Source organism: Lonchura striata, chromosome 2, assembly GCF_046129695.1.
Source record: "Lonchura striata isolate bLonStr1 chromosome 2, bLonStr1.mat, whole genome shotgun sequence".
Lineage (NCBI taxonomy): Eukaryota > Metazoa > Chordata > Aves > Passeriformes > Estrildidae > Lonchura > Lonchura striata.
In genome coordinates, this window is record NC_134604.1 from 3,635,782 (window position 1) to 3,779,960 (window position 144,179).

The 144,179-nt window shown below is 42.2% G+C and overlaps 2 protein-coding genes across 3 annotated transcripts; both read left to right on the forward strand.

Annotated features, from left to right (window-relative positions):
* The first annotated feature begins 48,677 nt into the window (after positions 1–48,677).
* On the forward strand, positions 48,678–77,950 carry CD96 (CD96 molecule). Its single transcript, XM_077790528.1, has 10 exons — positions 48,678–48,769; positions 51,668–52,093; positions 62,458–62,513; positions 64,394–64,484; positions 65,843–66,019; positions 67,184–67,237; positions 68,889–68,933; positions 69,809–69,883; positions 76,574–76,697; positions 77,728–77,950. The coding sequence occupies exons 1-10, from the start codon at positions 48,712–48,714 to the stop codon at positions 77,834–77,836; spliced, it is 1,215 nt and encodes a 404-aa protein (XP_077646654.1). The 5' UTR covers positions 48,678–48,711; the 3' UTR covers positions 77,837–77,950.
* Positions 77,951–89,182: 11,232 nt separating this feature from the next.
* PLCXD2 (phosphatidylinositol specific phospholipase C X domain containing 2) lies at positions 89,183–109,727 on the forward strand. 2 transcript variants are annotated; one of them, XM_021535392.3, is made up of 4 exons: positions 89,183–89,280; positions 99,871–100,331; positions 101,578–101,819; positions 104,087–109,727. In XM_021535392.3, exons 1-4 carry the CDS (start codon positions 89,199–89,201, stop codon positions 104,241–104,243), a joined length of 942 nt encoding a protein of 313 aa, XP_021391067.1. In that variant the 5' UTR covers positions 89,183–89,198; the 3' UTR covers positions 104,244–109,727. The 2 variants fall into 2 exon arrangements, with proteins under 2 accessions (XP_021391067.1, XP_021391070.1); XM_021535395.3 differs by having other exon boundaries at positions 101,611–101,819.
* The last annotated feature ends 34,452 nt before the right edge of the window (positions 109,728–144,179 follow it).

The following is a 144,179-nucleotide window of genomic DNA, read 5'->3' on the forward strand; positions in this document are numbered from 1 at the left end:
AAAGCGCTGCCTGCCTGTTAATTGCTGGCCATCTCCTTTTGTAAAAAGAAGCAAGAGAAAGAGTTCACACGTGCAAAAGTGACTTCTGGGGAAAACTGTTCTCTTTCTTCTCTTCATTTTGGATGCTTCAAATGAGGAAAGCAACATATCAGACTAGAGAGAGAGGGAAAAAAGTCAATGTTACCTTGGAATCAGATGATCAAAGGTGTGACCCCCTCTGCAGTGTCTGAGGATGGCTCAGGGGCTGAGGCACTCCTGGGGAGCTGCTCCTAGCTCAGAACAGGCAATGTCCCTTCAGTCCCTGTGCCCCACACAGATCAGGAGCTGCCTGCCTGCCCTGGGAGAGGAGGATATGGTGGGAATCCAGAGCTTCCCTCTGGCTGCCCTGGGACCCTGGCAGGGGTCAGGAACCCCCCTGGACAGAGCCCCCAGAGACACTGGCTGTTATTTCTGCCCATGGAAAAGAGTTTGCAATCTTACAGGATGAATTACAAGCTCTGAGTGTTTGATATAAGTAATAATTAAGTGTGGCACGGGTGTTGTTGTAGGACACATGAAAGCACGACGCGAGCCACTTGCTATTTGTAAGGTAAAGAAGAAAGTTTATTATCCGACTTCGTCTTTTATACTTTCCCAAAGGTGACATTGGATTGGAGAGTAAATGGGCCACCTCTCCAAAGACATTGGATAAACTACCAGTACATCAAGTGTTCTCCACCCCCATAAAAGAATGTAAATAATATGTTGTTTACAGAAATTGTGTTGGAAAGTTCTCTAAAGGAATGTAAATTCAGAAGGCTTTAGAAAGTCTTAAGAATCAGGGTGACAGCACAGGTGCAAAAGTAAAATTTTAGGATTCTAGATAAAGGGTCCAAAGGGGACAAGATGGAGGAAATTGGGTGTGCCTTGTCCTTTTTCTCCTCCTTCATGCCCTCCATGTTTCACTGTGGTGTTGGCATTTTTCTGTTGGTTCAGGCTGGGGACACACTGTCCAACGTAGGTGACAGATATTGGCACGTTATTGTAAATCCAGCCCAGGGAGTTTCTGGTATTGAATGTTTGTCACATCCCACTGAGGGCAGAGCCCCACACGCTGCCCTGCAGGACAGAGCTGGGCAGGGCAGCAGAACATGTGAGAGATAAACAGAATAAACAACCTGGAAACCAGCACAGACCAATTATGGCTTCTGCTTTGGCAGCAGGGCACAAAGACAGAGACTTTCTACAATCTCAGAATCATCAATACCTCAGATTCTGACAGGATATTTAGCTTTTCCCAATAGGAACAGGGCAGCTTAACCAGTTATCCTCTGCCAATGAAAAGAAGCAGGAGGATAAGTGTCAAAGAATGATTATTCCCTGGGCAGTGCCATGGCTGGCATGTATTTTCCTGTGAAGATCCGGTGAGCTGCAGCTGTTAAGTAGCAGGAATTTATGAAATTTGTGGCCAGCTTTTGTACTCAGCTTCCTTTCATCATTTGAAAAGTCTGTGATTTTGTTCTGACTATTATACCTTAAACACAGAAAATAATAGAAGCTAAGAGGAAAATGGTTTGTTCTTTACATTCAGTTACCACTTTACTCCGTGCATTTTAACACTCAAAATGTACTGGCTCTGGCTGACATTTCCATCATGTTGGAGGGTCTGTATGCACCTCATGTTTCTAATGAGGCACAAAATGACAGGAAATAGGCTGCAGATTTTTTCATGACCAAAATAATATATATATTGAAGCTCTAGCCTAAGGTTACAGCACAGCAAAGCAGGCAAAGTCTCTTTCATCTGCAGTTTACTTGAAAACTAGGACCAAATTTCAGCCTCCCCAGGTGACAGAAAACAGCAGAGAATCCCCAGTACAAAAGCAGAGACCCGTGCACCATCCAGCCCTGTAGTCTGTTTTCCAAGGATCCAGTGACACTTTTCCTTATAGAAGTAAAGCAGATGAGGGCAGGACAGTCAGAGAGACAAAGAAAATGGAGAAAAAGTTAAAATCAGTCAATACTGTGAAGACATTGGGTGAGGGTGTTCAGGACCTGATGTGAGACACCTAAATCAGGACACATATAAAATTTCCCCCCACCCCACCAGGCAAAGGGCTGCACTGAATTTGCCATCAGAAATGATGAACAGCATCAGCTAGTCTGAGTTCTTAATATACATCACACCTTTTGTATAAATTTTTGCCAGAACTATGGGGCAATTTTCTGAGACGAGAATTATTTTTTTGTCACCTGTAAATTGCACTTTTGTGAGGAGCCATACTGAGGAAAAGGAAGGTGAGATGTTGGTGGTGTGAGCTGGTGCTCCAAGGCTGCACAGCTGACAAATGAGATTTCTGACAAGGAGAGGTGTAGAGGGGAAAAAAAAAGAAGAAACCAAGTTCAATTCCTAGTGGTTTGAACAGACTGCTGAAATTGCAGGCTATCATTGGGAAATCCTGGTTTTCAGACACATGAGACATTGACATGAAAATGCCAGTGTGAGTCAGTCTCTGAATTATGTTTTTAGGTATAAATAGTCTTTACCTGGGTCTTGGCAAAGGGTTAAGACAGGGTTTTAGCAAGCTCATGGTTGCTGCTTGCATTACAGGGCATGTTCAGGACTCATAATTCCAGCTGCAGGTTTCACAAGCAGTATGCCTTAAAGTTGTTGAGTATATATACATAAATACATGTACACGTGCTGAATCCCCCTGAGAATCATTAAATTCATTTGGAGAGATGAATGGCAATCAAAAGAACTTGTTCATATTCCACCTGCAGAGTTGCACATGGGGAGGAAATAAAAACAAACAAAAATAAACACTATCTAGAGCTCCAGATTTCTCATTCCTTACTTCCATGTCCTTTGTATTATACCAGAAGGTGTTATTGGAAATCTTCAGTGACAAAGGGTGTCTGCAGTATCAAGATTTTTTTTTTGTTCTTTCAGGTGCATGGCAGAGCTGTTGTATGATGATGGAGCAGAAGCCACCCAAAGGCTTTTTCTATTGTGTGGACACATGGTGTTGGCACATTAATCTGTTCAATAAGTCACCTCATGCTATAGTACTAAAAATGTAACAAAATTGAATTTGGGGAAGGCAAAACTGATAAGAGATTGGCTGCTACTGGGAATGTGAATCACACATTTTCTGTAGCAAAGTTGCAAACATTATCTGAATGGGAGTACACAGAGCTAGTGAACTTCTTTTCTTGGTTTTAGCTCTGATCTGATAGAGGGGAGTACCTGTTTGTTTCTGATTAAGCAATTGCCTGCAAACTAGCAACAAAAGGAACTATCCAAGATGCTTTTGATAACTTCCAGGCAGGACAGCACAACAAGCATAGCAGCCACAGCTGTATGCTCTGCTATCCAGCAGTGAGTGCATTTGGAGATAGTGAGGTGGATTTTGTTCACATTTAAGCAACGCCTTCGACTATCATTTCTGAGACATTTTCATGTCTACCTTTGATCTGAAATGTGTTAATCTAATGAGTGGGTAGAGAAAATGAGTTACTATGGGAACAACATCTTTCTCTAACTTCCTGGCCCAGCTGGTTGCTCTGGCAATCGAAGCACGCCGCGAAACGGAGCGAGGCCACCAGAGACAAATGTGCATTTCAGTCTTAAAGGGAGCATTCAGGCTTGGGCTTGGGGTCCAAGCAGACCTCTGGGAGCTCCATCATGTGCTTAAAGCAAAGTGAGAGGAGGGGGAGTGTGGGATCTGACTGATAAAGAAACAAACTCATCTGGTGGGAAGGAAACAAAGGCTCTTCTTCTTTTCTTGGGATATAACTTACAAATTATAAGGACAGCTGTTAAACTTAAAGCTTTAAAATCTGTTATGGTGGTCATTAGCAAGGTATTTCACCATTAAACAGTTCTGTGCGCTGCTTTTGCTTCCTGTTTCTTTCTGTAGGCTCACAGAAGAAGCCACGAGTATGAAAAGCATGGGTGTGTCTACCTTGCCACCATGGCTGTGTGACCTGGACAGCAGTGGTGTGGCAAGCACATTTCTCTCAGGATTTTTCATAGAGGTGCACAGAGAGAAATGAAAGAGAAAACAATTTCTATTTCTGCTCCTTGTTTTTCCCACGTGGAATGTGTTTGGAGAATTGTTTACCTGGAGTGAGTGCTTGGTTGGATTCTGGTGAGGATTGTTTGAGCCTGATGACCAATCCAACCCACCTGGGGCTGGGCTCAGAGAAGGTCACAAGTTGTGTTAGAGTCAGAGAAAGTAGTTTGTAGTTTGAGTATCTTCCTTTTTATATAGTATATTAATGTATTTTAGCATAGTTATAATAAAGAAATCATTCAGCCTTCTGATTTGAGTCAGACATGGTCATTTCTTCCCATTAGGTTCACCTGCATTTACAGTACAGTGGTACCTGCAGTGGTGAGTCCTGACCTCTGTGGAGGAGTTTTTGGCTGGGAAGCAGCATCCTGTATCAGTATTAAATGTCCTCTGTTTGCACCTTCCTAAAAGCATAACACATGGGGAGAGGGAAAAGCTGAATTTCTTATTACTGCTCATTAAGGGGAGAACTTTTCTCTGAGTGGGAAAGTCTTAATCTTCTTGTATTTGATCCCTGTCCTTGGCCTATTGCCTGAACAAGGCAAAGGGAAAAATCTGTGGGTATCCTGCTTGCTTCAGCTCACTGCCCCTTGGCAGCATGTGAGCATTGGGTGAGTGCTCACCCCAACTTCAACAACTACAGGTGAGAAGGAAATAGCTCCTCTGGGCAGTTTCTTTGATACCTACATTCCTCACTGTGTAATATCTGTTTATTGGTGTTTGGGTTTTATGTTTGTTTGGTTGGGTTTTTTTGTTTTGTTTTGTTTGGTTGGTTTTTTTTGGTTTTTTTTTTGCCTACTTTCTCAGGAATAGCACTGTTCAACTTATGTGGCTAAATCAAATCAGGATCATTTTGATCCACTTTTTTTCTAATGAAAAGTAATTGAAGAACAATCAATGAACATTCTGGATCAATATCAACTATGAAATACAATGCTAGACATGCAGACATTATCAAACTCCTATGATTTGCTGGATTTCTAATTGGGTTTTGACCACCACTCTCTTATTCCAATGTTTCTCTCCACAGTCACAAAATTTTGTACCTTCTTAGTTTTTTCAAGTTGATTTCTGGCCTCAGGGTCTCTTAGCAGTCCCTTGCTTGCAGTGTAACCAGGCTGACAGTGAACCTAAGGCTGGTTAGTCATTGATAATTTCCTCCCAGCACTGTCAGCTTTTGGGCAATGCCTTCTCAGACAGCTGCAGGTTTCACACTGCCCCAAATTATGTCAGTGTTGCTCTTTTCCTGGCTGCTGCAGTCCAGGAAACACTGTGGGTCTGTGTGGGTGCCCCACACCTGCCCTATTTGTGTCACTGTGGCCCTGGTGCTTCGATTCTTCTCATTTCTGGGCTGTTATTGTGTCCCTACAATTAGAACTTCTTCTCTCTGGTGCTGTTTCTGAAGTTTAATGTTCTGCTCATTGTTTGACTCGTTTATTTGCTAACTTTGTGTGTATGCATCTCTATTGGAAACCTCAGGGACTTGCCTAACTTTGAGCTCACCTGCCCAAGGGCACCTAGCTGGGAAGGGCTAAGCTGATTTTCACGTGTACCTGGCAAGGGAAGCATCTCACTGTCCTTAGTGTCACAGGCACATCCCCAGGCCAGGTAGGGTCACACCAAGGATTTGAACACAACTGAGGCTGCCTTTTCTCTGGTTGGAGCCCCACTGGTGAAAGCAACAGCAGCACCCTGAGCTCAGTGTTGCAACACCTGCATTCCCAGTCTGCAGAAGTGCAACCACCGCATCTCCCTGCCTGCCTTTGGCAGCTGTGCCTCTCCACCTCTGGCACGTTCCCAAGCTCCTCTCCAGAGAGCTTTCTGTGATGCAAAGAGGTCAATAATACAAATAATTAATGTCAAGTGGTTGTCAATAGATACTAGGTCTGAAAACATGGCACGTGTAAGCCCATATCAATTAATTGCATCCCATTCTGAAATTTGAACATTAAGCAAACTAGGAGGGATGGTATGCTGATAATGATCAATGCTTATTTTTTCCTGGGAGGTCTTGAGAAGCAGAGCAGCTTTGACACAGCTAAGTCCTAACTGAATTGATTTATTTCTTCCTTCTTCTGAAATTGATTTTTTAAATATTTGGTAGTTAATGGTGTAGTGCTTACTTTACAGAAAGTTGAGCTGCACAGTCGTAATATTAAAAATTCCTTTAATGTATTTTTTTAAAATACAAAAAGAAGAATTACACAGGAAAGCAGCAAATGAGAAATTAAGTTTTTTATCTTGACACACAGACAGCTTTTTCATGTGATCTGATCCATATTCTAGCTATTTATATTTCATATTTAGTCCTTGCATCTGGTGCATTTAGCCCAGTCCAAGTCCCTGCTCTCAGAAGATTTTTATCAAGGTGGAGGAGCAGGGATCTCATCCTGGCACACACAGAGCTTGAAGAGGGTAATAGCAAACAAGACAGCTCAGAAAAACACCACCACCATGTTCTAAAGAGCCCATGTAAAGATCCTTCCCATACAGACATATTAATGGCTCTACTGATTTGTGGGGTGGGAGATGTTGGATTTTTTCCTGTGATATTTCTAAAGCAGATATCTGACAGTGTCAACTTTTCTATGTTGCAGAACTTTTTTTGCCAAACGGGAGGGAAAGAGCGACAGGAATAAAAGCAGAAGATTTATAAAGGCCCTGATTTTTAACATACAAAATAATCTCACATGGGGGAACAGAGTAACATATTTTTACCTTCAGAATAATACAGATCTTTGCTCAGGTGTAGAAACGTTTCAATACGAGTTTTTTTTCTTTGCATGATGAATATGACACAAGTCCAGGTTGCTGCCCACAGAAGTCCCTGTCTCCCTTTCCTGCCACTTCCCTGCTGGGTCAGTGGGAGTGCAGGGAACACAATTCCTTCCCCAGGGCAGTTCCAAGGGCGTGGAGTTGTGGATGCTGCAGGGGACTGGGGTGGCTGAGGGCAGGGAGAGCCTGGAACATCTCCAAGAGCTCAGGAGCCAGCTCTTTGTTAGGTGCCACTGACCTGGAGTGACCCTGCTGCTGTGAGAATAAGTTCTCCAAACCAAAAACGTAAATTTGGTCATGCTGGCTCCAGCTAAGCAGCAGAACATGTTGAGCACAACAATTTCTCAGAAATTGCTCTGTGGAGTTGCTTTGGATGCTGAGAAGCTGAGCAGTTGTTCTTCAGTCTCTGGTGGAGTAGCCAGTGTAATCAAAACATGGTGAATTGCAGTAATTCCTACAATTACTCACGACTGATTTATCACTTCATTGTAGGAATTCAGTTTAAATAGATTTTTTTTTCCATCTCTCTTGCTCCCTAATTGATTATTTTTTTTAATGCTGAATCTTTGAGTTTCTCTCATAAAGTAGATTAAAGTCATTATAGCTGTGTGCTTTTTAATCATTCTGCTGTATAATTACTGTTGCTGCCACTGTCTTCTGGTTTACACTGCTTCTTTATTAGCAACTTTTATTGCCAGAAGCTTTAAACATTTAATCATCTGTCAAGGTGGTAATTTTTTGTTGTCTTTTTTCTTTTTTTTTGTTTTCTTTTTTTTTTTACTGAAGACATTTTCAGTGATATCTTCAAGCACCTGGCCTGCCCAGATATTTTAATGTTCAGTTATCTCTGTCTGGTTAACCTCGTGTTATTTTTAATTGCCCTTCTTCTGGATATCCAAAGTTACCCATTCATCATAGACAGAATGTAAATAAGTCACATGCGACTGCATCAGGCAGTAGGAAAATGCAGAAACAGTAATGAGGCTGATGGCCAGAGGTGATGCATAGGCTGCCTGATGGCACCAGCAAAAGATCATTATTGGAGCCTGACACAGCATTCATAACAAATGCAGGTTGCAGTGGTTTCCATCCTATGAAAAGATTATACCCCAGTTTCTTCTTTTTAAAGCTTTTTGGGGTTTCCATGGAGGCTCTCTGCAGGAATACAGCCATCCTTCTCCCTGAGCTCCCAGAGGCTTTTCCTGCATGGCATATACCAGATCTGGAGTAGCTTTCTAAAGCCCAGGAAGTGGCAAACAGCTTGTGGGTGGTATTTGATGTCTGTGAGAGGCCCTTGGGCTGCAATTCTGGCCGAGCTGAGCAGGAGTCACTGAGCTGTGTCTCCCCAAGGAGCCTGAGGAGCCCTGTTGTGGGTCTCAGATTCAGTCAAAGAAAGAAACTGAGAGTTTCTAGCCAGGCAGAAGCCTGGGAAAGAGCTGGAGAGAATGTAAATAATTCTTTATCTTTCTTGTTGTTCACATTGTTTATAGTTAAGTTCTATCACTGTGCGTCAAGCACTCTGCACCAATGCTGTGAGTTGTTTTCACTTCAGAACCAATGGATTTGATCCTTGTGAAACTCTGTATAAAAGAGCAGTGTATTTTGAATAAATCAGAGTTTTACTCTCAGCAGCCTTCTGGTCAAAGTCTTTTCATCCCTGTCCTGCCTGGACAGCAACACACCCTGTTCCTCAGCAGCTGTGTGTCCCTCAGCCCTCGCTGTCCCTGAGGGCCAGCGCTGCCGAGGATGGCATTTTGCAGAAGTGGCAGCAGTGTCCCCTGGGCTCAGAGCCATGAGCTGCCAGGACACCCTGCATCCCACCAGAACAAAGCACCCTTGGTTCTCCTGTGCAGCCACTCTTTACCCAAAATATCCTCGGGAGCTGGCAGCCTGGCCCCCAGAGCTGCCCCTGGGCCCCACCACAGGCACAGGACCTCAGAGGTGGGGCAGCAGTCTCCAAGGCAGCTTCTCCTGAGCCCCTGAGGGGCTGAGAGATGGGACAGCAGCAGGAAGGGCTGGAAGAAGTGAGCAGCTCAGTATGGATCACTGAAAGCCTCTCACGGTGGCCTCTCCATTGTGGGAATCCAGAGCTTCTCTCTGGCTGCCCTGGGACCCTGGCAGGGGTCAGGAACCCTCTGGACAGAGCCCCCAGAGACACTGGCTGTGATCTCTGTCCATGGAAAAGAGTTTTCAATTTTACAGCATGAATTACAAGCTCTGAGTGTTTGATATAAATGATAATTAAGTGTGGCACGGGTGCAAAAGTAAAATTTTAGGATTCTAGATTAGGAGTCCAAAGGGGACAAGATGGAGGAAATTGGGTGTGCCTTGTCCTTTTTCTCCTTCTTCATGCCCTCCATGTTTCACTGTGGTGTTGGCATTTTCCTGTTGGTTCAGGCTGGGGACACACTGTCCAACGTAGGTGACAGATATTGGCACGTTCTTGTAAATCCAGCCCAGGGAGTTTCTGGTATTTAATGTTTGTCACATCCCACTGAGGGCAGAGCCCCACACGCTGCCCTGCAGGACAGAGCTGGGCAGGGCAGCAGAACATGTTAGAGATAAACAGAATAAACAACCTGGAAACCAGCACAGACCAATTATGGCTTCTGCTTTGGCAGCGGGGCTGACAGACAGAGACTTTCTACAATCTCAGAATCATCAATAGCTCAGATTCTGACACTCAGTGAAGAACAGGACTGTGGTGGTGGGAACAGTTCTGTTCTCCCCGTCCTCACAGGCAGGACAAAATGCAGTGGGTTCCTCTGGGTTGGAAGTAAGGATAAAAAATCTTGGTGAGGAAAGAGGCTGAAGATTGGGAGCAGAGCTGCTGGGGGACATTTCAGCTGCTCCTGGTTTCAGAGGAGAGCCTGAAACGTGAGCCTGGGGAACCTGACACACCTATGGGCTCCTCCCTTCCAGCAGCATGGGTCAGGCTGGCTCTTAATTCTCTTCCCCCTCTGCTCTCTGGCTGTGGAAGTGCAAGCCAGAGGGAACACAAATGGTGAGATTTGCACATACATCTTCCCTAAAGATCAAAACAAAAACACAGAGTAAAGGTTTTCACAGACACAGAATCTTTTCTGTGCAATCCAAAGACATCAATCATTTATGACCGAAAATAAGGAACAGTCAATAATTGCTTGTGGAAAATAAGATATTTACCTATATTTTAAATGACATCTTACAGATTTTTATTTTCTTTGCTTTAGAGTTGTTTGTTGGAGAAATCATTACATTTTTCCTAGCATTCCTTCAACCATTTTGGGATAAGCTTTTTCATTAATGGCAATGACTGTCTGCATTTCTTTTAGCACCTTGTCTGTACCTTATTTTATCTTGTCAGAGAAAACTAGCAGATAGATAGCAATTCTTAGCGTTTTTCTTGTCTATATGATTATTCAGACAGGATTTTGACAATTTCAGTACAATAGCCTCCTCTCAGGAAGTCTTTGATTGTACTAAATCAAACTCTGAAGTGCTGATTTCGTAACCCTTCTAGTGTTCATTATTTGGACAGGTAAAAATTGAGTTTAAAATTACCTGAGAGGTCATCTTGCCAAGGTATAATCCAGTTAAAATTGTCTCAAATTGAATTAAGTAGACTGTATACCATGTATTGATTTTAAAAAATCTTCTTAATGTAGTCATATTATAAGACCCTTGACATATTTTTTTTTCTGCTTTGACAGAGCTGTTTGTTACAGAAACTTCAGTGTTTTGTTTTGTACTACTGTCACCATTTTGATGGCTTCTCAGTTGTATAAGACTTTAACCTCTGAACCAATCCTGTGTTTGGAGAAAACACAACTGCAAAATTATCTACTCCTTTGCCACTTGTGAATAAGTTTCTCATATGGCATTGACATGAAGAAGCTGAAGGCTGCTTTGGATTATCTTCTGAAGGACTCCTGATGTGGCCTTAATTCAAATGCATCCTGTGCACTTTGAAACAAGAAATTTTTGTAAGTTCTGTTTGCAAATATTTTTTTTTCCCTGATAATTGTAATTCTTAGTTTAGCTCTTTTTTTAGCATGGAACAAAACTGAAGAAACAAATAGTTGAATGCATGAGGAGACAAAAACTGCTCATCTGAGTGATTGTGGAGGAAGGGAATAGAATTTTCGGGAGGCAGGGGGGCTATTAAAGAACACAAAAAATTATTTTGTTTTTTATCTTAAGCGTATTATTTTGGTTTATCTTAAGTGTTGAAAATACCATACAAAAAAAATTTTCTGTTGTACAGATCCTGGTCTTTTAAACATAACAATGATTTGGTTTCAAAAAAAAAAAAAAAGAAATTCAGTTGTCCTTTCTTTAGAAAAAGATATCTTGTGGCAAACTTGAAGTTGACAGTAATTTGTTCTATTCACTGTAATTACTAGAAATGCTTCATCTATTCAAAAGCTTTCATAACACCCTCAGGGGCTGTTAGGCTTTAATATAAGCTGGTTTTATATGTAATTTTTCTCTCAGATGATTTTCCCTTTTGTTTTTTCAACTTGTCTAGGTTTTGTTATTATAGTGTTAATTTTTTCACTTGAAAAGGCAACAGTAAAGCAATGGTGTTTCAAATCTTTTATCTAAATTTCTAGAGTCCAGTTCTTATGTAGAGCTATTTCTTGCTAAAATAATGTTGCAGGTTTGCTAGTGAACAAGCTCATTCAATCAATAGTTCCTGTTTGATAGACTAAATAAATGATGTTGTGCTATGTGATAATCTGAATTTTCACACCACCTGACAGAAAGCACATACCAAAGTGGGAGTGCAGAAATGGAGGAATTGACAGGCCCAGACAAATGAACAATTAAGTTGGTATAGTGAGATCTGTGGCAAGCCAATGGAATAAGGTAGAATACGTGCCTGGAATATCAAAATCTTCCATGCTAGTTTAAAGTGTCCCAGGAGAGCTGCTGGACAGATACTGCATGAAAAGCAGATTAAATTCTTGTTTCAGCAGATTAGGTGGCTTACCTAAAATTTGGAAATATGGGGAAATGAGAACACTTTGGAAAAAGGAGCTTATGTATATATATTTCTAAAGCAATAATATGTTTATTTTCAGCAAATATGTTTTGAAGTAACCTCTGTCAAAGAGGAAGAGGCCTGAGGTGTTGCAAGGATTGAAATGTGGGAGTTTTCAGCAGCAGGTCCCTTTCTCCCAGATTGCAGCCTGGTCATTGGTGGCAACAATTAGAAAAGTCACAGATTCAAAACTCACTATTATCCAGGCACATCTGCAGTGTCACAAGTGGCAAAGTGACAACGGGGAAGTGGTTATATTCGAGGTATCATTTGCTTCTGTCTTAATCCATACTGTAGTAAAATGTTTGATTCTATTGGTTCTTATTTAAGTGATTTCCCACTTCAGAAAAAGAAAATATGTTATCAACAAAGTGTACTGCCTTGCATCTTTAGCTGGGGCAGAAGAGATGCATCAGCAAATGCCTGAGCAGCTGTAAAACCATTACTAAAGAAATGGGTCCTTATGAGGATCTGATTTCAATTTTGGGATAAGTAAATGTGTTTGCTTTGGCATTAGTTTTTTTTCCTTCTGGATGTATTTTCCCCCATAACTGCCAATAAACTGCAAATAGGATTATAGAGAAGAAACTGCATTGTGAGTCATAAATAGGATTATTGACTAAATAGCAGTTGTAGGATCTACGCTGCCAATGTGTAAGCCAGAAAGTATATCTTGACTGTACAATTTTATTTCTATTTTCATAGAAGCAGCAGTTAAAAAAATCATTATGGCATGCATCTGAGCTAATCATGTTTGATTTGGATGTTACTGGGATGCAATAAACAGGAAGCCCCAGGGTGCCTTTTTACTAAGACAGTTTTCAGAGAGGAACCACAGTTTCTGCAGCAAAGCACCACTGATTTACATGGATTTTCTTGTCACATGTTTTGGCAAAATGTATCAGCTTGTGCTTCTTAGCATCAACAAATAATACTTGACTTGCAAACGAGCTCCTTGGCAAGTACCCAGCCACAGGAGGCTCGGAGACTTAACTGTATAAAAAAGACTTTAATTTCACCAATTTCTGAACTGGCAATATCCCTGCCATGGTTGTCTGCAGCCTCTTGCTGATCCCTGCTCTTGATTTTTGGATATTGAAGCTATTCAGCCTGTTAGCTTTTACCAAATTCCAAGCAATGAAAATTAAACATTTATTCTTTCAATTTCCATGTAAATGCCTTAAAGGGCTCTCAAGCTCATTTGTGCTCTCATGTTTGAAATTAATCTTTTCTACCATTTGACATTGGTATCTTTACCCTCACAATGTAGGCCTTTCAAAATGCTCACCTTTTAAAGAAAAGAGGCAGCTTACTTTGAATTTTTCCTGTGCAGCCTACTTGTTCCTAATGAGCTTAAATATAAGGAGCATAAACCCATCTGGAAATAAAATTACGCACTAGGTTCACTAAAAAAAAAGTAATTACATTATAATCAAGCTGTCACTTTATGAGATAGTGGGAGATGAAATACACTACGTGCTGACAATGGAAGAGGATGGCTTGTTCTTTTAATCATCATCCACGGCACAAAGCAGTGAAGAAAATCTGAATTACGTACAGTGTGGCCAGGAAAGCACTTGGGGCCAGGCAGGTAAACCCCAGCAGCAGGACCAGGGAAATAAATGTGCTTTTTTTCTGGTGGGATGGGGGAGCCTTCAGCTTTATGCTACGTGTGCAGGCTACTACTGTCATGAGACTGACAGCCCAGGGGTGTTTGGATTCCCAGTGGGAAACACTGACCTGTCAGTAAGAAATGCACTCTATTTCTGGCTCATGCTTTGCACAGAACTTCAGTCTGTGCTGCTGGGGCAGCTCTTGCATTTCCTTCCTTGTTTGCTTCCCCTGGGGCAGCTGTGCCCCACCAAGCAGCCAGGGCTCAGCAGAGGCTGGCCCCTGTTTCAGGTTAAACGTGGGAGAGAATTGGGACAATCTGAGTGCCTGGGGAGTTCTCTTTGTTCATGTTCTACAGTATCTTATGGCCCTCTCAACCTGCACACACTACTGTGACTGGAAATGCCTTGTTTAGGTGAAATCCATGGTCCTGTGTAGCCCCTAGGCAGACAGCAGCATTCAGGAGTGATTTTCTTCAGTCCTTCAAACCCTTGTCATATGGGCTGTTGTTGAAATAAGTCCTTTTCCCTTCTGCCTTAATTTCTTTGAGATCTGGATCTGTTCAGTTTTCTGGTTTCTGTCAGCAATGGATCCTTTCCACGGGCAGATCCTTGCTCTGACACCTGACAATGGGCTGGTGGCAAGTTGTGGGCATGAGAGTGGGGCACAGGGAGAGGGAGAGGAGCTGGTGATGGGAGCCAGGATGTCAGCCTTGTCATTCCATCAGGAACCTGTGGGAATCCAGGGCATCCCTCTGGCTGCTCTGGAAGGGGTCAGGAACCCCCCTGGACAGAGCCCCAGAAACACTGGCTGTGATCTCTGTCCATGGAAAAGAGTTTTCAATCTTACAGCATGAATTACAAGCTCTGAGTGTTTGATACAAGTAATAATTAAGTGTGGCATGGGTGTAAAAGTAAAATTTTAGGATTCTAGATTAGGAGTCCAAAGGGGACAAGATGGAGGAAATTGGGTGTGTCTCGTCCTTTTTCTCCTTCTCCATGCCCTCCATGTCTCACTGTGGTGTTGGCATTTTTCTGTTGGTTCAGGCTGGGGACACACTGTCCAACGTAGGTGACAGATATTGGCACGTTCTTGTAAATGCAGCCCAGGGAGTTTCTGGTATTTAATGTTTGCCACATCCCACTGAGGGCAGAGCCCCACACGCTGCCCTGCAGGACAGAGCTGGGCAGGGCAGCAGAACATGTTAGAGATAAACAGAATAAACAACCTGGAAACCAGCACAGACCAATTATGGCTTCTGCTTTGGCAGGGGGCTGACAGACAGAGACTTTCTACAATCTCAGAATCATCAATACCTCAGATTCCAACAGGAACCAGTAGATGGGACACGTGGGTGGCTGCAGGTTTATCCTCCTGGATGGACCAAAGCTGGTGAAAGGTTGGTGCCCAGGAGAGCTGCTCTTGCTGCCAGTAATGTTCCTAATGAAAGAGAAATTTGTTCTCACCTAGGAGCTTTCTTGTGGTAACTGAAAAAACAACAAAAAAAAAAAAGCTTCAGAAATATGAACAGATTGAAATTCATGTTTTGTAGCCTGGTTTGTTTTTTTTTTTTTTTTCTGTTCTAGAGATAGAAATGGTGACATACTGAGAGGTCTGTGCTGTGTAAGTGGCACAGCTGATAGCTTTATTCAGTGTCTTGCTTTTTATTCATGCTATGAATACAAGGACAGAGCAGCACCACTTGCTGTGCATGGGATCACTTCCTATACACAGCAGATAAGATTCCCTTGATATATTCACACATCTGGCAGGGTCCTGAGAGCCTCAGGATTGGAGACTTCCTGATACTACACCTTGCTTTTTCAAATTTAAATCCCTAATTTGTTTAAGTACAATTAGTTTTTATTTCTTTTCCAAGAAAACTGGGAGTATTTCAGTTCCAAGAACAGGAACATTAAATAAAGCTTCATCAAAGAGAAATAATAATAAAACCTTGTCCAAACGCCTATGTAACTGTGTAGCCTCTGTTTTGACAGAAACTGTTTTTGTCAGAATCAGTTTTTGACAGCAGCTCTCCCCAGATAAAAACAGTTTTAAAGCTACTGTTCTTAACTTCTGGCACCAAATGTCAGCACAGGCAACCCCAGTCATGATCTGCCAAGAGTGATTTGGTGTATTGAAGGCTACATAGCCTTAAATTTAGCATCCTTATTCCTCATTTTGCTGCTGTTTGTGGCAAGAGACTTGGTTAAATTGCCATAGTCTTCTTGTCATTAAATTCAAGCTCATATAACCACCTTTATCATGCAAGACACGTAAGAGATTTTGAATTAGGAAGAAACAAAACAAAACAAACAAACGCTAACAAGCCTCAAACCAACCAAACAAAATAATCAATATTCTTGTGACAGAAGATACAGGTAAGGTTTTCTCTGTCAGTGCAGATACTTCCATGAGGCCACTGTGATACCAAGGCTGTTTGGAGCAGAAACTTCACTCATCCCAGTGCCTTGGGCATTCTCAGCTTTTCCCAGGTCTGTTCTGCTGGAGCAGGATGAAGGCAGAGCTGCTGGCTCATCTCCATTCCCCTCTTCCTTCATGCAGCTCCCTGCTCACCCCAAACTCTCAGCAGAGCCAGAGGTGGAATTTGTGCTCCCTGGTGGATTTTAGTCCTTAAGAAAGTTGGAGGATTAACACGTGCCATGCATATTCCCTACCCTTGGGATCCATTACCTTTCTGGCTCTTTCTGCTCATATTTAAATTGACCTCAAGTTGCAACAAATGCTATCAAAAATGCTTCCAAATAGATTAAATGGTGCTCCTTTTTTTTTTTTTTTTTTTTTGTTGTTGTTGTTGTTGTTCTTTCGTATTGTTATTATTATTAATTTGGGTATATTTAGTTCTTTGAGTTTTTTTTTGTTCTATAAAAAACAGCTTAAACAATTTAAACAGCTGGGGCTTGAGTTAAATTGTAGTAGTCTGCTTGTGGTACAGGTAAGCATCATTGCTTCTACAGGGAAAACTGAGTTGAAGAAAGGGTAAAACCTTTTAGAAAACAAACACAACCTCTGGATCAAATCTTGCTCACCTCTAGCACAGAAATATGTAAGGCTTTTCCTTCTGCTCCTAGTCAGACACAGAAGGTATGTTGTTCAAAGCTAGCAAGCAGCTTGGGAAATGTCAAAAAACTAGCAATACACTGTACTCTCTGGCTCTGGATTTAACCTGAACTGGTCATCATTAGAGCTCCACAAACAGCTACATCTTTCTGCTATATTTTCTTGCCCCATGTATATCACAGCAATGCAATAATTCACCTCAGATATATGTGACACTGTAAGGCTGAGCTCTTTCTTTTACCTGCCTGCAGTAGCTTCTGCCCAGCAATGTAAACACCATGCATGATAAAGAGGAAAATTCAATTTTTCTAAAATATTAAGGCCTCGGGGTTCTTTAGAAGTGAAAGCATAGAGGAGAACAAAATTACCATCTGGGCCTGGAATCATGTTCTTGGGATGACAACAGGTGACGTTGCTGACTCATCTTAGCCTGAAAAAATAGTGGCAAAATTACTGTAGCAGGCTCATGAGACTGCTGGTATTTAAGGATTCTGCACAAAAGTTATAAATTCTGGCTTGACTCAATGAACTTGGTGTTAGATCTTGACAATATTATTAGTTTCTTTTCTTTCTCTTTTTGTTCCCCCTCTGTGATCCTTTTTTCAGCTGCTGTTCTGAGTGTAAAACAGACACCTATGTATGAGCTTGTCTGTTAAGGTCTTTTCAGGGGCTGCTGATTTTTCCTGATTCTGAAAGGAAGAGAGATATTAGACTTTTTTTTATTCCTTCTCTGCAGGGGCCAGGGCACAAAGTCTCTGGCACAGCTTGACACTGAGGTCTAGGGACTAGGTGTACTTAAAATGTGCTAACAGAGCAGGATTATTTGCTTGTATCTGGATGCATTTTATTCATATTTTTGCTGGGGGTCCCTCAACTACTTTTCCTTGTAGCCAGGCTTTCCTGCACTAGTCCTTTGGAGAGCCAAAACCAGCATTCCTGAAATGGCTGAGTATCTCTGTCTCCTGAGATGATGTTGCTCTCCCCTTCTCCCCCCACCCCAATGCTGAGATTTGGGCAGGGCTCTGAAATTTTTTCACCATTCCCTTACAAAAGCCCAAGTGAAGAGTAGAGATGCTGATAACTCATGTCACTTTTCCTTTCTCAGGCATGCTGAGACTGAGGAAAATTAATGCCACACTTGTTATAAACCCATCCTCGTGGCAGATGCAGACCCTCCTAAAATCATGTCAAAACAACTTACTTAAGTGTGGCAATTTGCTAAAAAGTAATAGGATGGAAAACAGGACAAAATCATATGAGAACTTTGAAATTTCAGGATTTTAAACAAAATAGCAGCTCAGAGGTGTGTGATGAGTTTTGATTGCAAAGAAACAAGGATGTAGGTTTTGGGAATCAATCTCTGACACATTTTAAAAATCCATTTGTGCAGCGTCTGCCTGCAAGAAAGCAGCCTTCCATGGGATCCCTGCTCTTCAAGTAAAGACAGCAAGGATTGTTGATCTGGATGAAATAAATCACTGGCCTTAGTACAATATTGGAATGAAACATCCTCTAAAATCTAACCTGCTTAGGCCTAAAACTGCTTTCCCTTGCTCAAGTGAGAAGCTGCTGACCTGCTTGTTTTGTTTTATACTGTAATTATCCTCGTCTTTGTAAAAATACATTACTTCAGTTGCTAATTTTAGTAAGTCAGGATTTTATCCTGATTAATAAATCAAGCTTTTTTCTATCTGATTATAAAATTCACATGGCTTCATTAGAAACAATGTGGGCTGTTTACACTCCTGATCTGACTTAAAGTGTATGTGTGAAGCAAAACAAGAACAAGGGAAGAATTCTCCCTCTCTCGTGTGTTTGATAAAGAAAGAAAACCCCTTTCTTTGCAGCACCTAATAATAAGTTCAACTAAAGACATAAAAGCTTGGGAAAAACCCTTTCTTTACATGGCTGCAAACTTTGTTGGTCCTACTGGCCAGCATTTCACCAAGTTCTGTCTAATGTAAATCAGGTAAATTACACAGCACTTCAGTTCTGGCCCTAGAGGTAAGTGGAAACCTGAACTCAATAATGTTTAATCAAATTTGGTTGGTTGGTTGGTTTGTTTTGGGGTTTTTTTTTGTTTGTTTTTTTGGGTTTCTTTGGGTTTTGTTTTTTTTTTTGTTAGGACTAAACATATTTTTCCAATGGAGACATTGGACTACATGCTGGACCTAAATTTCCTAGTAGAAAGAGGCACTGTCCCAGAGTTTAGCATGTGTTTCCAGCTCTGTTCAGAATCCTGAGTTTACCCTGTCCTTATTGCCATGCAAACTTCAGTTCTTTCTTTCTCCACAACCATATCTGACCAAGGTGTGCAAATCCAGAACTAATTGCAAAGGCAAGAAATAAGTCTAAAATGGAAGACATAGACAAAATGGCTATGTGGGTTTTTGGGGGTTTTTTTGGGCTTTTTGGGTTTGTTTTTTTTTTTTTTGTTTTTTTTTTTTTTTTTTTTTTTTTTTTTTGTTTTGTTTTTTTTTTTGTTTGGAATTTCCTTTGCTTCAGTGCTATTAATTTATTTGATTAACCTCACTGTTCAGGCTTACCAAACTGCTGACAGTGGTGCATGACACCTGCTTGGTGCAAGCCTGATTTGCACTTGCATCTCCCAAGTGCAACCATTCCAAAAGGGGAAATAAGATAAATAGAAAGAGAAAATTCAGGAGTCAAAAGTAAAAGAGTTTATTCAGAAGCTTAAAATCCAAAGGAAGATTTTTATGTACAGAGCACAAATCTAGCAAGTTGTAGCTGCTAAGACACATGGATGTCAAAGCTCAGGAGCAGTGACTACCTAGAACATTAATAACAGAAGTAAATTGCACTAGATATGAAACTGCAAATACAGTCAGCATTTATCCCTTTATAATATTTTAACCTTGAAATTAATCTTTCTTCCTTTAGCATTCTCTATTGCAAATAAAGTTGCTGCATTTGCTGAACCATCTTTCATGCCAATGCTCTGTGGCAGCCACGTTGCAAAGATGTTGATGAAGGAAGAGAATTCATTTTACGTGGAGCTGGTGTTCCACATGAGTCCAAAGGCTGGATTTTATGAAAGCTGCCAACAGACCTGGTGGAAAGAACAGAGTGATCTGAAAGATAGCCTTGTCTTTCTCATGGTCTACCTAATTAGAAAGCTAATTGAGTACCAGCTCAGTATGAGCTTTCTCCCTGCAAACACGATCTTTGCTCAGACATTAAGTGATGCTTTTGAAGCACCAATATATGTAGTCAATGGTCAGGGACCAAGTCTGAGAACACAGAGCACCCATTTGAAGCCTCAGCAGGACACATTTGAGAATGAAAGCTTGGACTGATTCAGTCTTTAAGTTTCCTAAAGGCAAATTGGAAGCACAGAGCAGTTTATGGCTTTTCCATCACTAAAACAGATCTGAAAGCCATTGACATGGAAATGAAATTTCAGGTTACAATAATGAGAAATATATCATGAGGTTATGATAAGTAGCCAGTAAAATGAATGAGCTTTTTAATGGGCCTCTGGAGGAAAGAAGCTGTCTTAGGCAAACCATTGTGTCCTTAAGGCTCTGCACCAGTGAAGGTTCAAGCAGCAGCCAGAGAAAGGTAAATGAGGTCAGATGGCAGAGCCAACATTTTTTATGATAAAAGAGTGACAGAAGACAACCTATAATGAAAGCACAGTGTTGCTGTTGTTGCACAAATTTCCAAATGAATAACTGTGGTGAAAAGCACCCAAAGGCATGTCAGGCCACTTTCTGAAAGTCTCCCCAGGTCAGCAGCCTGAAGTCTGCAGTATTTCCCACGAGCAATGTACCTTTCCAGCCAGAGCTGCACCTACATGCAATGCCTGTTTCAGAGCCACAAAAGGGATTGGATCAAGGGTGAGGTTGACCAAAATATCTATCTCTGTTAAAAGTTGTTGCCTATGCAGTAGGATCATGTATTTTTTAATTTTTTTTCTCCTCTCACACAGCAGTGATGCAGCATCTCCCTCACTTTTGTTCAGGATTTGAACCCTCCATGACACACTCCAGGCAGGAGGCTGGACAGGAAACTCCTGGGCTCCCCTCCAGCCTGAATTATCCTGTGTCACACCCCACAGGAGAAATGCTGGTTTAAAACCAGGCTGGCTTTGAAACTGGCACTTTTACTTGGTGTAGCTTCAGCATGAAGCTTGTGTGGGATATCAATAGCTAGAACAACCAGTTCTGTCAGACTTGGTGGGTAAGATGAAGGGATCCTGTCCTGAAGGAAAGTGATGGGAAATAGCAACTGAGGTTTCTATGTGGAAAGCTGAAGGATGGAGAGGTGAAGCTGGTTCACCAGGCTTACCAAGCCTGTAGGAGCTGAGAACAGAGTTGGGGTATTTGCAGTCTGGAAAGTATCTGTGTTTCTTCTTATATACACAGAAAACCAGATTTTTTTTTTCAGGAATACGAGCTCCCTGGCTTGCTTGTGGCAAGACAAACTGTTTTCTGAAGCATGGAAGATACAACAATGATTTGCAGCTGAACTTGTTAAAGACTGAGCTTGTTAGTTGCCTTATTTAGCATATTTTAGAAGTACTGTCGTAATGTCTATGGAAGGACAGATGCATAACAGTCACTCTGATTTATGCAAATTAGAAGTGGGAAAATGGGCTTAGGTAATGGGGATGTCATAAATATCTCTGAGTTATGAAGTGGTAAATTATCAGAAAGGTCAGGAGCAGGACACAGTAATTGCTCACGACCTCCTATTCATCCTAAGTCCCTTCAATAATACCTTTGCACTGTTCCTTTTGTACTTTTGAAAAATACACTGATAACATACAGCAGGAAATGGTGTCTTGAGGGGATCACACCACGAGTTAAATTAACTCTACCAGAGGTGGATAACTCCAGTGGTAATTCTTCCCTGCGTGTTGGAGTTACGGTCTCAGATACAGTGTACATTCCAATGCATTTCTCCGAGGAGAAATGAGGCAATTTTTGTATCATATAACCAAATAACTATTTTTCAGCAAGCTGCAGATTGGTTGCTGTGGGCACTTGTGCAAGGAAAGCAGCAGTGTGTGCATGAGAACCACCACAGCAAACCTGAGATCTTACCTCAGGGTGTGTATAAGGAAGAAGGGCTCTGTGAGCAGCCCCAGCAATGACTTAACTTTGTGGCTTCCTCTAAATGATTTTTGGGTTATTCTTCCTGAGGTGCTGGTCTGAGATAATGCCCTGCCTCCCTCAGGAAAGCCTGTGGTGATGGCTGTGCTTCCTTCACTGGTTCAGGTTATGGTGATGGCTGTGGCAAGCACATTTCTCTCCCTCTCAGGATTTTTCATAGAGGTGCACAGAGAAATGAAAGAGAAAACAAATTCTATTTCTGCTCCTTGTTTTTCCCATGTGGAATGTGTTTGGAGAATTGTTTACCTGCAGTGAGTGCTTGATTGGATTCAGGTGAGGATTGTTTGAGCCTGATGGCCAATCCAACCCACCTGGGGCTGGACTTGAGAGAGAGGGTCAAAAGTTGTGTTAGAGCCAGAGAAAGTAGTATGTAGTTTTAGTATCTTCCTTTTTATATAGTATATTAATGTATTTTAGCATAGTTATAATAATGAAATCATTCAGCCTTCTGAACATGGTCATTTCTTCCCATTGGATTCACCTGCATTTACAATAGATGGCTGCCAGGAACCAGGAATTAAAGGAGTAACTCTCACCTAAGGTGTCCCTGCAGGGAAGGAGTTCAGATGGGGAAGATAAAGGGCAGAGATCCTGGCTGCATTTCACCAAAGGGAAGCTGGGTCAGCAGAGCCCATCAGAATGTCTGCTTGCATGCATTCTTGTCTTGAAAATGCATCTGGTGTGTACGTGCAATGGATTTGATGCTCATCATGCTTATCACAGCTATCCAGTGATACCTGGCTACAGTCTTGGGGTGAGTATGCATTTCTAATATTTATAGCGCAGACTGCAGAACTAGGGGGGGGAAACACAATTATTACATAAATTTAGAAATGGCACATGATATTTAATTGTCAATTGTGTTGTCAGTTTTTGCCACAATGCGTTAATTAGTATAATGTTTAATTGGGAATTCTTATTTGCAACAATACCTATTCATTTATTCTGAATTTTCCTTTAATGGCTTTTCCCAATTATTTTACCGCAGAGAGTACTCAGAGAGCATGAAGTAAATAAAAAAAGTTTAAAACAGTGTGCAGATGGGCACATATACAAATAGATTAGTATTTGAGAATGCATTTTTCAGACAAAATTGTTGAACTATTTAACCATGATTTCTAAATAACTTTGTTGCATTTGTGTTTTAGAGTTTATTTTGCTTAGTTAAAATTTATCATAATCGAGAGTTGTGTCTCAGATCTCACTGAGGCTCATAACATTAATTATTAACTTTGTATCAATGAGAACTGAAGCATTTCAGGAATCTCAAAGTTTATTTTATTGTTAAGAAAAGTAACAATGGTCAGCACTATGGGGGTCATTTTGTTCCATGTCACTTATTAAAATTAAGAAAGTGTGGATTGTCTTTGAAAGGCACTGTTCTCTGGGCTTCTACTCAAGAAGCTGATCATGAAGATCTGGTACCTAATGTTTAGCAGCTGATTCAATGTCATGAATTATCAATTTCAGGCTATGGAGATTATTTTTAAGTTTAAATTAATAGGAAAGTTTCCATTTGTGATTTTTGTCATTGCTTGTTGGCCATAGCTTGCTCAGTAGTGTGATTTATGAAATGTAGATGCTGATGATACAGAGGTTGTGAAATAAAGGACCCTTCTGGGATGTCCTGGTTCAACAAACTCGTAGCTTCACATTTTTCAGTTTTGTTTTATTAAAAACGTGTGGTTTTCACAATCTGTTAGGTTCTGTCTGACTGATAGAAAACTCTGCTTAACATAAGACTTATAGCATATGCTTAGAGTTTCTGTTCCAGTGGAGGAACCATCCAGAGGAGAGCAGATGTCCAATGCTATTGCATGAGTGCAATAGGATTGCAGATGTAAACAGAGTGCTTAAAAAAACAAACCAAAACAAAACCAATTTTGAAAACTTACTGCATTGAGAGGTGTGAGTGTGCTTTGAGTAAGGGTAATGGCTCAAATCTCTTGAAGAGGATGGTTGTTTGTAGTCTGGATGGCAACAGGACTCTCTACTGGAGGACCTGTGTATCAGCATTTTATCTTGCTGCTGAGTATCCAAACTACACTCAGAGCACCAAGCTGCTCAAGCAATGGTGACCATTTCTGCATGAGCAGAAAACATTTCTACTATTTCCAAGAGTCTCACCTATGAAGGAATTGTTCAATCATGCAGCAGGAGCTGCCTGGGGAGTCCCTGGGACAGCCAGATCCCCACCTTGGGTGATCATTAGCACACCAAAACACATTGCTCTACCCATAGCAGGGATCTACCTGGGGGAATAGAACATTTTCCAAAATTCCTTCCTGGATAGCTCCTGAGACAGTTAGTTGTGCTGCTGTGGTGCAGACTAGGAGTTGGGTCAACACCATACCTCAGATCTACTTTTCTCTTACCAATTTACTGACTTTTCTGTGCAGAAACTACCAGTTCTGTTAACCTGAATCTGTTAAACCCAAGGAATTAAGGACATAAAGACACAGGACATACAAGCAGGCACAGATTTTATGACAGCACAATTATAATTATGGAACAAACTTGAGTTTCTTTCTCGCCACTCACCAAAAAAATGCTATGGGTCTTGCCACACAATACACATAGCAGTAATTTCCAAGGTGTATTTCCATTCTTGCTGGTGTCTCAGGAAATGGTAGATGTTTGCCTCCAAGCTCTTATATCAGGAGCTTCCTCATTTATATAATCACTAGCTAAAATAAGTCATTTGCACCACCAAACTGAAGCTCAGTATATCTGCTTGCACAATATGTTACACAAAACACTGTTCTCATGCCCTTTGTAAATTGAAAAGACAGCCCCTTTTTAAGATGTGTGTTGAATTTCAAGAGGAATTAAGTAATAGCAGCGACATATTCCAGTTATAAGCTTATAAGCTTAATAGTAGCTACTTCATCTTTCATGTCTTGTTACTTGTTGGTGAGTAAAAACAAAGTTAATAGGTTTTTTTCTGATGAGCAAACATCAGAAGAAATTATTGGAAATTTCTTCACAGTTAAAGCATCCAACTTAAGATGCTTTGTAAAATGTTAGTAATTGTTCAGTACTTTTGAGTTGGACCTTAATGTGGCAAAGGAGTAAAAAGCCAAGCAAATGTTAAGCAGCCCTTGGCAAACATAAACAAATGTGTAGAAGCCACACAATTCAAATTGACATTTTCTACAAAAGCAACTCTACACTGTTCAATAATTGAAAAATCCCTGTGGCATGAACATACATAATGATGGGCAGCAAAAAATGCTTCATCTTCCTTGCAGTGCTTGCTGTGGATTTCATGGCTGGAGCTTCCTGAATTATTCATTGGAAACAGTTAATAGTTCTTATTGTGGATATGGCTTCTTTTTGCATTCAGAAGTCAGGGATGCTGTGGTTCAGTTAGAGGATGTGATGTGATACTCCCTGGGTCATCTCCAGTGCTCAGATGTGTAGCGTGGGGATGAGAGAAACAAAACATCCTTTTCTACAATCACAACTGGAGCTTTTCAAAATTCTGTCTTCTTCCTATTTGTATTTAGTCAGCAGTTTATCACACAGTTAGGTGCCATTCTTTTCATCCTATGTGCTGCACAGCTTTCTACATGGTTTTATTGCTTCCTGGACATGTGCTGGATATACATTCATGGATCCTCATGTGCACATTTAACCATGTGAAAACACAAAAAGGACTGAATCCAAGGTGTGAAGCTTCATCATCATCATGCTTTCCCAGATATGCTCCTGACTGTGGTATTCACACACCCTCTGAACAGAGAGAGACTTGGCTTTCTCAGGGTTTCTCCTGAGAGAAGCAGAGAAAAGAGAATCAAAACAATTCTTATCTCGTTTGGTGCTCCTGTGTTTGTGCCCATGTGGAATGTGGTGTGGAGATTGTTTGCCCAAGGTGATTGCTTGACTGGGTTCTGGTGATGGTTGGTTGGATTCATTGACCAGTTGGGTCCACGTGTGTGTCAGGACACTCAGGAGTCAGTCATGGGTTTTCTAGTTAGTTAGTAGTGGTAGTTCTTATTAGTGTAATATAATTATAGTATAATACAGTTTAACAAAGTAATTAATTAGACCTCTGGAATCTTTGGAGTCAGAGCATCATTCTTCCCAGACATTGGGGATCCTAGCACTGATACCTGGCCAGTTCAAGGCTTTTTTTTTATAAGATGAAAGACAGACAAATGAAAAGAGCTATTAGCTCATTCTCACTTGAAGAGCTATTAACTCTTTCAGGTGTATTTGAAACCTGGTCTCACATAACCAGTCTCTACCATGCCTGTTCCAACTAGTCATGGAGGAGTTTTGTTCTATTAGATAGTATTGCTCAGGTCACCAGCTTTAGAGCCATAGGATCACTGAGGATGGAAAAGGCCTCTAGATTCCTTCAGTCCAATCAGTAATCCAGTGCTGTTCTGTTCACTGCTAAAGCATATCCCTGTGTGCCACATCCAGACCTTTTTCTGAATGCTTGCAGGGATGGAGATTCCACCGTATCCCTGGACAGCCTATTCCAATGTTCCCCATATTTTCAGTGAAGAAATTTTCCCTACTATCCAATCTAAACCTTTCCTACTTGAGGCCTTTTTCTACTGTTCTGTCACTTCTTCAAGGAGAAGAGACCAACACCCTCCTTCCAGGTAGCTGTAGAGAGTGATAAGGTCACCCCTGAACCTCCTTTTCTCGAAGCTGAACAACCCCAGTTCTCTCAGATGCTCCAGACCCTTTCCCAGCTCCACTGCCCTTCTCTGGACTCCCTCCAGTACTTCAATGTCCTTCTTGTAGTGATGGACCCAGAACTGGACACAGCACACAAGGTGTGGCCTAGCCAGTGCCAAATACAGGGGGACAATCACTGCCTGGTCCTGCTGGCCAGACTGCTGCTGACACAGGCCAGGTCCCACTGGCCTCCTTGGAAACCTGGGCAGATGCTGGCTCACATTCAGCTGGATGTCAGCCAGCATCCCCAGGCCTGTGCTTTGGAGCACAGCTTCCTTGTGTCAAGGGAAAAGCTGTAGAAACCCCTTTAAAAAGTATTGGCAGTGTTCTGCTGGTCATCAGGCAGTTATCCCTGTCAACTACTGCACAGTCAGTCTCCAAAGCAATGAATTAAAAATAAATAAATAAATTTTTTTTTTTAAATAAATTTAATAAAATCCTAGTTCCTTGCAGCTGTCATTGTCTCTGATGAGTATGACTGCTTTGGAAACATCTCATATCTGAACAGCACATTCAGCCTGTCAGCATTGTTACAGGGAAGTGGAGGAAGGCCCATATTTTTGGTTATGATGCCAGCAAAGAGCTTAAATAGGTCCATCTCTTCAATTTTAATTTGTAAATAAATGGCCTAAAAAAGCTGGATTTTTTTTTTGAGTAAAGTCTTATAAATTACAAGCAATCTTGTGAGAGACAAGCTTACTCACTGCACTTTAATAATTTTTGTGTGTAACTACTTATCTTTTCCTGGAGAAACATTTCTTAAAAGGGCATAAAATCTTCTATGATTAAACTTCTCTGCAACACATCTTTTTTTGCATTGAAAATGCATTTTTATTTTGACACGTTATTGAAAACAGGATTTTTTGTACATGCTAGAGTGTCTTGAAACTGCATGCTAAACTAGAGCAGTCTGCAAGGTACCTGAATTTTCAGAAGGGTTTCTGTGTTATTCTCACACAATGTAAAGGATTGGTTTCAATTTTTTGGAAGTGGGGAGGGAGAAATCACCATTTCTCACAGTTCTTTTTTTAGAATTTGGTAAGCTGTTTGAGGCTTGTTCTGTGTTACAAGTAACGAATTTTGATAGTTAAGGAGGGAAAGGAAGGTCAGCTAACAAATTCACATGCTGTAATTTTGAATGAGAACTGTAAAAATCATTTATATTCTCTAGGGGGGGGAAGGGGACCAAGTCCCAAAGGTTCAAATGCATTCTTCACTTGTTGTCCTAAAATTTTCTGTGCTCAGTTTCTCAGTGCCCTATATTATGTGCTATTGCTTTTCTTGTGCCAAAAATCACCGATAGCTGCTTGTGTACACATTGGTCAGTGAAGCTGGCAGGTACAAGATGCAAGGATTCAGATGAGAATATCAAATAAAGCATAGGAAAGGGAAGGAGATTTAAAGCATTTAGGATGTAAAATAACTTTTTTTTAAAATGTCACTAAACGTTAGCAAAAGAGTCACAAGGCATTTCAAATAAATGTTTGAATTGACCAAGTAATTTAAAGCTGACCAAAGTAATTGAGAAATCCAGCTTTTAGTTTAATCTGAGGAAGGGAAATATTTGTACAACAGAATGTTATTTTTCAATATATGAAAAAAAATTACCTTATACTAGTTCAGGCTCAAGCTTCTTTTAATATTTAAAACCATCCTAAATGTAGCATTTTCTTTACATGAATCAAAATTAGTTCCTTTTTCCCAACCGATTGGGGGTGAGATGGATGAACGGGGAACCATTTTTTTCCAGACTTCACTAACTAACAAAAAAATGGTCTGGCCCAGCCTCAGTTCTGATATCTCTTGGCCCAAATCCACTGGAACATAACTCTAGTCATGGTGGAGCAAACCTACAGCTGCTCACTGCTGCTTGTGTCATCTTGTCACTGTGAGAGGAATGACCACAGCAGAGCTCTGCCCCTGAAAAATTGTTCTCTAGCATATTTTTGATTTCTTCATCTTGCCATCCCTGCAAGTGCCCTCTGTCATGAACACCGTGACCAAGGAGTGTGGGGCAGCTCCTTGCTTGGGCTGCTTTTAAAAGCAGCTTATCCCTGATGGTTTCTTGTCCCTGGACTTTTCATCTTGGTATCCAGCTCTCAAATGTCTGGGAGTTTTCCCCATCCTCAGAGCATCACTGCTGGCATGAAAGGAGGCCATGAGACCAGTTTTTGAAAGTCAAACACCACCAAAAACCCAAAAGGAAACCCCATGAGAGATCTGGTATCCAAAAACAGTAGTGTGGTACCCTGCTGTATCAATCAGACCCCAATGTGCCTCCTAAATCTTTTGTTCAATGGCAAGAAATCAAAGGTAAATAAGCAAATAGCACAGTACACATATGTTTGTAAGTGTAGTGGCTGAAATTGCCTCATAGGGGACCATAAATCCAACTTCCACTGACATTTAAAAGAGCAGAAGTAGTAAGGTCCATTTGAAATAGTAGTGTTCCAATAGCAATGGCTCTGTGTGTGTCAGGCATGATATCTGAGCACCATAAATCAATCTTCTACATTGCTAGAAGGAGAGGAGGTTTGCTCAGAAGGTGTCAAGAGATACCAGGCTGTGTGTAGATTTAGGTTTTGGGTTTTGCTTGTTTCGGGGGGGATGTCTTATGTGTTTTGTCCCCAAGGAGCAGTAAGGGACATGCTGCCTCGTGCTGCAGCCTGCTGTAAAGGCAAATGTTGGCGTTCAGTGCTTCAGACTACACTTTTGAGTAGTAAATGTAGTTGCTATGAAAAGGGGAGTCTCCTCTCCCTTCACCACGTCCCTTCCCACAGGCAGTGTGGATAAGCAGTAATACACAAGTGTCGCTGTCGAGGCAGGATGGGAATGAATAGACTTGACTCAGAAGGCTGCTGAGAGTAAAACTCCAGTTTATTCAAAATACCCTGCTCTTTTATACAGAACTTCATGAGGACCAACTCTATTGGTCCTGAAGTGAAAACAATCCACAGCATTGGTGCAGAGTGCTTGATGCTCAGTGATAGAAATTAACTATAAACAATGTGAAAAACAAGAGAGATAAAGAATTATTTACATTCTTTTCCAACTCTTTCCCAGGCTTCTGCCTGGCTAGAAACTCTCAGTTTCTCTCTTTGACTGAATCTGAGACCCACACACAAGGCTTTCTTTGCCCTGCCCTTGCAGCACCTCTCAGCACTGGCTTTAGGCACCAAAGGCATCAGTTGCCATTAGTGCCATTTATCAAGAGTACACTGAAAGATGTGAATGCAAACTCCAATGTTTAGGACACAGTGCAGGAGGTTGCCAAGTCTAAATGCTGGCCTGAGACATCTTCAAAAGAGTTTCAGTTAAAGCCAAGGAGTAAAATGCAATAAATTGTCTTTTCTGCCACAGAGTAAAACTTACTGAAACCTTCATGTGGTAAATTGAGGATCTGGTTGCGGTAAAATGCCACATTAAAAAAAAAAAAAAAAGCAATACTTTGAAGGTATCCAGTACAATCCAGAGCTAAATTAAAGTGATGACCTTCCAGTGACTTAGATTTGGCTGTTATGAAATTAGTTTTTTTTGGAGATGGGCACATCCCTCATAGAAAGGGACTTGTTATTGAATTCTCCTTGTGCAGGAAATTCTATTGATCCTTTCAAGCTCTACCAGAGAGGTGCCACGAACTGGAGCAGGCCCCCGGGACTGTGAGTGCTCTGAACGTTCCTCAGAAGCAGTTTGTTCAGGGTTAGGATAAAGGCATGTTACTGCTTTTCTCCTGGCTTCTTGTAGGGTAAATGAATATTTCTTCACTTCAAATATTTCACACTTCAAAGCTGTCAGTCTAACGACCCCTGCCAGAATTAATACATCTCTCATGGAAAATATGATTTTGTTTAATTGCACCGTGAGGAAAATGGGACAATAGAGGAAAGCAGAATGGTAAAATGATGCCTTCAGAGATATAAATATAGAATATAGCAATAAAAAAAAAAAGGGGGGGGGGGGGGGGAAGCACATGCAAATTTTCCTGGCAGTAGGATTAAAACACCCAATTTCATTTGTGCAAGAGGCAGTTGTGGTTTTTCAAGTGAGGCTTCAAATTTTTATTCAAATGGAAGTTATTTTTTTAAAAAGTCTTACAGAGAATATCTCAGAAAAAAATTATATTTTAATGTTTTTTCCCTGATAGGGGAAAAGTTTAACTTCAGGAGAATGGGTGGAGCTGTAGCTTCTCTGCTGTGGGAGAAACAGGCTGTCTGAAACATGTTTAGGTCAGCTGTTGAATTTACTTACTAGTCAGATTTTTCACTTATAGATGAGTATTCATTCAGGTCTTAAAATGCTGACTTTTTGCCACAGCCTTTTTTTTTTTTTCTTTTTTTTTAGATTAATAGTGCTTTATAAGGACTTTTTGGGCTTTAAAGCAGAAGGTGATGGGAATAAACAGGTTTTTCATAGATCTACAAGCTCACACATGTAAAGCATACATGTAACAAGACAATGAAGAGAGCATGTTTCTTTTCCCCAAGAAATGCAAATAAAATGATTTTTTATCATTAAACACATAAAGCACTTTATGACTGCATTATAAACAGTGGGAGATGAATGAATTTCAATTATGCAGACCAAGGATATTGTGCCATTCATTATATAAATCAAACCTAGGCAGGGGCCTGTAAGCTTTTGCTGCTTCACTGATTTTTATTGCCATACAAAATGATAACTGGAAACCATATAGAACAAGGCAAATTAAGAATCTATTGGGGGGAAAATGCAATTGGAAATGAACATCTTCCTGGAAGCTACATTCACGAATCAAGTGCCTCGTGAGATTTTATCTTCCATGCAAAATGTGATGATATTCCTGGGCATATATGGTTAAATTAATTTTCCATTATCAGCATGAAAATGTAGCTGGCCAAAATAGATTAGAACTGCATAATATGTTGGATCACATTTTATTTAGGTGGAGAAGAGGAAAATATTTAATTTAAGCACAGAATGATATTGAGCAGAATAAATGATTGAGTTCAAACAAAGAGATCATGCTTCCCGGGTATTTTTTCTTTTGTTGCAAGAATAAAACAATCTGTAAATTCAGGACAAGATGATGATTTTCTCAGTTGCAGAACAGTGACAATAAAATTATTTCTGTGGTCAAACAGAAACTTCTGAACCTGCTGCAGTCCAGTCTCACCCTTTGAATGAGTATTCAGTTAGTTCAGGAATTATCATTCAGGAATTCAAGGTTCCAGCCAGTCAGCCTGTGCATTTTTAAGCTAAGGTGGGATGAGGTGACCTGTGTCCTGCAGGATTTTTCTGTAAATGAGCTTATCTTCTAAACAATTCACCTGTGACCAATCTGGGCAAGTGGCACCAGCTTTGTCCCTCTGCTAAACACATCTGGCAATCCCTGGGGGCCCGAGGCTGCCCTTGCATACAACCCCACAAAATCCTGAAATGTTGTTGCAAATTAGAAAAAAAGAGCAGGATGAGGGTGGTATTTTGGGAGTTGTGTTTTTTTTTTTTTCCCCTTATTCTACTGTTTTACTTCTCCTTGCTATTTAAGTGTTTCTTGAGGTTGGTCAGGGGGGTTTTGGGGTGGTTTTTTTTTCTCCCTCAGATACAATGCTGTCGAGACTTATTCAGCCTGCAGCTATTTTTTTATAAACTTTTGAAGACGATATCTAGCATATGTCTTAGATTCATATTTCAATGACAAAAGCACCTCCAAACACAACAGGCAAATATCTGCTGAGGATTTATTTTGATGGCTACTTCTTGTTTCAGCCATATAGATATTATTTAATCCAATATTCAAGCATTATTGAACTGTTGATTGTTTAACCTTCAGCTGAGATTTAATTGCTTAAAAAAATATTTTTAAATGTAATTTCTGGTTTTTGGTGTTAGCTATTTCACCTCACCACTTCACTAGGCCAGATTTAATTTATGCCTAGCCTGTTGATATGCAGGGGGATGGATGTTAAATGGCTTAACAAAAAAAAAATATTCCTTCCAGTTGTGGGGATTTTGCTGAAGCCATAGAGGAAATAGATATTGCTTTGTTAGACTAGACTGTTTATTAAATAACAGAGCAATTTGGCTGAATAAAATAAGCTAAGAATAATGAATAATAAGAATGGTTTGTCTGCTGTAATTTCATTCTTACAAGTTTTGTATATCATAATTAGAATTGTTTATAGCTTTTTATACTCCATACCAAAAGTCTCAGATGCTGAGCTGTGTGCCTGGTTCTTGTGGGTTTTTTTATTGTTTTGTCATCTGGTTTTGAGAAAGATATTCCCTTTCCTTGCAGAGCTCACTTATATCTATAGACCACTGTATTTCTAAGAAATAACAGTGCCTTCCTAATTCAGATACATCCTTTTTGGGCAACCAGATGCAATGAGAGACATGGGAACAGTAAACAATGGTAGTTCACTTGATTTTACCAGTATCTGCAATGTCTTAGGGTAAGTTTAGTAAGTTAAATCTGGTCGAAATCATTGGCAAAATAAATTTTTCAGTTTGACCTCTTTGTGATACAAAGCAGGTGTTTGAACAGCCAACACTTATTTTAGCAGAATTCTAAACATCAGTCAAAATGCATGATTCCTATATTTGAGGGACAAGAAATAAGAAAACTCTTCAGGGCAGTAAGGATGTAGTGTATAAAAGCAGACTTGATTTAAAAATTAAATCATGGACAAAATCCCCACTGTTCTACCTCCACTCCCCAGCTTATGCCCAAAGAAAGGACAGTGGAAGTGGCAGCTATTGTTGTAAAACACTCCTTGGTCCATCTACGTTGGAGTAAATGAAAAACCATTAAAAGGATAATAGAAAAACAGTGCAATGAGATGCTCTGAGAATCCATCAATAAAAGGATGGCAAGCAATTGCTAAAGACAGCCCTTTCTAAATGTAGCTTTATTGCCAGAGGATGGAAAACTGAGAGAGAATGTGTGAACAATTGAATTTATGGCAATGGCAATCAGCATATTGTGTCACCAAGGCAAAGCTCAGAGTGAACGTAAAAGACAAAATACACCCATGTCTCATGGAAACCCTGTGTTTCACCCATTAGCTCTTGGTACTGGAAACTGTAATATTCTGATATTAAAACCTAATTCATTGCAAAGTGCTTCAGGAGGCAGTGAGGGTGATAGCCTGCTCTGTGCCTGCTTTAAGGTGAATTGTTGGACTAAAAGCAATTGAAGGCACAAGCTACAAGCAGCTTGCTCCTGTGTACTCAAAATAGCTTTGCTCCTTTACCTTCAGTGATACCTGCACAGTCTGATGCTCTTACCTTGGCAGTTTATGGGTAAATTACCTGGTGATCATTTGAGTCACTTTGAATTTTCAGCCTGTTTGCAAATGCACTGTCACAATTGAACCAGCAGACGTGACTGCTAAATGCCAGGAGGGAAGAAAACAATTCCCTGGTGGGCTCAGAGGGATAATAACCAATAACCAGATAAACAGGAAAGGGGAAAACCAACTTCTGCTGCTGCTCACAGCTACTTTCTCTGGACCAAGCCCCAGACAAAGGCTGGAATGAGTCTTTTTCCAACCTTGTGGCTGGAAAACCACAGGCACCAGCAAGCTTTAGCTTTGAGACAGACTGCACTCAGCACTGAGGGAGGGACAGGGAAGGCTTTCCCGCAAGGCTTATTTTGATTTTTATGTGCAAAGAAATTGCTGGCACGTTTCCAGAGGTTATTTGCGTGTGAGTTTGGGTTTCTTTTACTCCATGTCCCCACCTCGTGGTGCCAACAGACTGTTTCAGGAGCTATGTGTCCCCTGATGACCACGGGAGATCCAACTGTCCCTGCTTCTGCCTTGTCCACACTGCTGCGCCCATATAACCAACCATGCACAGTACTGCTGGCTGGGCCACAGAAATGCCCCAGCATTAAAGCAAATCTGGGAACTTTTTTATTACTATTATTACTATTTATTTTATTTTTATTTTTTAATGTGTAGAGAACAAGCACAATGTTTGGATATACTCTGGATAGAGCAGTGGATATGGATGGGGTTACCTGACAGAGTTCCTAATCCTTGATGTGTCGAGGTTCTAAAGATGATTCTCTACAAAGCACTGAGGGGGATACAGCACTTGCTAGATTTATCTTCTGTAGATTTTGGGTTGAGAATAGTGCCTGAAAACAGAATAAAGAGGAGCAAAATATCCCAGGTCAGTCAACGTCATTCAGGAGCACCTGCTCTCCCTAAATGGGTACTGCTGAGCCAAACTTTTTTGTCTAAGTCCTCTGCAAAGACTGAACCTGCAGACAAGTTTCCCATACTAAAAAGTCTTATATTAGACAGGGTAGAACTGAGTAAATCCATCTTTGTAAAATAATAATTAAAAATCCAATTTCTGGGGGTTACTCTGCAGATCTCAACAGCAAACACTAATGGAAGGTGGAGAGTTTTGAAAATGATAGAAGGTTGCTATGAGGTAACCAGCAGTGAGAAACTTGAGGTTTCAAAGTTGTGTGGGTCCAAGGAGAGCCCAAAGAACTTACTTGGAGAAATAAAAGTAAGAAGCAGCAGCCGGGCTCAGCCTGGAGCTGAGAGCTCTAGGCTCATGGAGAGCTGAGCTTGGAGAATGGCACTAAGTGTCAACAAAAATCCAGGATGGCCCTGCTGAGGTGGTGAGAGAAATTACCACCAGGCAAAATAGCTGTAAACCAAGCTGCTGTTTTAAGGTTATTGTTATATATATATATATATATATATATATATATATATATACTAAACATGCACATATTACAGCATTGCTGCTATTAATGACTCTACCCTTCTTGAAGGAAAATATCTCTGATTTATGAATAAATTAGGGGTTTGTTGTTGTTTTTGTTTTACATGGTTTTGCCCGAAGCATAACAATTACTAGATCTCTGAAAAGCCCATAAATGACAGAAGCACAGCAATGTGAGTGCTCTTGAAAGATTTAAGCCTGTCATTCCAAGTGTAGTTGTCTTGGCAGCAAACAAGGATTTAAGTACCTTTGAGACATTTGCCTTTAATTGTAGAGGAACGGCATCGCCGGCTGCGAAAATGTTTAACCTTCAGAATAACTTGTCTTACTCATTTGCATCTCGTCGAGGCACTGATTACAAATATGAGGGCTGGGAGAGAGACCTGTAGGATGGCTGGGGTGCAGGCAGAGCCTGGCCTCAGGGCACCTCAAAAAGAGTCCATTTGAGTAGCTAAAGGTGTGAGCATGGCAGCGTGAGGTTACAGGCAGCTTTTACCTGTGCCTTAGCTGAGGGGGGAAAAGGCACAAGCCTAATAAAGCTGGGGAGCTGTGTACCCTTTTTCTCTACCACCAGAGCTCTTATGATTAAAGGTATATTCCTGGAAATTATTTTTTATTTTAAATTCAATTTTCCCAGATTCTTTTCTATACTAAAAAAAAAAGATTGGTAGCCTGTCTACATTTTTTTTTTTTTTTAATCACCAACAGAAATTAAAATGAATAAAAGCTTTATGACTGTGCAGCCTCTCTAATTATGAATGCTTTAAACCTTGCTGGTCAGGAAGCTGTTCTGGAGTTTACAAGTGCTGCTATACAGCCTCCCCCAGCACTGAGGTGATTTGATGAGCTCTGCCAGGCTGCCAGCGTGAAATCACAGGCTGGTCATACCGAGTGCTCAGCAGGCTGTCCTTGCCCCTTCTGCCCCCTCCAGTTCCCCAGCCAGGATTTCTAATTTACTCAGCTGTCTTTTAGCACAAGTCTGACTCAGTCTTGTAGTTGTCATCCCCAGCTTTTTTGATTCACTGGCTGAAAAGCAGCAAAAATAACACGGCGCCTGGTGGGGTTCAACACTGGAGAAATGCCTGTCTAAAGACTGGAGCTGGACGTTCCTTTTATATAAATTGAGTAAGTTATTTACAGGGAATCTTTTCTTACAGAGAATTCTGTTTCCTTGTCACTCGCTGACTTCTGCCAAGTGCTCAGCTTCCATTCCAGGTCTGTTCACCAGCAGCCCTGTCTTCAATTTATTCCAGATAAGTTGAGATGCTGTAATTGGACTTCTCCAAGAAGTCTGCACAACCTTGTCTTAAAGTACACCAAATGTCTTCTCCAGGCTTTGATTACTTCTCTGACAGACTACAGACATCCTGTTTGTTTGTTTATTAGGCAGCTTCTTATCCCAGCTGCAGACTTGGGAAACTCCATCATTTCTGTTGCACAGCTCCAGCAATTAGGCTTCCTGCTTCTCTGGTCTGCCTGGTGCTACCTTAACCTGTGGAAAGACTAGAAGAAGGAGGTGTAAGAAAGAAAGCATCAGCACTGGGAGCAGGCAGCAGTATAAGGTAAGAACCTGGTCATACACCTCCTGTGCTGAATCCTATCAAGCTGGGGTGTTGAGCAGAACAAAATGGTGCTAACACAAGGCCAGCGACCAAAATTATCAATAACATAGATTACCATTTCACACACTTAAAAAAGGAAAATAAATAAATAAATAATTTTAAAGGTAGGTAAACTAGAATAAAATGCTTTTTCTAGATATTTTTTTTCCTAGCAGGACAGGTTGAAGAATAGCAGAATGCCCCATTCCTGGGAAGTAAATCTGGTTGGGTGGGGCTTTGGACAAGCTGGTTTAGTAAAAAATGTCCCTGCTCATGGCAGGGGGTTTGAGTAGATGATCTTTGATGGTCTCTTTCAACCCTACCCAGCCTGTGATTCTGTAAAAAGTGCTTATTGCCTTTTCCCATTGTCAACCCATACCAATCACATATTCACTGGAAGATGAGCTTGGCCTGGAGTTGCAGAGATACATCTGAATCTTCGTCAAATAGCAACATACACCTAACAGGCTGCTAAAGTACAAATACTCTGTTTTTTCACCTGCAATGATAACAGAAGTAGAAAAATATTGAGGATTTATAAATGCCATTTATCCCCTGGAGAAGGGAGCCTGACTTGAATGCATTTGAAGGCACTGCAAATTAGAAATGTTTTAATCATGTATTCCCATCGGTGGGCGCACTTTAACAGCAGCAAATATTTATCCAGATGGATGAGTGCAAGAATCAGTTTTGGCCTCAAGCTGTCACTGCTCCTAGCCAGTCACACATGTCACTGGTGGGTCTTGCTGACATGTCATCCTCCTTGCTGAGAGCATCTGGGTGCCTTCAGCTGCTTGCCAGCCCTTCCCTCCCCTCACTGGGCTGCTCCCAGTCACTCTTCAGGCTGTGCCAAGTACATCAGCCACAGGAGAGGGTTCACCTGCCAGCCTTTCACAGGGGAATTATTTGGGGCTCTTTTTTCTGGAGGTCACCAGCACTGCCAGGATCTTGTATGGTTTCAACAAGCTACAGGGGTCTTACAGAAAGGTTAAACCAGACACTTGCCTGGCACAGTTTTAATTGCCCAACAGGACAGTGCAGGGTACTGCCTGCCAATGCTGCTGCTCATTTAGCTGCCCTTAAATAATGTTGTTCAGACAATAAAGAGTTTGGATAAAATATTGCTGAGCAAGAAGCATGGATGTAGTGCTGTGTCATAGAACAGTACATTTTCAGTCTTTTCTGGGCCACAGTTCAGCTTCTTCCCTTTGAACTCTTGAAGGGGAATCCAATTTACACTCAGTGTTAAGTGCTCAGTTTTCTGAGCCCTTCTGACAGAGCCATGAATGCCTTAATTTTTCATACAGAGAGCCTGATCCCATGAGGATCAAAAGAGGAAGGCATTTCTTAGGCATGGCATGAATCTGCAGGGGAAACTGGCCTTTATGTGCAGGGTCTGAGACCCAAAAAGTATGACTTCCATATGTAGCTTCCATCCTTTTGACAAGTTTCTGTAGTAAGATTAACTGCAGCTGGCATAATTTTAAGGCTAAATCCTGAAGAATTCTGGAACAAGGCATGTAAAGTTCTATTGCTAAAAATGCACCAGGCTGTTCTGGAAGGGCATCTTGAGAATGATGATCCTAATGGCAGCAAAACCACATCGGGACCAAGGTGTCAAAGCAATTTCAGGGCAAGTTTTGTTCTTGCTTTCCAGTAGGAAAAAAAAAAAAATCCTGTGTTCTGGCAAGCTTCTTCAGGCCCATAAAACTGAGATCTTAAAATTCCCTGAGTGCTATGTAGTGATGGATTAAAGCACAAGGCACAACGAGTAGGGATTGTGGATGCTGCTGGAGCTTTCTCACATGAGAGCCGTGGGAGGTGATGCCAGAGGTGCCTGACCAGCCCTTCTCCCCAAACCACAGCAGGAGCTCAGCCTTGGCCTGCAAAGCAGTGGTTTTAAAAAGCACCCCCAACACCAGCTGCATAATTCAGAAATTCAGAGGTCTCTCTGATAATGACATCTCTTGAAGGTACTCAGGAAAGATAGGCAAGGCTCAGTGTCCTAAACGCCTGGAAATCATGGAGACTGGGAAAAGCCCTGGCATTGCTGACCAGGGCAGGGGCCAAATGTGCTCCAGGAAGCTTGTTCCCTCTGGGTTTACTGCTTTGGGCTTGAAACTAATACAAGTTGTCATAAAAAATATGCACACTGACCATCCGTGTTAATAATTAACTTAATGAGGATCTAACCGTCTCCAGGCCATCCCAGAGAAGTTAATTGAGGGGATTGTGTTTATAATCTGCCTTGAGAGTCCTAATCTTCTCTTCTGACTCCGCCAAATCACGGATGGATTGATTGATTTTGGTCTCTTGGAGCAAAATAACAACCTCCTGAGGCAGACTTTGGCAGTTTCCCAAAGAGAAAGTACACAGCATGGGGAACCAGGAAAAAATGTGCAGGCTTCTCTGTGGTGTTTAAATCTGGGTTGCTAAATCCTGCTTCCTCCAAAATGCAAAGGAGTAAATGTCAAGATTTTAGGTGCACTTCAGGTCCTATGGAAGAGTCGTGGCTGTTGGCAAGGATCTTGTGTTGTTTTGTACAGATGATGGATGGTGATTTTTTTTTTCTGAGAATTGGTGTGGGGGATTAAATAAAACAAAACAGAAGGTCACCCCTGCCTGTTGTGGGGTGGTGGGTGAGGTCTTGAAGAGGTAACTCCCAAGTCTGGGAACCTCCTCTCCAGAGGAACAGACTGTTGGAGCTGTCCTACACAGAGCAAGTCAGAGGCTGGCAAAACATGATTCTGGTGAGAGAAGGAAAAGTCAGCCATCAATAAATACTGCTGAAAATTGCAAGTGAAAACGGAACATTGCAGGAAAACATGCTGGAGAGCCTGTCAAGAGATCTAATTCTTCATGTTTTGCCAAAGTCAAACTAACTGCACCAAAGCTATTTTTGGTCAATATTTATTCGAGGTAATAATTCTAATAATAAGATAGCTAATATGCTTGCTCTGTTCAATATTTTGTCCTTTTTGAAACAGCTGATTACTTCCCTGGGAAAAAAAAAAAATCATAGTTCTTTCCTGTAGCCAACCAGTGTACCAATGCCATAAAGCTGAGCATGTACTTTTTCTGTTCAGGAAAAGTTAAGCAATCCTCCCTAGGATCCCAAGGCATACACTTGTTGCACCCAGCGTTTTCAGATCTGGGCAGCATCCCCACTGGTATGATAAAACTTTAAAACTTGCCTTCTGGGTGAATAGACCACATTCAGACTGCTTCTTTCCATTTTTGTTTCGTTTATAGGTTGTTAAAGGCTTCTATTGTACAAACCACGGAACTATATATGTATTTTCTTTGAACTTACATTTCTTTCATTATTTACTTCAATCTTTTCAGCTTCTTGGGAATGAGAGCCAGTGCAAAGCAGGAAGTCTGTCAGGGAAGTCCAATATCTGAGGGTGTTATGAGATTACAGCCCCAATCTAATATGGATAGATTGGTTTTATTTCCAATTTAGCTACAAGCATTTCTGTTTGAACCAGATATTAAATCAGACTTCTAAAATTGTACCTGTACTGAGAGCAGCTGGTCAGCTGTACTGATCTCTGAAAGACCACAGCCAAGCTGTGGCAGAAGCACCGTGGGCCAAATGTGTCTCTGGTGTATTCAGGTAAATCACTGAAATGAGCCTGAAGCAATTTTGATCCAGCTTCCTGCAAACAGATCTGTGGCTTCTAAACTTGTGTTTTTCATGCAGTTCTGTGGTGGGCTTTGTTCATTCCTCCTTGACATGCTCTTTACCATGCGAGTCAGTGCAATTCTACAGGGAGAAGGGGTGACCAGTAATGGCCACAGCTGCCATGGTTTGCATGAGGTTTGGTCCTGCAGCTGAGCAGAGGAAAGAGTTTTCTGGAGAGTCTGATTCACACAAGTCAACTTCGTTCAGTTCTGTAATGAGTGATTTTTTTTTTCTTATTTGTAATTAAAATGTCAAATAGACTATTTGATTTGTGCTCAGTCACAGTGCAATTCTCCAGCTTACTGACTTTCATAAGTCTTGCAAGATGCTGCCTTTTTCTTAAAATCCTATTACAGTAACAGACTGAAATTCATTTACTGAAATCATTGATTTTCCAAGGGGCAGAAGGTGGCTTCAGCCTTTTGGGAAGGAAGGCTTGGGTAACATGAGTGGCTTTCCTTGTCTACAGAGTCATGCTCTTCTTGGGACACAGTCTGGAAGCACCCAGGAGCAACCCATCAACTTGGGCAGTTAAACCCACTGAGCCACTACATATTCATTTTGAAAATGGAGGCAATCATGCAAAATAGAAGTTAACTGCTCTGCTAGAGGTCTCAAATGATTTCACTGCCATTAGCAGCATTGCTAAGTTTAATCAGCTGTGGAGAAGTTAAAGCATAACCTGATTTCAGGCAGAGCAAGAGCAGCGTTCAGTCAAGTGGTGCCTGTGTGTCAGTGGGTCACAAGCAGTCTCCTGGGAATGGTTGGCAACACATCAGTGACTGGGATGGAAATAGGATTGAGGACAGAGGGTCAGACTGGGAGGAGGGCTAGAGGTGATGACTACTAACTTACTCTTTGTTCACAGCCAAAATTCCAGTTCAGGTGGCACTCAGGGGTGATTTTCATTACTGGTTGTCCTTTCTCTGTTTTATGCAAAAAATGTGTGAGCAGTGACTTTTTAAATGCCCATTTGCTGAGATATGAAATTTCACTGAGAGAAGCAGCAGCAGTGGCTAGTATTGTTTTGGGAGGTGACAGATTGAGCTAGAAACTGGACCCTCACAAATCAACCTAAAAGTCTTTCTTAATTTTAGTGGTGGTTGAAACTTTAGTAATTCTTATTGAATATTGAAAGAAGGAATTAATTAATTAATACTCCATCCTTTTCTTCAGCTACTTGGCCAGGAGTGCTCTGAAAGGACTCGGTGCACGTTGCCACTCTGAAAACTCCTTGTGGGCTCCTCAGGGCTCGTTCACCTCGTGCCTTTGAGCACAGAGTGAAACAAGAGGATTCACATCTGCAGTAGCTGCATGTTCCTCTGCTTAGGGTGTGGAAAATGACATTAGGCAGAAATATCCAAGAAGTTCCCTGCTCTCCATTTTGCCTTCTAGCTGCTGCTGTGCTGTGTTTACCCCACCTGACTGCATGGAGGGAGCACTGGGCTCCAGGATGGTTTGGATGAATGGAGACAAGAGATCTCTGAGGGCTGCTCTTGGGATATCAGGTTTATTAGGGATGGAGAAAGGTCTTGCTTGGAGCTGCCAGATGCAGCACGTGGTGAGGCTTGAGGGGATGGGGGGGAGAGAGACAAGAGGATGCTCTAGGAGAGGGTGGAGGTCCTAAGAGGGGGAAAATCCAAGTGGGGGGAAGATCCAAGAGAGCATCTGGCCCCTTGGATTCAAGGTGGGCTGGAACAAGACTTGGGCCAATGGGGTTACAGGCACTTGATGTTTTAGGGGAGGGTTACAGGTGCAGGATGACCCATACATTTTGGCGGTGAGATGGAACATCCTACTTGACCCCTGGACCCATCCCTAGGCAAGGACATTGTCCTGCTAGCAGAGAGGTCCGTTCTCATCCTGGCTGTATTATTTATGAATAATTATATTTATCCATCCTTCCCAACAACTGCAGGCTGCTAACTCTGTGGAGATACCCTGGTTCAGGAATGCTTCATCCCACGCTGTGCTCACCTAAGGTGCACTCAGCTCTGCAGAGCCTCCTGGAGATGGCCCTGTTCCTCCCACGACAGGGTGAGGTGTCCTGCTATGCAAGGCTCCAGCCTAAAGCACCTCAGGAGTGCTAACAGGCTTCACAGAGGTACACTTTCTTCTCTGCAGAATCAGGCTCAACATCAGGAACAACCTCTCCTTTGCTTTTTGATTTGTACTTCACCAGTTTTTCTAAAGATACAGGAAATTACGGTTTAGTGGACAATTTAATAGATGATGGATGTGATGGGAGTAATGCCTCATTTTCCTGTAGTTGCTTCTGATATGTTGATAGCATGAAAGGTATTTATAGGCTACAAAGATACAGCATGCAAACAAATTCATTAACAGCTGATGCTTCCAAAACATTCTGTCCAAAAAAAAACCAAACACGATATGGTTCTTAGTGTCACTGTAAACTTGGCCTTTTATTGTTGTAAATGATTTTATTTCTTTTCTGATAAAGAGAGTTCTGCTGCCTTCAAGTTGTCACTGCTACTGCATCTAAAGTTACCTTTCACACCTTTAATCTTTCTATTTGTTCACACCTTTAATCTTTTCTATTTGATGTGTTTCCTCAGTGGTGAATTCTAACCAGTGTGCCGTGTTGTGCCCTCGCCAGGTGGCTGTGTGCCTTCAAGAAGGTATTTTCATACAGTAGTATGGATGAATTTAAATTAGCTGGCGAACACAACCCACTGGAGATAGTCTGCATGGTAAAACGAGCTGTACAGTCCATCTAGGTTTACATCACTTCAGAAGAGAACATAAACTTCTCCATTCTGACCAGGTGGTCTGTTGCTTGTCTTATTAACTCCCTCTGTTGTGTACCACTCAAAGCCCACAGGCTGTGTCTGAGAAAAAATCTTTCACAAGCAGACACTTCTTGCTGGAATGATTTGCAAAAGTTGCTGCTCCAAGTTTCTCAAGCTGCTGCCAATGTGGCCAGGGGATGACATGGCCCTTCTGGGAGGCTTCAGTGGAATCTTAACCATGTACTCTCACATGAGCAGGTGTTTCCCAGCACTGGCAGTGGGTTATCCTTTTCAAACAAATGCCTTTTTCAACGTTATGGGTGCCGTTACATTTTGGTGCACAGTTCTTAATCTACTTTGAAACATTTTCTTACAAAACCTGGAAGATGAGATGTACAAGAAAAAAGCCTTTACCTGATGTTGTTGGAAACAGTGGGGAATCACAGCTTGTGCTGTATCTAGAAAAGAGAATGTACCAAAGAAATCAGGGCTGGTCTCATGTGTGCCTTCCTTTTCATTTTAAAAGTAATGGCTGTGTAGAGTCTTTAATTTTCATGGAAATATCCAGCTGGATTTCACACAGTGGTATTTCATTAGTGGGTAATTGTTGGGTCAATGTGCCTGTTATTTGTTTTGTTTTGCTCATTGGTTGCACTTCTTATACTCTGCTTTTTCAGCAACTTGAACTTTGCGCAACAAAATGCTCAACAGCTTACCCCAAGAGAACATCACTGGTCAGAAATTGCATTAAATGGGAGCAGAGGACCACAGGGACCTGTAGTGGAATGGCAGCAAAGGTTGGGAGCTCATTCTCCTCTGTTTATCCCCAAACATTTGCTCTCTTTCTCTAAAACATGACCTGTAAGTCAGGCTGCCTAATTAGAAAAAGTAATTAGAAAGCTGAAGCAGGAAGGCACCTAGGGCTGAGCTGTTCTTGGTTTTTTTTCCCATACTATGACCTGTCAGTGAGGTAGCAGAGAGCAAAAATTCACTCAGAGCAATCAACATCTTTCAGATGGAGAAACTGCTGGTGAGAGGGAAGTGTGTGATCCTTGCCATGCTGCCTCCAGAGCCTGGCTGGATTGTGTCATACACGGGGTGTGGGTTGCACATGCAGCTGTGAGGGAGGAGGAGGAGTACAAGGAGGAAGCAGAGGAAGAAACCCTCTTCCCTCTTGTCCCCCACATGCAGAAGAGGCAGTGCTGTGAGCAGGAGAGAGGAACTAGGAGTGGGAAGGGGTGACAGAGGGAGCAGGAGCTCACTGAAAAAGCCCAGTGGGTGTCCCACTGCCAATTCAATGCCCTGTCCCCTGCCAAGCTGCCCCCCAGCCCTGCCACCCACGAGGAGGTGCCGTGGTCAAAGCTGGCTGTGGAGTCCTTGGTGCAGCTTTCAAAGCAGCTCAAAACCAAAACACGGCGATGAAGTGGGAGTTTCTGTGCCAAGTGCCAAGCGAACCTGAAAGGTTAGTTTAGCCTTTAATGAAATTCCTGCTTCAAAGTCTTCCTCTGTCTTCCACCAGGGACATGTGCTTTCTTTAAGCAATGTTTAGAGGACACCAGTCTGCAAGGGTAATCATCCTCGCCTCTGGCAGGAACGGCTCGTGCACTAGCATTTCTAAAAAGCCTCTCTTTGTGAATAATTGAATTTGTCTCTGGAGTTCAAGATTTCTTTTTCTGTGGGTCTGACTGTAGCTGTGCTTCCTCCTTAGGTACAGCTCACTGTAATTGAGGCAGAAGAAATGTATTGCAGTGGAGGGTTTTGTGAGCATGACACATAATGGGGTGACAGCCGTGGAAAAGAGTCATTTGTAGTGTTTAAAATCCTTCCTCCAGTGGTGAACAGACCTGCAGAAAATAATTAAAGGATTCCCCACTGCCATCCTCTACTGCCACCAGAATGAAAAAAAATGAATGCTGCATGTGGTGTTCCTGTGCAGTGGGCCCATCCTCGATGATATTCAGAGCCCATCTGCTCAGGGGACTATCAACCAGGTCAGATGTTTGTCCTAAAAAGAAAACCCTGTGGTTCACACATCCACTGGCAAGGTGTGTCATTTGCTTGAGCACAGCTTTTCCTCTGAAACCTCCCAGCCTTGCAGCGATTTCTGGGTGCCTCTGGAATGGCAGGAAAAACCTGCACATCCCAGATCTGAGACAATCCTCCCTGTAGCTTCTCCACCGAGGAAAAGCCAAATGCAGGTGTGTCCTCCCTCCAGCTGCCCACGAGGTCCACTGGCCCTGGATATGTTTCAGTACCTCCTGGTGACCTGGCGTGTAACATCCGACCGTGGTCTTTGCAAAACTGCCTGTAAGTAACTTTCCAGAAAAGGGGGAGAGTGGGAAGAAACTCTTATAATGATTTGCTGTGAGCAGGACTTCGAGTCTGGCTCCAGGGAAGAGATGTCTCCCTGCCAGCAGGTGAGATAAGTGGCGTGTCTCAGAAGGGGTTTTGCCATCATTTACAGAGGCTGTAAATGATGTGCACACACATGAATGTTGGCAGCAGGATGACTATTTCAGGACCTGGGCTTAAGGTAGGAACTGGGGCAAAACACAGCTCTGAATGGAACAAAATTCCATCATGCTGGGAGGTTTCTTTCTTGTCTGCCTTTAATCACCAAGCACAGCAACAGAGCTGGGTGGCTGCATTCAGCCAACACAATGACACATGGCAGCAGTATATTTTTAGGAGGTTATTTTAGGGGGAGAAACAAATTCTAAGGGCAAGATACAATGATCTAGAAACTCAAACAAGCTGCTCAGGGATTTCTTTGTCTCTTGAATATGCCACACAGCACTTGGGCTGTCTTGTCAATTTGTGATGTGTGTTTCAGATCAATAAAAAAATCTCGTTTAAGACAAAATACATTCTCTCATGGTATAAAGCTTACATGACCTGATCAGCAGGAGAAGCTAAGGTAACTGCAATCATAAATGAAAATCCAAATTTTAGACTGAAGTCAGATTTTCTTAGACTCTAGTATCTGCAGGTAATTTCTGTATCCTTTGTGGTCTTTGCTCTGAAGCGGAAACCAGAACGTATCCCTTTAGTATTTTTATTCCCTTCTGTGTCTGTCAATTACCATGGCTTGACTATTCTGTTCATCCTCAGCTTCAAGGACTTCTTGATCATCTAGGACAGATCTTTCTCAGTCAGATTTCTGAATGACAAGCAGAGATTTCATACCCAGGGAAAATTTCTTTAGCAGCCACCTGGGCATCCAATGCATTTCCTACAAGTGCTCTTAGTACATTTCCTCAGGTAGAAGAGCAATGCAAACAAAAAGAAGATTGTGCAGCAGCATTTATTCTTCAGGACGTGTGGAGCCCTGACGTAGCCTGGCCTGCACTACCAGCTCCAGCTGGAGCCTATTTAAATATGACATCAAAAGTTTGCATATGCACAAATGAGGGAAGTGGCATAGATGTTGTTAATACCTGGCAGGTCACCAAATAGGAAAATGACCGGAATCTTTTTCACTTTTCATTTTGTACCTTGCATGCTGGAGGTATGGGGAGGTCCATGGCTAGCAAAAGTTGGCAGTCAGGAAAATATGTCAGGAGTCAGCTCAGCCAAGGAGTCCCTCCTGAGGGAGGGCACTGCAGGTAGAGAGACGTGCCTGTTTAAGGGACTGTGACACTTGCTTTCTCTTCCCTGAGGAAAGGGCTGTAAGAAGCTCTGTCACAAATTCCATATGGTGGGACGTCCTTGAGCCCCCAAGGATGGAGCTATCAGGGGCAGCAAGCATCCTGCCCATCCGTCCTGCCAAACATCCACACGGTGAAGAGCCAGCACACAACACATATCCACGCTGTGTATCTGAGGTGTTCTGCTCTGCTCTTTGGCTTGGGGGAATGATTTGTTGAAAAAAATCTGGATATTGATCTAGTACCGATATCCAACTGTGACAAACAAAAACTCTCTAACAGTTTAAAGTTAGAAAGTGTGTGTTTATTGTGTGTGGGATGGCTCCTAAATCCACACTGCAGCTTCCAGAGCCCTTTTATCCATACAAGTATTGAATACCCAAAATACAAATACATATTCATCATTTTGGTACATCCCATTCCCTGCTTTGTACGCTAATCACTCCAAAAGCTATTAAGCATGCCTAGTTTGTCCCTTGAAATGGGTCGGTGTCCCTTCCATGGGGAGGGGTCCCAAAATGAGGAAGTCAATGAAGTCTTCCTTGTTCTGACCTTTCTACCTTTTCAATGCAAATATGACAAATGAACTCTTGGTAGAACTCCCATTCCTTGTCTTCAGTTGGTTTCAGAACAGAGGAGGCCACAATTGCATTATGTTCCTAAAAGCTCTTTGTCAGTCTCAAAATCTTCATTATTTAAATTCTGTGTCAGTTTCTATATTCTTCATTATAAACCCAGCTAACTCAACATTGTGCTGACAAGCAATCAATGATTAGTTAACTACTAACTCCTTACTTGATCTAGGCCTACTCATTTATTATTATTATTTTAATTAACTCTAGTAAGGCTTATTTCTACCTAAAATCTTAGCTCCTCTAAAATCTCTAAATTCCTTAAAGTTTACGTTTCAGGGAAGAAGCGTGATAAGCAAGAACTCAAACCTGTTTCTTTCTGAAAAGCTGCCAACAGCAGCAAATTTGCATGGTTTGCCTGCAATGAGATGCTTTGCTGGCAGGTCTGTGGGTAGCTCATGGAAATGCAGTGTGCTGCCAGGACAGCTCGCAAGGATGCACAGGTGACCTGCAGTAAAGACAGGTGAATCAAGGAATTCACAGGTCTTTATTGCAGGAAATCAAGGAATCAACCACCAATCCACCTGAGGGTGCTGCCATTCCCAAAACTGACATCTGAAGGACATTAACCACACCAAGGGACATTGTCTCATGTGATATCAGGATTCATCAAACTGCAGAAAATAATCTGAGTTCTTCTTAGGAAGAAAAAGGATGGGGGGGAAAGTGAATGTAGAAATGCTTATTTCAATCTGTATTAATTTCTGGAGATAGTTTATGATGTTTTGCCGTGTTTTTAAAAGCTACTGAATGTACAGTGTATAGAAATAGTATATGTGAGACTAACTCATGAAGAAAATTAGCAAAGAAAGAAAATCAGCTTTTTTGTATGCTACCTACCTTATAGTACAAAATCACCACTGTTGGAGGAAATATTAAAGAAAAATTCCAACAGCTAACCTGGCACCACCATAATCACCCCTAAAATATATCCCTGGAAATTATATATTCAGACTTATGTACCTGGCATATCTTTGAGACGGTGTAAATCAGTAAACTTCTTACTCTGAGTTAATCTGAAAAGGCAAAGGAAAAAAGAATTGGTTTTCAACATGGGCTAAAATGTAGGTGATGTTTTTATCTTAAAGGTTTCACAAGATATACTTATTTTATCACTCTGGCAGGAAACTGAGGCTTTCAGTTTAATGAAGCATTTCTTTGAAGTCATGCTGAGTGAGTGTGCTGCACATCTGCCTGTCTGCACGGGGCAGGCCACTTCAACTTCCTTTTCTGAGGGAGCACCAAGAGAGCTGCACATTCACCAGAACTTCAGCAAGTGAAGATGAAAGCAAGGTGGCTTTTCTCTCTCTTTTGTTTGCTCTCAGTGCCCAGTGTCACAGGTAAGAGTGGGACAGGGGGGATGCCCTGACTCAGTTTATGATGGCAGGTGGTGAGGGGCAGGCTGGGATTAGTGGGTGACCTGTAGCTACTGGTGATGATTTTCTATTTCCTGACAACTTTCTAATAATAACCCTAGTTATAATGTGCAGCTAGTAAGGAGTAAATGGCTGGTGCTGAGCAGATTACTTAATTCAACATTCTTATCCTGCTGGAATAATCACTGGGATGAGCTCACTTGAAGTTAGGGCAATGTGTGCTCCTCTCAAATGGGCCAAAAGGAAAACTGCTTCCAATGGGAAAATAAAAAATACCTCTCTGTCTCTGTCTTACATACCTGTGTATGCAGAGAGAGGAAGAATTGAAACACTTCAACTCAAGAGTAAATTGTACAGGTGCAACCCCTTAAACAGATTCTTCTCCACCTAGCCCCATGTGCTAACATCTTGAGGAATAATTTTGTCATTCAAGTAAAACACTTAGAAAAGCTGACTAAGGAGGGCGGCACCTTTGTCAGAGGGAATTTAAACCAAAAGCAAACCGAAGAAAACCAAGAAAAGGTATGGAGTTCACAAAGCTCCACCTCTACCCCCTCAAAATTCTGACCAATGATAAATGCAGGAATACATATTACCAGTTAGAAGCAACAATTTTATAGGATACAGAATTTTTCATTTAAGAAGGGAAAAACTGCATGTATTTGATGAGCACGGAAGGATGCTAATCTCACAATCTGGCATAGGCTGTTCTTTTTTTGTTACATCACTGAGGCAAACTGGTTCTTAAAATAAAATAATTCATACATGTATTCATACAAAATAGAAAATCTCAAGTGTAAAGAAAGGAACAGAAGCCTCAAAACATGTAAGAAAGAAATAGCAATTACAGAAAAACAGTAATTGGAGGGTTTTTGTCCCTGAGGATGAAATCCTCACTGAACTCATTCAAAGATGAAAGTAGAGGCCTCTATGCCTTTTGTGGAAATCAGACACCTAAAAGTCTGGGAGTTATTCTAAGAAATTTCAATTGGAGCATAGGTATGCACTAACAGACACTATTTAATTTTGAAAAATAAAGTTAACATAAATTGAGATTAATTATATTGAGATGCTAGCAAAAAGTTAAGAACACTTTTGCACAAAATGTTTTCAGTTAAAATATTGTAATGAGCTAGGCTATTAAGAAATAATGCAAATTAAAATGTTGTTTCTACATATATAACCTTTTCAACTTAAGATAAATTAGTCAAGTGGTTCTTCATAGGCATTCTTTATATGATTCTTAGATCTAAGGCACCAGCAGCATGAATATGAGAGAAAAAATGCTGCGTGTCTCTTGCTTGATAGTCTGATTGCAAGATTCCTAATTGCTTTTCCCTTAACTTTTACTGATGCTAAACCTATGGTGAAATCAGAGAGCATTTCCTATTATAAGCTCCCTGGACTAACAAAAGTAGCTTTAGTAATTTTTCTCAACAGCACAAGGCTGAGAGACTTGTCATTCAGGCTTATTTTTATTTACCCTCTTACATCATCACATCCCTTATAATAAAAGATGAGCAGAACACGTGCAGCAATGAAACAGCAGAGTTTAATGTTGGCCATGGCCATTCAGTAGCTTTGTTCTCCACACATCTGCAAGTGTCCATGTCACCCTTCAGTGTACAGGTACCAAACTGGAGCCAGCTCTGTGTCCCTCTGCCCTTGTGCTTTTTCCCTGTCAAGCCAGAGCTGAGGGTGCACAGGGTCCCTGCCTGGCTCCTTCCTGGCTGAGCTGGGGGAGTGTGGGCCACCCTGCAGCCCCACTGAGGATGTCTGAGCCCTGGCAGGGCCCCTCCTGCCTCAGGTGCCCCAGAGCCATGTACCACACAGGAGAGCAAATGGCAAAGCAAAGGAATTGGTACCCAGCTTTCCCAAGGAAAGAATGTGAGCAGTGGGCACTTGCAGCTGGCAGGGCTGCAGGGCAAATTCCCAAAGCAAATATTACAGGGATGTTATGATACACAGGGAGGATGATAAAATGGAATGTAAATGGGAGGCAACAAGTCTGTACTAAAGGACAACTGCACAGCTCTTTTTTTTTTCCTGTGGACCCACTCGTCCTTTTGGAAAAGGGAGTTTTTGTGTACAGCTCTATGGAAGTGATTGATTACACATCTCACTGCAACAACCCCCTCCATAAATCCTTCATCTCCTTGAGTTTGTCAGTGCCCTGCATTCAGGGGTTTGGGGACTGCCAGACTCTTACTCATAGGAGGGAGAAAGGGATATAAATCAATTCTACTACAACAGCAGCTAAACCAAGTGGTACAGGCTCCTGCTGAATGCCCCTTCATTCCATCGATCCATTACTCCTCTACATGGCACACTGAGGACTGCCACCTGCTTTATGAAATTAATAGAGGCAGAAAACACGCACACTAGAGCAGCTTTGACACAGACAGACACTGGTTTAGCACATGCAGAAGCAGTTTAATAACACAGAGAATGGCTTTCTCTGCTGAAGCCACAAAGGCGATGGGCAGGGGGATGTGCAGGGAATTAGCCAGTGGGGATAGCTCATTTATTCTTGCAAAAAAGAACTGGGGAATAACTATGTCCAGCTTCTACTTTATTTATATTACTTGAAAGATTGGCATTTTCACAGAGGCCCTCAGAGCTCTCAGTTCTCTCCAACAAGTGTGACAAGACCTCCCTGGCCTCTTCCAGACACACATGCATTTACACTCCCAATTTTCTCTCTTTTCAGAACTGGTGGAGATTTGCTGGGAAGCTTGTGCTTACAGTTGTAGGGTCTTCACAGTTGTGTGGCTAAGGCACCAAATCACCTCAAAGATGGATTAGGCAAAGCTTTGCTTGAACATTACTTGCACTGAAAATGATCCTGTTTGTTTTTTTAAGGGCAGACTGTGGATGTCATTACCCAGAGAGAAGTGGTCCATGCCCTGCCAGGTGCTGACGTGACCCTGGCATGCCTGTTCCCAAAACTGCACAGCATCCACATCATACAGACTCAGTGGTCCAAGACTGACAGCAGCCCCTCCACCAAAATAGCTGTGTATCACCCCTCCTATGGCACACATTACTTCGAGTTTTCTGAGGCTGCTTACAACTTTTCAGTGTCCTTCAGCACGAGGAGGTGCTGCAGTGGGGACAACGCAGGATCCTTGTGTTCCTCCACTCTAAATGCCACATCTGAATGCAACTGGTGGGTGCTGCATCTGGAAAATATCACCATGGCCCTTACTGGGCAGTACGAGTGCACTTTTGCTACTTACCCATATGGGACAAAGGCCAAAATAATTCAACTTACTGTCAAGGCAGAAGGTAAGTGATTGCAAATGAGATTTTGTTGTTTCCTAATGAGGTAGAGGAAGATATCAGGATAGATGAACACTTCTTTGTTGGTGATGGTGACTTGTTTGGGATTCACAGTAGCACCACTGAATGTTGCTTTTACAGTTTCCTATTTACCAGGCACTCTAGCTCTTTCATCCAACTTATAATTAGGAAACCTTAATTGTTTGGTGGAATAAAAATTTCGATAGTAAAGTGAAAAAAGGTGGTGAGGTGGGCAGTTTCTGCATTTTCATTTTGGAGAAACATTGTGGAGGAGACTGGATGAGCAGGTGAGGATATGGTGGGACTAAGGATGTTGGATCTCTTGTGCTGCTGCTGTGGGTGTTCAGCACTGGGAGCCATCAAGAGAAAACACCCTTGTCTGACTGGGGCTGAGGGCTGACATCTGCAGAGCATGCTGGATGTCAGCTCCATGGAAGGATGAGTGTCCCCACTGCAGCCTTGTGAAGGCTGACCTAGAACAGAGGCTAGACAGAGTTAAACAATAAAGCAGGTATTTATTAAAAGGCCCCAACAAGGTGCCAAGATACTCCTTAGGCAGCACAAGAGCCCAGCCAGGGCTACACCCAAGATGATCCCAAAATGGTCACAAAATGGACAACTGGTCCCAAGGTCTCATATTTTTAAAAGTTTTGGTCCATTTGCATATTCAAGTTAATTGTCCAATTACAGCTTTAGGGTATGAAGTCCCATCCTTCTTGTTTTCTCTCTTCAGCCCACCGTTGTTTATGCTCTAGTACCAATTGTCCTTGGTCCCAAGCTAGAAAAGGAATTGTTTTGTTTACTTAAACTGTGAAGAGAGCTTACCAAAGCTTAATGTGAAGCTCGGAACTACACACTAAAGCAGCACAGAAACTGAAAATATAAAAGCTAAAACTTAAGGCATCACCACCACCAAAAATACACTGGAGCAAAGTGGGGAATTGCTTAGGAGAATCACAGGAACGGAGATTTGGCTGGTTCTGTCAGGCAAAAGGAAGCTGGAAAGCAGAATGACTGCTCTCAGTGAGTAAGCCTCAAGGGAGAGTGTGAACTCCAGGAAGGATATTTAAATTATCCTGGTAAAGGAACAAAATTATTTAAATCAGATGAGAATGGGTTTGACAACAAATTAAAAAACAGTGGCAATTGTCAGTGTAGCAACTTTGGGAACAGCTATTTAGTGTTAGTGGTGAGGGCAAAAGCCCCAACTGCTGTGAAGATGGAATTTAATATGGGTGTTGAGCAAGCCTGTTGTTGTGCACATGGGGAACTGGATTTGATGACCTCAGAAACCTCCTTCTGACCCAGGTTTCTGCTAACAGAAGGATTAAAATAAGTACAACAAACCTGGCACTGTTTCACTTCGGAGCTGCAAGGCCAACGTGCTCACTCTGCTTGTGCCCTGGGCTGTAGACACAGCAGACATTCAAGAGTCAGGAGCAGGGTGGGTGCAGGTTATTTTAGGGGTATTTTGGTGTTCTCCCACTGCCTTTTTACCCACATCACAAGGCCAGGCTGGTTGTCCCCACGCTGGATCACTCCTGTGCAAGACTCAGCTCAGGGATGGATGTCTAACACTGACAGCCCTGCATGGCAGTGGCTCCAAGAATTTTGGTGCTGTTATCCTGGAGACACATCTGGGGCAGCCCTGGAGCACCTGATGAACTCGCAGAGGCAAAGTGAGAGCCAGCACCTCTGCCCAGCTCACGGAGGGTGGGTGTGTGCTACAGTGAGCTCATGGGCACTCTGTTTCCCCTTCCCTGGGATCCTGTGACTCTGATCTATTAACCCTGGACCCTCCTTCCTGCCCCAACGGGGCTGGCAGAGAGCCAGGGAAGCCCACCCTGTCCAAAGTCTATATAGACCCCTGACATTTCCTGTTCGTCCTCTTTTGCCCTGCTCTCCACATGGACATCACAGAATAAAGAGAGCTGAAACAACATATATTGGGGTAAGAGCCTCTTTTGGAAATCTTTGCCATCTCCTGATATTCCTCCCCTCACAGCCTGCTTACCTCTGAGCTAGCCTAGGATATTTAGGGGGCTGTGCAAGGGGGGGAACATCAGGTGTGTTTAAACAGCACACGCTGAATAATTGTGCCAGAGCTGAAGCTGCCACTCTACCCACTGAATAGGGATGTGCTGTGGTAGGTTACCCTTCTGGAATTTCCCTGTGCTCCACAGGGAAGAGGGATCCAGGGGAGGGCAGTGAGGTACAAATCGTGCTGGTAGCCCTGTGAAACCCTCCCATGTTTCTGTTCTTCATGCTCAGTTTCTGCATCTCTTCCTTAGTGCAGTGTCATTATAGGACACGAGAAAGCACAGCACGAGCCACTGCAATGGCAAGGTAAAGAAGAAGAAAGTTTATTTTCTGACTCCAACTTTTATACTGTTCCAAAGGTGACAGTGGATTGGAAAGTGAATGGGCCACCTCTCCAAAGACATTGGACAAACCACCAGTGCATCCTTCTTCCACCCCCATGAAGGAATGCAAACCAATATGTTGTTTATAGAAAATGTGTGGGAAGGTTTTCTAACAGAATGCAAACTCAGAAGGCTTTAGAAAATCTTAAGAATCAGGGTGACAGTGCAGTAACTGAGCTAATTGGGCATTGCTTCTCTTCTCCTGCCCTTGGTTGATGCAGACAGGTTCAGTGCTGTTATTGCTGTCTACAGCGTGGGCAGCTCTTGTTCATATCAGCATCATTGTGGCTTTTTTCAGTAACTACGAGATGTAGCAAGCTGTGCTACTGATGACTGCTTGCTGGAGAGAACTAAAAAATTGAGTTTGGCACCTTTTGCAGGTTTGTGTCTTAAGGTAACTGGATGTTCTGCAATAAACCACTCTGACTCAAAAGGCAAAAATCCGTAATCCTTATGAGTGAGTGGGATGGATAAAGGTGACAGTCTATGATGAAGTACAGTTTTCATTTACATCAAAGTGAAGTGAATCCAGAGGCACTCGACTTGTAAAAAGCTCACAGAGCAGCATGCCTCCATAGGACAGAGAGGACACAGACTTTATCCAACAGGCTGTTAATGGAGATGGGAGTCAGAGATGGGAGGGAAAAGCAAGCAGCTGGGACATGTGGCTGTGAGAGTAGGCAGAAGCTGTTTCCAGACTGAACTCTGGGGTGACTACTCATTTGTTGTATCATGCACAGCACTTCTGCCTGGTGGTTTGTCCCAACAAAATCTTCTGTACAGTTTTGTTCCTGGAGAAACTGTAGATTTACTTGCTTTGTCCTTTCATTATCCTCTCTGCACTGCCCAATCCTGTTAGGGTTTCTGTGCTCTGTGTCCTGCTGTGAGAGCTGGCTCCTCATTTTCTTTATTCTCAGGGACAATGGAGGGAAGCTGCTTCTGCTGCTGGCTCTCCTGGGCACAGCTCAGGGCTCTGCCTTTCTTCACACCTCTATGGCACAGGCTGCATGCTGGCACCATTGCTTGGGTGCCAGCCACAAAGGAAGTTTCAGCCACCAGAAAGTCCCCAGTGACAAATAGCATGGCAGTGTGGGACAGCTGGATAGTCTCACTCCCCTCAAGATGAGAAATAAATGAAATACATCCCTGTTCTAGCTCAACATGCAAGCCAGAGCTGCCAGGGGAGCAGAGCTGAGGAGTTTCCCTGTGTTGTGTGCTGGTGCCTTGCCTCCAAGGAGGAGGGAAGGCAGGTCTGAAGGCACAGGAGGATGGCAGGATGTGCCACATCCCTGCCTGCCCTGTGGCCAAGGGTCAGGGCTGACCGTGGCACCCACAGCATCTCCCACCCATCACCACTGCTCTTCCTGCTCAAATACACACTCCCAGACACAACATCTGGATCACTGCCCCACTCTGCCCAGCCTCCACAGCTGGATGGAGCCCTAGATTGAGAATGAGTAGGGTAGGGGGTGGTGAAATTATTTTGATATTGATAAGAAAGGAAAGAGTGACAAGTTTTGTGGTAGTGGGCAGGTTGGAGAATAACAAAAGAATAACAAAAGAATAACAAAAGGAGCACTTACACTGAAAACCAGGGTTAGTCTTAACCTAACTGACATGCTGAATAGCTTGCTTAGTGAAAAAAAGGTCTGCAGATATCTTCAGAGAAAATGAAATGGAGGTGCACAAAATTGATGTGAAGGTTTATTTGCCACAGGAAAGAAAAAGAATTGTAAGATAAAATCTGAAGCTTCCAATTATTCTCAGCTCCAAAAGGAGACATCGTGATCCTGCAGTTAAGAAAAGCTTTTTTAAGAATTGCCAAAAAGTTCAGGTAATGCTGTGAATTGAGTCATGAAACTGCAACTAGAATCAGATGCATGGCTTTCACTTAAAAAATGTGTCTAGGGGTAATGGTTGAAAATTGCAGTTCCCTTCTAAAGCAAAAAGTGCCTGTTCCTTGAACAGAAGACTACTCAGCATTGGTTTTCAAAGCACAATGAACGTCATGTTTCTGATTTTCCTTCTTGCATTTTGTTGTTGTTCCAATGATGAAAGAGGAGAGGCACTACCTGAAGAAAGTGTGGTTAAAGCAGACTTTAGAAATTCCATGCCTTGAGGATGCGACCTCAGAAAATTTGTCCACTTATCCTTTGAAATGGCTAGTGGTAAGTATTTTTCATCTCAGATATAAAGTTCAGAAAGAACTACAGGGTATTTTTGAAAATTGAAATGAAAATGTTCTACTCTGCTGCGTCCTGCCTGCAGAATCTGCTAAAAAAATTACCAGTCATATTGGACTGTGATAATAAAGGGGAAAAGTATAACCATAGGCTTGCAAAATATACACTGCACATAATACCTGTTCAAGAAACAAAGAGGAAAAAATCCATCTTAATTGCTTTGAATTTTTCAGGAGCATGTACAGAGAGGGTCTAGGAAAAAGTCTAATATAACAAAACTAAAATATTTATTGTATTGGATTTCCAGTGAGCTTTTCTGTAGTGAAGCTTTAGTATCTGAAAAATACATGGTTACTCTGTAGGATAGTGAGATATCAAGCTGTTTTGACATAGAAAAGAAAGGTACTGGCTAAAGTTTTTGGTTTTGTGTCACAGATGCCACTGAAGACATCAAACCCAGTTATCAAGCTAACCCCATGAAAAACTGGTTTTAAGCAATTTTCTGTCAGATACAAAGCTTGCTGTATTTTTGTACTTTATCTCACTTTCTGGATAACTATTTATATTCATGTTTTAATGCAACCTTTTAGCATTCATTTCAGTGTGTAGAGATAAGTATCTGAGCAGTGTCCTTGAGCTTTTCCTGTTCATTTATATATGTTGTCACTGATAAGCTGTAACTCTTGAGGATTTCTTTTAAAGTGATTTTCAAATAGTTTAGGTTTTTTTAACCTTCTGTCCTGGTTCATCATCTATTTAGATCTCCCTTATGCAGGTCATTCATAATATTAAAATTTTAATTTTTTTTTTTTGTAGGGAACACCCTTACCTTTACTACATCAGCTTTGCCAGTTCACTCTACAAAGTAGCAGAGGAAAGGGGAAAAAAATCCCCAAAGGTCAGCACAGTGATATATGTGGGTTGTCTTGCATCATACAGAGTAAAGCTTGCAAATATGTACTGGGGCACAGATGTCCAGGACATGCTGGCTGTACTTATAACCAAGGGTGTCTGCCACACAGACAGTGAGACAAATTTTAGTTATTTTTATCAGGGTTTGTTACTTAAAATTCTGTAAGAGCAAAGTTTTCGTTGACAGTTCAGTCACATCTCATATGTATGGGATGTCCAGCATAACTTAAAGACTGGTACAGTGAGAAAGCACCTCTGGTGCTCTCTCTGCAGGCTACAGAGAGCAGGACTCACAAGACACAGCTATTTATTCCATATTTTATTGTCAAGATGATGACTGCTCTTAGTATTGAAGTCCTGAGAGAGAATATATTTGGAAAAAAAAAAAAAAAAACAAAACCCAGATGTTGCAAATATCCACTTACTGCTACACAATGTGCAAGGGAGACTTTTCATAGTGGGAATAGAGCTGGCTTACACAAATATTTCTCTGTGTGTGTGTCTGGACTTCACAATTTTGTTGTTTTTTCTGTACACAGGATGAAAATGGGAGGAAGGAGGAACTTGTGACCAAGGAGCCCTCTTGTCCTGCTGTGTACAGGAACAGCAGCATGCTGCATGGGCAGAGAGTCCTCCTGGGTTTGAACAACACTCTAAAGGTTTTCCCCACCAAAATCACTGATGATGGCAGAGTCTTTTCCTGCCACGTGCTCTACCACCCAGAGAGAGTCCAGAAGAGCAGCACCACTGTGAGAGTATTTGGTAAGGGGCTTTTGCCAGCTGCCTTGCACTTGGAAAGGTGTCACTCCTGTCTGGTTCTGAAACAAATCACTTTTGACAGATACTGGGGGTTTTTTTAATGTAAACATATTTACCTTGTCATTTTTTCCAGCTGCAATGACATAAAATGGTAGTTAATGGTAGTAAACCCTGGAGATCTTAGAAGAATTTGAGTCACTTCCTTCAATTTTTTGCAGGAAAAAATAGTAGATTCATTGCACATATATCAATCTCACTGTCATGCAGATGGCAAGAATCTTACCCTGAGGTTTATGCTGGGATTTTGTAGGTTACAGGAAAACACACTGGTCATCAAGATCTCCGTGTCCCAGTGCTGTCTGTGGTTAGGAAATCATGGCCACAATTTAGGAAGCAGTTTGGGACTACAGCTGGAGTAAAATGACATCCTCAAGGGCATGTGACAGTCAACTGCTGCCAAAATGAGGACATGAGGGTCTGGAAATGAGGGTCCTGGTGGGGGGGTCTCAAACTGGAGTGGCAGAGCCTGTGTACTGCAAACGTGGGCTGGCATTTCATTTTGTAAGCCTTCCCCATCTTCAGTTATTTCCTTGTTCCCTTTCAAGTGGCGTAGGAATTGCTCTGCTGTCACTAAGGTACAACTGAATCAGAAAATTGCTACCCACTTGAAAACCAGACTTTATTTTGTCTTTAGAGATCAGTTGGTCTGGAAAAGATAGTTCCAAAGCTTCAAAAGTAAATGAGTATTAACCACTGGGCCTGTCAACAGTCCCTTGGCTGTAGTTGATTGTCCAAGGAAGCCCACAGCTTGAGGATGGCACGGCCATTCAAGGCTGATGCTCTGAATTCAAAGTTCAACAGGGAGCAGATGAAAAAGAGCAAAATGTGTCTGGAGGCTGTTGGTCACTGATGTAAAAGAAATAAAAATAGAAGTTAATGATCTGAAACCTCCTCTTACGTTTGCATGATTCAGACGCTTTCTAAAATCAACATCTCTCAAATATCAACAGTGTTACCTGGGTAATCATTCAAGGATACTAATATACTTGAACTCTCTTCCATCACTGCTGATGTTCTTGCCTAGATTTGTGTGTCTCTTACTGAGTGGTCGCTTTATTTAGCTTTTTCTCTGAATTACTGCGAGATGTGTGCTTAGCTGTGCATGAACCCATATCAAAACATCAGTACAGCAGGGCAGAGAGGCAAACTAGAGAAAGCAGGTGGTGAACAGCCTGCATTTCCCAGTGAGTGCTGGCTGGCTCTGCACCTGGGTGCTGAGCCCCCAGCCTCTCTCACAGGGCTCCCAGGGGCAGAGCTGGGTGCAGGGGCTCCCTGAGAGCCCTGAGGTTTGCAGAGGCTGCTGAGGAAAGCCTCTCAGACCCCAGCCAAGTAAAGTCCACCACTGGGAGGAAGTGTTCTTTTGTGCTTCTAGCCCTTTCATGTCTGAATTTTGCAGGTGAAATAATTATTTTGCATCCTGTCTCACTCTTTCCTGTTACCATTTGCTGAAGTCATGCCACTTATGATTGCACCAGCCCAGCCTTTCTCCATCCATGTTCTGTCTGGTGCTGCAGCAGGAGGAGAGACCAAGAGCAGAGGGCTCAGAGCCTGCCCTGAGCCAGCCCACAGCACTGGCAGACACTGCCCAGGATAATCCAGCATTCTCTAGGTGACATCTGGGGACACAGAGGCCTTTCAGATGGCAGCACCTCTCTTGTGCTGTTCCTTGTGCTGACCAGAGAATAAAGAAATGAATATATTTGTGTTCTGGCAGTTTGGGACAGAACCTGGAGATGGTGTATGCATACAAATCAACAGCACCTTCTGTTGGGTCTATCTGTCATCCTGGCCATTAGCAAGGGCACAGCTAGGGAAAAAAGGCCAGTGGAAACCTGGGGAGGTTTTTCCATTTTGGCAAGCCAGTATCTCCTCTGTCACCCAAAAACTCGTGCCTGAACTCCTCAGGCTGGGTGGATAAAAGCAGGGCAGGGAAGGCAGGCAGCTACTGCAGCTCAGAGCTGAAAGGGCCAGGAGGAGGAGAGGGTGCCTGGGGAAACTGCTCATGCAGGATCCCTCTGAAAAATATCTCAAAAATACTTCAGGCAGGGCTAAACACAGCAGAGACAGGCTGAGTCTGAGGGGTGCTAAATAATGTTCCCCCCCAGCTGCTTGAAGTGGCCCAAGTGGGGCTGAGGATTGGACAGGAGAGGATGGAGAAGGCATCAAAGATCTCTCTAGGAAGGTCTTGGTATATTGGGTAAAAACATTCAATCAAGATAGCTTTTTTCAAGATGGTGTTTTTGGATTGAAATACTTAAAAATATTTCTCTTCTGGAATAGAGTTCTTTGAGATACAAGCTGCTGTGAAAATATATGGCCTTTTCATGTCTAATTTTGCCAAATATTGATTTCTCCTTTTTGTAAGAGCAAAAGCCCAGCAGCAGAAACTACTGAACTAAATATTGAATTTCTGCTAGATCCAAAACATTGGTAAATATCCTAGCAAGACAAATGAATGTCAAAGTGTTAACAGGGGCTGAGATGTTAATTGGAAAAGATCTATTAGACCACTCAGAGCTCTGTGTGAGAGCTGCCTGCCAGAACAGCTACCAGCAAACACATCTGAGAAAGCAGAGGGCAGTGCTCAATACAGGTGTGGCAAAGCATACCCATTCTCATCAAAAAGACAAAAGGAAGAGCATGCACTAGACCAGACATCATTTAGCCTCCCAGCCAATTGCCAGCAATTAGAAGATACAGTTTGCCAGATTTTTCTCTGTATCTGAAAAAGTCTGTCTGTCTTCTGCCAGCTCCACCATCATCTGTACAGTTTTGGCAAAGAAGAAAGAATGAAAACTTAGGGACACTCATTTCCTGATAGGAAGAATCTATAACCCCTGCCCTACCCCACCCTCCAAAAAAGCAGAAAAACCCAAAACCCAGAAGATATTAAAAAAATAGGAAATTCCACTCAAAAAAGTACCATAAGACCAGAAAACCATAAGGCCATGATAACTAAATGTAAGTCATGCCCAGGCAGAATCCATCAGTAGCATCAGGCAGAAAAATGGAAATTAAAAATAAAGTCAGGCGAGTCCTTGGTGGATTAGCTGTATAAAACAGGGAAACCTGAATAGTTCACCTCAGGGGGGAATGTAATTAACTGAGGTGGTGCTATATCAATTAACAGGGCAAGAAGAAGAGAAAATTATTATAATGGTAGAGATTAAAGTGAAGTTTAGGTTGGAAAGATAAGGAATTTTGGATCTCCTAAGTAATTCAGGGAGAACACTTGTTTCCGGTCCAGTTTCAGGGCTCAGAAAGGGCCAGAAGCCAAATTCATCTGAGGCTTTTGAGATTTATTTTATATTAACACAATTTCAATTGTCCTTACTTAACAAGCCAACATTGCTCCAAACCAAGCATCACAATGGCTAATTTGGAAATGTAGTTTAGAGAGGCTTACAGCTCCTGATAGCTTTAATTTATACAACCAGCTGTGCCCAGAATCAAAAGGCTGCAAAAGCAGAAGAAAACAGCTTTTTGTTTCATGTGGATGTGGTCATCAGTGCCCTGCATCTGGGCTTCCTGGAAGGGCAGGAAGATCTGTGGGGGTCACTGTCACACATCTGGCCAGGCAACAGCATCTGGGTGGCTGGCATCCAAAAGCAATCAACATTTGGGGGATGGCTGCAGCCTTTGGGGATAGCTTTGGCAAGCACACAGAGGAAGCAGAAACTGGGGGGGGTGTGTGATTTCATGGGGCCCAGGATGGGTGGCAGAGCTGCAGGATGGTTTCAGTTCATTTCCCCAGAAAAGCCACCCAAGCCTAGCTGAGATAGGTGGTGAAATGCATCCCGGATCCTGTGGCAATAGCTGCTGATACAGCCTTGTAAACCACTTCCTTGGCCTCAAATTGCAGCTGTAAGCACTTTTATCTTTGCTTGATGTGTGGCTGGAGGTAGGATTTAATTTCCACTCTTCTCATGATGCAAGGCTATTGGTGTTATTAGAAGCTGTTACTGTGGTCTGTAGTGTCCATTTCACTAATACATTTATTTTTGCCTTCCAGCTTACCCTGAGATCCTCATTAGCCTGGAGAGGGGCTCAGCCAGCACCTCGCAGAAGGTGAGCAATTTTGGGGCAAAGAGTGGTGCCTGTGACTGCCAGCAGTGCCAGGCAAGCTGAGATGAATCAGGCACAGGAGGCATCCTCCAAACTGAGCTCACAGGGCAGCAGGCAAGGCACGGAGTTACCATGAGGTGCCCTTTCCTCCCAGCCACCCCCACAGCACTGAGCACAAACCAGGGCCAGCTAAGCACTTCCCTGGTGTACAGACCTCTGTTTCAGTTTTGGTAATGGCAAAACCTAAAAGCCTGCTGAATTGCACTGGCCCATGCTTGGCATAAAACAGATTTGTGGCTCGTATGACTGACTAGTAAGCCTCTCTGGCAATAGCAGTGGTGCTTTGCTTCCTGTTCCACCTCTCCAAGCTAAAGCTTTTGAGCTGCAAGTTTCTCAAATCAAGAAGGTTTTCTTTGGAAATAGAGCTTGTGGGCAGGCAGAACCTTGTACTGTCCATAACCACCCACTTCACAGAATCCATCAGTCACTTGGTGCTGCAAACTGGTAGAATTTTCCTGGTGACCTATTTCTGGGTGTGGTGTTGGACATTTCAGGCTTTTGTCTGCACTGTCCCATTGAACAGGGCAAGGGGTGCTGCTATCACAGCACTGGGCAATAGAAACTCTTCCAAGAGCCTCTGTCTGTTCTTCACCTCCAAACAAATGCAGGCTTCTTTTTACTTCTCTTTTCTGCCTTTTTTTTTTTTTTTTTTTTTTTTTTTTTTTTTTTTTTAGTGCTTAAATCTAGTGAGGATTTCAGATTTCTATTCCTTCACAGGAAGAATTGATAAAGTGTTATGACCTAAAACTACCTGAAAAATAAGGGAATAATGAAGAGGAAAATAGGAGAAAGCAATTGCACTACAAGCTGAGGTGTAGTTTACCATGGCAGGGAAAGAATTTCAGCTGGATAGTTTCAGTTTTCACACCGAATGATCGACTTCTGCTGGCTTCAATACATCAAGCTTGGTTTCAACTTAATGTGGGAACTGCTTTCCTTGAATGAGGGAGCAAGAGAGGTTTGTGCTGCACGAGTAGCACATGCTCTTTTCTTCTGCTGGAAAGAACAATGCCATTTCTCTTCTAACAATGTTTAGTGCTCAGCAGTGTCATAACCTGCTAATAAATTACTTGAGAATGTCGAGGCAGCATGAGGATGAGGCCTCTCACCCTGCTAGTGCCCAACCCTTCATCTAGCCTTGATTTTGAGGTCCTGCCCTTCTGTTGTTTGCTGAGAAATTAAACAGAGCACAAACACAAAGCTTTGGAATAATTGGCATAGAACCAGGACTACTGCATTTAAAATGTCCAATTCCTTGTGATTTTTGGAAATGTCATACATATTATGTCTGAGACAGAGGTATCCAATTTTGTATATTCAACATTTTCATTGGGCTAGGCAGCATTTTTCATGGGAATTATCCCTTTATCTGCCTAATGAAGAAAGGGTTTACGTGGCAATCAGAAAATGTCTCATTCTCATCACACACACTGTGCTCGTTATCAGTTCCAGTGCTTTTTGATTTTTGTGACAGACACAAAGTGAGCATTTGTCACTGGGAACAGGACAGTGGAGGTCATTCTACATCTCTTCAGCCACAGCACAGGACTGGAGGGACTTGGAGTTCTGACACCCAGGGCAACAGGACTGTCCCTGAGCCCTGACTCAGCAGTGTCTGCAATCAGAAAAGTGAGAGGAGTGGGCAAGAAACACAAGACAGAGAAAGCAAGTGCTTCCTTCCAGAGCAGGAGTGTGAGTAAGCAAGCACTGGCCATGCAGGAGTTTGGAAGCTGGCAGCCAGGAGGAAAACAAATATATGTGTGTGTGTGTATATATATATATATATATATGTAACCTAACACCTGCCTTGTGCTGCCCCACAGCCTAAGGTGAGCTGTGTCGTGAGGAAGGCGTTTCCCAAGCCAAGCCTGCAGTGGTACATGGACAGAGCCAGCCTGGAGGAGCAGCCTGGAGGTAAAGAACCCATCCCCAGGGAAACAGCACAGCTGCAGGAGTGGCTCCCAGGGAAAACCATGGCTCTTAGCCACTTCTGCCACAGGGAACCTGTGTGTGTCTATGTGGCTGAAGGGGAGAGCACCAGCCCTCCTCAAAAGGAAACAGATGGAAAATGTGACCAGAGACCCCTGCCAGGGGTGGGAAATATGGTTTGGCATGACTGTCGGAACTCAAAATGTCCCTCAGACATTTTTGGAGGTTCCAGGCCCAGGTCAGAGGCATTTGAGACCCTGGCAGGCAGCTGGAAACAGCTGTGATTTTGGGTTTGAGCCATGGAATGATTTACCAACCTTGCAGGAAGAACAAGAAGCCACAAAAGTTTAGATATTAGAGTAGAAGTAGTCACAAAGTAGAGGAAAGAATTTGTGAGTGCTGTACAGGGGGGGTTTGGTTTTGTACATGGGGGTCAGAGGTTTTAAGATGGATTTGGGATTTGGGCCTGCCCTGTCCTCCCTCTTTGTTCTTCCTTACCTCCATGTTCTTGGTGATGTTGGCACTCACAGATTGGTTTAGAGTAGAAAATCACAATTTAATATAGGTAATAGGCATTGGGGAAAAACTGTGAACATGTAACACGTAATGTACCATATAAAAGATAGAAAATCACCATTTAATATAGGTAATAGGCGCTGGGGGAAAACTGTAAACATGTAACATGTAATGTACCATATAAAAGATAGAAAATCACCATTTAATATAGGTAATGGGCATTGGGAAAAACTGTAACCATGTAACATGTAATGTACCATATAAAAGATAGACAATCACCATTTAATATAGGTAATAGGCACTGGGGAAAAACTGTAAACATGTAACACGTACCATATAAAAGATAGAAAAGCACCATTTAATATAGGTAATGGGCATTGGGGAAAAACTGTAAACATGTAACACGTAATGTACCATATAAAAGAGAGCAGCAGCCCTGGGTGGGAGAGAAGAAGCAGTCGGGGTCAGAGAGGATGTCAGGGTGTGTGTGTGCCTCTGCCTGAGCTGTGAGCAAACCACAGCAGCCCCAGAAGAAAATCTTTTAGATAACTTGCAATAAACTGCCTTGAGATCAAACAACAAGAGACTGCTGAGCTTTTTTTTGGAAGCACGGGTTGGAGGAGAGACTTTTCCAGCACACGGAGCCACCCCAAACCAGGGTGAGCTCTGGCAGCATGACCACACCGTTCTTGCAAATCTTTGACAGTGTCTCAGCAAAGAAACCTGTGGCTATATAAGCCTGCTTTCCAGTACTAATATTTTCTGACTTAGAGTTTGGAGTGTAACAAGAGCATCTTTTCTTTTTGTTTTTGTGTTTCTTTCCCAAGAAATTTCTGTGGTACAAGAAGACTTGCAAGACAGTGAAGGTTTCTATGAGTTGAGATCAACACTGATGCTGCAAGGGACCCAGAAGACACATAAGACATTCTCGTGTGTGTGTCTGTTTCCCTTCCTGGGAAATGAAACAAGGAATATTTCATCAGAAGAAATATTTGTTTCCTTCGGTAGGTTTTTCTTAGATAGGACACATCTAAAATTTTAAGAACACCAAACACATGTATTCTCTTGCTATTTAAAATATTGAAGAAATGCCAACAGTATAAAAGCTTTATTTTACAGGTTCATCACGCAGCTTGAACTCTCTGGCAGGTTTTTTTGCCTCTGAATGAGCTAAGAAACTTCTGCACAAACAGAAGAATTTGTTTGCTTAGGCAGAATCTCGCTGTACTTCCCATACCCAAAAATACTCTAACATAGCCACATGGCACTAGTGAGACATTATAATTATGTGTTTCTCATGGAGGACTCTTGGCTCCCTGGGAAATCAAATGCTCACACTCAAGGCTATGTTATACACCTTCAGTAAAACATGCAAAAGGCTGCACCTCTGTGGACAGTGGAGAAACTCCCCTATAATCTGCACTGCAAGAATTAAGTGCATGATTAGGGAAGTGGGGAGAAATACTGTCCTGCTTTTTGGTGAAAGCAGGAAACTTGGCAGTAGAGTTTTCAGCACCTCTGAAGATGCAGAGTGACTGGTGAGAAGGGCAGACAGATTTCCTTTAGCACCCTCTTGTGCATGCCTCCTCTTCAGGTGCAAATTTATATTTATACCTTTTTAATTTATTTTTTTTATTATTATGTATGCTCCCTGCTGCACAGACAATACAACTGAGCTGCTGACCCCTTAGCAGCACCTAGGGGCACATCACCTACCATGGCAACTACTTGCAGCTCAGCTGGGTTCTCTTGTGGCTGTGTATATTCCTATTGATATGTTTTTCCACAAAGAAACTCTGCAGCAAAAGCCACAGCTTACTCCTCTGGAAACACAACTTCAGAGGGGAGGGAGATAAATCATAATTTTTTCTCAAAAATGACTCATTTCCCCCAATTTGCAGTTTTCTAGAAATGTATTCACGTCGAAGAGCTGTCAGTTAAAGCAGTCTGTGTTCTTGCCTGCAGGCTATGCTCATGCTAAGACAGTTCCACTCTGTATAAAAATGTTAAAGTATTTAAATGTGACAGAAGGGAAAGAATTACATTAATTCTCAGCCATCCCTTCTGTGAAGGTGCACAATATGACACAAGCCCAAACTAAATTTTCAGCTTTTATAACTACTTTTAAGAACTGCTTTAATTTTTCTCTTTTTTTTTTCCTGTCACAGACAATAAATCTAATGAAGCATCATCTGAAGTTTTTACAACCACCGTTTCAGATGGTAGGATAAGTTAGAGAATGAAATAACTTGGGTTGTGTTTGAGGTGTGTTTATAAAGTCCTAAAGGTATTGTAGCACTTACTACTCTAAATGGGTAGTAAGGAACCCCTTTCTGCAGCTTTGACTTCAGAGAAAATACTACAAACCAATATTTTTGTGATGTAATCTATTATAATTAAGACCAAGCACAATTAAACTCCAGCCTTGAGGGGCACTTAATGTTATTTCTGATGCTTCAGCTGGCATTTGAATATAGCTCTTTCAGTACTGAGCTCATAAGTAAAAATAACAGCCCTGCTAATGGTTCTACCTTCTGTTTAAGCACAGAGCCAAGATCCTCAACAGTTTTGCCATGTTAAAGAATTGATATCATGTTTCTTAATATGTGTAAATTTGGTAAATCCCAGCTCTTCCCCTGCAAGTTTGTCTTATTATCAGCTTATGGGAGTCAGCATGGAGCAGGGGGTTACATGAGAGAAATGCTGTTAAGTAGGTGGCATGAAAAAAAAGTATGTGTTTTGTGAACAATTTCTGCAAGTGGAAGTTGTAGCAGGCCCTGGGGGCTCAGCCAATACCCCACTGGGCACCAGAAAACCATCCCAGATATTTGGAGGGGACTCGAGAGAGGGAGACTTTTTGCTCTGCTGGCATCTGGCCACCAGCCTGCTTTGCCCTGCACGCCCTGCAGGACCCTCTGGGAGCCAGGCACATCTCAGAGAGCCTCACTGCTCTGGGTTTTAGACCTGCTGCATCTTTGGAAAGGAGTCCTTTATGGCAGCCAGCTGCTGTGAAATCCCTGCTAGTGCAGGCAAGGCTAAGCTGAAATGCAAAGGGAAGAGCCGCAGTCACAGGAGGTACAAGTGCTGGCACAGATTTTAGCTGGAGGGTGGATGGCCACCTGCCCATGGTAAAATCCAGTCTGCAGTCCCACCCAATGTCCTCCTCCAGACAGAGGTACTTTCTGGTTGCCTTCCCAGATATATTTTTCTAATGAAGTACGTGAGCTTTAATAGATCACTTCCTTCATGGACCTCTTTGGAGAGACATTATCCATCCTCCTGGTGCCTCAGGAAGAACTTTGCCTCTCCTGCTGGGGAAAAAAAAAAGAGAGAAACCAGACATCTCAGGACATATATGCTGCTTGAGCAGGATGGTGTCTCTGCTAAGCTTGCCTGGGTGGTTAAAAGAGTTTAATTCGAAGGAATAATTCCCCCTCCTCTTCTCTGAGGACTCAGTGAGCACTTTTCAGTGCAGAGTGTCTCTGAAATTTCCTCTCAGAGTTGCAGCCTCATGGATGAAACTGTGCAGGTGCCACCACCAGGTTGTAAATGTATTTTCAGTATCTGTGCCAATACGGTGCACCTCTTTGTATGGAATAAACCCATGTGATTCATTTCTGGTTTTTAAGCTGAGGTGCCAGGGGCTCCGCAGGGTTTTTCCCCAAAACCTTTGTTTCCCTAGGGATTTCTCAACACAGTTACCTCAGATATTTCATGTTTCCTTCTGGACTACTTGTCTGAGTTGTACATGGAAAGATTATTTGGAATTTAAGTCTGATATAGTTTCTTGCTCCTGAACCTTTCAATCACCTACTTTCCCAAAGCAGAATAAACACCTTTCTCATGCTGAATGTTTGCTTTGATTTGTTACAGATTTTGCTAATTCAACACTGGCATCAGCTGTCATGACAGCCTCAGGTAAGGGGGAAAATATTACCTATACAATATATGTAGGATCTCTACTTGGCCACTGCCTAAATGTCACACACACCAAGTCAGGGGTGTGACAGGCAAAGGTCAGTGTGCTCTGGTGCTGCTGCTTGGGAAATTGTGAGCTGGGAGGTCACCCTAGCAGAGTTCTGACAGAAATCTTGATAAAACTGCCACGTTAGGACAGCACATAAAACAGCATGCTGAATATTATTTATCGTTCTTACGTATTTCTATGAAATGGAATAATATGCCTATAAACTGTAAATAAATTTGTTCCCATTGTGACAGAGAGGTGTATGTGATAGACAAGTTAAAGCCATCACTTTTCCTCAACCCAACAGCAGGGCATCATTCCCATTCATTAATTATGTAATTAACTCTGCTGTACCAGAGCATGGGCGTGGATAATTAATAGAACTACCTTCAGCAATTGAGAACAGAAGAGCAGGTGATGTCCTGGGCTGATGTGGCTGTGGCCTTTTGTCATGGATGATTTCTGCCAAGGCCCTGGCTCAGCTGGGGGAGCACCACATTCAAGTGCACACTCCACCCCTCAGCAATCAAACCAAACCCAAATTTGACTTTATACAAAGTCAAACTTGTGTGCAGAAGCAGAAATAAGCAATGCCTGCAGCCAGCCAGCAGGAAAGGGTCAGCATTGATAACATCAGCTTGCCTTGGAGTTGGGAAATGTGCTTTGAGCATTTAGCCTTAATTCCCACGGCAGGATTTCTGCTGCACAATCTGCTTTTACCCAATAGCTACTGCAAGCTCTTCAGTCTAGGTTGTTTTGTGATTTATTAACATTATTTTCTGAAGAACCTATCGACTGAATGTGATGCCATGTTAACTGTCTTTAGAGCACCAGTCGACATCTGTGGCCTCTCTGGATTTCAGAAGTCAAGCAAACTTGAGTCCTGCTTCCACAACACAAGGTAATTAAACTGTTATCTCTCTTGCTTCAACAATGTAGAAGAGAGACACATAAACACAATAATCATCTTACTTTTTTTGAAGAAAGAAATTTAATGTCCACTGAAGTTCTTTTCCTAGTGCTTTACACACCAGCCACTAATCACTGGTTACACTAGCCACTGTCAGTGTAACCACAGTTCAGGAATAAATATATGTGATAATAATGTCTTGATTTTATCTTTTTTAATGCTCTAGGATAGATTCGTTAATTTAGGCAACAGGCATGGAGTGTTATTAGTGTTTACAAAGAAGTCAATTAGTGTTATTATAGTGTTTATGAAAAATACCTACTGTCTTTAGTTAAATATCATTATGAAAAATACCTACTGTCTTTAGTTAAATATCATCCCCAAATAGAACACTGGAGGAAGATACTAAACACAAAGCTTTGGCCTGTCCCAAAAGAGTGCTCTTTGGGAGCTGAATCACTCACCATAAAGCCCAGGGGCTTGCAGAGGTTTGACTGAGATATGCCAAGGCAAGAACACAGATTGCAGCAGTGCTGAAATGAAAGTTTGCTGCTTCCCACACTGCCTTCCCCGTCTCCAAAACAGAGACACTTGCCTGGCTGACAGCAGAACAGCAAAGTTCAGGCCAAGTGGACTGAAAACCCTTCCATCTCAACAAAAAAAATTCAAAATTAAAGCTATAAATATACGATATGAAGAGAGAGGATTCTCCTCGCTGAATTATACATTTTCCCTGGTTGAGGTGGTACAAGGCCAAATTCATACTGTAAGATGGATCTGAGCCATTTTTCTTCTGCAAGTATCCTGGGAAGCAATTGCCTTTTAACCAGTGGTCCCAACGTGTGCCAGTTATGGTGTGACAGCCCTGGGCTGGCACTTCTCTCTGCTCACTGCTGCTGTTCCTCACACTGGTGCCACCATCAGCTTCTTGAGCCTTCTGTTTTACTCTACTGGTTTGGTTCAGTTCCTGGTGGATTTTTTTTTTTGTTTGGTTGGTTTTTTTCTTTTTTTTCTTGTTGTTTTTTTTTTTTTTTTTTGGTTTGGTTTGGTTTGTTTGGTTTGTTTGGTTTGGGTTTTTTTGTTTGTTTGGTTTTGGGGTGGTTTTTTTGTTTTTTGGGGTTTTTTTTCACAAGTTTTTAATGAAAATCTAAGAGGTGGCTGAGAATGCATGAGAGAAGAGTGCACATATATAGGCAAGAGGAGGAAGAGGGGGAGCAAAACCAAGGCTGCTAAAACTGCAGCCTGGTTTTGCTTAGCAGCCACAACTGCTCCATCACTGAGCCAGAGATGCTTGAGCTCTGAGTGATCAGTTACAGCTGCAGTTCACCTTCTCAGGTTTGTTCAGATGGCTTGATGTTTTTCCAAGATGAGACAGTTGTTAAGAAAAACAGATTCTTTTTAGCAAATGTGAAATAGTTCTCTTGGGAAAATGAAGGTCTACATGCTAGCCACCATCTGTCTGTGTTTGAATATCAGCTAAATACCTAGCTGAGCTCTAGAAATCTTAGCACTTAAAAAATGCCTTAAGGAAAATGTCAAATAAGTTGGTATTTGGCATCAGACATTGCAGATGTGACTCTTGTACTCTAACTTTTTCAAAACTTCCTTTTGCTAGTTGGGAAAACAGTTCTGTTTCACTGGAGCTGGTGACATCCTGTCTAAATTCTGATTTATGTATGTTTGTTCATTGCTCTACTGGTTTCAGGCCAAAACAGCCAGTGCACTCATGCTCCTGAGGTTCACCTGAAACTAAGCTGAGATATAAAAATTCTTCAAATATTCTGTCTAAGTTTATTTACCTATCTCAGCAAAACTCCTCTTGAGTTTCTAGCTTGTGATAAGCTTTCAAACCAGACACAGCATTGTGTAACACCTGCTTGAGAGCAGCCAGCAGCTCAAGTAGTAAGCTAAACCTGTTTGACCTCATCAGTCAGAAAACAGGAAGGAAAGAGTTGGGGAAATGAAAAACAAGTGATATGGTTCCCTACAGCAATTTTTACAAGCCTTTGTGCTTTTCAGCAGGAGCACTGACTTCTACCACAGAGGCAAAAGGTGCCACAGCATCCAGTGAGACTTTGACAACAGCACGTGAGTAGACAACACATCTCCTTTGCTTCACAGGACTGCCACAGAGGAGTTATGAAGCCAAAAAAGCAAATGTGGCACCAGCAAAGGTCCTCAATTTGTGATGTCTTTTCTCAGAGCATTAGCTCTGTGGTGCTTATTTTCTGCTGCTAGTTGAGAGTCCCCACATTACCATGCAAAAATTATTACTAAGCATGGAAAAGTCGTGTCTGAGCAGAGGCCAAAGCCACGTGGAGTAACGTACCAGATTTTCAATACCCCATAGAAGCAATTTCCCTCTTGAGTTCCACTGAGTCAGAAGACAAAGGCTTGGGTTTCCAAGCTGTCGAGGATTTGCAGTGGCAAAAGAGGAATGAAAAAACATTTGAGTACCCTGGTTTCATTAGATATATTTATTTTAATAATATTACAATTGAGATAGTTGCTAGGCAAATGTAGTGAGTGCTGAAGGTAGTTTATAGATGAAATAAATTGCCACAGAAGCTAAATAAAATCGCAGAGCAGCAGTGAAATAATGAGATAATGTGAAGTAATAAAGGCTGGTTAATAGAACATTGAAAGACAGCCTCATTAAAGATCAATAAATCAATAAAAAATCCCCTAGGGCAAACATTTTTTCACTAATCTTTCCCTTTAGAAAATCCCTGCTCAGCAGTATCAAGCTGAAAGTGTCTTCCTTTTCTAACATCTTGGTTTGCCTTTGTGCTTTTGGAACAGGCAGGACCTGTCAGTGTGCTTTTGCATTTCCATGGGAGTTGTCTTTTGGCTGAGGCACAAACGTAGCAGCCACTTTCCATTTTGTGAGTGTATTTCTGGTGGAACTCTGGTGTTTATCTACCCTTGTATAACCCACAAGCATGCATTTATACCACAGCCTTGTGACACCTTCTAGTGCTTCACAATTCTCCTCCTGCACAGCTTGCTGGTTGCAATTTTTGCTAAAAGGGTGCTGAATTCCTCTGCTATTTGTAGGGTGTATTGCTCCACTCATCCCCACATCCCTGCCACTGCTTCCCTACAGCTGTGCCTGCCTGAGCAGCAGCTAAGAGATAATGGCCTGGATGGGTTCTTGGTCCAGCAGCTGTGATTGAGAGGAGTTTCAGAGCACACAGGCACCAGTGAGTCTGCTGAGGAATACACAAATATCCCTGTGCCCTCCCAGGGCCACTGGGCTCTACAGCAGTGATTACCATTATCACTGTGGTCCTGGGATGCTCCAACATAAGCCATTGTGTAAATAAGAATAAATAGTGCTCATCCATGTGCTGTATAGAGCACAGTGCTAACACATCTCTAAGTGTATATCCTTTTTTTTTTTGGTTATAACTTTGTAAAATGCCATGCATTTTGCAAATGTGAGATGGGTCATACCTAGTCACAGAAAATCAAAAAGAACTAGTACTAAGTAGAAAGGAACTGAATTAATATCCAAAAATTTGTGGGTTTTTAGAGTGCCCTAAAACTGGACTGATTTTCATATGTCATTTTAATGCATATATACATACACACACACACTTGAAGTCTCAACTTCAATCAAAGCCAGCAAGCATCTCACAATAAAGAGATTTTCTTGGTTCTGTCTGGTTAGTCATGTACATCATTTAAAGCTGGGTTTTTGTCTGGATTTATAAATCAGCAGTTATATCAGAGGCATTCAGGTTCCTCTGTTGTTTCATTTGTTGTGTGCATCAGAGAAAGTCAAAGAGTCCAAAATAGTCACAGTACAGCCTAATGAAGTAGTCACGTACAGGCTTGTAAGATAATTGAAGGTCATTATTTCTTTTTGTACAAATTTGAATGATTCCACACATCAGCAGTGCCATGGGAGCTCTGGTAATGCTGTGCCATTGTCTAATTGAGTATTTTAGCTATTATTTCAGAAGCTGTGAATCTCTAGCTGGAGATGACCAGAAAAAACAGAAATGTATCCTTATGGAGCACTGATCTTAAGCACCAGGAGGAAGGGGGAAAACTGTCTGTAAACAGATGATAGATGATTTTTGTGGTTCAGACAGTACTTGACAGAGGAGACTGAGGTTTTGCTCAGTCATGACACAAGCAGAGACTTTATGTTGCTGCTAAGCCACTTAATATCTTTAGGTTTCTCATTACCATCAAAGAGGTAAAAAGCATATTATTCTCCCAGACAACTGTGCTGCTTAAAGCTGGATCAATGCTGGCTTGCTGGAACATCTTAACAGTCTCCCTCTTTCTTTCTTTCTTTCTTTCTTTCTTTCTTTCTTTCTTTCTTTCTTTCTTTCTTTCTTTCTTTCTTTCTTTCTTTCTTTCTTTCTTTCTTTCTTTCTTTCTTTCTTTCTTTCTTTCTTTCTTTCTTTCTTTCTTTCTTTTCTTTCTTTCTTTCTTTTCTTTCCTTCTTTCTTTCCTTCTTTCCTTCTTTCCTTCTTTCCTTCTTTCTTTATTTCCTTCCTTCCTTCCTTCCTTCCTTCCTTCCTTCCTTCCTTCCTTCCTTCCTTCCTTCCTTCCTTCCTTCCTTCTTCCTTCCTTCTTTTTCTCTCTTTCTCTCCTTCCCTTCCTCTTCCCTCTCCCCTTCCCTTACCTTCTTATAATATTTCATTTGATGAAAGCACATTTTTTTTATCCAACAGCAGGTCATAGGCCAAAAATGTAGGCATCTTGCCAAGTGAATTTTTACACCCTGATCCTGGAATCTGATTTCCTGTTTACAGCTGGGTGAATAACAGAGGGTTCAAAAGACAACCTTCATTTTTGAAAAACCAAGTAAGTCACTAAAAATGTTCTGTGCCTGTATCTTTATAGGTAACCTGTCCTACAGCATCACAGACCAGACAATTTCAGTTACCAGAGGAAAAGATTTCTTTGCTACCAGCAGCCTGCTGAACAGCACTGGTGAGGCATTATCCTACAAATCCTCTTCTTGTAGAAGCACGAAACCTGGAGCATCACATCCATTTGACCAGGGGATTTCAAAAAAAAGGGAAAAGAGATGAAAAGAGGAGTCACAGCTGCTGTATCCTCATATCACAGGTTGTCACAGGCTTTTGGCATTCCAGCCTTCTCCCTCCATCTGCAAGCAAAGTTCAGTGCATGTTTTCATCCAGCAGCAAAATTGGGTCAGTGACACTCTTGTGCCCCAGGGCAATCTGGTGGCTCCTGCAGCGTGGGGGACTGGCCAGAGCCCTGGCTGCCATGGTGGGTGAGACCCAGCCTGGGTGACACACCAGTGTCAGTGACAAAAACAGTGCCAGACAACAGTGCCAGCCAAAAACAGTGCTGGCACAGGGTGGTGACGCCAGCACAACGGGAGGTGCCACGGAGGCATTCCACCCATGGATCTTTCTGGCACCCAGGCCACTGCTGCACCCTCTGGCAGCTGGGGGACCACTGTGCCCCTTCTCCATACCCAGGACCTCAGGGCACCTCTGTCAGCACTGCCAAGGGTGCTGTGCAGAAGGGGGAAGGGGAATCCCAGCACTGCAGGTGGGAGAGGCAGCTGGAATGGGACTGGGATGCTATGCTGCCAACAAGAGACCTCCAAAGGCAGCTGAGCCCTTGGCCAGACACTTTGGCAGGGTCTGGTGTCAGTGGTGTGAAAAACAAACCATGGGGAAGGAGGGCTGGGGTGGTGCAGCTTCTCGCAGAGCAGCTCGCAGGGGAACGGAGAAAGGCAATGGGTTTTGGATGAAGTGCTCTCTGTGCCGTGCCTAAATAATCCTGTCAAGTGAACCAGCGGGTGGCTGAAATCAGCTCACACACCCACTCACAACAGAAGAGGGCTAAGTCCATAAATCAGAACTGCCATGCTCGGAGTTTGGGATGCTCAGCCTGGTGATGGGGGGCTGCACTGGCAGCAGCGCTGGGCAGGGCAGGGAGCAGTGAGCACAGGCAGCAAACCCCAATTTCCCTCCTCTCTGAGACATCCAGATGAGCTCTGTGTGTCCCTTTTGATTTATTGAAAAAATATGGGTATCCATATACCGATATCCAGCTGTGACAGACAAAAACTCTCTAACAGTTTAAAGCTAGAAAGTGTGTGTTTATTGTGTGCGGGATGGTTCCCAAATCTACACCACAGCTTCCAGGTGATTACAGAGTCCTTTTATCCATACAAGTATTGAATACCCAAAATACAAATGCATATTCATCATTTTGGTACATCCCATTCCTCACTTTGTATGCTAATCACTCCAAAAGCTATTAAGCATGTGTAGTTTCTCCCTTTAAATGGGTCGATGTACCTTCCATGGGGAGGGGTCCCAAAATGAGGAAGTCAATGAAGTCTTCCTCATTCTGACCTTTCTACATTTTCAATGCAAATATGACAAATGAACTCTTGGTAGAACTCCCATTCCTTGTCTTCAATTGGTTTCAGAACAGAGGAGGCCACAATTGTCTTATGTTCCTAAAAGCTCTTTGTCAGTTTGTGTATTCTTCATTATAAACCCAGCTAACTAAACATTGTGCTGACAAGCAATCAATGATTAGTTAACTACTAACTCCTAACTTCATCAAGTCCTACTCATTTATTTTAATTAACTCTAGTAAGGCTTGTCTCTAACTCAAATCTTAGCTCCTCTAAAATCTCTAAATTCCTTAAAATTTACGTTTCGCTTTCAGGTGACGGGAGGAACACCAAAGCCAGTCACTTCCCCTGGCCAGCAGTGGTAGCTGTCCTGCTCCTCTTCTGCAGTGCTCTGCTAGCTTTAGGCATCAGGAAATGGTGTCAGTACCAAAAGGAGATGTAAGTACCAGGGAATGGAGCCACAGGCGTGGCAGGGCAGCACCAACTCTAACCCAGCTCTTTGGGTTTACACCTTCTCATCTGAGATGACACATAGCACACAAGGCCTTCAAGTGCATGGATCATTAATGCCATTTTTTTTAATACAACAGTATGTAAAGTAGTGTTCTCAGTCCTTTCATCTGTTCTGTGGGGGTTATATTTAAAGTAAACTTTAAGAAAAGAGCTTCAGTGCAGCTTCAGGGTGTCAGGGAAGAATAACAGTCAATTTTTGTCCCCAGAGCCCCCCATTTCTATTAGCCTCCCTGCCAGCTGCTTTTGCTCTCTCATTTTCTATGGTTACTTGAGGACATGTTTTAATGAAATTGTACTTCTAGGGCAGCTCTATTTGAGTTTTGAATAATACATGTGAAAGTAGGGTACCCGAAACCAATACCAGTCAAAGAAGCATTGAGTATGTAATTATTACCAAAGTTTGATTCCCTACTAAAGCACTCCAGGATCTACTGGTGAAAGCAATATCTAAGAGACAATTATTTAAAATCTTACTACCATTACTAAAATACTCCAAAAATCATAATTAATCAGCTATGATTCTAGAAAACCCTCTTGAAACACAACTGCAAATCCTGTATCTCAAAAATAAAAACAGGATTGATTTTTTTAACTAATTTGAGATGGGACCTTTATTTATCAATTGATCAAAAAAAAAAAGTTACAAGTCTTTAAATATACTTTCAGAGAGCAGTGTGAGCAAAAGGCCCATGCAAGGGTTTTGAATAGTTCATCAGGGCTATGTTCTGTCCTTTTAAAACATGAATGAAAAAAACCTGTGAGGTGGGAACTAAGAAAGCCAAATGAATAGCAGGAGGTGTGCTGGGGTTGTAAAACAGGCTCAAGGAAGTTGCAGTATGTAAGAGCTAATGTCAGGTGCTCTTATAATGACTTGGTGCCAATCCACCTCCTCCTGTGAACATTTTACAGTTGTCTTTTGTGCTGCTTTTGTGTGATTTTCTCTCTTCTATTCCAGCATGAGCAGACCTCCATCTTTCAAGCCACCGCCGCCTCCAATGAAGTACACCTCCATGGTAGAGTCTGATGGGACTCCCCCATCCTGCCACGAGCTGGAGAACCTGTAGCAGCACCTGCACCCCTTGTGCAGCACACAGAAGCCTGGCACGGTTAAAAGGCTCTGCCTTTTCCACAGTGCTCACAGGAGCTTGGTGGTAATGACCCCTATTAAAATTCAGAGCTCCTATGTGACACTGATTTTGGGAGCTGAGCACTCCTTGGGACACTCCTTTCACGCTGTGTGTGCTCTATGCTCACAGTGAGTGTCACTGTGAGATTACACGTGCTCAATTTGAATTGGATGCTGTCACGATCCTCTTGTAGCTGGGTGTTGTGATGGTTCCTTAGCTGATCCCAAAGTGCAAAGGACAAACAGCAGGGGACTGTCAGTTTAATCACAACAAATGCACCTTTATTAGGGGCCAAAACAATAAATGCCATAGTGGGGTCAGAAAAGAAATAAAATGATAGAGAGAGAGAGAGAAGGTGGGATGGGATGGGGATCCATCTTGTTGTGTTGGGGAGAGTCTCCAAAGTCCTACCTAACCCAGGGGTCCAGCTATAGTCCACAGAGGGAAAAAGGGGGAACAGGCAGAACAATGAGAGTCTATTGAAGTTGCTGTGGGGGGAACAGGTGTATCTACAGAAAATCATCCAGGCAGGACAAACACAATGAAGATTAAGTCCATTGAAGTTACTGGAGAACAGGTCAGGTCATTCTCCCCGCTACTGTCTGTGGCAGGGGTCTCAGTCTCAGTCCTTGGGGAGAGGGGTCTTGATCTCTGTCTGTCACAGTGGTAGCAAGGCAGATGAGGGGTCTTCAGTGAGAGACCACCAGAGTCACCCCAACAGTTCATTCAGCTTAAGGGTGGAGAGTGAAACAGGAATTGCAGTAGGGCGCTCCATGCTGGGTCCATGCTAAGTCTTTGCCAACTCCTTGCCAAGTTCTTGCTGGGCCTCGTTGGGAACTCTGTATGGACACCAGAGTTACACAGGAAACAGTGGCTGAACACAAGATTTTGAGACCTACGCAAGCTCTTCTTGCAATTATTTATTTTTACTGTGGACTAACATATAGTTTTCTATCGCTGTGAAACCAAAAGAAAGAATCAGCACCGTACACAGACAGGAAATTAGCTGCATCTCTTGGCACAGGATTGCAGCACTGGATCATGGAGGGTGGTTGATGAGATGAAAGATTACCAGCCTTGGTGCAAGTGTATACAAAGAAGTACCAGTTGTCATCAGTGAAGTCACAAGAAAGTCAATTTTGATCCAGAGACTTAAGGACTGAAGCAAGCCTGAAGATACTGAAAAATTCTTGTCCTTTTGGAAGTGCTATGCCTTTGAAATAATACTTACTTTCAAGTCTGCTTTTCAGGAATTATATTTACAGTATACATGAAGGAGGGAAAAAAGAATGTAATCATTTTCTTTTTTGCTGGTCTTAATGAGCTTCCATTATTTGCTATCTTCACATTTCCAAGACCTCAGGGGTAGTTTCCCAGGTGGCTTAAGCCTGTGAAAGAGATGATCCTGTTTTCCCCCTGTCCTGCCCAAGCTACAGATTTTCTCATATTGATAGCAATGAATAAATGATGGTGCAGAGAGTGGGCTCGGCTTGGCCCTCTGCACAGCTCAGCCAGGTCAGTGTGACCACCAGAGCTGCAGGAGGAGCACGGCTTTTGGCAGCAACTGTGCTACCTTCAGGCTGCCAAGAAACCATCCATCTAAGCTCGTTTGGAAATGTATTGTTACCACAATGGTATTTCTGTAATGAATGCAAATCAGCTGAAATTCAGTCATGTCAGGCTTAAAATTGATATTCTGATTTAGCAATGGGATTTGTTTTATTTACCGCTAAACACTGGTCAGTGAGGTTCAGGGTTCAGAGCACTGTGTTTCCTAGGACTTTAGATTAAATGAATGGCTTACTGGAAAGAATGATCTAACAGACCTTTTTAGAGTATTTTGTTGTATTATTTATGTTACAGTACAAGCAGTTCTAAATCCATCATCTGTGCTGAACAGAAAACACTTTGTTTCCTACAAAACTATACCGACCTTCTACGCATGAAAAGGTCAATGTTAATTTGAGCATTCCTTGTCTGTGTTGTAGAAGCACAGTAGCTTAACTTTTGTCACGTTACCCATCGCTGCGAAATAAAGCAGATTGTCGCCTTAAAAAATAAATTGGAAAAAACCCACAAACAAAAACAACAAAAAACCCAAACAGATGGATAACAATATCCCAAGGGGTATGGAGAGCCAGGACGTTCCTCCTTGTCATTAGACGAGGATGACTATCCATAGCACGCATGCCGGAGGGGGTTATTTTATCATCTCGGGTATTCTGATCCCGCTCAGAGGGAGCTGGAGATGCTCCCTCTGACCGTGAGCAGCGCTCATGGGTGTCACCGCTCCCCGGCCGCCCATCCCCGGAGGCGGCTGCTGCGGTGCCCCGCGGTGGCGATGCCCGGGGCGCTCCCGCTTCTCTTTTGGGATTTTCCTCCCAAATCCCCGCGCCGGGAATCGCGCCGGGCGCGGCGGCCGCGCTCCCGCCGCTCTCCAGCAGGTGGCGCCGCGGCACCGCGCCCGGCGCCGAGCGGGGCCGCTCCCGCCGCTCGTCCCGCCCCGACCCCGCCCTGCCCTGTCCCTATCCCGGTCCTGCCCTGTCCCTATCCCGGTCCTGCCCTGTCCCTATCCCCGTCCTGTCCTGTCCCTATCCCGGTCCTGCCCTGTCCCTATCCCGGTCCTGCCCTGTCCCTATCCCGGTCCTGTCCTGTCCCTATCCCGGTCCTGCCCTGTCCCTATCCCGGTCCTGCCCTGTCCCTATCCCCGTCCTGCCCTGTCCCTATCCCGGTCCTGTCCTGTCCCTATCCCCGTCCTGCCCTGTCCCTATCCCGGTCCTGTCCTGTCCCTATCCCCGTCCTGTCCTGTCCCTATCCCGGTCCTGCCCTGTCCCTATCCCGGTCCTGCCCTGTCCCTATCCCCGTCCTGTCCTGTCCCTATCCCGGTCCTGCCCTGTCCCTATCCCCGTCCTGCCCTGTCCCTATCCCGGTCCTGCCCTGTCCCTATCCCGGTCCTGTCCTGTCCCTATCCCGGTCCTGCCCTGTTCCTATCCCCGTCCTGTCCTGTCCCTATCCCCGTCCTGCCCTGTCCCTATCCCGGTCCTGCCCCGTCCCTCCCCCGGTCCTGCCCCGTCCCTTTCCCGGTCCTGCACCGTCCCTTCCCCATTCTCGTCCCGTCCCTATCCCGGTCCTGCCCCGTCCCTCCCCTCTCATCCCGCCGCGTCCCTTCCTCGTCCTGCCCTGTCCCTCTCGTCCCGTCCCGTCCCCGTTCCCGTCCAGTCCCGCCGGGAATGCGGCGGTGTCCCTCCCCAGCCCGGGGCGGACAGAAGGAAGGAGGAGGGTGCCTGCCCTCCTCTGCCGGAGCAGGGAAAGGGGCAGCCGACAGATTGGGACCCGAGGGAGGAAATCCCCTCCCCTGCCAGCCCCATCTTCCTGGTTTTTCTGCAGGTAAATTTGGTGTAGGATGGTTTGTGTTTCTGTTTGCGTCTATTTGCTCCTCACCACGATAAGAATGGAACATACCTTTTACTCGAGAATTGTAATTTATTTCAAAATTGACCCCTGCTTTCAAGGAAAAAAAACTAAAACAAACAAACAAACAAACAAACAAAAAACCCTACTCAACTGCAGCAACTTCAGAACTTCAGCTGTCCCATCCCTGGAAGTGTTCAAGGCCAGGCTGGATGGGGCATTGAGCAACTGTCTAGTGGAAGATGGCCCTGCCCATGGCAGAGGATTCAGAGCATGATGATAACTTTGGGATTTCTTTAAACCCAGACCATTCTGCCATTCAGTGATTATTTTTGGCAGCTGCTGCCCTGCTGTGTAAGCTGCAATCATTGGCATGGATTGGGTTCTGTCAATTCTGGAATTATTTGGCCCAGATCAAGTTACCAGATGCTTGATGGTGGCTATGGGAGTATTAGGTAAAAACTTTTCTGTTTCTGAAGTGGGAAACGTTCAAATCTTGCTGTGTGGATATAGTAAAGAAAGTCTTAAATGTTTGTTGTGGTTTAATCCCCGCTGACAGATCACTTCCACCAGTAGGATGGAGGGAGAACTGGAAGAGTAAAAGTGAGGAAAAGACAGTTTAATAAGGAAAGCAAAAGCTTCACACTCTGAAAGAGAAGCAAGGAAAATATTCACTGCTTCCTATGGGCAGGCATGCATTCAGTCAATGCAGGTAAGCCAAAATCTGTCAAGTGTAATGGTGAATTGGGAAGGCAAAACACCATCGCTCTGAGTGTCCCCTTCCTCCTTCTTCTTCCCCAGCTTTATATTCCAAACATGACACCATAGGGTGTGGGATGTCACTGTGGTCACTTGGGGCCAGCTGTCCCAGCTGTGTCACCTCACAACTCATTGTGCAGCCCCAGCCCACTCAGTGGGGTGAGAGGCAGAAAAGGCTTTGACATTGTGTAAGCACTGCTCAGCACTAATGGAAATATCTCTGCATTATCAACCCTGTTTCTGTCATAAATCCAAAACACCAGCTCATAAATCCTCATACCAGATACTATGAAGACAATGAACTCCACCTCAACCAAAACCACATTGCTAAATGCAAATCCTTGACACAATAAATCCTGTAAAGCAGACCCAAGTCAGAATCTGAGGTCACATAATAACATGTAATGTCATACTGTGAAATTAGCTGGGGCTGCTGTATGTGGTCTTTAATCCCTGCATTACACAGCCATAAAAGCAACACACTGGAAAGCTAAGCAGCTAGCTGCTTTTATGCACATGGGGTTTTCATCTGCTCCTCAGGGGATGGTGAATGCTGCAAGATGAGGGGAAAAAGTGACAGGAGGAAGGAATTTGTTCTCAGGATTTGTTTGCAGTGGCTAATGTGCCTTGTGAAGTCCGTGGCAAGGCCTGGGGATTGCAGTGGAGTGAGTGACCCTTCCCAGCACTCTGTGGTTTGTATTCCAGCATCCAGGTGGTGCTGGGCCCTGCTGCTGGAGGCCCAGGAAAGGCTGCCAGCCCCAAGCCCAGAGGGTGTGTTCAGCAGAGGTGTCCTCAGCCTGGCTTCTGTCACTCCAACAACAGAGACAACAGCTCTGAGCCTAGAGGATGCCCTGCTCCTGGCATCCAGCCATCCCAAACCTTAATCCCTCTGAATTACCTTTGCCTCACCCTGAATCACACATCCTTTTCAACCAGTAGTACAGTGGCTTCACGTACAAGGTGCCTTTTGGTTCTGTAAATCAATTAAGCTTGGCTTGTTTATTTAAGAAGCACCCCTCTAATTTGCATGGTGTGCTGCAGTAATTGGAGTGCAGGCAGAGGTGTGGCAGAGCCCAGCTCCCTGGCCATCCCAGGGCCAGACTCATTAGGTAACACTGCCTGATAAAAGGCTTTGCCACTTGGGATTTCCTGGGATGGGCTGTTTCTCCCATACACATAATACAGATGTATGGAGTTTTCTCTTTTCAGGAATGTTCTCCTCCTTGCAGCTGTGTAAGTGCTCCAGCTTGATTTCAGTGTCTGTGTTTGCTTGATGAAGCCATGCAAAGAAATTAAACCTGCTAGCCAGCACACGGTATTGGTTACTTTGCATGGTCTTTGCTGGATTTAAAGCCATCATGTGTTAGAAGTGGCAAACATTAGAAAGATCTGTGCATGCTTTGACTCCAGAAGAAGCAGGATACAAAGGAGAAATTTTATTTATTATTTTAGCAAGCAATTCTTCCTGACTCTGCAATTAACTTTGTAGCAATAAACCAATGGAAAGCTCCTGAAAAGCTATGTAGGGGTATAATGATTGCTTAATCCTGTTTAAGGAGATTTGAATAGAAATAATATGAAATCATATTATATTTGAAATTATCCTTTAAGGACAAGACAAAGCTTAGGGAAGTCCACAGTAAAGAGTATTTGATTTCAGAGAACATCTGATTATGTCTTTAAAATTCCTCTTCCATCTGTTTCCTAGTTTATGATGCTTCATCTTTTTCCTTTCAAAGTCTCCTGTAGCAGTTTGCCCAGTTTGATAAAACTTTTAATCAGTGGGAAAATAGTGTATCTGTTTGCCCCTAGGTTCCTTTCCAAACGGGATGACTTCCAGATGGATTCTGGCATCCTGCACAGCCTGAAACACCCTCGTGTGGTGTAAAGGAAGAATTGAATAACTCGCTATTGTCAAACAGATGCCAGGGCTTGGCTTACAGCAAACAAAGGGAGACAGAGAAGCAGGAATATATTGACAGAACTGACACTGAGGCTATGAGTGGTTGGCAGAAGAGGGAGTGGAAGTCAATATTACACAGGGTATATTTTGTATTACAGAAATCTAAGTATTTGCAATGGGCTTAGGAAGTGCAAAAACTGTGATAGTAACAGTGGTTTTCTGAGTTGATGTAAAATGGAAAATGAACACGGCTTGTGGTGCACTTGAAAGAAGTGGCATTTTAAATGCAGTGATGTCTGCAGAGCTTTGTGATTGAGTGTGGCTGATGGTTTGAGATGTTAAATGATTCTATTGCAGTCAGGGTAAAAATGGTAATGAACAGCTTGAAAAGTCTGAGTATACTTACATGAAATGTTGAGCAATTAGCTTCTCTCTCTGCAAATGAATCCTGCAGTTTTCTTCTCATCAGCAGCAAAGTGACCTTTCAAATACACAGAAGACACAAAAGCCATTCCAATAACTTATTTGATCTCTTGCCTGCTGATAAATTGCATTGTAAGGATTTGGAATTTACATGGCACTGAAGACTTTGGGCTAAAAAGGATGATTTTTCAAACATTAACAAAAGCTTTCTAGTAGTAGAAATGCAGCCTGTTTAAGAATGGGACATGCTATCAGGGTATTCAATATGGTAAGGAGAAAGAGGCTAAGCTCCCTGTAGTACCTGATATTATCAGCTTATTTTCAGTTCCTTTAAAGCTCTTTTAAAAGCTAATTGTTCTGGATTTATATTCTGTATATGGCAGCCCACATATTAAAATTGAAATAAACCACATTTGTGTGTTTGGAATTGGCTAACAGTGAAAACCATATGCCTCTTGGTGCTTAAATAGCATCAGCCTGATCTGCACAGCTAATCTTTTTACTATGCATTTGAAACAGAAGGGTTAGGAGGATGGGAATGGGATTTGAGCTGCTGGATTGTCTGGGCTGCCTGTGGTATTGGCTTGTGCTCTGCACCCAGGCAAAAGGGAATAGCTGAGTTCTCAGTAAATCCACATAAGGCATAAATATGATATATATTTATGTGACTATATAATCTGTGGGGGGAAATTGATAGTAAAGTTTTAGTCAGGCTATCCTCATTGCTGAATGTTATTCATATGGGAATGCTCCAGTAACATGGAAAAATACCTACTAGTCTTGATACAGAATGAAAAAATATCCATAACATGATGTTTCCCTGTATGCTTAGGCAGTCATTTTTGCAGCCACTTAAATACTTGCTTGAAGTGGAGCATTTGAATGGTCTCAAGTGACAAGACCCTATATAATTTGTCAGTTTAGTCTGTGGAAAATAAAATTGTATTATTAATGCCATTTGTTCCCTCTGGCTATCTCAATTAATGATCATGATTGCAAGTGATTACAGAAGCAAATTACAAAGTTTTGTGTAGCTGGAAGGAGGTTGAGGTTTTGTGGAGACAACAGATAATTTAATACTCTTCTTTCTTAGAAAAGGAAGGATTTTTTGGACCAGAAGAAAATTTTGCTAGTGGTTACTGCTGGCAAGCCCTACATCTGATGCTCACAGCTGAAGTCTCACCCCACAAATCTGAATGGATGCATGTCCTCCTTCCCTTACCATTCTGGTTGCCAGCTGGGTGGTGTCCCACACAGTCTTAAGTGTCCTTTGCAGGTTGGAGATGTAGACACCATCTTAACCACAAGAGCCAGGGCGTGCTCATCCTGCACATCATCACCCGGGGGTGCTGAAACTACCTGTGCACAAGAGAGAAAACAGAAGTACCCTGAAGCTGTCACATTCTCCAGTACCTTAGATGAGTGATGGCAAATGCTCAGAGGTTCTGGGGAGGCTGTGAAGAGAGAAGGTTTGAGATTCCTCCTGCTTCAGCTTCCTCTTTTTTAGCTGATCTGATGACAGAGGACTGCTAAGGCCTGCTCTCATGGTAGATGTGACTAAATTCCTCCTCCCATGTCAGAGCACACCCTCCTGTTCCTCTTCAGACTGCTGCCTGCCAAACACACCCATCTTTATGTCCTTTGAGAGATGGGAAATGCAGGATGGGGTCTGGCGAGGACACCCAGCAGTACTGTGTCAGTAGTCAGCCGTAACAGTTTTGGTTCTAGATTTGAGTGTTTACAGTTTCCCTGCCCAAAGGCACAAAGATGTCCTGGGAAAAAACCAACCTCTGTGAAGTGGCTACCCCTGAACTGCAAGGCTTCCTCATCCTGGAAAGCTACACGTGGCACAGCCGTGACTGTCCGCTGCATTCAAGGAGTTCACAAGTGCTCTTTTCCTGGACAGCCACCAGCTGCAAAGGTGGGAGCATGAGAGAGTGAATAATGTACATTAAAACAGAGATTCTAAGGAGATAAACTTGCAGGGGTAGGGACTGTTTGGGGCTCCAACATATAACATAACAACATAACGTAACATAACATAACATAATCATCATAACATAACCACTCTCTAGTTGAAGATATGTTTTTAGAAGCGAAAATGTTCATGATCTCATACACATGGGTTTGAAGAGCACACCCTGCTGTCTTCTACATCGGGGCAAGTGTGGTCTCAGTGGGAAGGAGGAGCAGGGCTGCAGGACAATGGAATGCATGCAGGGCCTGCCCTCCATGCTCTTCCTCCAGCGTGAGGTCAGGAGTGCCTTGTGGAAATTTATAATACAAATTGCACTGGGTTTAAGCCTCTTCAGTATCAAAGATCTAAAAGCAAAATGTCTTTGTTGGCTTCCTTGACAAGAAAAATGCTGACCCATGGAAGGAGATAGCTTCCGATTTTATTCTATGAAAATATATACTTAATGTGTATTTACAAATGCATTAAGTTTATGTATACTTTACAGTTCAATCATTAAAGCATTCTGTGAATAATGAGCAAACTGTAATGTACCAAATGAAAAATACCTGCTTAATTAAAACATACTTCCTTACAGACAAAACAGAGGACTTCCAAAATACATATTTCTGGTATTTTGTATTCAGCCTTTAGTAATTTGATACTGAAAAATTATCTCAGAATTATATTTGTGGTATTTGTGGTTTGTTGGTTTTTGTTGGTTTTTTTTCCCACTGACATGACAGAGTAGGCCTCACTGTTTTACACCTTGTGATCTCTATATGCTATGGGAAGAGTAGGGAAATAGTATGTTTGTACATATTTTTAAGGAGCAGTTAAGAAAACTTGCTCACAAAGCATTATCCTTCCAAGACACATCATAATGCAAGGGAGGAAAAGTCTATCTTAGAAGATCAATTTTGTGTATCATGGCAAATCCAGAAATTATTTTGGAGAAAATTCTTTCCCTAACAACCAAATGCAGTGAAAAGTCAAGTGTGAGACTGTTGGGGAAAGGGAATTGTGGAAGAGCAGGTGGTGGGGGATTGAGCCTGTGCTGTCCTGCTCCTTAACCTTCTGCTGCCCTGACAGCTCTTGCCAGACAGTGTGTAAGTCTCTCCAGATGTGAAAAACGCCAATCACTTGGTTTTTAAAATTATAAAAGTTTAATAATAATAAAATGGTTATAAAAATAGTAATACAATTAGAGTAATAAAGTTTAGAGTTAGGACAATTACAAGACAATAAAAAGCAAAGAATTACGGAGGTCCGGATGCTCTCGGACACTAAGTCATGAAAAGCATCCCTTGTAAACAAAGGAATAACCTTAAAAACAATACACTTGTTGCATATTCATATATCCTTCATGGTTATGCATACATTCTATTTAAAATAAGAACTCTGTTGTATGTCAACTATTTCCTTTAACCCCAAGGCGTTTTCGAGTCTGAGCAAGGCCTGAAGAAATTGGCTTCTTCTGATAAGAAAACCATAAATTTCTTTTCTTTGGAAGATTTAGGTGTCTCTCAAAGCGAGTGTCTCATTCCAAAAAAAAAAAAAAAAACTCCTCCCACATACATAGTCTCTATTTTAACATTATGTTGGAACCTAAAACTATATTTAACACACTACTTAAGAGAATTAATAAGCATAACTTTCTAACATTACACATATAATATTCATTGTAATATTTGCGAAAAGCCAATCATAAAATATGCATTTTTCACAAGCGGATTTTAGGGGACCGGTGTCTGTCTGATGTGGAATGACTGAGGGAGCTGGGCTTGTTTGGTCTGGAGCAGCCTGAGAAGGAACCTTGTCAGTGTCTATCAGTATCTGAAGGGAGGGTGTTGCTATAAATGAAAATTTGCCCAGCCAAATAAAAATGAAAAAGATAAAATATTTATTTTGCAATCAGATTCTATCTAGCCAGCCACAAGGAAAGAACAGAGCTGAGCCCGGGGATGGATCTTGGGTGTGCAACAAGGAGTCAGCCTCAGCAGAGGTTTTCCTCTGTGCCCACACACCTCCATCCTGGCATAGGCGGGTTTCATAGGGAAAATTCCACCTGAGGCCAAGATTTCATCAATCAGCCTTTTCTTCCATTCAGAGTCCATAGGTTAATGAGATTTTCTTTTTGGTGATGAGGAAGAACAATCCCGTGTCCTGGAGCTGGTGAATCCCTTGATGAAATTTAGGGGAACGCTGCATTCACCTGTATCTGCCCGAGGATTTCTATAATATTTCTATAATATCCATCTCGGGTCATTCACGCAATGATCAGTGCCTGGGCATCCCCGTATCCCTCCTGGCCAAGCCACATCCTTTTACGTGTAAATCAGGTTTCAGCACGCCTGCGAGGGTGGGGGGGACTCCTAATACAAAAGTGTATACTCCAACAAATATTCAATATCATATATATCATACTAGAAACGAATTATATGTACCACACATAACAGTGTAGCCAACAGGACGGAGCCAGGCTCGGCTCGGTGTTGCCCAGCAACAGGAGCACAAACAGTCCCGGGAAGTTCTACCCGCACACGAGACACAACGTCCTCCCTGTGCAGTGAGCCCTGGCGCAGACTGCTCGCACAGGGCGGCGTGCTGGAGGCACACCGCACCCTCCCGGACGGTGTTCCCGGAGCTGCCCGTGCCGGAGCACGGCGCTGCCGCCGGGACCCCACAGCCCCGCCACCATGGCCGCCATGGCCGCCGCCATCCCGGCCCGCCCGCCACACCGCGGCGCGGCGGCCAATGGGGAGCCGCCGCGCCCGTGACGTCACGGCGGCTATATAAGGGCGGCGGGGTTGGCACGGTTGCGTGAGGGAGCGCCGGCGCCCGGCGCCATGGCGGACGGGAACGCGGACTGGATGGGCTCGCTGCCGCCCGCGCTGCGCTCCCTGCCGCTCTCCAACCTCGCCATCCCGGGTAGGGCCTGCGGGGACGGGGCGGTGGTGGGCGAGCCGGCCCGGCCGCGGCGTGGCGTCCCCCGTGATGAAGTGCTGCGGCGGAGAGGAGCGCTGTCCGTCGCAGCCGGGAATGGCGGGTTTAATCTCCCTTACTAGCCGCTGACCTGCTGCTTTCACCCCCTAGAAAAGGCTGGCGGCCGTGCTGAGCGCTCGCAGGTGCTTTAAGGCTGAAATCGGGTAGGAAGGGAGGCTTGGCTGCGTTGAGCCAACAGCTGGAGGTTTATCAAATGCAGGTTCTGCTGAGGTGGGCTCTGAGCAGCCCTGCTCTGGTCAGGAGTGTTCCTGGGGCTGGAACTGTGGGATCTTCAGGCTCCCTCCCACCCCAGACCATGGTATGGCATGTCTTTTATAGCCTGATTTACAGCTTGTAGATGACAACAGCAATAGATGACCTAAAATTTACTAAGGCTGACTTTCTGTCTCTAAAGGGCAAAGAAATACTCCTCCTTGCAAATGTCAATAGGGAAGATTTTAGGGGTGGCTGCTGTAGTCCCTTCTGATGGTTACACTCTGGTACAGCCTTGGTTTTCATTTTAGTGCTTTAGTTTGTCCCTGGTGCTTTGGATATCTGTTGTAGCATGCATACAGCCTCAAATTGTGTCCGGGGAGGTTCAGGATGGGCATTAGGAGGAGTTTCTTCACAAAAAGGGTGATTAGACTTTGGATGGGGCTGCCCAGGGAGGTGCTGGAGTCACTATCCCTGGAGGTCTCTAAGGAAAGACTGGATGTAGCATTCAGTGACACGGTCCAGCTGGCAAGGTGGTGTTAGGGCTTAGGTTGGACTCTTGTGGTCTCAGTGTTGTTTTCCAATCCGATTGATTCTGATTCTATATAGCAGACACTCAGCGATACCTCCCTAGAAACAGAGTAATTTTTTTGTGTCAGAATAGCCACTTCTCAGCATGCTCAAACGCCCTTGAAGCATGCAGAGAAAGGGCTGTGCACCTCCTATCCGCTGACTCCTGTGTTACCTGAATGAGAACAGTTAAAATGCCAGGTTTCAATCAAAAATGGGGCCCTTTCCTATCCTGACAGTAGCAAAAACATTTTATGTGACCCTGTTCTACTGAACAGGGAAGCGAGACAGAATGGAAATTCCATGTTCATATAAAAATCTAGAGCCAGCAGACTTTGAAATTTCTGGCAAAGAAAGGCTTCTCTGTTTTAGTGAACTCATAAATCAACTTCTTGTTGTTGTAGCCACTTAAAGACTGTGAAACCGTGCTGAATGTTATGATTTAGACTGCATTAGGGGCACAGTGCTGCTGTCACTTGCAAACATCATGCAACCAGTGTTGCAGCAGAGAAACCAAGGAAATGATGGGTTGTTTCAGTGCTTTTAGAATGGTCAATACTTCTTTTTTTTAAAAGCTTGCAGTACGTGTTTTATTTGTGATCAAGGTTGATGTATCTCACCACCACTTTCCTGTATATGCCTTATGCAGCCTGCAAGGAGGCAAAAGTTATTTTGGGTAGATTTTTGTCTTTTTTTATTACTATTATTTTAATCCAATGATTATTTTGCCAAAGTGGGATTTTGGTGTTGTGCTTGACAGAGCAACCTTTTTGAGAGCTGGGGGGTTTGTTCCTGGCAGTGTGCAGTTGAGGAATCTTCGCAGATGCTGAACAGCAATGAAGACCAGTGTTACCTTCAGAAGAGAGATGAAAGATCAAATGAGAAACAGTCTTGTCTGTGCTTAACACCTGTGTGTGTATATGGCAGGAGTGGCCTGCTTTTGTCCATCTCAGGATGCATTTGTTTTCTTCCCTGGAATGGTGGACTCAATTGGTTTTGATTTGGGGAGTTTGTTTGTTCCCCCTGAAACTCCTTGTCATCCTTTGTACATAGGAACAGAGATGGAGCTCCAGGAATGGAAGCCTTAAAACTTTTTTTAACTTGAAATAAAATCAGCACTCAAAATCATGAAACTGTTTTATACTTTTTGCACTTTGAAGAAATGCAGCATTTAAAGAATATGTTTTTAAAGAAAAGAACAAAATTATTAGTATCATGGGGCTATTTAAATTGAATGAATTAAGAGTGTACACACGAAAGAAACTTCTTAGATTTAATTTATTATGTACTGCTGTGAGTAACTCCCTAGTATATTGCCCAGGAGATCTTCATAGGGTTCTCTTGCTTCATTTGTTGCAAACTTTTTGCTTTCAGAGCTGCTTGTTTTCACTAGCTTTAGTAGAGGTAGCTGTGACTTCTGAGGATCCTTTTAAAGCTACATTATTCTATGGTTCCGTGAGCAATATTAAATAATGGTGTGAAACACCTTACTTGATGCTAGAGAAGGTGATTCTTTCCTCAGGCCTTAAAATGAACTGGTAGCAAGCAAATAATGTTGAAGATGGGTGTTCTTGAGGTATATGGGCTGTTTACATGATTATTTAACTCTGCTCAAAGGAAGAGAGACTTTGAAAGAGTTAAGGCCCTTCTCCAAAGCTTGTGTGTGATCAGTTCCCACATTTGGGCTTTTCTGTTACTTTTGTTGTGAAAAACTCTAGCCAGAATGCTAAACCAATATAGTCGTATGCTAGGAAAAGAGATGAGGTTTCCTGGGCAATGTCATGAGAGAAGGGATCTTTTGCAATGAAAAATTGCCAAATATGAAGTAACTCAAATGTCATCAACTTCACAAGCATGCAGTATAATCAACAAAAATAACCACCTTCAACAAGTGGTTGACCTTGTGTGAAAGTCTAGAGGGTTTTCTCTTAATTATATTCCAGTAATCCTCTTTGGATGTGGGTTTAAAAATGAAACCTTAAACATTTTGATTGTGGACAAGACCCTTGGCAGGGTATTGTATAGTGCTTGTTTAATCTCAAGCTGATTTACATTAAAGAATTTAATGAAATCACAGCTGTGATACTTGCTATTTTCCTTTGTCATCTTTTGATCTGCATCTGCTACTTTTCTTATTTCTCCATGTAGAAATGGAACACAAAATTGTAGAATGCTCTCACTGATCATCTTTCAAAGTAAATCAGCTATTTAAAGAATTAGTTGGAGAGCCTGTTCCTTGCTCATACTTGCATCCTAATAGTTGACAGCACCATGGTATGTCCAGTTTGTACTGTTTCATTTGAACTGCTGCAGAAATTTTTAGAGAGGCAGGTATCTTGATTTCCTTGGTGCTAGAGTCTGAAATCTCTGCATCTGGAGGTATGGCACCATTTTCCTGTTTCATCAAACTCTTACAGAAATATTTATTAGAACAGGTGGTAGGCAGTCTTAACAAGGAGCAGCCCTGCTGACCAAGCCTGTGGTTCAGCTTAAAGGAGGACAGGAGGCATGGAGAGCTGGTGCAGTAGCGTGGCTGTCCTCACGTGCCTGGTTCATGAGGAACACTTGGAGGTGGTGGGTCCTGAGCATCTTCTGTACAGGATGCATCTTCCATCCACCAGCTGGCCAACTCTGCTGTCCTGGCAGTGCAACTGCTCCCCAAAAGCCCCATGAGGTGCTTGACTTGGAGTTGGCTAAGCAAAGCCAAAATGATTCTGAAAAGGAGCAGCAGCAAGCGCTGCCCAGTTGAGAGCTGGCTGCTAGGCTCCGACTGGATTTTGTTGTTTTTCTCTTTGTCTGCCTGACGCTGAGGTGAGCTGCTGAACTTGGTAATGCTGTGATTTTCTCATTTATTTGTTAATAGGCTGGTGTGGGCTGTGGCCGTGCATGCTGAGAGGAGTGGTGGTGACCTTGAGGCTGCATCCTCCTCCCAAACAGTATTCCATTGGAGTTCTCATTAAAAGCATCATTGAATCATCTGAACTGGCCATCTGTTGGGTTGAAGCTCAAAGGGAAGAAATACAAGATTTATGTTCTGATTCACCAAGCTTTATTTTCCTTCTCAATTTAGTTCACATCTACCAATGAATCAGGTAGTAATCACTAGAAGAAAGTGTCTGCATAAGTATAGTGATGTTGAGTGTGATTTGTAAATGCAGAATTTTTTGAAAAGACAAGTTACTTTATTACTTTGTTAGGCTATTTGATTGTAACAGCAACTCTCAAATATTTTTAGAGAGGCTAATAAACTATCTGGACTGTTAGGCTGGTGAGAACATTTGATGGAAGTTGTTCCACTGTTCTTAAGTAACAAGGTATTCTTTTTGTATATCCCTCTGTGAGAAACTGGTCTGGCAGACATTGTGTCTGTCCTGGAGTTCCCCTGAAAACCCAGTCTTAGGGCTTCTCCTTTTAAAGAACTTATGTCATCTGTTTAGCCAAAACCAAATTGTTCTTGAAATGCCACAAAATTTTCTTCAGACAGTATATGAAGGTCCTAATTAATTTGTTTTTTTTCTGGAAAATTTTTCTTCCTATTACTTATTAAAATCTGTACCCTAGAGGGGGACTTAAGTGTGTCTGGTGAAGTGTCTTCAACCTGCCTGTTCACTGATCTCCAAGGAGAGATGTAAATGTTAAATGAGTGCAGAACGTGCCAAAGTTTTAATTCCAATGGAGAAAACTAGTCGTAATGGTGATATGAATGGTTGCCCTTCTTCCATGTTGTGCAACTTTGTTTGCCTGTTTCTCCAACAGAGATGCTAAAACAAGGAAAAGTACAATGCGATAAAAATTTCTCTATGGCTTTCTCAGAAGAGAATGAACCCTTGGTCCACTTGGTTCTGAGTGGTCACAAAAGAGGAGTTCAGGACTCTAAGCTGAAGGATTTTTTCCTTTTTGAGCATGTGGATCCAGTCAGGCTTTGAAATGGTAGAGACATGCTGTGTCTTTCTTGCATTCCCACTGCAGACAGCTGAGATTGTTGATAAATGAGAAAATATTGCTAAATGACCTTAACCTTCAATGCCAATAACTCCAACCAGTGCCAAAAGGATTTATTTTGGCTGGAAAGAAAAGCAAACTACTCTGTGACATTGTGTCTGACATTTGTAGGTTGTCTTTAAGCTCTTGCATCCCATTGCACTGCCTGAAAGGGGCATCAGGGGAGAAATCAGGGTAGTTCTTGGATAGAGGGAGTTTTCCTAAGAGGATTTGGTCTGTACTGGGGTTTGTCTTTCTTAATGGGACTGCACTAAGAATATCTAAAGGATTCTTGCAAGTTTCTTAAAATATACTCATCTCTGTAGTTATAGATAATTGATTATCAATAGAATGTTTCTTATTTCTGCTTCATCTCCTTTTGCTGGACAAGTTAGTATGAACTATTTGATTTGCTTTTCATTAGTGATGAACTTTTAAGATGTTAATCTTCTAATAAGAAAATCTGGATTGTTAATGACCTGAATCCTGAGGACTTCTAGACTTTGAGAGGCACTGTTGCTTATCCTGTTTTTCCCTCAGTTTTGGCACACACAGGACATCACATCTGATTTCAAAGAACATCAGTGGGATAGCCTTGAGTGCTAGCACTTACATCCTGTGTTTTTGGAACTTGGTTACTGTTCTTCTGCCCATCTTGGCTGTGTGATGCCTGCTGTGCTGTGTCATGTGCAGTGGTTTGTAATGTGTAGGGGATGTACTTTGCCTAGTAAGCAGAGCTTGTGCTAAGAAGTTTAGCCTCACTACAGCTTGGGTGATTCTTTGGTCATAAGTGACCCTGTAATGCTTTTAAGGGACAGGTATGGTTTTTTGACCTTGCTTTTTAACTTCATGTTAAGTTAAACATTTGTTTCTTGTAATTTTAATCCTGTTAGTATTCTATTCATGTAAAGATCAATCCAAATTATTCAGATCTATTTAAGCTTACTCACAGCACACTTGTCTGCCCTTGTGCTTTCATTTATTCTTGGTTGGCCACATGTTTGCAGAAAGTGTCTTGAGCTGCTGCTTGACTAGTCACAGCCTTGAAGCCAGGGAGGCTTGCAGTATGCTGAGACATGCTTGTATCCAAAAAACCCCATGAGTTTTTGTCTTGTTTTTGAGTGATTGGCAGTGCACAGGTAATTTTCTGTGTTGGAAGATCTCTGCGCTTTACATGCTGTACAATCATATTTTTAATGTTCCAGGTAAATTTACAAGGGGTTGGTGATGTGATGCTAAATGCCAGTCCCTCTGCTGCAGCTGTATTTGCAGGAAGTATTCTGTGGAAACAAGATATTACCAAATGTATAGAATCATAGAATATGCTGGAAGGGACCCACAGGATCATCAAATCCAACTGCTGGCCCTGCACAGGACACCCCCAAGAGTCACACCCTGTGCCCGAGAGCATTGTCCAAACACCCCTTGAACTTGGGACAGGCTTGGTGCTGTGACCACTTCCCTATTCCAGTGTTTAGCCACCACAGGAGTGAAGAACCTTTTTCCAAGATCCAGTGTAAGCCTCCCAACTCAGCTTTGTGCTGTTTCCTGAATTCTGTCACTGGACAGGAGAGTGAACAGCCACAGCTGGTATGTGTTGACATTGGAGGCTCAGTAACATTCTGTTGATGAGTGTCGTTTGTTTCAGCTCCACCATGGGTTACTTTGGCTATCTGTAAGCAGCGTGACAAATGAGCACACTGGGAAGTTAGATTTTACTGCAGATGTGATGATAAAAGGCTGGTGTTTAGCAATTGGTACAAGGGCTTCAGCAAGAAGTCATCCTGAACAGTGAAATACAATCTATTTAACATATAAATTGAATTGAAAAATAAGCTGTTTAACATAAAATTAATTTGAGGAATTAGTATAAGCAGAAAAAATAAGTTTAAAGATATTAATGAAATTTAATCCATAGTTCCAATTACTGGGCTAAAGTTAAGAGGTCGGTCCATCATTTTAAGTCTGGCATATGGAAGATGCCTATATAATATTATTCTAACTATAACACAGCTTTGGATAGTTAAATATCTGGGTATTTGATGGCATGTGACTTCTTTCCTTGAAGCTGCCACTTGTTGTTAGATGAAAGAAATGAAACTGAAATAAAGCTGCCAGCTGATTAGCAGTTCCCTAATTTTTGTCTTTGAATGTGCAGTCTCTTTCATTATTAAATTTAATGCTTGTTGTTTCATGCTGCACGTCTTCACCCAGTTGGAAGCAATTGGCAAATCACCCATCTCTTCATTGTATTTCCTGTGCCTGGCTTGGTTTTGGGAAGGGCTGAGCACCAGCCTGATGCCATGCCACTAGAGCAGCTCAGTAAGGTTTGCTATCTGAATGCTAATCCGGTTTTGTGTACAGTAATTCCATGTTCTGCACGTGCAAGAACGTGCTTTTGAGGAGGGTCAGGCTGGGCTTCTGGCCCCTCCTTACCTAAAGGACAATGAAGATAAATTTTCTTGGCTCTTCTCTGCCTTTTGACTTCTCCGTGGATGAAACCTGGTTTTGTTAGTTGCTTTGTTCACAATTAGTAGGTTTAAGGAATAGCTTTACTGAATAGAACATTGTTTATATTTAAGTTGTTAATTATAGTGTGAAATGTCTTGCTTCAGTAATTCTTGAGATGGCTTTTTTCCCAAGAAAAGTACTCAGCATAATTTGCAGCAATGCACATTATTTATGTGGTGGGGAACAACAGATGGTGAGGGATTTTTTACACATGGAAAAACTTTACGGTGTGTGTTGCTATGAGAGTTTTGTGGTTCTTCCTCTGTCCAGGAACTGCCAGCCTTGCTGCTATCACTGCAGTGTCCCAAGTACCTTCACATATCCTTGTGTGAGATATGAATTGAGAATCTGCTTAGCAAGCTCTTACACTGAGCTCCTGACAAAGTGGGGCTGCTCTGCTCCCCTCTTGCCATGTAGGCTCTGCCCTTTGCCTTTGAAGTTTTACAGATTTGGGTTGGTTTAGGTTATGCTTTTTCAAAAAGAAATCGTGCTGTATCACATGTATCAGCAAGCAGCTTGGCTCCTGCCATAGCAACAGAATGGCAAGACTTTTTATGAGTTTAGGGATAGAGCAAAGGACAGCAGGGATTATTTTGACATCACGATGCAATCAGCTTAGCATGTACTTAGCATCACAGCTAAGCTATATTAAAAGGCAGTGCCTGAGCTGGTAGTATATCACAGTGATCTTAAATTAAAGAGGGGCCTGGTGGATGATGTGGGTCTTTACCTTGCTGTTACCCCACAGACCCACAAGTATCCAGAGCTGTTGCTGTAGGATTTCAGTTTGGGGTTTTTCCCCCTCTTACCAGAGTCAAAACACTGTGGGTCCAGGTTTGGCCTAGTTACTGTTGACTGGCCTTTTTAAATGACCACTGAAGACCCAAATGAACTTGTGCTGTCTTTCCAGCCTCAGTCTTGATCACAGAATGATTGACAGAATTGGTGATGCTCCCATGCTCTCCTTAGAAGGTGATATGCTACCAACAGTGAAAAGGTCTTACAAATGCCCCAACTCATGTTCTACTTGATTATATCTAGGCATATGTGTTGACTTGGATGTAGGAGGAAAGCTCCATTTCCTAGGCTTTTAGCAGAGCCATGGGGCAGGAGTTAATAAGATCTTCTGTAACTATAGAAGCATGTCACACATAGTTCAGTTTCCTGTTAAGGAGTGCAGTTTTTAAAATATGTGTTGAAAAAGTTGCAATGTAGTGACTTGTTTTGGTTTTTTGTGGATTGGGTTTTTTTTTCTTTTTTGATACTGCTTTCTAGTGCTAGCCTATAAATAGGATTTGGTTTGTGATAGTGCAGGGAGAAAATTTGCTCTTTGTATCCTTAAAAGTGCCTTGTAAGTGTCAAACTGCAAAGGAAATACTTTTGTAGCTGTAAAATGAATTATCAGAATTAGGAAAATTTGTTGTTTTTTGGTTCAGATTTACTTAGACAACTCTGAGGTGACAACACTATGTCAGTGGCAAGATAAAATTCTCATTCCTTTGTAATGAGATTTATCAGTCTGAGGGAGCATAATGGTGTGAGTGACCCCTATAGGTCTCAAGAATGCTGCACTGTCTTAGTTAATTTGAAAATATTTCTTATGTCATTATTCTATGATGTTAAACTGTCTTCTACAGTGACCTAAACAGAAGAAAAAATAAAAATTGATAGAATTAAGAACTAGGAAAAAAACGAACAGAAAACACAACCAAATGAACAATTTATTTGTGCAGAGCTACTAATTCCTGGGCAGAAGGCAAGCCCCTTGTGATTAAAGTCTACTTTCCAAATATTGTAGAAGCTTGGATGACTCACTCTGCTCTACAGGGAGGTAGATGAAACTCAAATATCTGTAAACTACAGTTTGAAGCATCATATGGCTTCTGAAATGTCTTCACTAGATGTTTGCTCCTCGATTTTTGTTTGGGGTTGCATTTTTGGAGACAGGGAAAAAAAATCTAGGTGTTGCTCCACAACCGACAGCCACTTTGTGATTTAGTTTACTGGGACAGGTACTGAAAAGTTGCTTAAGATGGCATCTTTGGCACTTCTCACTTCTGTCTAGAAGACTGAACAGCAAACCATAACAGAGACCCACTTGTACAAATGCTGTGAAGAATTCATGAAGAATTGGTCAGAATTAGTTTTAGCATTAATTTGTAAAGCTTAAAAACGAAGCTTCACACTACCTGTTCACTGGTTTTGAACTAGTTAAAATCCATGGAAAAGGAGTGCATTTAAGGTTATTGAGAAGTGATGTTTAGTTTGTGCACAGTCTGTTCTTTCATCTGGATTAAAGATGCCAAGATAATCCAATTAAGATCATAATCTTGTTTGGATCTCTGATCTTGCATCACAAAAAATGCATCAGTGTTCAAGTGAGCACTAGTACATGAATAAAAGGTTTGGCTAAAGGAGTCTGTGAACACCTCCAATGTTATCTTGAGGTTGAATATGACAGATTGGGATTTCAAAGAGTTGCAGACTGAGGTAGAAGAGAAAATTTGAGAAAAGCATAGTCCTAGAAGCAGGGACAAGCATGCAGGAATGTTTTTCCCTTCACCATGCCTTTGGTCACTCAGAAGCATGCCAGGTAAAAGACATGTTCATGAATTTGTTTATCATGAGCTTGGTATCTATCCACACTGTAACTGGTGGTGTTTTGAATTGTTCCACCTCTAAGTCCAGCCAGGCACTGCCCACTGTTCAAACTACTGATCATTTATCTGCCATCTCGGGGCTAAAGTGAGATGTGCTGATAAGGCACGTGCAGATCCCTCAGTCCATTATGTGAATAAAGAGACCTGTTCCAAGATGTTTGGTGTAGAAGGTTACAGCTGGATATGCCAAGTAGAACTAAAGTCTCAGATTTTTAAAATTAATCTGGAGTTTCTTCCTAGACCAGTCATATACCAAGCTCTGGGAAGGCTTTGGGGATTGATTTGTAGTTTGTGAAGGAGGGAATGAAGGAAGGTTAGAAGGGGGTTTTCCCTTTACCACAAATGTTTGTTTTGTGTTGTTCAGAGAACATTGAAACTGGAAGCTTATGCAAGAAAGTAATTCAAACTGACAACCTTATGCTTAGGTCTTGTTATACTGTCAAGGAAAAGTAAGGTGTAAAGGACAATCTGAAAGATTCACACATGAGCATAATGCTTCTGCACCCCTGTCACACATGTGGGACTTTGTTCAGCTTTCAGGGACATGTGTTATGGGATAGTCACTTTTTTGAAAATTAATTTTTCTTGGCTTTTTTCCTAGGATCACATGATTCTTTCAGCTACTGGGTTGATGAGAAATCTCCTGTGGGACCAGACCAAGCAAAAGCCATCAAACGTTTGGCCAGAATTTCTTTGGTTAGAAAGATCATGAAGAAATGGTCAGTGACTCAAAATTTGACTTTCAAAGAACAGTTGGAAGGCGGGATCCGCTACTTTGATCTTCGTGTCTCTTCCAAACCTGGGGAAATAGGACAAGAGATTTACTTCATACATGGCTTGTTTGGTATCAAAGTATGGGATGGCCTGAAGGAGATGAATAGTTTTCTTGAGCAGCACCCCAAGGAAGTAATCTTCTTGGATTTCAATCATTTCTATGCCATGGATGACAGCCATCACCACTTCTTGATTAGCAGGATCCGCTCAGCATTTGAATCCAAACTTTGTTGTGTAGAATGTGTAGAATATGTGACATTACTGTACATGTGGAAGAAGAAATACCAGGTAGGAAAAGGATGTTTAATGTTTTTCAAACCCAAAATGTTAAGATTTTAAAGAGATAAGCCTGGTGTAGCTCCCACTCAAAGATATTGGACCAAAGATGCTCCTGATGGTCAAGTTAAAGCCCACTAGGGCCTCCTCTATGTAGTGTGCATGCTTGCCTCCATTTACATATGGCTATGTATCCCCTCATCCATGGTGTGGCCAGTCTGTCCTGCTCCCAAGCACATTTGTTAAATAATTAAACTACAGTGTCCTTGGAACCCTGTGCTCCTTACAAAGGGTTTTCTCTTGTGGAAGGGCACATAATGCAGACTTGTGTTGGTGAGGATTTGATTAACTGTTATACTTCTGGCCAGTGTGAAGCATATAAGCTTTAGCATGACTAAGGTATGGACTGAATTTCTTACCTCCTTTGCAGCCATCCAAATCTGCAGAGGTGATGTTAATGCCTCTTCTCCTTGGTTACTGCTCCCTTAGATACACAAAAACTGAGAACAGAAAAGGGTTTCAGCAGCAGCATATAATTCTTAAACTGGAAATGCGGCTTTGAGGAATTTGTTCTGAACTAGTGCTGTCAGTGTTAAGCTTCAAGATGAATCTTTTTTAAGTGTGGGTGTTTGTAAAAAACATTGCCTTTTTGTGCTGTAGAGAAGCACCTTACAAGGTAAAACATATTTACTTTGGATTTGACAGTTTTGCTGACAGCAGGACTGGCTTTGGTTTCTCATGCAGCAAGTATGAGCACAGTGCCAGTATGTCAGTCATGTGCCAATCAGCCCAGCACGCTTTGCCCTCTTAGAAGGAGGTATTCAGAAGATGGCAAGGCTGCTAAAATCCTTAACTTTGATTATAGATACAGTATTTTCTGGCATTAAGAAGTTGCAGTGCTTTACGCTGAGCTCTTTAAATGACAAAGGCAACTTTGTCATTTTAAACTGATGACCCATAAAGCCTGAAGCAATTTGTTCCTCAAAGCTGAACAAAATTATCCTCATCTCCTATGTCAGTAGTGCAACAAATATACTGACACTCATGACTCAAGAGCAACTTTTTTGCATGGTCCTCTTCACTGCTATGCTAGCTGTAACAGTACTGTATGAACATAAACCAGTGCAACAGCCTGTTCAAATAAAAATACAGAAATTGTGATTTTTTTTTTGTTTTGGTTTGTAGATTTTTTTGTTCGTTTTGTTTCTTTGATTTTCCTTTTTTTTTTTTCTTTTTTTTTTTTTTGTTGTTCTCTTAGGTTCTCATATTTTACCATCACCCTTTGTATCAGGAATATCCCTTCCTGTGGCCAGGTAATAAAATGCCAGCACCGTGGGCTAATACAACTAATGTGCACAAACTGCTGCAGTTCCTGGAGACCACACTTGGGGAACGAAGTCGTTATGGGACTTTCCATGTATCTCAGGCAATTCTCACACCTCGAGTCAAAACAATTGCACGGCATCTAGTTCGTGGTCTGAAGAACACACTTGTTCATAGGTAAGGACTTATCTTGATTGTCTTAGTTCTTTAATTAACATGTCTCATGTTGAAAGAGGCACTGAGCAAGAAGGAAACTAGGAAGTGTGTGCGCAGGGTTGCTGAAAGGCTGCAGTTTTGCTCAGTACTGTTGTTTCATGAGAGATATTTGCAATCATTAAAAATAAGGAATTAGTGAAAATAATAAAGCAACAGGGTATATATGTGTTTCCTGGTAATTGGAACTTTTTCTGAATGTGATATGATTTCATAAAATGTAGGATGGATGTGTGGCTTCAAACCAATAATTCATTTCAAACTGGCTGAAGTTGGATTTGTGGAGGCGGGGTGGGAGGGCATGAAAAAAGCTTGTGCCATGGAGAAAAACTGCTGATTTCTGGACTTAGTTTTGCATTTGGCCATACAAATGTCTCAGTAATTTCAGTAAGGACCAGAGATATATGACATAGGGCAGTATTTCACCTTATATTTTAAGGGGGCTGGGGGGAGGTTTTCCAAAAATTAGATTCACCATTTGACTTTTTTTAATGCTGCTGACCATTGTACAATTAATTTTCCTATGAGTAAGGTCACTGTAAGAGGGTTTAGCTTTGATTAGCTCAGAGTGCTGGTGATTTTTAACAGCATGACCAGGGTAGTTCCACATGCCTTATTTTATGGAATTATTACTTTATAGCCAGTTTGCTAGACATTACCATAACTGTAAAAGTCCTCTTGGATATTAAGAAGAAATCTTTACCGTGAGAGTGGGCGATGCAGTGGTACAGGTTGCTTGGAGAAGTTGTGCGTGCCCCATTCCCAAGGCAGGTCAGGCTCTGAGGAACCTGGTCTAGCGGAAGGTATCCCTGCAAAGGCTGTTGGAACGCGGTGATACTGGAGGTCCTTTCCAGATGCTGCGGGTGGGAAGATCGCGGGGCCGGGATCGATCGCGGCGCTCCCGGGGCCGCGCTCGGCACCAGGTGGCGCTGGGGGCCCGCGAGCGCCGGGCCCGGCGGAATTCCTGGACAAAACCACCCGAGGAAAGCTGCATTTCGTGGAATGGGCGAGCAGCTCTATTTCGGGGCACTCCTGGCACAGATCTGTGCTCTAAGACACTGTTAGCGAGAAGCCTGCTCACTCCATCCCTTTCCCTCATCCTTCCCACTTGTTTGCAACTAGACCGAAAGTTGCAGATAGGTGTGCTGCTTGATTACTTGTGTGCATTTGCACAAGCTAGCTGATATGCAAATCTCTCCTTGCACTTTTATGTAAATGACTGCCTTCTTGCATGGAAATTTTGCCCTGCTCTTGCTAAAGGAGACTTGCCACAAGTCACACTTAGCTGGCTGAAGTCTGGTGTGTCCCTTGGCAGTAATTATGCCTTCATTCATAGTTCTTGGTAAGTTTTTTTTATTGTCCTGATGCAACAGGAGTGAAGTGTTAAGTTTTTTGGTTTGCTTTTTTGTATTCATCACCCTGTCAGCTATTTTGCTAGCCTACCATCTTCTCAAATAATGTATGCATGTTACAGCACTAATCTAATTAATGCTAACACTGTGTCTAATTGCTGAAAAGTGTGGGTTTTTTTGTTAGAGTGCAAGAAAGCTGGTGCAGACTCCAGACTTGCACTCTTGTCCAAGAAGGACTTTATTTCTCCCCATGGTAGAATCTCTAACTCAATTTAACTCAGTTCCTGACACACCTCTCCTTTATCTAGTTATAGTGATGTATAACAGGTTGTTCAACCCTTATGGAGCAGACAGCTTCTCATTCTAGGTTTGCTTTCCCTGACCCCATTGCTCTGAGTGGGTCTGGAGGCTGAAGAGAGTTTGGGAGAAATGCAATGTGCTGCCTCCAACAACTTTTTTCCTGCCCACGCTGAGGCAGAGAAGGGGAAGGGAGCATCTTGGGCCATGTATAACCTTTGTGTCACACTGGTCTGCTGTGAAATTGAGCATTTGACTTAACATGTACTTTGGTAAAAGCAAACTACGGTGGAGAAAATTGTGCAGTGCTAAATCCTGAAGCACAGACTACCCAGTGAATATAGAGGGGTTTTGTATGCCTGCTAGCTGGGATTGATGACTGACCAATATGTCTGTTTGATAGCTAATGACCACGTGCTGTGTTAAGCACTCATAAGCCAGTTGTATCTAGAGTGACAGCCCTGATCACAAATATAAGATTATATATCTTGTAAACAGCGTGTTGTATTTGAAATTAGTAGAGTATGTATAGAAAAGTGCCTCTTTTAAAGTGTTTAATTTTCTTTATTTCAATTTCTTTAGGAACCTGCCCATGATTTTGAATTGGGTGAAAGCACAGAAGCCTGGTGTTATGGGTGTTAACATAATTACATCAGACTTTGTGGAGCTGGTTGATTTTGCTGCTACAGTTATTGCACTGAATGACCTCCTTTTGGAAGAGAACGAATCTGCAACTTAAATCCTGATTGCTGTGTTCCATGTGTGCTCCTTAGTGGACATCTTTCAACTATGCTTAATGTTTTACTTGTCAAGTGAAACCTGTTGTAATCTGTCTTTATGAAAAAAAGTTTCCTTTAGGAAACGTGGTTAAACATCACGTACAGCCAGGTCCCTTCTCCTGGAGTCTGTGGACCTGAGTGAGCCGAGTGCTGTGTGTGTGCTGCTGTGTCTGTGTGTGCTGTGTTTGGCTGAGCTGTGCACACATCTGCTGCTGACAGGGGCTGGCCTCTGGAGCAGATGAACCCCATTGTGGCACTCATCTCCTTGGTGACCACACTCCCAGCACCCCTGTGTGTGCATCCTGCCTGCTTCCCATGGCCAGGGCTCACTCCAGGGATCACTGCTGATCCCATGGCAGCGTGGCCAGGCTGGCTGGGTGGCATTGTTCTTGGGCCACCTCTGGCATAGCTGGGCTCAGCTGGAGGCTGCTGCTGCTGTTCATTATGCTCTTTTAGACACTACCTCTGACTTACTTGAAGAGACAATGCTGCTGTTGTTCAGGGGGAAGCTGTGTTAAATATCCAAACTGTCCTTTGGGCCTGAGAGATGAAGGCTTAGCACAATTTTTCTTCCTGACCTCTTTATTTTACATTATTACTTCAATAAATTAGTTGCAACTGTGCTTAAGTATATTTTTTGACATTAATTTGGAGAATATTTCAGTCTTCAAATTTTGAGGATTATAACTCAAGTCTGAATTCCTGTTTCCTGTGATATATAGGATTCATTTTCCTGAATTCCTGGGACACTTAGGAAACTACAGCATAACCTTTCTCTTTATCTCTCGGTCACTTGGGTTTTTTTAATCCATCAGATTTTCTTTGGGGAAAGTCTGTCACCCAGTCAGCCCTTCTCTGGAAGGAGGTGGGCCAAGTGGGGTTTGCTTGATATTCAGAGAACTGGAGGTGGCATAGACTGCTCAAAGTCTAAATATTGGATCACTGTGATTTCTAATGGGATGGTGAATTCTGCAGTCAGACCTGAAAACTGTGCTTTTAGATAGATAGAGAGCCACACCTATTAAGAAATTTCTCCAGCCTTCACCTGCTTGTGACAGAGTAAGCAATAATCACACAAGCACAGGGAGGTGTTAGTACTGCTTCTTTCTTTAGTCACACTTATTTTTGTGCTGGTTCACAATGAAATTGTGACCATGTATGTTTGAGCCAATGCAATCATATGTTGGTACTTATCAGCACTTAATTTACTAGCTGATAGTATCCTGTGGTCTGATTTATTGTTGTTTTTTTAAAAAGCACAAAAGGGACTGATTAGCAGATACTTCTCTGCTCAATCATCTTCCCGAATAAACTATTGGTGCACTAATTATTCCTGATTATGAATTTGTATTTATCTCTAAGCTTATTTATTATAGAATGTATTGTCTTTTACATATTTAATTCAAAGGAAAAATTCATCTCCAGATTTTTTACTTCTTTTGTTGCTTTATTCTGTATCTGCCATCATGGTTTGACAGCTGTGAAAAATCCCAACCTTATTTGTTTGCTTGTCACAACTCGGGAGAAATGTAAAGGTTTGTAAACCTTCCATGTGAACCTTGGCCAAGTTCAGAGCAGACTGTAATCTGATTTATCTGTTGTTTGCATGGCTTTCATTAGAGTTCCTTGAATTTTTTTAACTGAATCGTTTCTCAGAGGGAGCTGGAGGTGGGGGAAGTGCTTGTCACTCACTGTCTTTCCACTTGTGTCTCAGAAAAAGGGGACAAGTCATAAAAATCAGGGTTTGGCAACTATGTTGAAGTTTCTAGTTTAATACTTCCTTTTAAAACCACAGCAGAAGGTTTTAATTGGGTTTGGTACTGTTTTTTTCTTGCTGATGAAACCATCAGAACCTGTTTTGAACAGTTCTCTTCAGTCTGCAAGTTTAAAATACCTGGATTTTCCTATTTATTAAATAATAAATAATTTCTATTTATTTAAAATAGCTGAATTTTATGTTTACTGCTGCTTTACTCATGGCCCCAGCTGAAACTCCGTGTGAATTTGGTTTTGTTGGTTTTCTTCTGCAAATTGTCTTGGTGCTCAGAGCTCAGTTGGACTTTAACACCAAGGCTGTATGGGCCATTCGTTTAAGAGCTGGATTCATGACCCTTATGGGTTCCTTCCAACCCAGAATATTCTGTGATTCTGTAATTTAGCTTGAATGCCAGTGAGGCAGAAATAATACTTTTGCAAGGTTCCCATCTAGAACTGGAAGACAAAGCAAGGTGAAGTGAGTATGATGTTTGTATTTGACCCTTAATATATTTTGTGCTGTACTTATATATGCCTCAAAAGAGATTTATTTGGCTTAACCAATATTTGTTTTCTGTGTGCACAGTAATTGTTAAAAACAGTGACTTATTAGTCCTTCTGCTGTATTTAATTGAATAGAGATGGATGGGCTCAGGGCTGTTTTTGTTTTTTGGTTTTTTTAAGTGCAAACTCAGAAGTTTCTCTAATGGATTGGCTGTTAGTTCTTGCCTCTTGAAACATGCTGGGTGTTGAGTGCTAGCAGAGTGAAAAGAAATGGAAAATAGATTTAGCATTAATGATTTAAGTATGTGAGGAGGAACATTTCTGGAAGTTTGGCCTGTCAGAAGAGATTTTTGTGTCATTTCAGAGCAGTGCTTGGTGGTGTGCTTCCAGTGTTCCAGAGGAACCTGACTGTTTTAATTGGTGAGTCGGGCGATTGGCAGGTAACATTTGTCTGACATGACGTCTCCCTTGGCTACTCTGGGCAGCATTCATGCTGGTGCTTAGAGCTGGTCCTAGAGTTGTCAGACACCATCCCAAGCAGTATGAACTACCTTTCATCTATTCTGTTACACAGAGAAAAGCTATCCATATTAATGGGCTTATCTTGCTTACTCAACACCAAAACATATCCAGACTTCCTCATGCTTTGCAAAATTGAGCTCATCTAGGCTTGGACTTTGGGCTGTGGACTCTATTTTCCAGCATTACAAAATTAAAAGGTGTGCTGGGCAGGAAGGGAGGATCAAGGAAGTAGGGCAGTAGTTTGCATCCAGTGCCCACATGGAAGGTGTGGTAGTGCTCAGCCCAGTTCTGAGCCCACTCCAGCAGAGTGGAGCAGGTCTGGCAGGTGAGTGACAGCACTGCAGCTCACACTGAGGCCAAGTCTGACCCCTGAGCAGTCTGCTCCTGAGATCAGCAAATAACAGCCTGCAGGGTCAGGATGTGTGAGCTTGAGGAGAATGAAGATGGGTATGAGCACAGGAGAAGGCAGGGGGTTCTTACTGTTGATGTAGATGCACATCTGGTGAATACAGTGGTTTTAGTCTTGCTTGTATATCACCAAAGCAGTAGAGTTCACTTTTAAACAGACTGGGAAGAAAACCTCCCTAGAAGAATTGTTCTGACCTCTTGACCATTTGGAAGGTGCTGGGAGAGGAGAAGCCAGAAAACAAGCAGCTGTTTGAGGCAAAGTACTTAAACTGTGTATTCTTGAATAAGTACACATATGGTTTGTTATTAAAGACTCAGGTTAGTCATACACTGTTTTATGACTGTTATTTCTCTTCCTGGTGTGCAGTGTCTGAATGCCAAGCACACTGGTGGCATTCCTCTTCTCACACTGGTGGCTGCCATGTGCAATCTAAGGGCACATTTGAGGCACAGGAGACCTCTGTGTATCCATGATGGGAAGTAGCCAATGCTTTTTATGGAGCATCTATGAGTTTTTAGCCTCTTACCATGTCCTATAGGTGAAAACAAAAAGGATTTTGCAGACTGACAGTCTGTTGGCTTTTACTTGGGGACAACTGTCATAATGTATTGAACTGCCCAGGGAAATGGTGGAGTCACCATCTCTGGAAGTGTTCAGCACTGTGTGGATATGGCACTTGAGGATATACTGTAGTAATGAAAAGAGCAGTGATGGACTTGATGGTCTTGGAGGTCTTGTCCAAGCTTAACAATTCTGTGATTCAGAGTAGAAATGCTGACTGCTCATATTCTGTTTAAAAGCCTCTTTGGAGGAAAGAATAATAGGGAAATGGTGACTTTGCTCCTAACACATGCTGGGTTTTGCTGTTGTTGCTACTGAATGTTGGAGTTTAAAAGCACTGTGAGGTTTAAAAGAACTGTGAGGTTGAATAACACTTTTGAGCAGGGATTTTGGCTCAAACAGGAGTAGAGATTCTCTCAACGTGCTCATCTGTTCTCATCTGACTAAGCCTTTGGAAATAATTTCTTTGTGTACCTGTCTCAGGAGTCAGAGATCACTGATGCATCATTTAGCAGACCAAGATTTAGGGCTTAGATAGAGATAGAAGGCATTGATATTTTGATTTAGAATTGGGTTGCCTATGGAAGTCTTACTGAGCATGTGTGATTTGAGGTTTACTTGAATATGCAGTATTTAATATGACATCCATATGCTGTTTTTGTAAGACTTGAACACATAGTTACCAAACCCTAATAAGCAAATTTTTTGGTCAGAGGACCACTGTTTGGGACAAAACTTGAGGCAAATTTTCAATGCTTGTTAAAGCACAAAGAAATTGTCTAATGTGGGGAACAGAACTTGTTCAAAAAATTGAAGTATAGATCAGGTTTAAATGAAATCCTTTTGGCAATGAAAGGTAAGATTTTTTTTTTTCCTTCTTTGACAAATTCTTATTCCAGCTTTGGTTTTTAGCTCAACAGATGGGTAGAAGAGCCAGAGCATATGGTAAAAAGCAAATCAATTTTATGCTGGGGACATTGTAGGACTAACTGTGGTAAGAGTATGATGATTTACTTAATGACACCTTTAATGGTAATCCTATCAGCTCTTAGGTTTAGGTTGTTAAATCAGTCTCTATTTTGCATTTAAAATATCAGTCCCACTAATTCAATACATCTGTTTTGTTGAAGTGTGTTTACTTCTCTATGCATATTTATTTCTCTAAAAGTCTTACCAAGTAAACTGTTAATTGTAGGGACTGGAATAGGACTGTCAACTTTAGAACTGTATGCTGAATCTGCTTACATTTTGTATCCCTGAATATTTATGCATTGTGTGTTGTCCATTTAAACAGTACTTCTTACCCTTTGTTAGACTTGTCATACCATTTACATTGAACTGTAGTGTATTCTTAATTTTGAAAGAAATGTTGATCAGCACATCCTATATAAATATAATTTAGAAGATTCTTTGATTTTTATTAATGTCAAATGTATTTTCCAGATGGATTTTTTTATTATTTATACTGTGGAAGGGTGCAGAGGGGGCCAGGTGAAGAAGAGTTACCAATTCTCAGTATTTATTTTGTGCAGTTTGTCTTCTTTTGGCAGTTTGTGCTTTACCCACCTGTGTGATTCAGTTTTGTGAAACCAGGATACCTCATCTGAACTGCAGATAAATTTAAGGTTTACATCTGTTTCTTTATATCATGGGGGGGTTTAATCCTGAAAATAAAAAGTACAACTTGAGCTAATCATCTTTGCTGTGTGTTCTGTGCTGCTGACATGATGATTATGTAGTGAGTCAGCTAACATCAGTTGAGCTGAGGAGCTTCTCTGATGCAGAAGGGAGTCATGGAAGGTTGATTTGGGATATTTTTTTTTTTAAGTGCTACATCTTGCTGTGCTTGTGTCCCCTGAGTAGGCAGACCCAGACAACATTCTTATTTTTAGGATGCGCTGACAACTTCTCAGTGCAAGTAATGGAGCAAAATAATTAGAAATTGGTGTGTGCTTGCACTTGTGTGTACACACAGCTAACACCTTTGCCTGATTGCACTGAGACAAAAGCATGCTAATCCATGGATCCAGTTCTGTCCTGGAAGGCACATTCAATTTCTGTGCAGCCTCTGCTGCTGTAGCACAGGTGCTAAAGCTCCATTGTAATACCTGCTCAGGAAACAAAGCATTGATAATGATTCTTGGAGCCTGGGCTCATATCAGATGCTTGTAATCCAGTCAGATCAGACACACCTTTCTCCTGGGTTGCTTTCAGCATGCCTGTCTTGAAGATGTGGGAGTACTGGGGGTGGGGAGAGGGACAGAATGGCTGGTCCTGATTCCCTCATGTTTTCAGACAGTGGTATCTGAGAGAGATCTGTAGATTTTTTTTTTTTTAATCCCAAAGTTAGGGCTGGAAATTCTGAGCTAATCACTACCTGTTGTCTCAGACCTCGAAGCAGGTGTTTGCAAACCAGCCTTCATTAGCAGTGACTCACACAAAGCTAACCATTGGTGTCAGTAATGTCTGCAATGTGCTGTAGGCACTGAGTGTGCCACTAGTTTTTTTCAGAATATACCTATGCAGCATGAATCTAAAGTGACTGGCATAAGCTGCCAGTGTGTAAATAAACAGTTGATGGCTAAATAGCTTGGAGTGGCACCATGGCTTTCACCCCCCACCCCCATATACTGTTTCCCCAGGCCAGGAAAATTATGTACCATAGAGGGGACTTCAGGTGCAAGAGTGAGCATGATTTCATCATATTGCTTCCCCAGGGGATTTAATGATTTTTTTTTTTTTTAAGTCTGTGTGCCTTTAGCAATGCTGGACAAGGTCACACGTATATACATGCACATAAATGCATGAAATAAATTGTTATTTTGAAGCTTGCAATGGGAAAGCAAAAACTAGAAGCATGTTATGTGACAAATTTATGCACGCCCTTTATACCGAGTTTCGCTGTTGCCACAAACCTGTGATTAGTTGTTCAAACAAAATCATTCCTAAATTGCATGTCTCTTACTATTCACCTCTTAGGGGATGCTGCTGAACCTGCATGCATTTTTTCTTAGCTGTGGAGGACAAACTTCGTGCTGTGTGAAGGACAGGCATTTTGGAACCTGGTGTATGCTGCCAGCAGCTCTGGCTCCACGTCCAGCTGGAAGGTGAGCAAAACACTGGCAGGCTCAGGAGCTGAGTAGTCGTAAAGTCACTGATTCTGCTCATCAGTTAGGTGACAGACACACCAGGTACTTGCATTAGACTAGAAGAGCATTTGATCAAAAGCCTCTCTCCAATTTAAATGTACTAAGTGGGGTCAGTTTGTCATGCTCTTGGGTGAGCAGATGCTAGAAAAAGAAACCAAGTGAATTTTGAACTACTGCTGGTTTGTGAGCCCAGCTACTCTTCTTGGGGATCAGGGTTTGATCCACTCAGCTGATTGTGCCACTGCCCGAAGACAAGACAAAGTGGATTCTGCTGGAAAAGGTGGTGAGTGTGACCAGGATCATTAACAGGTAACTTGCTGTATGGATAAGCTGTTAATACAATCACACTGAAAATCAACTTTCCCTCAGTTTAGGGATTTGTTTAAATTAAAAGCAAAATTTGCTTAGAGTAGAACACGGTTTGTTGTTTTTGTTCTTTCTTGTATATCTCTTATCTGCAGAGAAATAGAAATACCCTGGGGGAAGTACTTTGGGATGGTGCAGAGTCTGCTCAAGGGAGAAGCTATTGTACACATGACTGTGTACAGGTTTATATCTGCAAGTTCAACAAAAACTTGGCCTCAGAGTCACCACTGCTCCTTTCAGCAGGCAGTGAGAACACAGGCCCACGGCAGAACTGTTTACATGGCCAAATTTGTGGATTCAAGTTTCCAACATAATCTGTGGGCTGAAATTGCATATGGCTGCAAGTTGGGTAGTATTTCAGAGAGGTGAATGCTTCTCATGTCTGCTTGGAGATGAGTTTTTTGTTTTCTATAGTTTAAAAGAAAAACAACCCCATTTGTTCTAAGATATTATTTCTTAGCCTGGCTTCTAACCTGAAATTAGTGTAAGGGTAATTTTCTGCTGCCTTATCTGTAGTGGGCAGATTCTTGATGGAAGAAAGGAAGCATCTGGCAGTGCCTTAGGCACTAGAGCATCAAAGGAGCTTAGCTGGTAGCTGCATAAAGTGGGAAATGTATGGTACAATGGACAGACTGTCCCTTTGTGAGGCAGATGGATGAACCTTTAAAAGAGTTCTAGTGGCTCAGGAGATGCTGAACAATGTGTTGGTCTTCAAGCAAAGACTTTCAGATTTCAGTGAAATGGCATAAAAGCTTGGCTGGTGCATGCAAAGCCCAGATGGTATCTCATGCTCGGGTTTGAAAGGGTATTTTCTGTTTGACCAGAGTTGCAGGTACCATTGTTGTTTCATCTCTGTTATAATCATGAAGAAGTTTTGATAGAGTTTGTGCAGATGCTGTTTGGGTGACTCAGCAGAGGGACAGGCAAATGGCTGGCCCAGCCTTGTCCCCCCAGCCCCTCACTTTATCCTCTGACACAGCACCTTGCCACTTCAGGTATGTTTGCAACTCAAATTCTTATTGGACTGGACATTTGTGAATGCAAAATACAGAAGAAATTGAGAGCTGAGTTACTTCTATCGTGTTTCTTCTTGCAAATACTCTCTAAGAAAGGGAAAACAAAACACTGCCAAGGAGGTGTTTCTCTGAGCTTCAAAGTCATCCTTTGGCAGATTGGGTGGAGAACACATTGTTTATTTGGTGAGGTCTGTGTAAATGAGAATTAAATGTGGCAAAATATTTTTATTTAATTTTTTTACTGAACATTCACTTTTCATTTTGTTCATAGCAACTGAGCAAAAGGTTGGGTTTTGGTATTCCTGGATTTTCTTCCAGCTTGAAACTGCAAAACCTAAAATCACGAATGCAAGAAAGAAACAAAAACCATCCAGAGAGGCTGGAGCTGTGGAAAGGGAGGAGGAAAGGTATGCAGCAGTGATGGTGCTGCAACTTGCCCTTTGGAACAGAAAATAAAGCTCTTGGTTTGGAACGCTTTTTTTTGAGACAGAACAAATTACACCAAGTTTATTCTTTGAACCACATCCAGTACAAAGTTCATTTGATACATTAAATGCAGTTCCACATTTGCAAATATGCTGAATTTTATTTCATTGCATCTTTTGGAAGGCTACACTGGCATGGCAGCAAATTTAATATGTTCCAGGCATTTCTCCTGAGAAAAATAATAATTGCTAGTATTTCAACCTAAATATCTCAAATGCCAACAGTTTTGATTCTTTTTCTGCTTTTCTTGAAGGATCATAACTTGAGCTCTGAAGCAATAGAAGCAGCCAACTCATCCTGTGTGATAGTGGATAGTGCTGGAAAATGTGCTTTTGGTCATTGCCAAGACAAAAAATAAAGTGTGTACTGCAAAGATAATCCCCTTCTGGGCCTCCATCAATCTGTCTTGAAAATTGCCCTTAGTAACAGGGTTGTCTAAGGATCAGTGGCACACGCTGTCTCACCAGGCTGACTCCTTTGCTGCACGCCACAGCCCATACAGGGAGTGATGAGCTGCTGTTTCTCAAGGCTGGTTTTTCCCCTGTCTGCTGGATATGTTCACTGTACAGGCATGCACAATACTGGCAAAGACACTTCAAGCCAGACATATCCTTCCAGGCATTAAGATCCAGAATGAATCTGAAACTCGGTGTACGTTTCCTAAAATATATCCACAAAGGAAAAGCAAGGCTGCTGCTAGAAGATTTTACACTAGCAGAGTCTGTGTAATTTTGGAGGATCCTAGAAATTCCTACTAAGTAATTGCTTGTTTGCACAGTACTAGTTCTGGAGAAATTTATGGTGGTACCAAATGGGGAGAGAGAATTGGGGTTGTTCAGCCTGGAAATGAGAAGGTGACCTAATTGTGGCCTTCCAGTAGTTGAAAGGAATCTATGAGAAACATGGAGAGGGACTTTCTGCAAGAACATGTGGTGACAGGAGAAAGGGGCAATGACTTGAAACAGCCAGTAGGTTTACATTAGATGCCAGAAAGAAATTCTTTACTGTGAGGGTGGTGAGGCTCTGGCTTCCCAGAGCAGCTACAGTTTCTACCCATTCCTGGAAGTGTTCAAGGCCGGCTTCAATGAGGCTTTGAGCAACCTGGTCTAGTAGATGATGTCCCTGCCTGTGGCAGTGGGACTTGTACTAAATGTGCTTTAAAGTCACTTCTACCCCAAGCCATTCTGTGATCTTCATATCACTTGGATTTTGTGCACAAAGGAGATTGCTTTCTCAGATAGTTATTTGACTGTCATGTCCTGGAAAGATTTCTAAAAACTAAGCTACTAAAAAAATTGCTTATTTATAGCAATAAACTAGATAATTACAATTTTGTCTTCTTGCATTCATTGCCAAGAATAAGAACTCTTAAGTAACTTAATTTCCCTTCCACATGTTCCTTCCTCCTGTCTTGAGCTTAGGTTTGTCCCCTTTCCAAGGTTGAAGGATAATGTAGGCAGCATTAATAAATGTGCCAGGGAATTGGTTTCTCAAGATCAGGATTATAGTGCAATTCTCTTTATCCAAAACTAAAATGAGAGACTTGGCTGGTGAATTTTTTCTCTGCTCTGTTACAATCCTGTAACTCTTAGAGCAGAAGGGGCTGTTAGAGCAAGGTTTTTAGCAGAGACTGAGGAAAACAGCTGAAAATGAAACTTCCAGAGAACACTGGAGTACTCACTAAACCTGTTTACATTGAACTGTAGTGTATTCTTAATTTTGAAATGCGATCAGCACATCCTATAAAAAGATAATTTAGAAGATTCTTTGATTTTTCTCAATGTCAAATGTATTTTCCAGATGTATTATTATTTATACTGTGGAAGGGTGCAGAGGGGGCCAGATGAAGAAGAGTTACCAATTCTCAGTATTTATTTTGTGCAGTTTGTCTTCTTTTGGCAGTTTGTGCTGTGTGATTCAGTTTTGTGAAACCAGGATACCTCATCTGAACTGCAGATAAATTTGAGGTTTACATCTCACTAAACCTGCTTACATTGAACTGCAGCTTTTGTAGATGGCTAATAAGTAATCAGCTTGAAATCCTTGTTTTCATGCCCTGCTCTGTGAGTGGTCAGGGTACTTTAGAAAAGATGAAAAGAAAAATCCTTCTCACTGTCCTTATGCCTACTGAAATGCAATATTTAGTAGACAGGTCTGTGCTGCTGTCCCTTTTGCTTTTTTGGGGGGCTTTTTGGCAGCTGCCCAGGCTCACCAGCATGTCCCAGGTGCCTGCCACGTGTTCTGTTGTTCTGGATGTGCAGTTGCCCCATCCTGTTCCTGGGACTTTGCTTTGGGGACCGGTGTGGCTTTAGCTGTTGTCACACACCCTTTGTGCCTGTGGAATGCATAGGCAGGATTTCTTTCATGGGCCTCAAGCCTTGCCCAAAACTACAAAAGGTTTTGGAAGTGGCAAACTGAAAACTTGTGTCCTTATGCTTTTTTAGAAGAAAACACTGACTGCCTTCTCATACTCTGCAAATGGCAGTGGTGATCACTGTACCTGCTGAGATGACAGAGGTGTTGCACTACATTCATTAAAGCACAAGGAACACTCCTGCTCCTGAGGACTGCAAATCCATAGCCTGACACAGACACCAGGATGAGCAGACCGAAACCAAAGTCCCATTTAAAGATTTGAGAACAGCCTCTGTGAAATGCTGGGGTGCTGCCTCACCTGGCTCTCCCTGGGACACACCTTCCTGGGGAATTCAGACCTCCAGGGTCAAATAAGGATGAGCAGACACTACCTGCTGGCCTAGCTCAAGCTCATGCTTAGACATCTGTCTCATTTCTGTCTGTCAGAGTCAATCTGCTCTGTCCAGCAAGTCTCATCATTAATGCTGGTATAGCTCCTTTCCTAACTCAAAGGTAGCTGGCACGTGTAACTGTGACCCACAAGATAATTTAATGAGATGTGGCTTTCAGGCTCCAAGCTGAGACAGTATTTGGGCTGATTGATTTTTTTCCAGATCTGATTGGTCAAGGAATAGAGTTGAAAGCTGCTTTTTAGTTTCAAAACACTTAACCATCCTACTAAATTATTAGCATTGGCAAGGTGCCACCAAGTGGGACACAGTCCAGTTCTGGCAAGGTGGTAGAACTGCTGTCTTACTTAGGTGGTTTTTATTGAATAACAACCACAAAAGACCACCTAATACTCATCCAAATTTTTCATTCTGATCTGATGGGAGCAGGATGTATAAATAGCATGGAGTCTGAGGGAAATGTGGGCTCTTCTCTCCCATGCCTTTCTCTTTTGTTGGTGCCAAGTTAAGGAAGAGGAGAATTCAGAAAATGCAAGGAATTCTCATTTCACTTTTCTCCTTGCTTGTTTTAAAGTGCCAGAGTGAGCAGTACCTTAACATGTCTTCTATTTATTACCCTAGACATACTTTGTGATTTTGATACCTGGAGAGGGAACATCCTCCCCCAGGGGTATTTTGGACTCCTGTTATTGTATTTGCTGATGTTTGTAAAACTCCATTTGCTGTCCTGTCTGTTAGCTGTTCTGTTTCAACACTCCTTTAGCTGACCTATGCTCCAGAGAACTGTTAAACATTGCAGGCATGCTTGAGGAAGGAAACTAATATTTTTTTCAACTTGGAGTGCAGCACTTAAACTCACTGGTGTGGCAGAAGGAGCAGTAGATGGGCTGTGGGTGGTGCTAAACTGGTTTGGAGAGAGTTGGGATCAGCATGAAGAGAGGAACGAAAAAGTTTGTGATGGGATGGATAAGTTGGCATTTATGTGCTGGCAGACTTTGTGTGGGGGTGTTAGAGCTTTAGAAGCATTGTGGGCTATAGAAGGAGCACTTTGGAAAGTCTTTGAGCCCCAGCTATTCCTTTGCCTTGGAGAAGGTCACCAGAGATGGTTAATAAAGCTTTAGCTGCTGAGCTCACTAAACATTCTTCCAGTTCAATGGCCTATGCAGCATGATGTGTTTAGTCAATGTTTAATTCCTAAGCAACAAATGGTGATTGTCATTCTAGAAGGCACTTGTGGTGTTGACTGAAGCAGTGGAGGCCAAGGATTAGAAAGGTCATGCAGGGAGATCATTTTGGCAACCTCAGAGCTCTCACCTCTAGGTCAGGTCCCTTCTCAGCAGGAGAAAACAAGGAGAAGTTCATGCTGCCTTAAGGCCAAAAAAGGTTTTCCAATAAGAAAATAAACTAGCTGTTTTAAAAAATAATAATTTGCTGTAGGAAACAAAGCAAAGGGAAATGTGAACTGTGGATAGCTGAGGGAAGGCAGGAAATGAAGAGGCATTTGCTCTTTCCCTGGTGATGGGGAGCAGGAGTGGAGCTTGTAGCTGGTCAGCAGAGGCAGGCTGTGACAGGAGGAGAAGTTGGCAGCAGCTGTGGAGGAGGTTGAGGGCTGCTTGAATAGCTCAGATGTGGAGAAGAGATGATGGAGGACTGCAAGCAATGCCTTCATGTAGCAGGAGGAGACCTGGATGGCATGTCAGGCAGAAAACTTAAGAAACTTTCTTGTTAAGCAAGTCAGAAATGAGAAGAGCCCTCTCAGCTGAGAGCATCTAAGCCCATGTCACCTTCAGCCTTCTCCAAGGTCTGATTGTCAAGCCCTTGACCTTGAGCTCTGAGCATCTCCAAGCCTGAGTTTATCTCCAAGCCTGGCCTGGTTTTGTCTGAAGCTGCTTTATCCAAGGATTCTGTTAACTCAGGCTGGAGGGGTAGGCATGTGACACTCCTGCCTCCTATGACACTAACTCAAAGCATGTGAAGTTTTCAAGTCTTTATAAAGCTTGGCTCAGGCCAATGAGACTAGCTTGGCTGTTTCCTACATATAGCAGTTCACTTCTTTATCAGTGGTAGGAGGATTGGCATGATTTGCCCTTTATTGTTCTTTATTGTCCATGTTATATACATCAGCATGCATAATAGCAATTATTTTGTGCTTTTCCAACTCTGTTGGGTAAAGTACACGGGGATTTTGTGATACAGACAAAGAGAAAGTGCTGTTCAAGCCACTGCACTTTCCATGTTGTGACTCAGTCCTCAGGATTGCTTTGTCTTACAGATATAACCAATTTTTATTTTTTTTTTTGTTAGGCTGTTACTGAGCCTGGACATGTGTAATGCAGACCAGAGTTATGCTTCAGTTTTAGAAAATTAAGGCAAAATTGAGTAGATTTTCTTTTATCTACCAAGACCTTCACTGCTGATCTACTAAGAGAGGGCAGGGTGGCAAGCCAATAATAGGGCTTACTTGTGGCCAGGACACACTACTTCTTCCAAGCTGGATATTGACTCCAGCACTTATTTACTGGGCACCAGGAATAAGTTTTTGCCCATGTGATTTCCAGCTGCAAGATGGGTTTAGTTCTAAATTACTGATCTGTGATGGTTTCAGTCATGGCAATGATGAATTTTCCTGATGAGTTGATGGTTTTGTAAACATGCAGGGCAGCTCTGTAAAAGTCATTGTTTATGAGGTATTTGCTGCTTTTCCTTTTCAAATTTCATGCTGTTTACCTTGAGGAGGAAGAATGAATGCTGTATAAAGTTGCATGTCCTATGAACCAATATTATTTTGCTCAGTGTTAGCAGGGCTGAGCTGTTCCAGCAGTAAGGGTGCACATTCCAAAGCAATTAGAGCAGTTTCATAAGAAAATACTGCTCAGCAGCTGATAAAATGCCTTTCAGATGTCTTTGTAAAATAGATTCAGGTGACCAGTAAAGAACTACTTTCTTTAATCTTTGCAGTCAAATGTGAAAATACTTATTTTGATTCTTAACATCTTTTTCATTTAAAAATTGTTGTGAATTGAAAGGAGTTCATTTGTCTTGTTGAAATAGCCTGCAACTGAGTCACAGGGAAAAGAAATTGTGACAATCATAGATTCCCCACCCTATGTGCTTTGTCAGGGTCTCTGCCCTCTCTGAGCGTAACCACACATTGAAATAATTTCATGCTTGGCTTTCTATGAGTATAAAATCTTCTAGGGAGGAGGAGGAAGAAGTGGGAGGGTGGAAACCAAAAAAAAAAAAAAAGAATTTCCTCTGCCTATAAACTGGTGTACAAAATTGCAGTTCATCTGGGAAGCTCTGCAAACTGAAGCATGCCTGTCTTCTGCTCAGAGCAAGCATGGCTTCAATCTGCAGCACTGATTCCCAAACTTCTTGGACCAGCTTTCACCCATATTATCCCTTGTCACAGAGCTTTGAATTCCCAGCCTCAGAGCAGGGGTGTAGTCCCTAGGCCCCTTTGCAGGCCCACCAGCTATCTGTATTTCCAGCTGTGAGAACACCTGCCCTAGGGCACTCTTTGGGTAACTGCACAGGATGCTGGCCATTATGTATGACAAGACCAAAGCTAAAGGTATTTTTCCAGAAGAATTCTTTCAGAAATGAAACAAAACAGTCTTTTAGATGTGGGTTTGCTTTTCTCTTTCGTTACCCCTGTTTTCCTGATTTTCATTCTCTACTATCTTTTAGACCTCTTGGCTAGTGTTACTTTCTGGGGGTTGTTTCCTTTTGTTGAATCATAAAATAAATGGACCTTTAAAGGCTATTTAGTCAAAAACTCCTGGAATAAGCAGGGACATTCTCAGCCAGGCGAGGTTGCTCAGACACCTGTCTAGCCTAACCTTGAATGTTTCCAAGAATAAGGTATCCACCACCTTTCTGGGCAACCTGCTCCAGTGTTTAATCACAGTCATTATAAAAAACTTGCTATTTATAGCTGAACTAAATCAGCCTTCTTGTTTAAAACCATCACCCCTCGTCCTATCACAACAATCCCTGCTAAAAACTTTGTCCTTATCTTTCTTATACTCAGAGAATCACCAAGGCTGGAAGAGATGATCAAGTCCAGCAGCTGTAGAGAGTGGAGGTGAGCCTCAAGCAAAGACAGCTGAAGTTCCCCTGGGCAGTGCATCAGCCAAACCCTAAATCTGTTTGCTTGGACTGGGTAACTTTAGAACTGCCTTGGACACTGTGGTCCAGGCCCTGGCCAAGCATATGGAGCATTAGCCTGTGTGAGTATGAGGAAGAAATAATCAGCTTTGGCAGCCCAAGTCCCAAGCCTGTCATATAAGCACAGGCTGAACTTTAAACCTGTGTGTAGCCCTTTTTCCAGTACAGCATTTGAAAATGTGTCTATGCTCCAGTCCTTCACACTGATGAAGAAAACAGAATTTATAAAGAAGATTTTAGGCATAAAGTTGCCTTTTGTTCTGTATTGTAGTGGAGCACACAGATAGTAATAATACACAAAGATCTGTTTAATTTCACTTATCCAGTTAGCAGAAGTAGAACTAGCATTAGTTTGGGTTTTTTGTTGGGTTTTTTTTGTTTTTGGTTTTTTTTGGGGGGGTTGTTTGTTGTTTTTGTTTGTTTGTTTGTTTTGTGTGCATGTGTTTTTGTGTCAGTCTTGTTTTGTTTCGATGTGGTTTGGTTTTCCTGAGGGTGGTTGTATGTGATGTGCTAGCATGAGAATTGTCAGTCAAAGAACTGGCTTGGCACTTTTCTGTGGATATCCAGGAGGTTGCTAATGGCATCTAGCTGTCAAGGTTCTAGATATGACCAACTCTCAGAAGATATTCCTCCTGACTCTTGCCCAGACAGTTTCCTCCCCTTGCTACTCCTTCAAACTTTCTTCCAGAGCAGCACCTCAGACTTATGCTTGGTAAAGCCCATTTCTGCTGGAAACCTCTGTAGAGTACCTCCAGCTTGATGTGATATCCAGGAAGTCAAATTCACTTTTTATTTTCCTGCCTCTCAACTCTAAATATAAAAATCTGTGTGTTCCATGTGGTGTTTCTTTGATAATGCAAGTTAAACTAAATAGAGAATCCTGTTGATTATGCTGTGCAGTCATGTTTCCTGCATGATTGTCTTCCTCAGCTAGACTCAGCTTTTTTAAAATATAAAACAACAAACCAAGTGTTTCCAGAATGAGGCAAGTAAAGCTTTCCAACACCTCTGGAACCTTCAGTTCACAAAAAGTGTCCTGATCCTGGTTTGCTGTGAGTTAAAACCTAAACAAAAGAAGAATTAACTTTTCTTCCACTGCTGATCTGCACTACATTAGAGGCAAAGGTACAAATTTTACAAGGATTATTTACCTGGAATAGCTTTAAAGGACCTTCCTCTATTTGGAAACCTTGTGGAAAAAGTAAGAGGAAGTTTCTGTAATTTTGCATTTAGTTTCAAGCTGGAGTCAGAGCCTTCATGGTATGTTCTGTCTTTGGTTTGGAAAGGGAGCTGCTTTGGCTTTTGGCCAGCTGGCACGGGGCACTTTCAGCCCTCCCCAGGGAGCCCTGCTCTCTGCAGGTCAGCAGCTGAGCCACAGAGTCTGGCCACAGGCAGCAGAGCTGGGTCCTGGCCAGCTTGGCATGCTCCAACCCTGCTGGCTAAGGATGCTGCAGCCAAAATCTGAGCCCCTGGGGATCAGGGAGAGGGCCTGGGAGGAGCCTACCCCTGCCTCCCTTGGGAGGGTGCTGCTGCTTCATACCAGCAACCATGTGGCAGGAAAGAGGTGTCTATCTACACCATTCAGGACTGGATGGGAGGATTTTGATGTCTTTGTTTCCTAATCCCACAATAAGTGAAACAAGGTTGAAATCTGCAGCAACATTCGCTCTGAGCCCTACAACTCTGAGTGATATTCAGATTGCTAAAAAAAAAAAAATTAAAAGTCCTGTCATGGTTCTTAAAATCCATGTGTTCTTGCCCACTTCAAAGCTCTGGTGTTGGCATGACCAGCAGAAGTCCTGTGTGTGGTCCCATGTGATGAGCAATGGGATTTGCCTGCTCCAAAGTCCTCTTCTGCTATAGAAACAGAATCACAGAGTGGCTCAGGTTGGAAGGGACCTTAAAGATAAATTAGTTTCAACACCTGTGCTATGGGCAGGGATACCACCCACTAGACCCTGGTGCTCAGGACCCCATCCAAGGTGGGCTTGAACACTTCAGTAGATGGGACAGGCTTCCCAGGCAGCCTGTTCCAGTGCCTCACCACTCTCACAGGAAATAATTCATTCTTAAAATCTAATATAAACCTTTCCTCTTTCACTTTAAACCATTGCCCCTTTTCCTCTCACTATCTGCCCTTATGAAAACTCCATCTCCCTCCTTTTTATAAGCCTCCATAAGGTCCTGGAAGGCTGCAATGAGGTGTCCCTTGAGGCCTTTTCTTCCCCAGGCCAGACAGCCTGGAGAATGGGCTCTCTCAGCCTGTCTTTGTAGGAGAGGTGCTCCATCCCTCTGACCATCTTCACGACCCTCCTCTGGATTTGCTCCATCAGGCTGATGCCTTTCCTGTGCTGGGGACCCCAGACTGGATGCTCCCACCCCAGGTGGGGTCTCAAAAGGGGAGAATCCTCTCCCTTGAGCTGCTGGCCAGGCTGCTTTGGATGCAGCCCAGGTTATGTTTGGCTTTCTGAGCTGCCAGAACCCATTGTGAGTCATGTCCAGTTTTCTGTCCATGAGAACCCCCAAGTCCTTCTCCCCAGGGCTGCTCTCAATGATTGCTTCTTCCAGTCTATGCTTTTGTCTGGGATTGCCCAATACTCCATCACTTGAAACCTGGATGGTCCTGCTGGGTCAATGGTGCTGTTTTGTTCTCTGCTGTGGGCACAGTCTTGAGCTCAGGTACAAAAGGGTGTGGTGTGAGATCTGCAGCTTTGGAAGTCTGAATGTGGTTACCCCAGCTAAACCTGGCCTCTGTTCCTTGTGCCTTGAGTGCAAAGGTAAATCTTTCTCATTTTTTAAACTTGTTAGTTTTCCACTTTGGTATGTTTCTGTTTGAATTGTTTCCTGGGAATGAGAATGTTAAAAGCTGCTCTTTCACCTTTAATTTGGTAAAGTAGGCTGAGTGCTGCAAATATGACAATGTTTAAAAGGGATTAGTTAGCACATTAACAGTTTCAGTTGCTAATCTCCTGTGGAACACAGAGGTTTGGAAGGGAATAACTGCTTCTCCCTAGCGACTTTCAGTTGCTTGTTCTGCATGGATACAGGTATTTCCTCAGTCTCTGCAGAAGGCTAGCAAGCAGTGTGCTGAGGTAACAAATGCTGTGATGCTTCCACAAAAATTGGTTGTCAGCTGAGGTGCTGAGTTAGCATTCAAATCATCCTGTGGCAGACCACTGGTCATGGTCAAAAATCCAAAATTATTCAGGGCAAGACAATGTCTTCACTTCTCAGGGAAGCCAAGAGCAGCTTCTCAGTCACACAAGGCCCATGATGCCTAATCACGTCTCATGACTAAGTTAGAACAAAGAGCAAAAATCAATTTCTTCTGAGTTGCTGCTTTCACTTCCAGCTGGTTGATAAATCTGTGCTCCCCACACCCCCTTGAATTTGGTCCAAGCATGCATGAACTCCAAGGTTTTACTTTGCACTTGCTCTGTGTAAAGCTACATAACTTCTGCATGCACATTTTTCAGCTGGGATGGTAGAAAACTGCTCACTTTTCCCCGTGTCCCACATGCTTTTAGTTTGAATGCACAGTGATAATGGGGATCTTGAATCTCTGGGTTCCTGTGCAGCAGCTGCCTGCTGCTCAGATGTGGTAGAGGACAGGAGGGCAGGATACATTTGTGGTGGAAGATAGACAGAAGAAAATGAAGTCAAAGTTCACTCCTTAAGGAAGTCTTTACCTGGTGTTTGCATGTAGACACAAATTATTTACCCTATCTCTTCTGTCTTAAATATGTCATATTTTTTTTCCATCAGAGAAATAGACATCTCTGGCTACTCTTTCAGAAGGAAGGTAGTGAAGTTCAGTGGGAAGCCAGAATTAAAATCCTCTTCAGATGTGCAGTGTGTTATGTAGCCTACTGGATTCCCTCTTATATGCATTTCAGAAGAGTGTTTGCCTGTAATCCAGAGAATGTCCAATCAGTACCTCTCCGTGAATTGCACCATTTTTATTTTGGGTGAAGCTTTGACACTGTTTTCTCCAGTATTGTTTCCTGTTACTGCTCTTAGCCATGGTCTCCTACTACTTCATCTCCTTAAAGCTCACTTGTGTTACAAAATACCTCATTGGAAATTAAATATTCAGGGAAAAGTGATAAAGTGAAAGCCTTGCAGCACCTTCTGATGTTTAACAAAAGGTTAACAAATGCAAAAATGGCTCCTGAAAGCTGCAGGCAATTTCAGGCCAGGTTTACATTTTTCAAATTCTTACTTTACCTTATTTGGCCATGCAAAATGGGATCCAGCAGTCCCCAGGGATTTGGCTGCACAGAGATTGGGCTTTGTTAAGAAGTATGTGTTTTTTCCTTGGGAGACACATAGCTAAATATGGGCTGTGTTAATAAGAAATGAGTCTGTTTGCTGGCAGAGTTACAGATTCCCAATGTCCTCCAAGTTAAAAAGGCAGGCACACAGCAGCCCTCTAAAATCAAACTTTTTGACTTTGACTGCAACTGAATTGAAAGTGGGGGAGTGGAGGGATGTGCTGACACCAACTGACATGGACCTTGGGAAGTAGTTTGGGAACAAGACAGCTACAGTTGTCTAAAAAAACTTGAAATTAATGCAAACAGGTCAGAGAATCAGAGTTGAGTGATTTTTGTGAGCTGAGACTATATAGCTTCTTCTTTTTTTGCAAAATTTTTCTTTTTTTTTAATATTTTTCCTGTGAACAATTCATCTGAAAAATACAAATAGATAAAACAAGCTGGCCAAATAGTATGCATAGTTTTAGGGAATAAATATTGACTTAGTATCTGATATTGGTCAAGTGATATGTTTGAGGTGTGCCCAATAAAATGTAGCTCTTGGGACAGGAGTGGTATCAGATCAAAAGCTCTGCTGACTGCAGGTTTTATTTGCCTATTCACAAGGGTTCACCTCAGTGCTTTGTTAGGCATGAAATCTGTTGATGCTTGGGCTGAGGTGAGGAGTGTAAGGTGGACAGCAATGGAGAAGTATTGGTTAAAGCACGTGCTACATACAGGAGGTGTAAGAACCCTGGGCTTGGTCTGGGGTCTCATGTGGTGGAAAAGTCTCTCCTCCAACCCATGCTTTCAAAAAAAAGCTCAGCAGTCTCTGTTGTTCAGTCTCAAGGCAGTTTTTTGCAAGTTATCTAAAAAATTTTCTTCTGGAGCTGCTGTGGTTTGCTCACAGCTCAGGCAGAGGCACACACACACCCTGACATCCTCTCTGTCTGCTGTCTTCTTCTTCTCTCCCCACCCAGGACTGCTGCTGTCTTTTATATGATATATTACATATTACATGTTTATAGTTTCCCCCCAATACCTACCACCTATATTACAAAGTGCTTTTCTACTCTAAACCAATCCATAAGTGCCAACATCACCAAGAACATGGAGGCAAGGAAGAAGAAGGAGGAAGAACAGGATCAGCCCACTTTCCTCCATCTTAGAACTTCTGACCCCCATGGACAAAGTAAAAACCCCCCTGGACAGGTGCTAAAACCCCCCTGTACAATACTAAAAAATTTTCCCTCTACTTTGTAACTACTTTTACTACACTATCTAACCCTTTGTGACTGCTGGTTCCACCTCCAAAGTTGGTAACTCATTCCATGGCTCAAACTCAAAATCACAGCTGTTTCCAGCTGCCTGCCAGGGTCTAAAATGCTTCTGACCAAGGCCTGGAACCTCTAAAAATGTCTGAGAGATATTTTGAGTTCCAACAAGCAGGAACTATATAACCACTTGGTTAAAACCTAACAAAAGGTTAAAGAACTGTTGCAGGAGCAGGGGGAGTCATAGGCAGTCAGGGAGCTCTCAGCACCAAGGCAGACTTTAGGAAAAAGGTGTAAGTGCTCAAACAGCTCCTGCTGCTTACTTGGGCACTGCTGATGGGACAGTGTGAACTGGATACTCTTGAGCAGTTTTTAGCTCTTCAGAAATGATTATAGGCCAAAATCCTTGTAGATGGCTCTCTGCTCGCAAAACCAAAACCCAGAACAACCCAACTTATGAAAAAAGGCCAAAAAAATAACCAGTGGAAGTTTGACTTTTCTATTAAGTGCAACTTGAGGCAGATCATGGAGGAAAGGCAGAGAGCATAGCCCCCACTGACTTTGGTTAGGAACACACTACATGTCAAGCTCAGTCACTTCACAAGCTGAGGGGATAAAAACATAAATTATTTGAAATGCTCTTTGAAGATGTTAGGAACAGGACAGGCCTCTCTTGATATCTGTTCTTAGTAAAGTAATTCTAAACCCGCTACAGTCTCCTCGTGTGTTTATATATTACTGCCTGGATTGTTTTCACTACAGGTTGAAATTTTCTTGTACAAAGAGCCTTGCAGAAAAGGATTTTACTGAAAAATAAAAATTTCACAGGGAAAAGGAAAACTCTTCCTGGGACATTTCAAAATATCTCTGTTCAAAATATTTTCTGTGAAAAGAGAAGGATTTTAAAGTTAAGGAGTCTTGTTTTCTGACTTCCTGTGACTATCTGTACTTTGTGGTGGGATGGAGGGGAATATTGGTTCCCATAAATGTTGTGTTGATTAAAGACTTGGCAGACCTATGAACATGTGAAGCATTACAAAACTTCTTTTATTTTTTATGTGAATGACATTCTCCATTATCATGCAAATGGTTTTGAAAGCCAGAGAGCAAAGAACTCCAAAAAACCAAGTCTATTTGCATGTGCAAGGGAAACATAACTACCAACCACTGAATTTTTTTGTCTGTTTTTTGGTGCTCAGGTTTGTACCTGAATATTTGTAAGAGTGAATGACTTTGGTTGGAGTTGAAGGTGGTTCAGGATTATCTCAAGTTGTGCTGTGGCATCTCAGGCTCCACACCTGGACTAGGGATATTGCCCTGGAAGTTTTGCTGCAATTTTTCCTCATAGCTGGTGCTAGGTTTTTACATCACTGTTGCAGGATGGTGAGCTGATATTTGGAGAAGATGACTGTATCTGCTGAGGACTAGTTTCACTTGGCTGTATGATTGTTCTAATTTGGATATGTGTGACCAGTTCAGGAGTCTGCTCTGGACTGAAGTCCTGAGGAAGCTGAAGATGGGGTGAATGAAGGACTGAGAGCTGAAGACAGTCAAAGTTCTTTTAAAATGATGGCTTGTTTTACTCCCTATGGCCTGTACCCAAAGCTAACAAACTTTACTATTTCTTCTGCATCCTTTCTATGGATAAGGTACAGGATTTTGATAAGCTCAGTCTTCTCATGCCCTTGGAGACTGTCAAGGAACTGAGTACCTGTGCAAAAGTGGGGATGCAGTAGGCTTGTGGCTTTTCATAAGAGCCAATCTATTCCTCTAGCTCAGGCAAGATGTGCTACAGGAATGAAACCACTCCTGCAGCCCCTGTGGGCTTCTTAGTAAGATTCAGCCAGGCATATATCAGATTTCTGCAATACTGATGTTATCACTGTTCACGCTGCTCTGTTTTGATTCCAAGCACCTCCCACATTCTCAGAGCTGGTTTATGAGGCTTTCACCACTGTGCCCACATTCTGGGGTATGTTGGGACAAGGCTGGGATTCGTGCCTGAAATGCCTGGTGCATACCAACAAGCCCACTCCCACTGCCTTGTCTGTTTGGAGGAGGCACTGGCAGACCAAAGGGCTCTCGTGGCCTCTGATAAGCTAATTACTGGTGGTTTAAATGTTTATGGGGTGGAATGTGCTTCCCATTCAGCATCTGACCTGTGCTGAGAAGCTGCCTTTGGCACCTTGTTTCATGGGTGAACGGTTTAAAGTCTGTCTGTGCAAAGCTGAAAGTTGTTTGAATGATGTGCTATCAGTGCTACTTTATAAGACCAAAGCTTCTTTGCTGTCTGATGTGAAATGTGAATAAGCCAAATACATTGGAGCTGGGGATCTAAGCTCATCTGGCACAAGGGTTTCTCTGAAGCACTCGTGTTGCCTGTGCCAAGCACATTTCTCTCCCTTCTCAGGATTTTTCATCGAGCTGCACAGAGAGAAATGAAAGAGAAAACAATTTCTATTTCTGCTCCTTGTTTTTCCTATGTGGAATGTGTTTGGAGAATTGTTTACCTGGAGTGAGTGCTTGGTTGGATTCTGGTGAGGATTGTTTGAGCCTGATGGCCAATCCAATCCAATCCAACCCAACCCAATCCAACCCACCTGGGGCTGGACTCTCAGAGAGGGTCACGAGTTGTGTTAGAGTCAGAGAAAGTAGTATGTAGTTTTAGCATCCTCCTTTTATATAGCATATTGATGTATTTAGCATAGTTATAATAAAGAAATAATTCAGTCTTCTGAATTGAGTCAGACATGGTCATTTCTTCCCATTGGGTTGGCCTGCATTTACAATAGTTGCCCCTTCAAACCCAGTATTTTTTGTGTGTGATTGTGTTGTTGCTAATTACAAGGTAGTCATTGTTTATATCCTCATCTACCCTTCCGGCTTCCTCTTGGAAGAAGAACGGGCACAGCTCCAATCTCCTGGAGGCTGTGGCTGATGGTGGTTGGTGGCACCAGCCAAGGCATGACACTTGCTGGGGGAATGTCTGAGCTGGGACCTGGAATCTCCCCTCCAGATCATCGAGAGCAGAGCAGGACACAGAAACACCCACCATGAGGAAGGGGAGGCTCCCAGGGTGAGCAGTAGCCTTAGGGAATGAGGTCTTGTGCAATGCACAAAACCCCTTATTCTGCACTAAAGTAGAATATGAACGCCATCAAAACAGTTAGAGATACATCTGTGGATAACTGATTTGAATTCTTGAATCAGGGAGTGGTTTTTGATTTTAATTTTCCTAAAAAAAAAAAAAAATTGTTTTTAAGGAAATGAGAAGAAAGAAGGGAAGCATGCTTTTCCCTTTTGGAAACAATAATGAGGGATTTGGATTATCAAATAGCAGCTGTGTTGATGCAGACACAATAGCTATCTGTCAAGAGCATGTAGATGAAATTGCTGTGCTTCTATCTCCCAGCAAACACTGGTATCCACTGTGGAAGAAACTGATGATGCCATGGATGAGGTACTTCCTTAGTAGGTTTCTCCAGCATTATAGCTTAACATGCTGGGAAAAGTTTTGATGGAAAGATTTTCTGTAGAATAGAGAATGCAATTTTATCAAAACTAAAATACCTTCTATGTGGATCCTGGAAAAAAAATTATTTGGGGAAAAAAAAATTATTTGGTGAAAGTGAAATGTCTATACCTAATCAACTGTGTTTTGGGAAAGCTGTGTGTTCCATTTGGTTTGTTGAAGAGTATACTCAACCCCAACTGCATTGGGCATCTTCAGGTGGATTTGAAAGTGAAGAAAGAGTGTTTGCCACAAGGTTTTGCTTGACTGAAATAAAAAATGTGAATCTAAAAGATTTTTACTGATCTTAGAATTGGAAATTTTTCAGTCTTTTTTGCTTATTAAGACTGAATTATCTTCAACATCACAATGATTTTCAAGTACAAATTCTTGAAAATCATTGTGATTCTTGACTGGCTTATCCACCATAAAGCATTTCATTCAAGTAGCTACCTAACTGCTAAAAAGCTTTCAGGACACTAGTGTTTTAATTGTGTTTTAATTATTTCATGCTAACCTCTTTACTTGAAATAACACCCCCTCTCCCATCACAGTGTTCTGCCAGATTTTTGTACCACATGGAACAGCAGAGAAGACAAAAGCACCCCAGCATCACACCTGAGCTTAACTTGCTTTAGATTCTTGGGAGAAAAATCCTAAATTGTGTTGCTCTGGCCAGCTGTACATGATCAAATCCCCAACCTATGTTAGTGTGAATATAATTTCCTTTTAGCAGTATGCTGCAACACAAGGGAACTTAAAAATCATCACATTTGTGGGCACATAAGAAAGACAACATGGATGCAGGTCTTCTGTTGTGTTGCACTGGTTCTGGAGGATGCCACAGATGGGATAGCCATGAGAAGAAAAGATTCAAAGTATGTTTGTGATGGGGAAATGAAGTGTGAGAGACAAAGCAGGAGGGGAAAGCAGTCATACATTGCTTTAGAAGGAGTCAGTAGAGACTCCCTGGCAGCAGGACCCCTGGCTTCCAGCAGATTGAAAAATGATTATGGGCTGAGCAAAACACAGGGCCTGGGAAAGGGCATATTCTTCAGTAGGTTTGGGACAGTTATTTCCCTCTGTCTATTCCTGTCTTGTAAAAATACTTTAAACTGGCACCAGTCTGTAGCCAGTTGCAGCCGATGTTGCATATTTTTCACGTGCCACATTTTGAAAATGTGACTCAGAACTGCCTTGATCTGAAGTGTATGTTTAATTTTAAAACTGGGAGGAATGGCTTATAAGGCTTTGTGTAAAAGGAAATGTTTTAGGATGCTGTTATTTTTAAACATGTTATGGCATTGCAAAGTAGTGTGAATCAAGTGCTGATTCTCTTGTTCTACCTAGAAATAGGAAAGTCTGTATTGAAGTGTCAAATAACACTGAAATTTAAAAGGTTAAACTAGGAGCAAAAAGGGGGTTAATGCAAGTAAAAAAATAGCATATTTTCTAAGGATGCAGAGCTGTTTAATCAGACCTTGTACTGTATCTGCATGTCTTTTTCTGCCTGAAAACTCTTTTTATCTATTGTCCAACTTTAGGTGTGATAGTGGGAGGAAGGTATTCAAAGTGATTTAATTTTTGTCAACGAAATGCAGTGAAAGGGTGGAGAAGATACTGCTGCTCCCCAGAGAGAACTTAGAGGTGATTCCAATCTTGCATAGACCCCAGAGATTCCATGCAGAGGAGCACTTGTGGCAGGAAAAGCCACCTTGGGAGATTGCAGAGGTTCCACCTGTGTGGTGGGTGAGGCTCTACTCTTCCAGCATTTTTGGAAATAGTAGGATAGCCACACAGTGATGTGCTCAGCAAAGCCCTGTTTGTTGGAGAATGGAGATGGTAGAGGAGATGTCAGAGCAATGATGATGGGCACTGACATTTGCATGCAAGCCCAAAGGTATTACAAACCCAAAGCACCATAAACACAGAGCTGAGATTGCTCTGTTGTCTGAGCAATGAGCAGCATGGCATGGGGGGAAGAATTGTGCCTCTAGCAACAAATGTGAAGTCAAGATGTGCAAATTCCCACCCTGGGAATTGTTGTTTTAGAGTATGGAATGGCTACTAAATTGCAGAGATTAAAAGCTACCTCTGTGTTTAAAAGGTGTGTAAATATGTAAAAAAAATAAAAAAGATGATGCAAAAGAGTGTGTAACTTATAAGGCTGCATTTCACAGATGCAAAATGTACCACATTTTTGCAGATTTTTCCTAGTACTGCTTTCCTGTTACTAGATGGTGGAGCTGTTCACTGGATCTGCTAAGGAGAGGTGCAGTTTAAATGTCCTGCATAAGCTGATTCTCAAGCATCACATTGCAGGGCTCAGTTTCAGAGCACTGAATTCTTCTGCTGCTTTCAGGTGTGACAGCAGTGTGGAGTGCTGGGTGATGAGCCTGGTGTTGATATTGATATTCCTTTCAATATCCTGTTGATACTGATGTTGATATTCCTTACAGTTGGTCTAAATCTCATCTTTGTGCTTACAGGGAAGAAACCTGCTCCAAAGTATCCTAGAGACTGTGGGAGGGCAGGATGTGACAGGGCTGGGACAATGCTCAACAAGAATGAACTTCAGGTATTCCACACTGTGGCAAGACAATATTGAAATGGCATAAAACCTGTTTTTTAGCAGTCACAGCTCACCTATTCCTGATGATGGCCAAAACAGGAATATTGAGCAATGGCAGGAAATCCTGCTGGAAGCAATGGTGCAGCATAAATGGCAGTTTTGCTGCTGACAGTTCTCACTGTGGAAATGCTGTGCTCTCTTTAAAGAGCCTCAAACAGACCAAGTTACTACTTTATTGCCTGTTTCTGACACTGGGGAAGTGATGTGTTCACCATATTATTTTATGGAGTAATATGTAATGGTGTTAAACATTTGGCTTTAGAAGAATCATCAGTTTTATGAAACAATGAAGTTTGCACTTGAAAGGAAAAATCTCCGGGCAATAGGCACTTTTTTAATCTTAAACCCAAAAACTCAAAAAACAAAAAACCAAACTGCAGTAGGCAGTTTTTAAATCTCTTTGAACCTGTAAGGTTCTAGAAGTTTTCATTATGACCAAGTGTCTCTAGATTTCCTGCTTTAAATGCTTTTTGCAGTCAAAGATAATTGTTTTCTCATGCAAATCAATGAGGACCATGCTTACTTTGGTCCTCAAAGTGAAAGATCCACCAACTAGTGTTAATGAGAAATTATGCTAATAGAGTCAACAAGGAATAGTTTCTGTAAGTGTAAATGGCAACACTTGACTGTGGAAGAGAATAGTACAACTGTGAACAGTAAAACAGAAAATTGCTGCAGAAGTGTTTAACTTAACAGTTCTGGAAATCTGGAGAGTTTGAGTTTCTGTGAGACTCAGGTGATGGAATGTTTTGTGTGTGTCAAATAATACTTTTAGATCCAGACCTCTTAGAACTCTGGTTTTACTGTGCTATTATATTTCCCTTGGAAGTAAATGGGAAATAAAACCCAGCATGTGCAGACCACGTTGATCATGGACACTATCAGCTGATGTTTTTCAACTTGAGCTGCACTGTATTTTTGGTACTGTTCCTTTCTTATTCTTTTTATGCTCTTCTTGGATCCTGGCTTTGTTGAAACTGGCCAAGTTGTTGAAAATTAAGCCTTTACGCTTGTGAATGCAATTCTTACACTCTGCCTTTTGCAGGGTGCAGCAAACAAGAATGATTTTGCTCCACCCAGCACAAACATCAGACACGGCCTGGCTGTGCATGTGGGAAGGGCAGCAGGACCTTGTGTGCCAAGGAGCCTTCGAGGTGGGCTTGGTCCTTGTGAGCACTGCAGGCATATTCTTTCTCTGCAGTTACTGTGGGGTGGGCTGTGAGCCAAAATTCCTTGAACTGCAGGGGGAAAAAAGAGTTTTGTATGATGTACTGCAAGAAGCCAATTGAACCTCTGTGGTCCTCTTGGAGAATGACCATTCTGCTGAGGGTGGTGAGGCACGAGCATAGGTTCCCCCAAAATGTTGGGGATGCCTCATCACTGCCAGTGCTCAAGGCCAGGTTGGATGGGGCTTTGAGCAACCTCACCTAGTGAAAGGTGTTCCTGCTGATGGCAGAGGAGTTGGAACTAAATCTTTAAAATTTCCTTCCAATTCAAACCATTCTATAATCCTATGAGGAGCATCTTGGGACCTGTCTTTCAAGGCATTGGTGGAAATAGATGAGCAACAGCCAACCCCATTTGCTGCAGAGAGACCTTAGGCAGACATAATAGGAGGGCAGCTTTTGGAAGAGAGGGCAAAAGTGGCTGAAAGGGAATGTGGGATACTTGTCACTTCCTATTCTGCTTGGTAAATTCATGCTTGCTGAAGTTATTTTACTCTGCAAGTTTTCTGTCAGAACTCTGCAGGAAAAAAAGGCTTTGATTGTCCCTTTTCAACATCACAGTGGTTTACATCAGTCTTTAAAAGAGCCAAATGTGGATGAGTCCTTTGTTAATCAAACATTCTATCTATATTGTCTTGGTTGATAAGTCTAGGGAACTATGATCTAATCAAATGTGTAAATGATCAGGGACGTGGTCTTCAAGTACGAGCTGGGATCATCATCCAAATGAAAATATTCATCAGCGAAGTCTGAAGTCAGTATTTTCCCTAAAGATTTGGATGATGGAACAGTGATTCAGGATTAAATATATTTGATAAAGTAATATTTGGGCTGGAGGTGGGGCTCAGGATTTCTAGGCAATGAGTTTCTGGTTCAAAATAACTGAAAGAGATTGAAAAAAAATATTTGAAAACAGATTATGTAGGCCAGGGAGGACAAATGTGAACTTTTTCACTGTAACAAGCAATAATTGGTCAGTTGGTCACAAGGTGGGAAACAAATTAATAGATTGCCTTTCTGCAGAAAAAGATCTTAAAATGTCAGGGAGATGATATGTGTATATATATAAATATATGTGTATATATTTTTTTTTTCTCATAATATAGTTATATTTGTCAGTAATATATATTGTGAGTTATTCCACAAGGTCAAGCTGACAGAGGTGATAATACATGCAAAGGGATCCTGCTCTCTCTAAAACCCAGCTGGAGAGGCTTGAAAGTAATAAGAAGAAAGACTGGGGCCTTACACAGGGAAGAGGAAGACATGGGTTGTGGAATTTAAGGAAAGTAAGGCTGAAAGACACCAAGTGAGTTGTTTGTAAAGACAAAAGCAATGCTCTGTTTTCTGGTCCATGGTGGTCAGAATGGGCATGGAGATGGCTTTGCTGAAAGTAACAGTGGTGGAATAGGCAAGTTGCAGATTCTCTGTTCAAACCATGTAGGTGACATCTGTCAGGGGTGGTGTGTACTCAGCTCAATCTGCCTGGGAACATGACTGGATGGGAATTCAAAGTCTTGCTTGGTCTTGTGTCTTGTGCTTCTGCTCATGCTGGGAGGTGGTGGGGGAGGGAGGAACCCTTAACCTGTGGCAGTCTAACCTTTTGGCCAGTGTTTGCTTCTGCCTCTCTTCAACCTCATGCTTCTAATTCCTGAACTCAGACTCTGCTCTGCCTGCTTGTTGACATAAACTCTTTATGTCCTTTCAGGCAGGGGCTGTGTTTACCTGTCTGTTTATCTGGCATCGGTGGTGCTGCAGCGTTGATTGGCACTCCAAGCATAAACAAGAACCATTGTCAGAGCAGATTATTCAGAGCAGAGCAATCTCAAGTCATTTGGTTATGAAAAGCTCCCCAGAGCATTGCTGCTTGCTGTGACCCAGAAGTGTTGGCACGAAAATTGATTCCATGGTAGGATTTATGTGGCAAACTTGTGGCTCTTTCCTTGTGCAGGCAGCACATGGTGTCATGGAGATGGCACCTATTGTGTGAAATGCATGTGCAGCCTTCCTAGAGGGACCAAAATCCAGCCATGGGAGAGATGGCTGAAAGCACCCATTTGTTTGGAAAGGGGGTGATGAAAAGGAAGTCTTTGGGGTTTCCAAAGTGAGATGATATGAACAATAGCTGCTGGGGAGGGAGTGAGATATATGAGCCAAAGATGCAAGGTATGAAGCCAAGTGACTGCAAACATGGTCTCTGAAGCTTGAGCAGCTCTGTTGCTTGAGAGCTGAGTACACAAAGCACTGAAGAATCCAGAGCTGTTTGAAATGGTCCAAAAGCCCTTTTCTTTTTCCATTTCTCTGCCTTGCTGCTTTCTACCTCTGATGAACGTTCCTGCCATATTCTGCTTGCTTTTTGGTTGGTGGGGAGAAACTGGGAAAAGTTATTCCTATCAATTGCCCTGTTTCAGAGAGCTTTGCTGCTGAAGACACAACATCTCTTGAGTGAGGATTCAGGCCCTGGAAACTGCTGTTATATTCCCCACGAAAATTGTGGAAACTGCTGAAGTCAGCTGTTTTGCCCTGTGGGTTTCTCAGAGCTGTAAAGGACAGTCACCTGGGCAGGCAGACTGTAGGTGAAAGAAAGAAAAAGAATTATAAGAAAAGAATTCTTTATAAAATTTTGATTTCTCCAAAATAGCTCTAAAATGCAAAATTTGTGCCTTTTTGTGCCAACCAAAACCCCCCAAAATCAAAACCCTCCAAAATGGCTAAAGGCCTTTATGGATGCTATGCTAAATCTTAATCTGAAATGATTAATCTGCCTCAAGAACTAAATCCATCTGAAGATGATCAAAGCCATTCTTCCAGTGCATTCTAACTAGCAGAGCAAGGGAATTTCCTAGCAAGTCATTATTGGTATGTGAAAGTGCAATGTGTTGAATATCTAAAAGGTATGCTCAGCTCGGAGCAAGGAAACTTGTCTTAATTTCTGCTCTGGACAAGTTCCAGAAACACAGAGCTAGAAAAGTAAAGGAGCAAGAAGATAAGCATGTCCAGCATCCACATCTCCCTCTGGGGCAAATACCCAATTTTTGACCCTACGGCAAACAAACCACTTACAGAGTTATGAACTTGTGTGATCGTTTCGTATGCAGTGAGACACAGTTTCTTTCCTAATCCATATGGTGATCAGGTTAAACCATGAAGTGTGAAATGTGATTACCCTTGTCCAGAGTTTGAATTAGGGGGCTTCAAGGAAAGACTCATTGCTCTGGATTGCATGAAGAAGGAGAGAACAGGCATAGAGACTTGATGTTTCTACATGTCTCTGTGAGGCAGGGCAGAAATATTCCTCTTCCATTTATTCCTTGAAATTCAAGTATGGTGAAATAGATAACATTCCCTCAGCAGGGCTTTAATATAGATCTGCCATGCAGATGCAATGCACTGACTTGGAGCCCTTTCTCCTACCCTGTCTTGAAAGGTTTTCTAATAGAAAAGCTTTGTTGTTGATCTAACACTGATACTTTTCACACTACAAGACTGAGAAATTCACTTTAGTGTTGCCTAAGCTTTCTTTTGAATCTGTGCTGCCATTGGAGCTGTCAGCTTCACAGAGAAACCCCAGTAAACTGTATGTAAATCTAGAATGTGTAAAGGAGAACAGATGACAACCAGTGGTGTTTTTATTGAAACATCTAGTGTAATTTTCTGTTGCTACTTCACTTGCTTTGCTTTTGTAGACTGAATTTCCATAGTTTTTAAGCAGTTATGGTAGGCTTCTAGAAAAAGAAGAGTCACTGTCCTGCTCTGTGTGAAATGCTTTGGTTTTAAGTGTGGTTGTATCTTAGTGCACTGGCATCCCATGATTGCATTTAGAGAGACAAATCCCATCACAGCCCTGTGCTGTAATTGCCTGCTTGCAAGTACTTGACTCTGCAGTTGCTTGGACTTGGACATGTTATAATATTCATGAGATATTGATGGTATGTATCAAAGGAAAAGAATTCATTCTGCTAGCCAAGTCTGGAAGCTAGACTTAAGGAAATCCACACAGTACAAAAATCTCAGCTTTAGTTTGGTGGGCTGCTAATAATACATGATTGGCTTATCTGAGAACAGAATGGTGTTCTTCACCTGCCTATAAAATTTACACAGTAAATACATTAGAACAGTAAAGTAGTCTTTATGCTTATTCTCTCTTAGAGGCTTCTCTCTTACTGGTCTTTGAAAACAAACTTATTTTCTACATTTCAGTATTCACTCCATGCAAGCTATTGTGTAGGCTATTGGCAAGCTACCTACAAAGAAATTCCAGTCTGCTTGCCTGTTGCCTTTTTCTGTCACATTATTGATGTATTAATATCTTTCCAAGCATAAGTCTGTGCACTTGGAGATTTTTCATTCGGGGTGTTTTTCCCCAGGTCTGATGTGTCCTTGAGGGAATTCTGGAGGGATGCTGGAGAGCTGTTGTCACACTGGGTGAGTCTCACTGCTGAGCACAGGGATTCCCACTTGTGAGATGGAGCCTCAGACCTGCCTCCTTGACCCAGTTCCCTGACTTTGCTGCTCAGTAAGAAAAGATGTTGGGAGAAACAGAGTGGCTTGGGCTGGGAGCCAGAAAAGGTGGGGAGATCCCTGTGTTTGGCCTGCTGGGGATTTGGGATGTCTTTTAGTGAGCCTCCCTATTCAGCAACAACAGTGTTTCCTTCATTCATGCCCTGTCCTAGCTTTGAATGGCCAGCATGTGGCCCAGGCTCTGGATCCCATGCTAATTAGAACATAAAAGGTCCATTGTTTATTGCAAAATAAGCAAGTACAGATAGGAATGATATAGCTTGAGCTGTGAATCACATCTGACTCACACAAAGGCTACAAATCCAATTCTACTTTCATCTGTATCAACTGCTGTTCTGCTGTTGATGCTAATACATACAAAAACAGGTGTTAGTACAAGAAAGCATTTAATGTGAGGAATTCATCTTATCTTGTTTCAGACCAGGTATTTCCACTGTGTCATCACTTGTATTTAACAGTTGTCAAAACAGTTGAATATGGCAGAGGGGTTATTTCTCATCAGCAGACTTTGCAGCCTGCCTGACTTCAGATAATAAATCCCTTCATAGCATAAAATATTTTCCTATGGAGAAACCAGTTATTAACTTTTGCCTTCCTCAAAGTTTTAATAATATGCTGCATACAGGAGATATCTGTGGTTTGGGTAGGATAGAGATGAGAAGAAATATAGCAATTTATTTTTACATATTAGGCAATATGTCTGGATGATGGGGGATGTAATGGAATTAATTATGTAGAGCTGCAGTGACAGCTAAAAAACAGAGCATACAAATATGGATGTATCTTTTGACTGTTGCTAGTTCTAGCCACCACAAATAATAGTGACTATAAAGCTGGACCTGCTTGGTTTGTTCATTATTTCCAATTAGCTCTAATTTCTTCCAGATGTATGTGGCATTAGTCATTTTTATATGGTGTGTATATATGGTTTGCTTCATTTTGTTCAGATTATTTGCTATTTGTACTGTGGGCTTGGTTTAGTAATCCTGATTATGCTATTTTTATTTCCTTACTACATGACCAAAATGCACTGGCAGAAGAGCATTAAAGAAAGAAAGGAAATGCACTTAGGCTTCCTAAAATCCATAATCTCGTTAATATTGATCACTGTTTTAGGAGCCACGAACCAAATATCTCCAAATATTTTCAAGCCTTTAATATTCTGGTCTGGTAAATGAACACAAATTAAGCTACGGGTTTAATTTCTTTTTAAAGCCATGCTTTATTTGAAGCTTTCTTTTCCCATGCTACTGTATTTGATGAAATTGCTGGAGTAGCCACAGGGGTTTGTGTTTGTCACATTTTCCACAGGGTTCCAGGGGCCTTTGGCTTCCTGTGGCTGGGAGCTCTCTTGCTGCATTGCTGTGTTTGTTCCTGGGGTCTCTTGCTGTGTGCATGGCCACACTCAGCACTGCTGCCCTGCCTGCTTCTCTCTTTTCTTCTTGTGGCAGGAACTCAACTGTGTTGGCCTTGCATGGCCAGGGTTTGGTAGCAGGGGGGTACAAAAGCCTCCCCCATGTCTGATGGAGCCAAAGGCACATGGCCCCAGGATGGACCTGCCATGGATCAAGGCTGAGCCCATTGATGCTGACCTAGAACAGAAACTAAATGGAGCTAAAGAATAAAGTGGGGATTTATTAGGAGGCCTCAACAGATCCACCTTGGGCAGCACAAGAGCCCAGCCAGCACCCAAAAATGGTCACAAAATGGACAGCTGTTCACGGGGGTCACACACTTTTATAAGTTCTGGTCCATTAGTATATTGGAGCTAATTGTCCATTAAGTCCCATCTTTCTTGTTTTTTTCTCTTCAGTCCACTGTTGTTTATCCTCTTGGGTTTGAAATTTGGATTGTTTGACCTTGGGTCCTTGGCTAGAGAAGGAATTGTTTTGCCTACCTGCTCTGTGAAGAGAGCTTACCACCCCTAAATATGAAGCTTGGAACTACACATTAAAGTAGCACAGAATCGGAAAAAAAAAAAAAGCTAAAACCTAAGGCATCACCATCAGTGGTAATAGTAATACCTCTGTATAAGAAAGGGAAAAATTACTGTGCAGAAGCAAATTGCAGCCAGAGAAAAGCAGAGTGAGAGCATGGGAGAGAAATATCTCTGCAGACACCACGGTCAGTGCAGGAGGAGGGGAAGGAGGTGCTCCAGGCACCAGAGGTTTCCCTGCAGCCCATGGCGAGGCAGGCTGTGCCCCTGTAGCCATGGAGGTCCATGGTGGGGCAGAATTCCCCTGCAGCCCATGGAGCAGCCATGGCAGAGTGGGTGGATGCCCAAAGGAGGCTGTGACCCTGTGGCAAGCCTGTCCCTTTTGCTGTATTTTCTCTCTCCTGCCCAGCTGAGGAGGGGAGTGATAGAGCAGCTTTAATGGGCACCTGGTGTCCATGCAAGATTCAACCCACCACATCAACTTAGTGCAAGAAGTACATTTTTTGGCAGTGGCAGTCACTCTTATGGACACCTTATGCCAGCTGGCTGGTGGACAAAGCACAGAAAACTCCTCACCTGTGCCTCCAGGCAGCTCTCATGGCTGGTATCAGCAAGTACCACCTTCCTACATAAATCCTTATCTCCTTCTGCCCACCACCATCTCCTAATTGTTTGCTGATACATCTTCATTTAGAAGTGTGGTTCTTAAAATTAGTTTACACCACTATTGAGGCTGCTAACAGCAGCAGCTTTGGCCTCTCTGCTTTGTGCATGAGCAGTAAAAAATGGTTGCTGGTTCAGGCAGAGCTTCTGTAACATCTGACATGCAGCTTGTCTAGAAAACCTTAATGAACCCTAATAACCCATTGCTCATCTACAGCTGGATGTAGAAATGAGGAGATGTCATGGACCTACCTGGAGCTTCAGCTGTGAGCCTCTCATTTTTGGTACTAGATTTCCATTTTCTGCTTTTCTTGAATCCATGAAAGAAAGTTAAGGAACAACTGACAGCTGTCTTGCACATCTCTTCACGTGTGAGTAATGGATCCAATCATTACCAAAGGAGACCTTGAGTGGAACAGGCAATAGGGAGGCACAGGCACTTTGCAAAGATTTTGACTGTCCAGCTCCTTGGGATGTTATTTTATTTGTGTGGCTCCTAAATTTTAGGGTTAATTATTTTAAATACAAGCTAAGCAGGATACATAATTATGTAAGTCCCTTAGAATCCTTTGGAAATAAAAATAATTTTGCTGCTAGATCCCACGAACTCCAAGAGGAAAATACATCTTTATAATATCAGGCAATAAAATTAAACTTTACCCTAGAAGAGACCTCTTTTGTTATTTCTACAACTTTGCATGATGTCTGATGTATGCAAGCATAATAAACCTCCTGCAGTGTCTCAGCTGTAGGCAAATGGCTCTGGCTCTGAATGATCCAAGTGGTTTTCTATAGTTGAAGGACAAATTGTATGATTAGGCAACTAATAGTAAAAACTTTGCTCTTCCCCAGTGGAGTGCAGCAGTATTCAACTGAATGTATTGCTCATTTGTCCCTTGTAGTTCATTTTTCTTTCTTATACAATCAGCACTGGTTGAGTAATTATTTTTTCATATGAGAAAAGCAGCTCCAATTGCAGAGTCACCCCTTTCTGTAGTCCCATGGGGAGAACATCTCACATTCATTTCTCCTTTTGAACCTACCTGTAGAGGAGTCATCAGTGCAAGATGCTGCAATTAGCTCTTCTTATTCAGAGAGGGCAATTAAACATGTGATTCTTCATCTTGTAAAGTGATGTTTTGTCTTAATGGGCCATTTTGCAAACAAATTCTGATGAGCCAGGGAGCACAGAGGTTCACATGTTGCAGTCCCATGCTAATACTGCTGCAGCCATAGGTGGTAAATAGGGCAAAGGGATATATGGGCAGTAGAAGTCTTTCCATAAGGGCATATGATGTTGCTGAGGGAGAAAATATTAGCCCCAAAGAAAAAAGTAATCTTCCATTCCTCACTGAGTACTGATATCCAGAAGGAAATATTTGTTTCAGTCTTTCCAGTCATCACTTTTGATAATATGGGCCTATCTATAAGAAGCAGTAGAACTTGCCTAAACAGACTCAGCTTTTGGCAAGTCCATTCTTCTCAGAAAGGATTATGTGTATTTGCTGACTTATTTGGCATAGGTACTTGATTGTTTTACTTTGTTAGATAGTATTTACAGGTGGTTTTGAGAGAATATTTGTTTTGTGAGTTTAAACATTACTTTGACTGGTGAAGGGAATAAATATCTGGAGGAGGATCTGTCATCATTCTTCATTAATAGAGCAAAATCTAAAGAAAAGAGTGAGGATGGACCTTAGTATAGCTGCATTTATTCTGGTCCTGTGAGGTATTGCCTGCTTAGGCTATCTAGCTTGGGTTTCTCTTGCAAGCAGAATATCTGCCCAGTGCCTCCCAGCCTCTAGGGATGGCAGTTTCTGATCAATTAAAAAATATGTTTTAATCACAATTAAAGAGTCAGTCTTTGCAATTTTATAAGAACTGGAGATACACCTGCATAAAGCCTGCAGACAACTTAGGGTTTGAATCTATAGGAACATTCCTTAGGCTATTTCTGTTGATAGATGATTTTTGTATAAGAACTTCTTAACTTGTAGAAGATTGGTTTTCAGTTTTGAATGTATATATATTTTTTTAGCCAGCTTTAAACTCTGACACTTCTAACACATTTATCTTAGTATGAGTCTTCTCACTCCACCTCCTTTTCTCTGCACCTCTAGAAGATATTCCAACAGCTCTGACTATATTATTTGGACTCATGAATGATGTCAGTGAACAAGCAACCTGTGCCAGCAAGGATCTGCAGAAGCAATTATTTCATGCTGTCACTTCCCCCAGGGAATTAAAATCCCCCTTGGACCAAAGTTATTCCATGGTATGGGAGGGATATCTGGCAGTTCACAAAGGAAACAAAAAGGGACTCTCCTGACACAGGTCCTGCATACTGTACTGTCTCTTCTTCAAAGATGTATTAGTGTCACTGGTCCCTAATATATCCTGGATGGAAAGATCAAAGATGAAAGGGGGGTGCATGAGGATATTGGTCCTGTAATGTAACCTGGACAGTGAAATTACCCTATCCTTCCCTTGCCAATGAAAATAGCTGTTTACCATTAACTTTGAGTATTGTGACTGAAAACTGCACATGGATTATGTGTAATCCACAATGAAGTCACTGCTGCAGGCACAGGCTAAAATTGCATGGCGTGATTTTCTGATGTGACAATTGGTGGTGTCTTCTTAAAATACACTGTAGGATCTGGGTTTTCAGAGGGAAAGCCTTCATTGCTGTCTGAAAAACAAAAACATCTGAGCAGTTCTGTGTGTTGCATATGGCAAATCAGAGATCTAAACTCACAGGTACTTTGGAAATATGGACTGAAATATAAGAAAATTTATTCTTCATAATTTTATTTCCAGGGTTATTTCTCCTGAGATCACCACTGACATAGATGCTGTCAGTCTTCCAATTTCATTCCTGTTGCTGTGGGCACCTAAGCGGTGTGAGTGTTGTAAGACTTCAAATTCTTGTAGTATAAAGTAAATCCCAGCCTTTTTTTGTAAGGTTCATTTGTTCTGACTGAATGCAGAGAAAGACTGTAGCCTTTGGTTTAAAAGTTTGGTTACATGGTGACTTTTGACAGTCTTTTTCACAGAACCAGTCACAGAACAATTTAGGTGAGAAAAGACCTCTGAAAATGAGTCCAACCTTTGACTGAGCCATTGAACTAGATCATGGCACTAAATTTTTCTAGTCCTCTCCTCTCCTCTCCTCTCCTCTCCTCTCCTCTCCTCTCCTCTCCTCTCCTCTCCTCTCCTCTCCTCTCCTCTCCTCTCCTCTCCTCTCCTCTCCTCTCCTCTCCTCTCCTCTCCTCTCCTCTCCTCTCCTCTCCTCTCCTCTCCTCTCCTCTCCTCTCCTCTCCTCTCCTCTCCTCTCCTCTCCTCTCCTCTCCTCTCCTCTCCCTCCCCCTTATCTAGATTTTCTTGTATATCACAAATCAAAATCTAAGTGAAGTGTAGCAAGACTTCAAAAATATTAGTTTTTCCAGATGTGGCACTTGAGCAAAAGATGTTCAAAGAAAAAGCCTTTGGCTTTCTACCAAAATGTCAATGACATTTGTGATGAATTGTAATAAATTTTTGTTAGTTGCCAAAAACTAAACTGGAAAAAGAAAGCATTAGTAGCTGTAGAAAATTATTCTGACTCCTTTCCATTTCACTGGATGATAAGGTCTAAATTCCCTACTCCAGCTGATGCAGAGCCATAATAATTCTTCCAAAAGCAATACCTAGCTTAAATTTACATATTTACAGGCAAATGAATGGAATATTGCCCAAGTAATTTCTGCAACTTTGATGAAGATCCCAGTTTTCTCAAATGAATCACCTCAGATTAAACTTTTTATATGTTTTTACATCTTTTAAAATGTATATTTATCTTTTCATCATTTCAAATTGAAAGTACAGAGCATTCTGATTGTGGAAAATAAAGCCATGGTTTAATTTATACTGGTTACATCCTGCTAAATATTTTCAGAAATGTAATAATAAGTAGAACACTATACTTAAGAAAAAGCTGCTTATATAGAGTCACACAGATGGATAATATACTGTGAATTAAATTTTAACAGCCTGGTTGCAGGAGTTGAGCATTAGGAGACATAACCAACAAGTAGGTAGACCTTAAAATGGCATTAGTGAAATTTCATTTTGGATTAATCTCTGGAAGGACAACCTGCTAGTTAAAAACAGAATACAAAAAACAAGAATACCC

What these genes read in the sequence shown, in the direction of transcription:
- CD96 (XM_077790528.1), top strand. Translation starts at nt 48,712, where the DNA reads ATGAAAGCAAGGTGGCTTTTCTCTCTCTTTTGTTTGCTCTCAGTGCCC. An exon ending in CAGCCAGCACCTCGCAGAAG is followed by an intron (nt 62,514 to 64,393) that starts GTGAGCAATTTT and finishes GCTGCCCCACAG; the next exon opens with CCTAAGGTGAGCTGTGTCGT. An exon ending in CCTGGAGGAGCAGCCTGGAG is followed by an intron (nt 64,485 to 65,842) that starts GTAAAGAACCCA and finishes TTCTTTCCCAAG; the next exon opens with AAATTTCTGTGGTACAAGAA.
- PLCXD2 (XM_021535392.3), top strand. Translation starts at nt 89,199, where the DNA reads ATGGCGGACGGGAACGCGGACTGGATGGGCTCGCTGCCGCCCGCGCTG. An exon ending in CTCCAACCTCGCCATCCCGG is followed by an intron (nt 89,281 to 99,870) that starts GTAGGGCCTGCG and finishes CTTTTTTCCTAG; the next exon opens with GATCACATGATTCTTTCAGC. An exon ending in AAGAACACACTTGTTCATAG is followed by an intron (nt 101,820 to 104,086) that starts GTAAGGACTTAT and finishes CAATTTCTTTAG; the next exon opens with GAACCTGCCCATGATTTTGA.